At 39.6% G+C, this 144,179-nt stretch overlaps 3 protein-coding genes and 2 long non-coding RNA genes across 5 annotated transcripts in view; 2 read left to right on the forward strand and 3 right to left on the reverse strand.

The window, feature by feature from the left end:
• Positions 1-10,984: 10,984 nt before the first annotated feature.
• Positions 10,985-72,475, reverse strand: TRIM65 (tripartite motif containing 65). The gene is made up of 6 exons (XM_053709157.1): positions 71,526-72,475; positions 66,928-67,023; positions 60,356-60,589; positions 37,171-37,342; positions 36,675-36,761; positions 10,985-13,283 (listed from the first exon to the last, which is right to left on the reverse strand). Exons 1-6 carry the CDS (start codon positions 71,991-71,993, stop codon positions 12,754-12,756), a joined length of 1,587 nt encoding a protein of 528 aa, XP_053565132.1. The 5' UTR covers positions 71,994-72,475; the 3' UTR covers positions 10,985-12,753.
• Positions 72,476-90,439: 17,964 nt separating this feature from the next.
• LOC128655571 (uncharacterized) lies at positions 90,440-96,881 on the forward strand. The gene is made up of 2 exons (XR_008401853.1): positions 90,440-90,766; positions 96,312-96,881. It is a non-coding gene; the product is annotated as an uncharacterized LOC128655571 (long non-coding RNA).
• LOC128655563 (uncharacterized) lies at positions 95,253-95,874 on the forward strand. Its single transcript, XR_008401850.1, has 2 exons — positions 95,253-95,308; positions 95,359-95,874. It is a non-coding gene; the product is annotated as an uncharacterized LOC128655563 (long non-coding RNA).
• A 3,845-nt stretch (positions 96,882-100,726) lies between the features above and the next one.
• Positions 100,727-116,254, reverse strand: MRPL38 (mitochondrial ribosomal protein L38). The gene is made up of 9 exons (XM_053709175.1): positions 116,176-116,254; positions 108,954-109,133; positions 108,564-108,701; positions 105,618-105,826; positions 105,466-105,538; positions 103,826-103,871; positions 103,378-103,536; positions 103,137-103,273; positions 100,727-101,161 (listed from the first exon to the last, which is right to left on the reverse strand). Exons 1-9 carry the CDS (start codon positions 116,240-116,242, stop codon positions 101,025-101,027), a joined length of 1,146 nt encoding a protein of 381 aa, XP_053565150.1. The 5' UTR covers positions 116,243-116,254; the 3' UTR covers positions 100,727-101,024.
• A 23,833-nt stretch (positions 116,255-140,087) lies between these two features.
• Positions 140,088-144,179, reverse strand: part of FBF1 (Fas binding factor 1) — a 208,204-nt gene continuing 204,112 nt past the window's right edge. Inside the window, exons 29-30 of the mRNA XM_053709181.1 lie at positions 142,063-142,142; positions 140,088-140,405 (exon numbers count right to left, since the gene is read on the reverse strand). Of these exons, the coding sequence (XP_053565156.1) occupies positions 140,313-140,405; positions 142,063-142,142 (173 nt within the window). The 3' untranslated portion in view covers positions 140,088-140,312. The remainder of the gene's footprint in view (positions 140,406-142,062; positions 142,143-144,179) is intronic.

Raw genomic sequence — 144,179 nt, forward strand, 5'->3', positions numbered from 1 at the left:
CTCTCCATTCTTCCTCCATACTCTGGGTCCTTGGTTTCCAAATGAGCAACAGACCAGGTCTGTTTTTCTTTAGCCCAGGTAAGACGCTACTGACGTTGTTTGTTGTTCAGGAGTGGCTTGACAAGAGGAATACGACATTTGAAGCCCATGTCCAGGATCCGTCTGTGTGTGGTGGCTCTCGATGCACTGACTCCAGCCTCAGTCCACTCCTTGTGAAAGTCCCCAACACTATGAATGGCCTTTTCCTGACAATCCTCTCCAGGCTGCGGTCATCCCTTCTGCTTGTACACCTTTTTCTTCCACACCTTTCCCTTCCACATAACTTTGTATTAATGTGCTTTGATACAGCACTTTGGGAACATCCAACTTCGTTTGCAATTACCTTTTGAGGCTTTCTCTCCTTATGGAGGGTGTCAATGATGGTTTTCTGCACAGCTGTCAGGTCAGCAGTCTTTCCCATGATTTTGATTCCTACTGAACCAGACATAGAGACCATTTAAAGGCTCAGGAACCCTTTGCAGGTGTTATGGCTTAATTAGCTGATTAGAGTGGGACACTTTGAGCCTAGAACATTGCACCTTTTCACAATATTCTAATTTTCTGAGATTGTGGATTTGGGGTTTTCATGAGCTGTAAGCCATAATCATCACAATTATGACAAATCACGGCTTGAACTATCTTGCTTTGCATGTATTGAGTCTATCTCATATATTAGTTTCACCTTTTAAGTTCCATTAGTGAAATAAATGAACTTTTGCACAATATTCAAATTTTTCGAGTTTCACCTGTAATCCTTTTATTACCCATTCCCCCGTTTTGCATAACCAACTCTGTTATATTAATACACTTTTTACCTCTGTGATTACTGGGGAATGGGTTATCTCACTTATTGGGAGAAGTAAATTGTCCTGCGGCTAAAGAGACCTCCTACCCACAATTATTTAGTTGCTACCTATGTGCAGGTGTCTGGGCACAATGTCTTCTAATGGATAAGTAGGTACCGCACCTAATGGATAAGTAGGCACTGCGCCTAATGGATAAGTAGACACTGTGCCTAATGGATAAGTAGACACTGCTCCTAATGGATAAGTAGGCACTGCGCCTAATGGATACGTAGGCACTGTACCTGATGGATAAGTAGGCACTGTAACTAATGGATAAGTAGGCGCTGTATCTCATGGATAAGTAGGCACTGCGCCTAATGGATAAGTAGACACTGCGCCTAATGGATAAGTAGACACTGCTCCTAATGGATAAGTAGGCACTGCGCCTAATGGATAAGTAGGCACTGTACCTGATGGATAAGTAGGCACTGTAACTAATGGATAAGTAGGCGCTCTATCTCATGGATAAGTAGGCACTGCGCCTAATGGATAAGTAGACACTGCGCCTAATGGATAAGTAGACACTGCTCCTAATGGATAAGTAGGTACCGCACCTAATGGATAAGTAGGCACTGCGCCTAATGGATAAGTAGGCACTGCTCCTAATGGATAAGTAGACACTGCTCCAAATGGATAAGTAGACACTGCGCCTAATGGATAAGTAGACACTGCTCCTAATGGATAAGTAGGCACTGCGCCTAATGGATAAGTAGGCACTGTACCTGATGGATAAGTAGGCACTGTAACTAATGGATAAGTAGGCGCTGTATCTCATGGATAAGTAGGCACTGCGCCTAATGGATAAGTAGGCGCTGTATCTCATGGATAAGTAGGCACTGCACCTAATGGATAAGTAAACACTGCAGCTAATGGGTAAGTATGTACTGTACCTGACGGATAAGTAGGCGCTCTTCCTGATGGATAAGTAGGCACTGTACCTAATGGATAAGTAGGCACTGTACCTGATGGATAAGTAGGCACTGTACCTGATGGATAAGTAGGCACTGTACCTAATGGATAAGTATGTACTGTACCTGATGGATAAGTAGGCACTGTACCTGATGGATAAGTAGGCACTGTACCTGATGGATAAGTAGGCACTGTACCTAATGGATAAGTAGGCGCTGTATCTCATGGATAAGTAGGCACTGTATCTCATGGATAAGTAGGCGCTGTATCTCATGGATAAGTAGGCACTGTACCTAATGGATAAGTAAACACTGCAGCTAATGGGTAAGTATGTACTGTACCTGATGGATAAGTAGGCGCTGTACCTGATGGATAAGTAGGCACTGTACCTAATGGATAAGCAAGCGCTGTACCTAATGGATAAGTAGGCACTGTACCTCATGGATAAGTAGGCACTGTACCTAATGGATAAGTATGTACTGTACCTGATGGATAAGTAGGCGCTGTACCTGATGGATAAGTAGGCACTGTACCTAATGGATAAGTAGGCACTGTACCTAATGGATAAGTAGGCACTGTACCTAATGGATAAGTATGTACTGTTCCTGATGGATAAGTAGGCGCTGTACCTGATGGATAAGTAGGCACTGTACCTCATGGATAAGTAGGCACTGTATCTAATGGATAAGTAGGCGCTGTATCTAATGGATAAGTAGGCGCTGTATCTCATGGATAAGTAGGCACTGTATCTCATGGATAAGTAGGCACTGCACCTAATGGATAAGTAGGCACTGTACCTGATGGATAAGTAGGCACTGTACCTAATGGATAAGTAGGCGCTGTATCTCATGGATAAGTAGGCACTGTATCTCATGGATAAGTAGGCACTGTATCTCATGGATAAGTAGGCACTGCACCTAATGGATAAGTAAACACTGCAGCTAATGGGTAAGTATGTACTGTACCTGATGGATAAGTAGGCACTTTACCTGATGGATAAGTAGGCACTGTACCTAATGGATAAGTAGGCACTGTACCTGATGGATAAGTAGGCACTGTACCTAATGGATAAGTAGGCACTGTACCTAATGGATAAGTAGGCGCTGTATCTCATGGATAAGTAGGCACTGTACCTAATGGATAAGTAGGCACTGTACCTGATGGATAAGTAGGCACTGTACCTGATGGATAAGTAGGCACTGTACCTGATGGATAAGTACGCACTGTACCTAATGGATAAGTATGTACTGTACCTGATGGATAAGTAGGCGCTGTACTTGATGGATAAGTAGGCACTGTACCTAATGGATAAGTAGGCACTGTACCTAATGGATAAGTAGGCACTGTACCTAATGGATAAGTAGGCACTGTACCTCATGGATAAGTAGGCACTGTACCTCATGGATAAGTAGGCACTGTACCTAATGGATAAGTAGGCACTGTACCTAATGGATAAGTAGGCACTGTACCTAATGGATAAGCAAGCGCTGTACCTAATGGATAAGCAGGCGCTGTACCTAATGGATAAGTAGGCGCTGTATCTCATGGATAAGTAGGCACTGCACTTAATGGATAAGTAGGCGCTGTATCTCATGGATAAGTAAACACTGCAGCTAATGGGTAAGTATGTACTGTACCTGATGGATAAGTAGGCGCTGTACCATGAAGCCCATGTCCAGGATCCGTCTGTGTGTGGTGGCTCTCGATGCACTGACTCCAGCCTCAGTCCACTCCTTGTGAAAGTCCCCAACACTATGAATGGCCTTTTCCTGACAATCCTCTCCAGGCTGCGGTCATCCCTTCTGCTTGTACACCTTTTTCTTCCACACCTTTCCCTTCCACATAACTTTGTATTAATGTGCTTTGATACAGCACTTTGGGAACATCCAACTTCGTTTGCAATTACCTTTTGAGGCTTTCTCTCCTTATGGAGGGTGTCAATGATGGTTTTCTGCACAGCTGTCAGGTCAGCAGTCTTTCCCATGATTTTGATTCCTACTGAACCAGACATAGAGACCATTTAAAGGCTCAGGAACCCTTTGCAGGTGTTATGGCTTAATTAGCTGATTAGAGTGGGACACTTTGAGCCTAGAACATTGCACCTTTTCACAATATTCTAATTTTCTGAGATTGTGGATTTGGGGTTTTCATGAGCTGTAAGCCATAATCATCACAATTATGACAAATCACTGCTTGAACTATCTTGCTTTGCATGTAATGAGTCTATCTCATATATTAGTTTCACCTTTTAAGTTCCATTAGTGAAATAAATGAACTTTTGCACAATATTCAAATTTTTCGAGTTTCACCTGTAATCCCTTTATTACCCATTCCCCCGTTTTGCATAACCAACTCTGTTATATTAATACACTTTTTACCTCTGTGATTACTGGGGAATGGGTTATCTCACTTATTGGGAGAAGTAAATTGTCCTGCGGCTAAAGAGACCTCCTACCCACAATTATTTAGTTGCTACCTATGTGCAGGTGTCTGGGCACAATGTCTTCTAATGGATAAGTAGGTACCGCACCTAATGGATAAGTAGGCACTGCGCCTAATGGATAAGTAGACACTGTACCTAATGGATAAGTAGGGACTGTACCTAATGGATAAGTAGGCACTGTATCTGATGGATAAGTAGGAACTGCACCTAATGGATAAGTAGGCACTGTATCTAATGGATAAGTAGGCACTGTACCTAATGGATAAGTAGGCACTGTAACTAATGGATAAGTAGGCGCTGTATCTCATGGATAAGTAGGCACTGTACCTAATGGATAAGTAAACACTGCAGCTAATGGGTAAGTATGTACTGTACCTGATGGATAAGTAGGCGCTGTACCTAATGGATAAGCAAGCGCTGTACCTAATGGATAAGTAGGCACTGTACCTAATGGATAAGTAGGGACTGTATCTAATGGATAAGTAGGCACTGTATCTAATGGATAAGTAGGCGCTGTATCTCATGGATAAGTAGGCGCTGCACCTAATGGATAAGTAGGCGCTGTATCTCATGGATAAGTAGGCACTGTACCTAATGGATAAGTAAACACTGCAGCTAATGGGTAAGTATGTACTGTACCTGATGGATAAGTAGGCGCTGTACCTGATGGATAAGTAGGCGCTGTACCTGATGGATAAGTAGGCACTGTACCTGATGGATAAGTAGGCACTGTACCTAATGGATAAGTAGGCACTGTACCTAATGGATAAGTAGGCACTGTACCTAATGGATAAGTAGGGACTTGATCTGATGGATAAGTAGGCACTGTACCTAATGGATAAGTAGGCACTGTACCTAATGGATAAGTAGGGACTGTAGCTAATGGATAAGTAGGCACTGTACCTGATGGATAAGTAGGCACTGCACCTAATGGATAAGTAGGCACTGCACCTAATGAATAAATAGGCACTGCACCTAATGGTAGGCACTGCACCTAATGGATAAGTAGGCGCTGCACCTAATGGATAAGTAGGCTCTGTGCCTAATGGATAAGTAGGCACTGCACCTGATGGATATGTAAGCACTGCACCTAATGGTAGGCACTGCACCTAATGGATAAGTAGGCGCAGCATCTAATGGATAAGTAGGCTCTGTACCTAATGGATAAGTAGGTACTGCACCTAATGGATAAGTAGGCACTGCACCTAATGGATAAGTAGGCTCTGCACCTAATGGATAAGTAGGCGCTGCACCTAATGGATAAGTAGGCACTGTACCTAATGGATAAGTAGGCACTGCACATAATGGATAAGTAGGCACTGCACATAATGGATAAGTAGGCTCTGCACCTAATGGATAAGTAGGCTCTGCACCTAATGGATAAGTAGGTGCTGCACCTAATGGATAAGTAGGCTCTGCACCTAATTTATAAGTAGGTGCTGCACCTAATGGATAAGTAGGCGTTGTACCTAATGGATAAGTAGGCGTTGCACCTAATGGATAAGTAGGCACTGCACCTATTAGATAAGTAGGCACTGCAGCTAATGGATAAGTAGGCGCTGCACCTAATGAATAAGTAGGTGCTGCACCTCATAGATAAGTAGGCACTGCACCTAATGGATAAGTAGGCACTGCACATAATGGATAAGTAGGCTCTGCACCTAATGGATAAGTAGGTGCTGCACCTAATGGATAAGTAGGCACTGCACCTAATGGATAAGTAGGCTCTGCACCTAATTTATAAGTAGGTGCTGCACCTAATGGATAAGTAGGCACTGTACCTAATGGATAAGTAGGCACTGTACCTAATGGATAAGTAGGCACTGTACCTAATGGATAAGTAGGCACTGCACCTAATGGATAAGTAGGTACTGCACCTAATGGATAAGTAGGCACTGTACCTGATGGATAAGTAGGCACTGTACCTAATGGATAAGTAGGCATTGTACCTAATGGATAAGTAGGTGCTGCACCTAATGGAAAAGTATGCACTGCAGCTAATAGATAAGTAGGTGCTGCACCTAATGGAAAAGTAGGCTCTGCACCTAATGGATAAGTAGGCTCTGCACCTAATGGAAAAGTAGGTGCTGCACCTAATGGATAAGTAGGCTCTGCACCTAATGGATAAGTAGGTGCTGCACCTAATGGATAAGTAGGCTCTGCACCTAATGGATAAGTAGGTGCTGCACCTAATGGATAAGTAGGCTCTGCACCTAATGGATAAGTAGGCTCTGCACCTTATGGATAAGTAGGCTCTGCACCTAATGGATAAGTAGGCTCTGCACCTAATGGATAAGTAGATGCTGCACCTAATGGAAAAGTAGGCACTGCACCTAATGGAAAAGTAGGCTCTGCACCTAATGGAAAAGTATGTTTGAGCTGTGATATTGATATTGATTGTAATAAATGTATTTTTGATTTTACAACTTGCTTAACATTTATCGTTAACCTCCCTCGACGTGAGGGTCTGCCAGAAGACCCACTGATTGTGCTGCTGGTGCACTGCGGGAGACCAGTCTGCTGGTTGACCTTGAGAATCCAGTCTGCTTGATTTGCACTTTACACTTTTGGTGCAACATCACATGTGAGTGCATTCACTGTTACCAGTTCTTATTGTTTTTGTCAAACTGTACAAGGCCATGTGGCGCCCCTGTTTATGTTTGTCACCTTAAGGTAGCAAATAGTTTGCTTAAAATATCCATCTAAAAAATTTGCAGCAATATATCTATCCCCCAAAATGGATTAAATAATTCTAGAAATCTGCACAAATTAGATCACTGACGGCATGCACCAATGAAGCTGACAACAGCAAACATAAATCGTAAGTAAACATTGTGGCTTAATGTGGGGAAATAATACGCTTCACACTCCAGCAGGCTGAAAAAGGATCCATGCTGTATCGGACAGATGTCAGAAATAATTAGAGCGTGTGTGTGCTGTCTCCCTTAAATGACGCCACTTTTGGCTGACACCATAAGCTTTCCAGTACCTGAAATGTTTGACAGAACTAGGAATAGGAGGAGGAGGGACAGAAAGGCAGTCACCTTTATACAGGTAAATGTGGGAGTGGTCTTTTCTGTTCACACACCTACCAGGTAGGCCCAAGATGTTGTTTTGTTGATAATTTTGTTTTGTAATTTTTCCTATGGGCTTGTCACCCAGGCTGGTTGGAGGTTAACTGCCCGAGTTGCTGGAAGCTTTACAGCTGTCTTTAAGTATTCAGGGCTGTGAGTTTTACAGTGACTTATGATGTGTATCCAGTCCAGTCTGAGAGTGCAGTCCATTTCTGTGTTTTGTCTGTATGTATATATATATATATATATATATATATCTCCAAGGGGAGATAGACACAGCACTCACCATTTTTTTGCAGTATAAAAAGTCACCTTTAATATCGTCCAAACATTTCGGTGTCCATATTAATACCTTTGTCAATGGATAAAGAGGGTTAAAAAATAGCGCTGTGTTTTAACCCTCTTTATCTATTGACAAAGGTGTCAGCATGGACACCAAAACGTTTGGACGATATGGATTTTGATTTGACTTTGATTAAAGGTGAAGTTTTATACTGCAAAGAAACGGTGAGTGCTGTGTTTATCTCCCCTTGGATACCTGTATTGTCTCACATATTTAGCACCCCGGTGGATGTGACATTGTTTGTTGTTTTAGAGTGCACTCTAAAGAAGATTTTATATATATATCTATATATATTTATCTATATCTATATATATATATATATATATATATATATATATATATATATATATGAAAGTTCATAGGGAATTGCACTCTCACCTCTTAAAGGGACATGAAACCCATTTTTTTTCGTTCATGATATAGAAAGAGCATGCAATTTTAAACAACTTTCTAATTTACTCCTATTATCTAATTTGTTTAATTCTCTTGATATTCTTTGCTGAAAAGCATATCTAGATAGGCTCAGTAGCTGCTGATTGGTTGCTGTACTTAGAAGCCTCATGTGATTGGCTCACTCATGTGCATTACTTTTTCTTCAACTAAGGATATCTATAAAATGAAGCAAAATAAATAATAGAAGTAAATTGGATTGTTGTTTAAATTTGCATTCTCTTTCTGAATCATGAAAGAAAATTTTTGGGTTTAGTGTCCCTTTAAGATACGAGCCAGGGTGTCAGGAACAGCATTATCCAATTCCAAGTAATAGATCCACACAGGGTCAAACAGGGTCTGATGAAGGGGACAGTTGACTCCCCGAAACATCACTGTACACAATAAACTATTGTTTTTTTGAAAGTCCAGCAAGTGCGGATCTATTACTTGGAATTATATATATATATATATATATATATATATATATATATACATACACATACATACACACACACACACACACACACATATATATATATTTATATATACACACACACTTCTGTACCCAGGTGTGAAAAAAATATTTAAAGTAACAATGCTTTCAAAAATAGAACAGGTAATTCTATTTTTATCAATTAACAAAATGTAAAGTGAGTGAACAAAAGAAAAAAGAAAAAAAAAATCAATATTTGGTGTGACCACCTATCAAAACAGCATCATTCTTCTAGGCAAACTTGCACACAGTTTTTAAGGGAGTTAGGTTGCTCCAAACATCGTGGAGAACTAACCACAGTTCTTCTGTGGATTTAGGCAGCATCAGTTGCTTCTGTCCAATAGCAACAGTAGGTTGATCAGTCTCAGCAGCTGCAAGGTCTCTTCCTATCAGTGTCTGCTGCTCGGCTCCAGTAGTACTGTGCAGTAACTAAGTCACAAGTTCCTGCTCTCGGCCCTCTGTAGGGGCACCATAAGGCGGCTGCCTGTTCTGCCTTGCACAAGCACCGGCCCTGTGTCTCTTCATGTAATCCGAGACCGACTCGACTATGATGTTGAGATCACTTCCAGGACTCTTTGTTATTCTTTACACTGAAGATAGTTGTTTGGGATCATTATCATGGTGCAGAATAAATCTGGGACCAATCAGATGCCTCCCTGATAGAACTGCATGATGTATCTGACTTTACTTCTCAGCATTGAGAAGACCATTAATTATGACCAAATCCCCAACTTCATTTACAGAAATGCAGCCCCAAACTTGCAAGGAACCTTTACTGTGCTTCACTGTTTTCTGTAAGCACTAATTCTTGTACTGCTCTCCAGCCCTTAGGCAAACAAACTTCCTTCTGCTACTGCCAAAAATTGACTCATCAGTCCAGAGTATCTGTTGCCATTTTTCTGCACCCCATTACCTGTGTTTTCGTCCATAGTTAAGGCCATTTCCACATCGGAGGTATGACTTTTTTGGCCGCAAGTCTTCCAGGAAGACCACTCTTTAATACATGTTTTTCCTTTGCTCTTGATCTAACATGACTGAATTATAGGGTAAAAATGTAGTATTAAAAAACATAATTTATTCTTACCTGATACATTATTTTCTTTCTTGGCAGGGAGAATCCACAAAGTCATTCATTGACCTGTGGGAAAATGCCTCGCCTGGCCACCAGGAGAAGGCAAACTTCCCTCCCACTTCCCCTACCCTCTCAGTAGTCAAGCTGAGGATAATGAAAAGTAGAGAGATAAAAGGGGTATTGTGTTGCCAAAGACTGCAGCCACTATAGTAATTCAGGGCGGTTTCGTGGACTCTCACTGCCATGAAAGAAAATAAGTTATCAGGTAAGCATTAATTAAGTTGCAAAGTTGTTTCATTACACATAAGAAAACATTTTATATAAAAATCTCACTGTCCCTTTAATGACCTCTTCACTTCACTGCGTGCTGCTGCTGAGGCTTCACCTGGTGACTTCCCAGACAATCGCTGTGGCTACACTGGTCCCTCTCTTGCTCTTCATCTACCAGGATATTGGAGTAATGGCCTAGGACACAGGCAATGGGGATATTTAGCTGGAACCTCAATGGGTGGCAACCTTGGCACTGCACAGGAACTGCTACTTGCACTTGTGCCATGCATTCTCCATAGCTGCCATACTGGATAAAGAAAATGTATGAAACATACCGTCAAGCAGTAGATTCCCTGCAGTGAATAGGGTATTTTTACAGTTTTATTCTTAAAGGAACAGTAAAGTCCAAATTAAACTTTCATGATTTAGACAGGGCATGTCATTTTAAACAACTTTCTAATTTACTTTTATCATCAAATTAATTTGTTCTCTTGGTATTCTTAGTTGAAAGCTAAACCTAGGTAGGCTCATATGCTAATTTCTAAGCCCTTGAAGGCCGCTTCTTATCTGAATGCATTTGACAGTTTTTCACAGCTTGAGGGCATTAGCTCATCTGATTTATATAGATAGCATTGTGCTCACGCACGTGGAGTTATTTAAGAGTCAGCACCAAATGCCTGATATGCAAGTCTGTCAAAAGATCTGAGATAAGGGGGCAGTCTGCAGAGGCTTAGATACAAGGTAATTACAGAGGTAAAAACTGTATTAATATAACAGTGTTGGTTATGCAAAACTGGGGAATGGGTAATAAAAGGATTATCTATCTTTTAAACAATAACATTTTTGGTGTTTACTATCCCTTTAACACCTTACCCTATACCTTCCTAGCCACACTCCCATCTGCTTATCGGTTTGGCACTTTACCTTGGGAGTAAGTTCCATTAGAGCGTAAGAGTTCTATAATGGGTTCTGATTGGTAGCATCGTCTTCTGCCTAAAGATGCTGAAGCAGGATTGGGCGATCTTTACAATACACGTAAACATAAATAAAAGTATGCAAATGTGTGACATTCATCATTTTAATAATATACAATAAAATATTTTTTATATCCCGGACATAAAGTTGCTTTAAGTATTAAATTAATAACAGTAAAAAAAAAAAAGCAATGTTGCATGTTAAAAAAACATAAATATCTTCTGCTTTGTTTTTACAAAACCTCTGTGTTGCTGTTGTGTTACAAGAACATAAATCTAAAATCTTTACATTTACCGCTATGTCTTGCCGTACCTTACCCCCCAGTGACTGAGCATAACATAAATGAAACTACATAAAACTTCTGTACTAATTATATACGTATATGTCCCTTATAAATAAAGAAAATACAAAGTACTTTTTTTGTATTTTGTTTTTACAAACCAAGTTGTCAACGTAACAGTCATGCTACTTTTTTTGTCTAATGCAGCTTATCAGTGTAACTGTATCAGCCTCATGTCCGTTTGTTGCTGACAAGGAGACTGAGGTCCTGATGATCAAAATGTTACAGGGTCAGATATATTTTAGATCATGCCCTCAGGGAATGATCTAAAAAACCACCTGTCCCTGCGAGTTGTGAGATGTTTCTAAAGGGACACTAAATCCAAATTTTTTCCTTCATGATTCAGATAAAGCAGCAATTTTAAGCAACTTTCTAATTTACTCTTATTATCAATTTTTCTTCGTTCTTTTGCTATCTTTATTTAAAGAGCAGGAAGAGCTTAGGAGCCGGCCCATTTTTGGTTCAGAACCTGGGTTATGCTTGCTTATTGGTTGGCTGAAAGTAGTCACCAATAAGCAAGCACTATCCAGAGTGCTGAACCAAAAAGAGGCAGGCTCCTAAGCTTTACATTCCTGCTTTTTAAATAAAGATATCAAGAGAACGAAGAAAAACTGATAGTAGGAGTAACTTAGAAAATTGCTTAACATTTCTGCTCTATCTGAATCATGAAAGAAAAAATTTGAGTTTAGTGTCCCTCAGAAAGTAAAGTAAAAATAAACTTTGCTAAGGGAGAGCAAATTTGTCAGGGAGCACAATTAAAAAATGAAATCCCGCTACCAATACAAATCAGATTACTCTGCTTTCAGCGCATTGTGTTTTACAATCCCCTCTGTTTTCATATTCATGTATTTTCTATCAGGGTATTAAAGGGATATAAAACCCAATATGTTTCTTTCATGATTCAGATAGAGGGGCCGATTTATCAATGTCTGGCGGACATGATCCGCTGTAGCGTATCATGTCCGCCAGACATCGCTGAATGCCGCCAGCATACGCTGTAGGTATTTAACATTGCACAAGCAGTTCTGGTGAACTGCTTGTGCAATGCCGCCCCCTGTAGATTTGCGGCCAATCGGCTGCTAGCAGGTGGTGCCAATCAACCCGATCATACACGATTGGGCAGATTGATGTCCGCAGCCTCAGAGGAGGCTTACGAATTAAGGAGCAGCGTTCTTAAGACCACTGCTTCTTAACTCCTGTTTCCGGCGGATTAGCCACCATTCGGGCAGTAGTAAAATCGGCCCAGAGATTACAATTTTAAACAATTTCCCAATTAATTTCTATTATTTAATTTTCTTAGTTTAAAATGACATAAGTAAGAATTTGAGCTGTTTTGCTGGTACCATCTTAAAAATATTTGTTTAGGGACAGAGATAACTTAGTTTACTGGAGAATAAGTCTCTGCATTAGTGCAAAGTATGAGCTCACGCATCAATCAGCATCTTTACGGTGAAGCACAGGTGCATCGCAAGAACAGCTCTACCGAGCATCATCAGGAGCAGTGGCTAAACATGGGGGCTAAGAAACTTGGCACAGTACAACAGAGGCACCCTCTCCAATCCAAAAGATGGGATATATCACCTCTGAGAAGGTGCAACTGAAGGAGTGGAGGAGATTGAGTTTACCATCTTTAATGCCATAATAAATTAGGCTGCCGGCATTATAATCCAGACTGACTCCAATTTTCTTATATTTGGGCATCTGCAACTTCTCCTCTTTGTTGTCGTGCCAGACTGAGTGGCGGGTGCTGAGTATTTGCAGGCTCCAGGAAAACCGGTTGTGTCCTATTTTATTTTCGTCGCCTCCGTTACGAGACAGGGATCCATATGCCACCCCAACATGCACAAAAAAATCAGAGATTTCCACTTCCCAGTAATGGCGACCTTGGTGGAATCCATCTGTACACATGACCTGCCAATTGTTGAATTGTTCCTGAAGCTCAGGGACATTATGTACTGATATCCGGGTGTGGTTTGCTTCACAACCATTACGTGACACTTGGATATATTTGTTGGCGCTTTGTATGTCAAAGGTCAAGTTATGGTACTCTAGATAAAAAAAAATACAGTAAATGATGAGAAACAAAACGTTAATTAAAGATACATAATCAGAGTTTTCTTTTTTCCTCGAGAAAGGAAAAGTGGTTTCAATTTAAAGGCACATTAAAGAAAATTTTGTATTTATCTGTTAGAAATGTTTAACTTTATTGTGACAGATCTGCATACAAAATAAATGTTCTAAAAGCATGTTAACCCTGTCTTTTTTTCTTTTTTATAGAAACAATGCTTTGAAAAGCCTCTTTTCTGCGGCCAATTAGAAACAGATATAAACAAGTGCCTGCACATGTCAACCAATCACTGTGTAGCATGTATTAAATTGCAGCAAAACCAAGCAAAAACAAATAATAAAAGTGCATTGGCAAGTTGTGTTATGTTATGAAAAATTTAACATTTTCACCTAGATTAAAAGTGGAGTGCAACATCACTCTAGCACAATCAATAGTGCTTCAATTTTTTTGTGCTCATATTACAAGTCCAAAGTTTTTTTTTTTACCGCTCCAAAAGTGTGCGTTTGCTAAATCCTTCACAAAATAGACTTCTATGGGGAGAAAATTCATGTTGGATATCGCTCCAGTCAAGTGCTAATCTGAGGGTGAGCTAAGGAGATGGTACACAAGACATGGAGGCCTACTTATCAAGCCGTCAGCTATGCTGCATTCGCCGGCACCAATACGCTCGTCTAACATTGCGGCCGCGGACCTGAATACGCTTATTTATTAAAAAGCTGTCAAAAAGCTGCGCACCAAGTATGGGGCGATGAGCAGCGGACTGTTGTTAACTAAACAGTCATTGATCTCGCTGCTATTCGGCTTTTTCCCAACTTTATTAATACCCTGTCACTAAACACCGCTACTATACTATAATGTTTAACCCCTATCCCGCCACTCCCGGACCCCACCGCAACTAAATAAAAGTATTAACCCCTATCCCGCCGCTCCCGGAGCCCACCGCAACTAACTAAATATATTAACCCCTAATCTGCCACTTCCGGAACCCACCACAACTCTAATAAAGTTATTAACCCCTATTCCTCCGCTCCCCGACACCGCCGCAACTAACTAAATGTATTAACCCGTATCCCGCCGCTCCCGGAGCCCACCGCAACTAACTAAATGTATTAGCCCCTAAACCCCTGGCCTCCCATATCACTACCACTTACTAAACCTATTAACCCCTAAACCACCAGCCCCCCACTTCGCCATAAACTAAATTACTCTATTAACCCCTAAACCTAACAACCCGCAAACTTTAAATTAAATATTAACTCATCCCTATCTTATAATAAATTTAAACTTACCTGTAGAATTAAAATAAACTATATTAAACTATTAATTAAACTACCCTAACTATTATACTAAAATTACATTAAACTATATTAAACTATTAACTTACCCTAACTATTATACTCAAATTACATTAAACTAACAATTGAAATAACTATATTACATAGTTAAAAACCTAATCCTACTCAAATTATTTAAATCTACAATAAAGAATTACTAAGTTACACAAAATAAAAAACACCAACGGCTAGATTACGAGTTTTGCGTTATGAGCGGCACGGTGCTAACTTGCAAGTTATTGTCACCGCTCACTTACCTACAGCGCTGGTATTACAGGTTTTCATAAACCCGGCGTTAGCAGGCAATATTGCTGCGTAAAGCAAAATTGAGCTCCATACCGCACTCCAATACCAGCGCTGCGGTGAGCTGGTTTTACGTGCTCATGCACGATTTCCCCATAGACATCAATGGGGAGAGTTGGCTGAAAAAAAGCCTAACACCTGCAATAAAGGAGAGTAAAGCTCCATAAAGCAGCCCCATTGATTCCTATGGGGAAACAAAAGTTAACACCCTAACATAAACCCCGAGTCTAAACACCCCTAATCTGCCGCACCCCAACATCGCCGACACCTACCTTACAGTTATTGACCCCTAATCTGCCGCACCAATGTAGCCGCCACCTACCTACACTTATTGACCCCTAATCTGCCGCCGCCACCTACATTACACTTATTAACCCCTAATCTGCCGCCCCAATTGTCGCCGCCACCCACCTATACTTATTAACCCCTAATCTGCCGCCCCTAACATCGCCGCCACATACCTACATTTATTAAACCCTAATCTTCCGCCCCCAACGTCGTCGCCACTATACTTAAGTTATTAACCCCTAACTCCCCTAATTTTAATATAATTAAAATAAATCTAAATAAAACCTATTATTAATACCTAAATAATTCCTATTTAAAACTAAATACTTACTTAAAATAAACCCTAAGCTAGCTACAATATAACTAATAGTTACATTGTATCTATCTTAGGTTTTTTATCTTAGCTAAGTTTGTATTTATTTTAACTAGGTAGAATAGTTAGTAAATAGTTATTAACTATTTAATAACTACCTAGCTAAAATAAATACAAATTTACCTGTAAAATAAAACCTAACCTGTCTTACACTAACACCTAACCTTACACTACAATCAAATACATTACATTAAGTAAATACAATTAACTAAATTACAAAAAACAAAAACACTAAATTACACAAAATAAAAAATAAATTATCAGATATTTAAACTAATTACACCTAATCTAATAACCCTATCAAAATAAAAAAGCCCCCCCAAAATAAAAAAAAAACCCTAGCCTAAACTAAACTACCAATAGCCTTTAAAAGGGCCTTTTGCGGGGCATTGTCCCAAAGAAATCAGCTCTTTTACCTGTAAAAAAAAAATACAAACAACCCCCCAACAGTAAAACCTACCACCCACACAACCAACCCCACAAATAAAATACTATCTAAAAAAACCTAAGCTCCCCATTGCCCTGAAAAGGGCATTTGGATGGGCATTGCCCTTAAAAGGGCATTTAGCTCTTTTATTTTCAGATTAGGGTTTGGGCATAAAAACCCACCCAATAAACCCTTAAAAAAACTAACACTAACCCCCGAAGATCCACTTACAGTTTTTGAAGACCGGACATCCATCCTCAACGAAGCCGGGAGAAGTCTTTATCCAAGCGGCAAGAAGTCCTCAACGAAGACGGGAGAAGTCCTCAATGAAGCGGCAGAAGTCTTCATCCAAGCCAGCAGAGGTCTTCATCCAGACGGCATCTTCTATCTTCATCCATCCGGCGCGGAGCAGCTCCATCTTCAAGACATCCAGCACGGAGCATCCTCTTCTTTCGATGGTTGCTGAAGAATGAAGGTTCCTTTAAGGGACGTCATCCAAGATGGCGTCCCTTGAATTCCGATTGGCTGATAGAATTCTATCAGCCAATCGGAATTAAAGGTGAAAAAATCCTATTGTTAGATGCAATCAGTCAATAGGATTGAGCTTCAATCCTATTGGCTGATCCAATCAGCCAATAGGATTGAGCTTGCATTCTATTGGCTGATTGGAACACCAATAGAATGCAAGCTCAATCCTATTGGCTGATTGCATCAGCCAATAGGATTTTTTCACCTTTAATTCCGATTGGCTGATAGAATTCTATCAGCCAATCGGAATTCAAGGGATGCCATCTTGGATGACGTCCCTTAAAGGAACCTTCATTCTTCGTTAGCCGTCGTCAGAAGAGGATACTCCGCACCGGATGTCTTGAAGATGGAGCCGCTCTGCACCGGATGGACGAAGATAGAAGATGCCGCCTGGAAGAAGACTTCTGCCGGCTTGGATGAAGACTTCTGCCGCTTTGTTGAGGACTTCTTGCTGCTTGGATGAAGACTTCTCCCGGCTTTGTTGAGGATGGATGTCCGGTCTTCAAAAACTGTAAGTGGATCTTCGGGGGTTAGTGTTAGGTTTTTTTAAGGGTTTATTGGGTGGGTTTTATTTTTAGATTAGGGTTTGAGCAGAAAAATAGCTAAATGCCCTTTTAAGGGCAATGCCCATACAAATGCCCTTTTCAGGGCTACTAGATTAGGTGTAATTAGTTTAAATATCTGATAATTTATTTTTTATTTTGTGTAATTTAGTGTTTGTTTTTTTGTAATTTAGTTAATTGTATTTAATTAATGTAATTTATTTAATTGTAGTGTAAGGTTAGGTGTTAGTGTAAGACAGGTTAGGTTTTATTTTACAGGTAAATTTGTATTTATTTTAGCTACGTAGTTAGTAAATAGTTAATAACTATTTACTAACTAGTCTACCTAGTTAAAATAAATACAAACTTGCCTGTGAAATAAAAATAAACCCTAAGCTAGCTACAATGTAACTATTAGTTATATTGTAGCTAGCTTAGGGTTTATTTTATAGGTAAGTATTTAGTTTTAAATAGGAATTATTTAGTTAATGATAGGAATTTTTAATTAGATTTATTTTAATTATATTAATGTAGGGGATGTTAGGGTTAGACTTAGGGTTAGGGGTTAATAACTTTAGTATAGTGGCAACGACGTTGGGGGCGGCAGATTAGGGGTTAATAACAGTAATGTAGGGTGCGGCGATGTTAGGGACAGCAGATTAGGGGTTAATAATATTTAACTAGTGTTTGCGATGTGGGAGTGCGGCGGTTTAGGGGTTAATATGTTTATTATAGTGGCGGTGTACTTTTTAGCACTTTAGTTATGAGTTCTATGTTACAGCTTTGTAGCGTAAAACCTATAACTACTGACTTTCAGTTTACGTTATGGATCTTGACGGTACTGGCTGTACCGTTCACTTTTTGGCCTCCCAGGCAAACTCGTAATACCGGCGCCATTAAAAAAGGACTTTTTGAAAGTTGCGGTAGTTACGCTGCGTTACGGCCAAAAAAGTGTGCGGTACAGATATACCTGCAAGACTCGTAATACCAGCGGTAGTGAAAAAGCAGCGTTATGAGGCTTTTTCAGCCATAACGCAAAACTCGTAATCTAGCCGTAAGTTACACAAAATAAAAACTAAATTATCAAATATTTAAACTAATTATACCTAATCTAATAGCCCTATGAAAATAAAAAAAAAAACCAAAATAAAAAAACATAATTTATGCTTACCTGATAAATTCCTTTCTTCTGTAGTGTGATTAGTCCACGGGTCATCATTACTTCTGGGATATTACTCCTCCCCAACAGGAAGTGCAAGAGGATTCACCCAGCAGAGCTGCATATAGCTCCTCTCCTCTACGTCACTCCCAGTCATTCGACCAAGGACCAACGAGAAAGGAGAAACCAAGGGTGTAGTGGTGACTGGAGTATAATTTAAAAAATATTTACCTGCCTTAAAAAACAGGGCGGGCCGTGGACTGATCACACTACAGAAGAAAGGAATTTATCAGGTAAGCATAAATTATGTTTTCTTCTGTTAAGTGTGATCAGTCCACGGGTCATCATTACTTCTGGGATACCAATACCAAAGCAAAAGTACACGGATGATGGGAGGGATAGGCAGGCTCTTTATACAGAAGGAACCACTGCCTGAAGAACCTTTCTCCCAAAAATAGCCTCCGAGGAAGCAAAAGTGTCAAATTTGTAAAATTTGGAAAAAGTATGAAGCGAAGACCAAGTTGCAGCCTTGCAAATCTGTTCAACAGAGGCCTCATTCTTAAAGGCCCAAGTGGAAGCCACAGCTCTAGTAGAATGAGCTGTAATTCTTTCAGGAGGCTGCTGTCCAGCAGTCTCATAGGCTAAACGAATTATGCTACGAAGCCAGAAAGAAAGAGAGGTAGCAGAAGCCTTTTGACCTCTCCTCTGACCAGAGTAAACGACAAACAGGGAAGACGTTTGTCGAAATTCCTTAGTTGCCTGTAAGTAAAACTTCAGGGCACGAACTACATCCAGATTGTGCAGAAGACGTTCCTTCTTCGAAGAAGGATTTGGACACAAAGAAGGAACAACAATCTCTTGATTGATATTCCTGTTAGTGACTACCTTAGGTAAGAACCCAGGTTTAGTGCGCAGAACTACCTTATCCGAATGAAAAATCAAATAAGGAGAATCACAATGTAAAGCTGATAACTCAGAGACTCTTCGAGCCGAGGAAATAGCCATTAAAAATAGAACTTTCCAAGATAACAACTTTATATCAATGGAATGGAGGGGTTCAAACGGAACACCCTGTAAAACGTTAAGAACAAGGTTTAAACTCCATGGCGGAGCAACAGTTTTAAACACAGGCTTAATCCTGGCCAAAGCCTGACAAAAAGCCTGAACGTCTGGCACTTCTGACAGACGTTTGTGTAACAGAATGGACAGAGCTGAGATCTGTCCCTTTAATGAACTAGCAGATAAACCCTTTTCTAAACCTTCTTGTAGAAAAGACAATATCCTAGGAATCCTAACCTTACTCCAAGAGTAACCTTTGGATTCACACCAATATAGGTATTTACGCCATATCTTATGGTAAATCTTTCTGGTAACAGGCTTCCTAGCCTGTATTAAGGTGTCAATAACTGACTCCAAAAACCCACGTCTTGATAAAATCAAACGTTCAATTTCCAAGCAGTCAGCTTCAGAGAAGTTAGATTTTGATGTTTGAAAGGGCCCTGTATCAGGAGGTCCTGTTTCAGAGGTAGAGACCAAGGTGGACAGGATGACATGTCCACCAGGTCTGCATACCAAGTCCTGCGTGGCCACGCAGGCGCTATTAGAATCACTGATGCTCTCTCCTGTTTGATTCTGGCAATCAATCGAGGAAGCATCGGGAAGGGTGGAAACACATAAGCCATCCTGAAGTCCCAAGGTGCAGTCAGGGCATCTATTAGGACTGCTCCTGGATCCCTGGATCTGGACCCGTAACGAGGAAGCTTGGCGTTCTGTCGAGACGCCATGAGATCTATCTCTGGTTTGCCCCAACGTCGAAGTATTTGGGCAAAGACCTCCGGATGAAGTTCCCACTCCCCCGGATAAAAAGTCTGACGACTTAAGAAATCCGCCTCCCAGTTCTCCACTCCCGGGATGTGGATTGCTGACAGGTGGCAGGAGTGAGACTCTGCCCAGCGAATTATCTTTGATACTTCCATCATTGCTAGGGAGCTTCTTGTCCCTCCCTGATGGTTGATGTAAGCTACAGTCATGATGTTGTCTGACTGAAACCTGATGAACCTCCGAGTTGTCAACTGGGGCCAAGCCAGGAGGGCATTGAGAACTGCTCTCAATTCCAGAATGTTTATTGGCAGGAGACTCTCCTCCTGACTCCATTGTCCCTGAGCCTTCAGAGAATTCCAGACGGCGCCCCAACCTAGAAGGCTGGCGTCTGTTGTTACAATTGTCCAGTCTGGTCTGCTGAATGGCATCCCCCTGGACAGATGTGGCCGAGAAAGCCACCATAGAAGAGAATTTCTGGTCTCTTGATCCAGATTCAGAGAAGGGGACAAGTCTGAGTAATCCCCATTCCACTGACTTAGCATGCACAGTTGCAGTGGTCTGAGGTGTAAGCGTGCAAAGGGTACTATGTCCATTGCCGCTACCATCAAGCCGATTACCTCCATGCATTGAGCCACTGACGGGTGTTGAATGGAATGAAGGGTGCGGCAAGCACTTTGAAGTCTTGTTAACCTGTCTTCTGTCAGGTAAATCTTCATTTCTACAGAATCTATAAGAGTCCCCAGGAAGGGAACTCTTGTGAGTGGGACGAGTGAACCTTTCTTTTCGTTCACCTTCCATCCATGTGACCTTAGAAATGCCAGTACTAACTCTGTATGAGACTTGGCAGTTTGAAAGCTTGAAGCTTGTATCAGAATGTCGTCTAGGTACGGAGCTACCGAAATTCTCCGCCAGAAGAGCACCTAGAACCTTTGTGAAGATTCTTGGAGCTGTAGCCAATCCGAATGGAAGAGCTACAAACTGGTAATGCCTGTCTAGAAAGGCAAACCTTAGATACCGGTAATGATCTTTGTGGATCGGTATGTGAAGGTAAGCATCCTTTAAATCCACTGTGGTCATGTACTGACCTTCTTGGATCATGGGTAAAATAGTCTCCATTTTGAACGAAGGAACTCTTAGGAATTTGTTTAAGATCTTTAAATCCAGGATTGGTCTGAAAGTTCCCTCTTTTTTGGGAACCACAAACAGATTTGAGTAAAACCCTTGTCCCTGTTCCGATCATGGAACTGGATGGATTACTCCCATTAACAACAGTTCTTGTACGCAGCGTAGAAACGCTTCTTTCTTTGTTTGGTTTGTTGACAACCTTGACAGATGAAATCTCTCTCTTGGAGGAGAGTATTTGAAGTCCAGAAGGTATCCCTGAGATATTATCTCTAGCGCCCAGGGATCCTGGACATCTCTTGCCCAAGCCTGGGCGAAGAGAGAAAGTCTGCCCCCCACTAGATCCGATCCCGGATCGGGGGCCCTCAATTCATGCTGTTTTAGTGGCAGCAGCAGGTTTCCTGGCCTGCTTGCCCTTGTTCCAGGACAGGTTAGGTCTCCAGCCTTGTCTGAAGCGAGCACCAGATCCTTCTTGTTTTGGAGCAGTGGAAGTTGATGCTGCTCCTGCTTTGAAATTCCGAAAGGAACGAAAATTAGACTGTCTAGCCTTAGGTCTGGCTTTGTCTTGAGGCAGGGCGTGGCCCTTACCTCCTGTAATGTCAGCGATAATTTCTTTCAAACCGGGCCCAAATAAGGTCTGCCCTTTGAAAGGTATATTAAGTAATTTGGACTTAGAAGTTACATCAGCTGACCAGGATTTTAGCCACAGTGCCCTGCGCGCCTGAATGGCGAATCCGGAATTCTTAGCCGTAAGTTTAGTTAAATGTACTACGGCTTCCGAAATGAAAGAATTAGCTAGCTTAAGTATTCTAAGCCTGTCCGAAATGTCGTCCAGCGTAGCTGAACTAAGGTTCTCTTCCAGAGACTCAATCCAGAATGCCGCTGCAGCCGAGACCGGCGCAATGCATGCAAGGGGTTGCAATATAAAACCTTGTTGAACAAACATTTTCTTAAGGTAACCCTCTAACTTTTTATCCATTGGATCTGAAAAGGCACAGCTATCCTCTACCGGGATAGTGGTACGCTTAGCTAAAGTAGAAACTGCTCCCTCCACCTTAGGTACCGTTTGCCATAAGTCCCGTGTGGCGGTGTCTATTGGAAACATCTTTCTAAATATCGGAGGGGGTGAGAACGGCACACCGGGTCTATCCCACTCCTTAGTAATAATTTCAGTTAGTCTCTTAGGTATAGGAAAAACGTCAGTACTTGTTGGTACAGCAAAATATTTATCCAACCTACACATTTTCTCTGGTATTGCAACTGTGTTACAATCATTCAGAGCCGCTAACACCTCCCCTAGTAATACACGGAGGTTTTCCAGCTTAAATTTGAAATTTGAAATATCTGAATCCAATCTGATTGGATCAGAACCGTCAGCCGCAGAATGAAGCTCTCCGTCCTCATGCTCTGCAAGTTGTGACGCAGTATCTGACATGGCCCTAGCATTATCAGCGCACTCTGTTCTCACCCCAGAGTGATCACGCTTGCCTCTTAGTTCTGGTAATTTAGCCAAAACTTCCGTCATAACAGTAGCCATATCTTGTAATGTTATTTGTAATGGCCGCCCAGATGTACTGGGTGCCACCATATCGCGCACCTCCCGAGCGGGAGATGCAGGTACTGTCACGTGAGGCGAGTTAGTCGGCATAACTCTCCCCTCGTTGTTTGGTGAAATTTGTTCAATTTGTACAGATTGACTTTTATTTAAAGTAGCATCAATACAGTTAGTACATAAATTTCTATTGGGCTCCACTTTGGCGTTATTACAAATAGTACAGGTCTCATCCTCTGAATCAGACATGTTTAACACACTAGCAACTAAACTTGCAACTTGGAAATATTATACAATGAAAAGCGTACTGTGTCTAAGAAGCACAGAAGATATATAACAGTTGAAATCAATAAACTTTGCAAAACAAAACACAATTTTAGCAAAGGCTTGTTCCCATTAGCAAAGAATAACTAACCCTGATGGAATAAACGTTTCTTAATCACAGTCAACTACAATCTCACAGCTCTGTTAGATTACTTCCCTCAAACAAGCTTTGAAGACCCCTGAGTTCTGTAGAGATAAACCGGAACATGCAGGAAAAAACAATGAGCTTCTGACTGAAATTTTTGATGCGTAGCAAAAGCGCCAAAAAAAGGTCCCTCCCCCTCACACACAACAGTGAGAGAGATCAGTAAACTGTCATAATTAGATAAAGCAACTGCCAAGTGGAAAAATAGTGCCCAAACACTTTATTCACCCAGTACCTCAGAAAATGAAAACGATTTTACATTCCAGCAAAAAACGTTTAACATAAGTTAGTAAAAAACCAAATAGGCTAGAGATTATATACACAGTGTAATTCTAGTGAAGTACCATTCCCCAGAATACTCAAATGTAAAAAATACATACATGATATTATGTCGGTATGGCAGGATTTTCTCATCAATTCCATTGTCAGAAAATAAAAACTGCTACATACCTCTTTGCAGATTAAACTGCCCGCTGTCCCCTGATCTGAAGTTTACCTCTCCTCAGATGGCCGAGAAACAGCAATATGATCTTAACTACTCCGGCTAAAATCATAGTAAAAAACTCTGGTAGATTCTTCTTCAAATTCTACCAGAGAAGGAATAACACACTCCGGTGCTATTAAAAAATAACAAACTTTTGATTGAAGAAATAAAACTAAGTAAAATCACCATAGTCCTCTCACACATCCTATCTAGTCGTTGGGTGCAAGAGAATGACTGGGAGTGACGTAGAGGGGAGGAGCTATATGCAGCTCTGCTGGGTGAATCCTCTTGCACTTCCTGTTGGGGAGGAGTAATATCCCAGAAGTAATGATGACCCGTGGACTGATCACACTTAACAGAAGAAAAACCCTAACCTACAATAAATTGCCAATGAAAAGGGCATTTGTATGGGCATTGCCCTTAAGAGGGCATTTAGCTCTTTTTACGGCTTAAGTCCCTAACCTAAAATTAAAACCCACCCAATAAACCCTTAAAAAAACTAACACTAACCCCCGAGGATCCACTTACAGTTTTTGAAGACCCTACATCCATCCTCAACGAAGCGGCAGAAGTCCTCAGCGAAGCCGGCAGAAGTCTTCATCCAAGCGGGCCGAAGTCTTCATCCAACCGGGCAGAAGTCTTCATCCAGATGGCATCTTCTATCTTCATCCATCTGATGCGGAGTGGCTCCATCTTCAAGACATCCGACGCGGAGCATCCTCTTCTTCTTACGACGGCGACTGAAGAATGAAATTTCCTTTAAATGACGTCATCCAAGATGGCGTCTCTTAGATTCCAATTGGCTGATAGAATTCTATCAGCCAATAGGAATTAAGATGGAAAACATCCTATTGGCTGTTGCAATCAGCCAATAGGATTGAGCTTTCATCCTATTAGCTGATTTAATCAGCCAATAGGATTGAGCTCGCATTCTATTGGCTATTCCAATCAGCCAATCGAATGCAAGATCAATCCTATTGGCTGATTGGATCAGCCAATAGGATGAAAGCTCAATCCTTTTGGCTGATTGCAACAGCCAATACGATTTTTTCCACTTTAATTCCTATTGGCTGATAGAATACTATCAGCCAATCGGAATCTTAGAGACATCATCTTGGAGGACGTAATTTAAAGGAAACTTCATTTTACAGCGGCGATTGTAAGAAGAGGATGCTCCGTGCCGGATGTCTTGAAGATGGACCCGCTCCATGGCGGATGGATGAAGATAGAAGATGCCGTCTGGAAGAAGACTTCTGCCCAGTTGGATGAATACTTCGGCCCGCTTGGATGAAGACTTCTGCCGGCTTCGCTGAGGACTTTTGCCGCTTCGTTGAGGATGGATGTCGGGTCTTCAAAAACTGTAAGTGGATCTTCGGGGGTTAGTGGTAGTTTTTTTTAAGGGTTTATTGGGTGGGTTTTAATTTTAGGTTAGGGACTTTGGGCGGAAAAAGAGCTAAATGCTCTTTTAAGGGCAATGCCCATACAAATGCCTTTTTCAGGGCAATGGGGAGCTTAGGTTTTTTTAGGTAGGTTTTTATTTGGGGGGTTTGGTTGTGTGGGTGGTGGGTTTTACTGTTGGGGGGTTGTTTGTATTTTTTTTACAGGTAAAAGACCTTTTAAGGGTCATTGGTAGTTTATTGTAGGCTAGGGTTTTTTTTTTATTTTGGGGGGGCTTTTTTATTTTCATAGGGCTATTAGATTAGGTGTAAAATTAGTTTAAATATTTGATCATTTATTTTTTATTTTGCGTAACTTAGTGTTTTTTATTTTTTGTAACTTAGTGTTTTTTATTTTTTGTAACTTAGTTATTTATTTTGTGTAACTTAATGTTTTTTATTTTTTGTAACTTAGTAATTCTTTATTGTAGATTTAAATAACTTGAGTAGGGTTAGGTTTTTAAATATATAATATAGTTAATTTAATTTGTAGTTTAATGTAATTTTAGTATAATAGTTAGGGTAGGTTAATTAGTAGTTTAATATAGTTTATTTTAATTTTTAAGGTAAGTTTAAATTTATTCTAAGATAGGGATGAGGTAATTATAATGTAAAGTTAGCGGCTTGTTGGGTTTAGGGGTTAATAGGTTTAGTTAGTGGTAGTGATGTGGGAGGCCAGGGGTTTAAGGGTTAATACATTTATTTAGTTGCAGAGGGGTCTGGGAGCGGCGGTATAGGGGTTAATAACTTTATTTAGTTGCAGTGGGCTCGGGGAGCGGTGGTATAGGGGTTAATATATTTATTTAGTTGCGGTGGGATCCGGGAGCGGTGGAATAGGGGTTAATACTTTTATTTAGTCTCGGTGGGCTCCAGGAACGGCGGGATAGGGGTTAATATATTTATTTAATTGCGGTGGGCTCCGGGAAAGGCGGGATAGGGGTTAATATATTTATTTATTTGCAGCGGTGTCGGGGAGCGGCGGGATAGGGGTCAATAACATTATGTAGGTGGCGGCGATGTCGGGACGGCAGATTAGGGGTGTATAGACTCGGGGCTTATTTTAGGGTGTTAGGTGTAAACGTAACTTTTATTCTAGCATAGAAATTAATGGGATATCTGGCAGCATCGAACATAAGCTTTCGCTGCTTTCAGACTCCCATCGATTCCTAAGTCATCCGCGGCCTCCAGTGAAGCGGATTGAAAACCAGGTACGCTGGGCCGGAATAGTGGCGAGCGTACCTGTTAGAAGTTTGATAACTAGCAAAAGTTGTCAGATAGTGCCGTAAGCATCGATCTGTGTCAGACTGAGACCGGCGGATCGTATGTTACATCACAGATTTTAACTTGCCGGTCTGTAGGCTTTGATAAATAGGGCGAATCAGGCTCGCCACAATTACGCTACGGAATTCCAGTGTATTTGCGGTTGACGGCTTGATAAATAGGCCTTATGGAGTTCTCCATATAGTTCAGTGCTATAAAGTCACTTAAGCACAACACTTAACTCATCACTTGTAATATGAGTACAATGAGCACACTATGGGCTAATTTGCATATCATGTGACATCACTACAGAAGTTTCATTTGATTGAGGTTTTTATAAACAAAAAAGATGAGAATGATTCACTTATTGCCATGAAAACGACATTCATCATTGTGTTAGAATCTTTACCTTCACATTGATCCTGATAATCACTTATATATCCAAATACAATAAAATTCAAAAATACAGATAAAGAGTTTATCTTATATTATTTATAAACTTCCATCATACAAAAACTTATTTGGGATACTAGTGTATGTTTAAACTTGTGCCACAAAAGTATAATTCCCTGAAACTGTTAAAGGGACATAATACTCATATGCTAACTGTTAAAAACTGATATATATATCACCTGAACATCTCTATGTGAAAAACATAATTTATGTAAGAACTTACCTGATAAATTCATTTCTTTCATATTGGCAAGAGTCCATGAGCTAGTGACGTATGGGATATACAATCCTACCAGGAGGGGCAAAGTTTCCGAAACCTCAAAATGCCTATAAATACACCCCTCACCACACCCACAATTCAGTTTAACGAATAGCCAAGTAGTGGGGTGATAAAGAAAGGAGTAAAAAGCATCAACAAAGGAATTTGGAAATAATTGTGCTTTATACAAAAAATCATAACCACCATAAAAAGGGTGGGTCTCATGGACTCTTGCCAATATGAAAGAAATGAATTTATCAGATAAGTTCTTACATAAATTATGTTTTCTTTCATGTAATTGGCAAGAGTCCATGAGCTAGTGAGGTATGGGATAGTAATACCCAAGATGTGGAACTCCACAGAAGAGTCACTAGAGAAGGAGGGATAAAATAATAACAGTCATTTTCTGCTGAAAAAAATTAATCCACAACCCAAATTATAAGTTTATTTTCATAATGAAAAGAAAAAACTTAAACATAAGCAGAGGAATCAAACTGAAACGGCTGCCTGAAAAACGTTTCTACCAAAAACTGCTTCCGAAGAAGCAAATACATCAAAATGGTAGAATTTAGTAAATGTATGCAAAGAAGACCAGGTTGCTGCTTTGCAAATCTGATCAACTGAAGCTTCATTCTTAAAAGCCCACGAAGTGGAGACTGATCTAGTAGAATGAGCTGTAATTCTCTGAGGCGTAATTTCTCTATTAATGTTGTTAGAATGTAGAAATTTAAATTTAAATGAAGTCTGCAAAACTGCCTTATCCTAGCAGAAGAGATGGCCAAAAGTAACAACACTTTCCAAGAAAGTAGTTTAATGTCCAAAGAATGCATAGGCTCAAACGGAGGAGCCTGTAAAGCCTTCAAAACCAAATTAAGACTCCAAGGAGGAGAGATTGATTTAATGACAAGCTTGATACGGACCAAAGCCTGTACAAAACAGTGAATATCAGGAAGCTTAGCAATCTTTCTGTGAAATAAAACAGAAAGAGCAGATATTTGTGCCTTCAAGGAACTTGCAGACAAACTCTTATCTAAACCATCCTGAAGAAACTGTAAAATTCTAGGAATTCTAAAAGAATGCCAGGGGAATTTATGAGAAAAACACCATGAAATATAAGTCTTCCAAACTCGATAATAAATCTTCCTAGAAACAGATTTACAAGCCTGTAACATAGTATTAATCACTGAGTTAGAGAAACCTCTATGACTAAGCACTAGGCGTTCAATTTCCATACCTTCAAATTTAATGATTTGAGATCCTGATGGAAAAACGGACAGAAGGTCTGGCCTTAATGGAAGTGGCCAAGGTTGGCAACTGGACATCCAAACAAGATCTGCATACCAAAACCTGTGAGGCCATGCTGGAGCTACCAGCAACACAAACGATTGTTCCATGATGATCTTGGAAATCACTCTTGGAAGAAGAACCAGAGGCGGGAAGATATAAGCAGGTTGGTAACACCAAGGAACTGCTAACTCATCCACCGCTTTCGCCAGAGGATCCCTGGACCTGGACAGGTACCTGGGTAGTTTCTTGTTTAGATTAGAAGCTATCAGAATCTATTTCTGGAAGACCCCACATCTGAACAATCTGAGAAAACACATCTGGATGGAGTGACCACTCCCCAATTGTCTATACCTGGGATATGAACCGCAGAAATTAAACAGGAGCTGGATTACGCCCAAACCAGTATCCAAGATACGTCTTTCATAGTTTGGGGACTGTGAGTCCCACCCTGTTGATTGACATATGCCACAGTTGTGATATTGTCTGTCTGAAAAACAATGAACGGTTCTCTCTTCAACAGAGGCCAAACCTGAAGAGCCCTGAAAATAGCACGGAGTTCTAAAATATTGATTGGTAACCTCGCCTCTTGTGCTGTCAGAGATCCCCAGACAGCTCCCCAACCTGAAAGTCTTGCATCTGTTGTGATCACAGTCCAGGTTGGATGAACAAAAGAGGCCCCTTGAACTATACGATGGTGATCTAACCACCAATTCAGAGAGAGTCAAACATTGGGATTTAAGGATATTAATTGTGATATATTTGTATAATACCTGCACCATTGGTTCAGCATACAAAGCTGGAGAGGTCTCATATGAAAATGAGCAAAGGGGATCGCGTCCAATGCTGCAATCATGAGACCTAAAACTTCCATGCACATAGCTACTGAAGGGAATGATTGAGACTGAAGGTTCCGACAAGCTGAAACCAATTTTATTCGTCTCTTGTCTGTTAGATTCAGTGTCCATGACTCTGTCTCTATCTGGAAACCTAAAAAGGTGACCCTTGTCTGAGGAATCAAAGAACTTTTTGGTAAATTAATCCTCTAACCATGTCTTTGAAGAAACAACACTAGTTGATTCGTGTGAGATTCTGCAAAATGTAAAGACTGAGCTAGTACCAAAATATCGTCCAAATAAGGAAACACCACAATACCCCGTTCTCTTATTACAGAGAGTAGGGCACCGAGAACCTTTGAAAAGATTATTGGAGCTGTCGCTAGGCCAAATGGAAGAGTGACAAATTGGTAATGCTTGTCTAGAAAAGAGAATCTCAGAAACAGATAATGATCTGGATGAATCACAATATGAAGATATGTATGCTGTAAGTCTATTGTCGACATATAATGCTCTTGCTGAACAAAAGGCAGAATAGTCCTTATAGTCACCATTTTGAAAGTTGGCACTCTTACATAATGATTCAAAATTTTCAGATCCAGAACTGGCCTGAATGAATTTTCTTTCTTTGGGACAATGAATAGATTTGAATAAAACCTCAGACCCTGTTCCTGAAACGGAACTGGTATGATTACCCCTGGAAACTCCAGGTCTGAAACACACTTCAGAAAAGCCTGAGCCTTACTGGATTTTCTGGGATGCGTGAGAGAAAAAATCTTCTCACAGGAGGTCTTACTCTGAATCCTATTTGGTACCCTTGAGAGACAATACTCTGAATCCATTGATTTTGGACAGAATCTGCCCAAATGTTTTGGAAGAATCTTAATCTGCCCCCTACCAGTTGAGCTGGACAGAGGGCCGCACCATCATGCAGACTTGGTCGCTGGCTTTGGTTTCTTAAACGGTCTGGATTTATTCCAACTTGAAGAAGGTTTCCAATTGGAACCAGATTCTTTGGGGGAAGGATTAGGTTTCTGTTCCTTATTTTGTCGAAAGGAACGAAAATGGTTAGAAGCTTTAGATTTACCTTTAGGTCTTTTATCCTGAGGCAAAAAAACTCCCTTCCCCCCATTGACAGTTGAAATAATCGAATCCAACTGAGAACCAAATAACTTATTACTTTGGAAAGAAAGAGATAGTAATCTAGACTTAGATACCATGTCAGCATTTCAATATTTGATCCACAAAGCTCTTCTAGCTAAAATAGCTAAAGACATAGATTTAACATCAATTTTGATATCAAAAATGGCATCACAGATAAAATGATTAGCATGTTGAAGCAAGCGAACAATGCTAGACAAGACAGGATCCATTTCCTGTTGCACTAGGCTTTCCAACCAAAAGATTGATGCAGCTGCAACATCAGCCATAAAATGGCAGGCCTGAGAAGATAGCCAGAATATAAATAAGCTTTCCTTAGATAAGATTCAAGTTTCCTATCTAAAGGATCTTTAAAAGAAGTACTATCTTCCATAGGAATAGTAGTACGTTTAGCAAGAGTAGAAATAGCCCTATCAACTTTGGGGATCTTTTCCCAAAACTCCAATCTAACTGCTGGCAAAGGATACGATTTTTTAAACCTTGAAGAAGGAATAAAAGAAGTACCAGGCCTATTCCATTCCTTAGAAATCATATCAGAAATAGCATCAGGAACTGGAAAAACCTCTGGAGTAACCACAGGTGGTTTATAAACAGACTTTAAACATCTACTAGTTTTAATATCAAGAGAACTAGTTTCCTCAATATCCAATGTAATCAACACCTCTTTTAACAAGGAACGAATATACTCCATGTTAAATAAATAACTAGATTTGTCAGTGTCAATATCTGAGGAAGGATCTTCTGAATCAGATAGATCCTCATCAGAGGAGGATAATTCAGTATGTTATCGGTCATTTGAAATTTCATCAACTTTATGAAAAGTTTTAAAAGACCTTTAACGTTTATTAGAAGGCAGGATGGTAGACAAAGCCTTCTGAATCGCATCAGCAATAAAATCTTTTATATTCACAGGTATATCATGTGCATTAGATGTTGAAGGAACAACAGGCATTGTACTATTACTGATGGACACATTCTCTGCATGTAAAAGCTTATGACAACTATTACATACCACAGATGGAGATATAATCTACACAAATTTACAACAAATGCACTTAGCTTTGGTAGAACTGTTATCAGGCAGCAGGGTTCCAACAGTGATTTCTGAGACAGGATCAGATTGAGACATCTTGCAAATGTAAGAGAAAAAAACAACATATGAAGCACAATGATCAATTTCCTTATATGGCAGTTTCAGGAATGGGAATAAAATGCAAACAGTATAGCCCTCTGACATAGAAAAAGGCAAGAGGCATATAGGAATTGGGTTTTTAAATAATGAAAATATTTGGCACCAAGTATGACGCACAACGCAATTGAAAATCTTTTGGGACTAACAACATCCGGAAATAACACACTTGCGTCATTGAAGACGCAACCTTGTGTAAAAAATGACGCAATAAACTTTGGCATTTTGCGCCCTCGCGAGCCTAATTTTGCCTGCGAAATTTAATGAAAAAAGCAGTCAATTTGAAAAAAAGACTAAACCCCAGGTAAGAAAAATATTTCCTAAATATGTTTTTTCCCAAATATGAAACTAATAGTCTGCAAAAGGAAATATACATAAACCTGACTCATGGCAATATAAGTACAATACATATATTTAGAACTTTATATTAATGCATAAAGTGCCAAACCATAGCTGAGAGTGTCTTAAGTAATGAAAACATACTTACCGAAAGACACCCATCCACATATAGCAGATAGCCAAAGCAGTACTGAAACGGTTATCAGTAGAGGTAATGGAATATGAGAGTATATCATCGATCTGAATAAGGGAGGTAGGAGATGAATCTCTATGACCGATAACAGAGAACCTATGAAATAGATCTCCCAAGAGGAAAACCATTGTATATCAACGTAGAAATCTTAGCACAAACTTACTTCACCACCTCCATAGGAGGCAAAATTTGTAAAACTGATTTGTGGGTGTGGTGAGGGGTGTATTTATAGGCATTTTGAGGTTTGGGAAACTTTGCCTCTCCTGGTAGGATTATATATCCCATACGTCACTAGCTCATGGACTCTTGCCAATTACATGAAAGAAAGGGAATATATTTTAACTCAACATTTCTTCAGCACAACAGAGTAAGTGCTCTGTGAATAGCTATAGTTCAGCTGCTGTCCAGCTGCATGTTGGGAAAAAAAGAACAATAGCCAATCAGCAGTGCTGAGGTCATGCATTGCTTTAATGTGATCTCATGAGATTTCACTGAAATCTCATGAGATTTCACAGTAAACTTCCTTAAACTGAATAGGAAAATAACATGAGTGTGCCTGCACATGCATGATGCACACACCCTTGCAAGTACTGATACTAGTATCCTCATTGGCTGCTTAAAGTCTTACAATGGAGTGTGAATACTTAGGAAATTGTGAGGTAAATATCTTCCTTTTTTACATAGAGATGTTCAGGTGATATTTTCTAGTCAGCTTTTTACAGCTATGCTGCTTCACTTTCAAGTGCTTCAATATTTGAGTATCATGACCCTTTAAGGAACATACCTTGCTGCCAAATATTTTCTTTATTTCTGAGATATTAGTGAGCAAATGCTTTCTGAAACCTAGGAAACTGCAGGTGTGTGCAAAGTATTTTCTCTAGGACCTAGAAGAGTCAGCAGATACGGAACAGTGGGGAAGGCAGGAAATGAAAGCTGTGGGAGGAGAAATCAAACCAACAGCTGCACTTAGTATGTGCGTTTATATGTAAGTTAAGCACATTGTAGCGCTACTGATCACAGCGAGCTCTATTGATAAAGTATCTCTGATGTACAGCAGTGCTATAATGTGCTAATGTAGCAGGAGCGCCCAGACCATGTGATTGAGTCACTCGGCTGTGTGTCCAGGAGAGATCGCGTGTCTCACGGCGGGTGGCATCGTGTGAGTTGTCACATATGCAGTGACACTGTGTGTGTCACCGTCTGTAATGATCATCTGCTGGTGCTGGCAGGAAAAGTGGGAGGTGGGTGGGCAACAAGATGGTGGGAGTGGGAGGGGCCCTACACTCCAGGAAAAAAAAATATGGAAGGGAGAGCGAGGGACGGGATGTTGCACTTTTTCTGTTTAAATGATTGATAGCAAAAATGCTAATAAATGATCCGATATTTTGGACAAGTTCTTCTCTGAAATTCCCAGTAGCAAAGGGGTTAAAGAAATAAGTTCAAAGTTTAACTTTCTGTAAAGTTTTGAACAATTATAAATGAGAGTAACAGTATCATTATATGCACTTTTATGACCCTTCAAAAGAATCATGAATACGAAACAGCATAATTTAAAGGGAAATGTTACCCAAATGTTGAAGCACATGAAAGTGATGTAGCATAGCTTTAAGAAGACGACTAGAAAAATTACCTGAACATCTCTGTGTAATTAAAGGGACACTGAACCCAATTTTTTTCTTTCCTGATTCAGATAGAGCATGCAATTTTAAGCAACTTTCTGATTTACTCCTATTATCGAATTTTCTTCATTCTCTTGGTATCTTCATTTGAAAAGCAAAAATGTAAGTTTAGATGCCGGCCCATTTTTGGTGAACAACCTGGGTTGTTCTTGCTGATTGGTGGATTCATTTAACCGACCAATAAACAAGTGGTGTCCAGCGTGCTGAACCATAAAATAGCTTAGGTGCCTTCTTTTTCAAATAAAGATAGCAAGAGAATGAAGAAAAATTGATAATAGGAGTAAAATAGAAAGTTGCTTAAAATTGCATGCTCTATCTGAATCATGAAAGAAAATTTTGGGGTTCAGTGTCCCTTTAACCCCTTAATGACCACAGCACTTTTCCATTTTCTGTCCGTTTGGGACCAAGGCTATTTTTACATTTCTGCGGTGTTTGTGTTTAGCTGTAATTTTCCCCTTACTCATTTACTGTACCCACACATATTATATACCGTTTTTCTCGCCATTAAAATATACCATTATTTTCATCATATCTTATAATTTACTATAAAAAAATTATAAAATATGAGGAAAAAATGGAAAAAAACACACTTTTTCTAACTTTGACCCCCAAAATCTGTTATACATCTACAACCACCAAAAAAAAATATGCTAAATAGTTTCTAAATTTTGTCCTGAGTTTAGAAATACCCAATGTTTACATGTTCTTTGCTTTTTTTGCAAGTTATAGGGCCATAAATACAAGTAGCACTTTTCTATTTCAAAACCATTTTTTTTCAAAATTAGCGATAGTTATATTGGGACACTGATATCTTTCAGGAATCCCTGAATATCCATTGACACGTATATATTTTTTTTTAGAAGACATCCCAAAGTATTGATCTAGGCCCATTTTGGTATATTTCATGCCACCATTTCACCACCAAATGCGATCAAATAAAAAAAATTGTTCACTTTTTCACAATGTTTTTCACAAACGTTAGGTTTCTCACTGAAATTATTTACAAAAAACTTATGCAATTATGGCATACATGGTTGTAAATGCTTCTCTGGGATCCCCTTTGTTCATAAATAGCAGACATATATGGCTTTGGTTTTGCTTTTTACTAATTAGAAGGCTGCTAAATGCGACTGCGCACCACACGTGTATTATGCCCAGCAGTGAAGGGGTTAATTAGGGAGCATGTAGGGAGCTTCTAGGGTTAATTTTAGCTTCAGTGTAGTGTAGTAGACAACCCCAAGTATTGATCTAGGCCCATTTTGGTATATTTCATGCCACCATTTCACCGCCAAATGCAATCAAATTAAAAAAACCGCAAAATTTTTCACAATTTTAGGTTTCTCACTGAAATTATTTACAAACAGCATGTGCAATTATGGCACAAATGGTTGTAAATGCTTCTCTGGGATCCCCTTTGTTCAGAAATAGCAGACACATATGACTTTGGCGTTGCTTTTTGGTAATTAGAAGGCCGCTAAGTGCTGCTGCGCATCACACGTGTATTATTGCTAGCAGTGAAGGGGTTAATTAGGTAGTTTGTAGGGAGCTTGCAGGGTTAATTTTAGCTTTAGTGTAGAGATCAGCCTCCCACCTGAAACATCAGACCCCCTGATCCCTCCCAAACAGCTCCCTTCCCTCCCCCACCCCACAATTGTCCTCGCCATCTTAAGTACTGGCAGAAAGTCTGCCAGTACTAAAATAAAAGTTTTGTTTTTTTTTTAAAAATAATACATTTTTAGCATATTTACATATGCCACTTTGTAGGATCCCCCCTTAGCCCCCAACCTCCCTGATTCCCCCCCAAAACAGCTCTCTAACCCCCCCCCCCTCTGCCTTATTGGGGGCCATCTTGGGTACTGGCAGCTGTCTGCCAGTACCCAGTTTGCAAGAGAAATGGAGAAATGTTTTTTTTTTTAATTGTTATTTTCTTTTTCTGTAGTGTAGCTTCCCCCCCCCCCGCCCACAGACCGATCCCCCACCCCCTGATTAATGTATTTTTATATACATAAATACTATTTTTTTAAACTTTTAATGCATCATTTTTCTGTAGTGTAGCGGTTCCCACCCGCTCCCTCCCCGTGCACGTGCCCGCCCCCGCCCTCCCGTGCACATGCGCGCCCGTGCGTGCCTCCGATCACCCCCGCCCACGATCCCGCCCCCATACAAATCATCAGGGCCATCGATGGCCGCCACCCGCCTCCCGAACCGGCTCCCACCCACCAACGAATTTAGCCGGTGATGTCCGTGATGTCCGGTGCAGAGAGGGCCACAGAGTGGCTCTCTCTGCACCGGATTGCTAAAAAAGGTTATTGCAGGATGCCTCAATATCGAGGCATCACTGCAATAACCGGAAAGCAACTGGAAGCGAGCAGGATCGCTTCCAGTTGATTTCCAGACCAAGGACGTACGCCACACGTCCTCGGTCATTAAATGTATTTTTTTTGAGGACGTGTGGCGTACGTCCTTGGTCATTAAGGGGTTAAGGAAGATATTTCACTTCAAAATTCCCTCAGTAACCACATCCCATTCTTTAGGCAGCCAATCAGGAGTGTGGGAGTGTGCATCTGGCAGGTGCATACACAGTCATGATATTTCTCTTCTCAGTTTAAGGAAATTTACTATGAATTCTCATGAGATTATAGGAAATTTATGGAATCACAGTAAAACAAAATGTGAATCCTGTATCTTAGCTGTTGTTTTAAGCCTGTGGGGTTTATATAGCTTGCAACAAAACCTGCTATATTACATGGATAAAAACCCATTAATTACCCGCAGCATAGAGCGTAGTTCATGTTGTTAATGGGTTAAATAAAACAAAGAAAAAAAATCAACTCTACCTTTAATCACATAAAAGAACAGTTGAATTTCTAGAGTTCTCACCTTTAAAAAGTTGGGATCTCATTTCACTCATGACGTAAGGATCACTTCTCTGCTTTGGCCTTGTGCTAGTTCCTGCTCCTCTGGTGTCTACAACACAAAAAAGCATCATGTAATACCCACGTGACGGTTTATTATATGCTGCCATCGTTAAACGGACATGAAACTCATTTTTTCTTTCTTTCATGATTTAGATTTACAATTTCACATCAATTTCCATTTCACATCTATTATCAAATTGACTTTGTTCTCATGGTATTCTTTCTTTTGAAGAGCATACCTAGGTAGGTAGTATGTATGTGTCTAAAGCACTATATGGCAGCAACGCTTTTGCAAATGGTTAACACTGGAGACACATGCATACTCCTAAGCTTACCTACCCAACTTTAGATCATTGAAACAAATTGGAAGTGTTTTAAAATGTTACACTCTATCTGAAACATGAAAGAACAATGTTGGGTTTCATGTCCGTTTAATGACCCTTGCGCTGCATACTGACCTTTGGCCTCAGTCTCTGGCATACATGGGTGCAATGCGTTAGGTAGTTCCACCTGGAGAAGGCGTTTGACCTCCGGCAGGATCCTGGTCACTGCTTCCACTTGCGCAGAGCAACAAAACGGGATGTCTGGTAATGTCGGAGCCGACTCAGGTGAGGCAAGAAGAGCCAGTTGCTGAAAGAATTAGTGAGGTATGGATGAAAGCAGATGTCATACTTTGAAATCAATTTTAAAAAATGTTATTATGAGAAGCAGCATTAGATGAACCTCTTTTTATATTATATTTTACAAAATGGCTCATAAATTGCTCCAATTTCTTTGTAGACTCAAAAAAATGACAGTAAAACATCTACAAGGGGGAGTATTTCAGTCAAAGGTGTAGCTAGTCCCTTTCATTTTTTTTTCGTTATTCTGTCTCTCTCCTTAACGTTTGTTTAAATAAAGCTTTTGATTTTTAACTACATCTGCTCACTCTTCATGTTCGTGGAATATTGTGTTTCTCGTAAAGGCCTACATTACAAGTGGAGCTCAAAAAATGTTAGCATCACCCAAGCACAATCAATACAGCTTCCATTTTGGCACTCATATTACAATTCAGACTCTTATTGCACGAGCGATAGTCTAGTGTGCAGTAACACCTGCATGTCCGATAGTGTGGGTGTCTTTAAATCCCACACATAATAAATGTCTATGGGGCACGCAGTAAAATTCATGAAGGATAAGAGTGTTAAGATGATGGAGCTTAAAGAAATCTGCTCAAGTAGTGTAGTTCTGAGCCATACAATTTTAATTAAATACTTCACACATTCATACTCATAGCCCCTTTCCATGAGAGCATACTCAGGTAGACTCAAGAGTGTGCATATGTTTTGAGTACTATATGTATAACATTGTTGCAAACTGCTAGTATAGAGTTATATAGACACATATAGACACATGCACACTCCTAATCCTACCTCAGTATGCTCTTGTGGATAGGGGCTAAATTTCAACAAGGGATACCAAGAAAAAGAGGTACATTCGCTAAAAGAAGTAAACTGGAAAGGTTAATTTAATAGTATCCTCTGAGTTAAAAATAAAAAAATTAAAGGGGTGCGGAGCTTACAGCTGTAGCAGGAGGACGTGTTTATGTGGAGCTCCTGATCCTAGTGATGTTTTTAGGGGATATTTCCCAAATTTTCATTTAATATATCTGTTACACACGCTGAAGTACCCTGCGGGAATCTAAGAGTTCATACCGTAACAGCGGGACCTGACAATCAGCCAGATTATGAGTTTTGCGTTATGAGGGGTGTGGTAATAACTTGCACGTTATTGTCACCGCTCACTAACCTACAGCGCTGGTATTACAGGTTTTTATAAACCCGGCGTTAAAAGGCAAGAAGTGAGCGTAGAGCAAAATTGAGCTCCATACCGCACTCCAATACCAGCGCTGCTTAAGTCAGCGGTGAGCTGGTTGTACGTGCTCGTGCACGATTTCCTCATAGACATCAATGGGGAGAGCCGGCTGAAAAAAAGCCCAACACCTGCAATAAAGCAGTGTAAAGATCCATAACGCAGCCCCATTGATTCCTATGGGGAAACGAAATTTATGTTTACACCTAACACCCTAACATAAACCCCGAGTCTAAACACCCCTAATCTTACACTTATTAACCCCTAATCTGCCGCACCGACATCTCTGCCGCCTACATTATATTTATTAACCCCTAATCTGCCGCTCCGGACATCGCTGCCACTATAATAAAAATATTAACCCCTAAACCGCCTAGCAAACACTAGTTAAATATTATTAACCCCTAATCTGCTGTCCCTAACATCGCCCCCACCTACCTACATTTATTAACCCCTAATCTGCCGCCCCCAACGTCGCCGCCACTATACTATATTTATTAACCCCTAAACATAAGTCTAACCCTAACACCCCCTAACTTAAATATAATTAAAATAAATCTAAATAAAAATTACTATTAATAACTAAATAATTCCTATTTAAAACTAAATACTTACCTGTAAAATAAACCCTAAGCTAGCCACAGTATAACTAATAGTTACATTGTATCTATCTTAGGGTTTATTTTTATTTTACAGGCAAGTTTGTATTTATTTTAACTAGGTAGAATAGTTATTAAATAGTTATTAACTATATAATAACTACCTAGCTAAAATAAATGCAAATTTACCTATAAAATAAAACCTAACCTGTCTTACACTAACACCTAACCTTACACTACAATTAAATAAATTACCTAAATTAAATACAATTAACTAAATTAAATACAATTACCTAAATTACAAAAAAACAACACTAAATTACACAAAATAAAAAACAAATTACAAGATATTTAAACTAATTACACCTAATCTAATAGCCCTATCAAAATAAAAAAGCCCCCCCAAAATAAAAATAAAAACCCTAGCCTAAACTAAACTACCAATAGCCCTTAAAAGGGCCTTTTGCGGGGCATTGCCCCAAAGAAATCAGCTCTTTTACCTGTAAAAAAAAATAAAAACAACCCCCCAACAGTAAAACCCACCACCCACACAAATAAAACCCTAACTAAAAAAAAACCTAAGCTCCCCATTGCCCTGAAAAGGGCATTTGGATGGGCATTGACCTTAAAAGGGCATTTAGCTCTATTGCAGCCCAAAGCCCTAACCTAAAAATAAAACCCACCCAATAAACCCTTAAAAAACCTAACACTAACCCCTAAAGAACCACTTACAGTTTTGAAGAGCCAACATCCATCCTCAACGAAGCCGGGAGAAGTCCTCAGCAAAGCGACAAGAAGTCCTCAACGAAGCCGGAAGAAGTCTTCATCCAAGCCGGGAGAAGTGGTCCTCCAGACAGGCAGAAGTCTTCATCCAAGTGGGCAGAAGTCTTCATCCAGACGGCATCTTCTATCTTCATCCGGCGCGGAGCGGCTCCATCTTCAAGACATCCGGCGCGGAGCATCCTCTTCTTCCAACGACTACCCGATGAATGAAGGTTCCTTTAAGTAACGTCATCCAAGATGGCGTCCCTTAGATTCAGCCAATAGGATTGAGCTTGCATTCTATTGGCTGATTGGAACAGCCAATAGAATGCAAGCTCAATCCTATTGGCTGATTGGATCAGCCAATAGGATTGAAGTTCAATCCTATTGGCTGATTGCATCAACCAATAGGATTTTTTCAACCTTAATTCCGATTGGCTGATAGAATTCTATTAGCCAATCGGAATTAAGGTTGAAAAAATCCTATTGGTTGATGCAATCAGCCAATAGCATTGAACTTTGAATCTAAGGGACGCCATCTTGGATGACATCACTTAAAGGAACCTTCATTCGTCGGGTAGTCATCGGAAGAAGAGGATGCTCCACGCAGATGTCTTGAAGATGCAACCGCTCCGCGCCAGATGGAAGAAGATAGAAGATGCCATCTGGATGAAGACTTCTGCCTGTCTGGAGGACCACTTCTCCTGGCTTGGATGAAGACTTCTCCCGGCTTCGTTGAGGATTTCTTTCCGCTTCGCTGAGGACTTCTCCCGGCTTCGTTGAGGATGGATGTCGGCTCTTCAAAACTGTAAGTGGATCTTCAGGGGTTAGTGTTAGTTTTTTTTAAGGGTTTATTGGGTGGGTTTTATTTTTAGGTTAGGGCTCTAGGCTGCAATAGAGCTAAATGCCCTTTTAAGGGCAATATCCATCCAAATGCCCTTTTCAGGGCAATGGGGAGCTTAGTTTTTTTTAGTTAGGGTTTTATTTGGGGGGTTGGTTGTGTGGGTGGTGGGTTTTACTGTTGGGGGGTTGTTTGTATTTTTTTTTTACAGGTTAAAGAGCTGATTTCTTTGGGGCAATGCCCCGCAAAATGCCCTTTTAAGGGCTATTGGTAGTTTAGTTTAGACTAGGTTTTTTTTATTTTGGGGGGGGGGGGCTCTTTTTATTTTGATAGGGCTATTAGATTAGGTGTAATTAGTTTAAATATCTTGTAGTTTGTTTTTTATTTTGTGTAATTAAGTGTTTGTTTGTTTTTGTAATTTAGCCAATAGGATTTTTGTAATCAGCCAATAGGATTGAGCTCGCATTCTATTGGCTGTTCCAATCGGGCGGTTTAGGGGTTAATATGTTTATTATAGTGGCGACGATGTCCGGAGCGGCAGATTAGGGGTTAATAAATATAATGTAGGTGGCGGCGATGTCGGGGCGGCAGATTAGGGGTTAATAAGTGTAAGATTAGGGGTGTTTAGACTCGGGGGTTCATGTTAGGTGTAAACATAAATTTTGTTTCCCCATAGGAATCAATGGGACTGCGTTTCGGAGCTTTATTGCAGGTGTTAGGCTTTTTTTTCAGCCGGCTCTCCCCATTGATGTCTATGGGGAAATCGTGCACGAGCACGTACAACCAGCTCACCACTGACTTAAGCAGCTCTGGTATTGGAGTGCGGTATGGAGCTCAATTTTGCTCTACGCTCACTTCTTGCCTTTTAACGCCGGTTTATAAAAACCTGTAATACCAGCGCTGTAGGTAAGTGAGCGGTGACAATAACGTGCAAGTTAGCAACGCACCCCTCTTACCGCAAAACTCGTAATCTGGCCATATGTTACTATGTTACACTTGACCTTGTGCAATACCGCCTGAAGTACAATATGGAGTCCCTTGATGAATGGGAATCTCAAATCTTGAAACTAGAAGACCCCTTTTTACATTTTGCAAAAACACATTTGAAGTTTCCCAAAAGCATGTTGCAAAAGGTGTTCTGGTCTGATGAAACCAAAGTTGGACTTTTTGGCCATAATTCCAAAAGATATGTTTGGCGCAAAAACAACACTGCATATCACCAAAAGAACACCATACCCACAGTGAAGCATGGTGGTGTCAGCATCATGCTTTGGGGCTGTTTTTCTTCAGCTGGAACTGGGGCCTTAGTCAAGGTAGAGGGAATAATGAACAGTTCCAAATGCCAGACAATATTGGCACAAAACCTTCAGGCTTCTGCTAGAAAGCTGAACATGAAGAGGAAATTCATCTTTCAGCATGACAACGACCCAAAGCATACATCCAAATCAACAAAGGAATGGCTTCACCAGAAGGAGATTAAAGTTGTGGCATGGCCCAGCCAGAGCCCAGACCTGAATCCAATTCAAAATCTGTGGTGTGATCTGAAGAGGGTTGTGCACAGGAGATGCCCTCACAATCTGACAGATTTAGAGTGTTTTTGCAAAGAAGAGTGGGCAAATCTACAACCACCAAAAAACACCTATGCTAAATAGTTTCTAAATTTTGTTCTGAGTTTAGAAATACCCAATGTTTACATGTTCTTTGCTTTTTTTGCAAGTTATAGAGCAATAAATACAAGTAGCACTTTGCTATTTCCAAACCATTTTCTTTTTTAGATTAGCCATAGTTACATTGTATGTGTGTTTGGGATAGTGGTTGGACTGAAAGTAAGGAGGGGGAATTGATGCACACCTTATAAAACTTTATCCCAATGTTTTATAGAAATTAGCTGAGGTGATGGTAGGTGGCGCAAATCAATGCTGATTCCCTTTAGTGAAGTGTTGCTGTCTCAATGTTATTGTTATTAGTTATGTGAGTTCCGTGGTGAATTTCTATTTGCTTTGTTTAAATTGCTAATAATATCGATTTCTATTATTATTATAGATTTTAATTGATAATATACTCCTTATATAAATAACTCCTTATATAAATAAAAAGCCTTTAGGTAGGTAAATATAAAAACAATTTATTCTCACAATATGTAAAAATGTATACACTTTATGTACTATTGACACCGGTGTCTTAGTTGCTAAAAAATACTATAAAATAGACAAACATAAAATACACAAACATAAAATACAATTTCAAGTTAAAATGATATAATTTCAAGTTTAAAATGATACTAATACGTTGAGTGTTAGTGTTACACTTTACTTATTTCCACAGTAAGGCCTAATTTCAAGGTTATGTTGCAATATTATTGACATTCATATATTTTAGCAATGAACTGCTATTAGTCTTTTAAAACGTTATGACCTTACAGTTTGGCCGGGTATACGTGATAATACACTATATTCTAATAGTGCTGGTTGTGCTGTTTTAACAGTGCTCTAAAGTACCTTGAAGTGTATCCGTCTGTTGACACTGTATCCGTTGGGGAATATTGCGGTTAAATATATGCCGCTGCTTGATTCCCTTTAGTGTATCCGTCTAATGACACGTTTTCCGTTTGAGAATACTGCGGTTAAATAAATGCCGCTGTTTGATTTTCTTAGGTGACTGGGTTTGCTGGATGAGTTGTGATGTTAGATCTCTCTGGCGGTTAAATATATGCCGCTGCGGTGACTTTGTTGCAGTTAGGTTCACCCTGCAATAAAAAATGTGGATGATGTTATTCTTTGTGGTGATTCACACTGACGTGAATGTTTCCTGCGGTTTCCCGTGACCGCTTGAAGTGTTGTCGGTCAGTGACCGATCTAGCTTTTCAAGGATGGTGGTTCCTGATATTTTGTCCGTCGGGTGTGAGGTCTTTATCGCTTCAGATGTTTATTCGTCTGCTTCCGTTTACTGTCGGTCAGTGACCGATCTGGCTGTGTTCTTAGATGTTTAGATGGAAGCGCTTTTCTTGTGTCCTGTAGTCCTGCAAATCCGTGTGAGGGTGCTCGGGTATCAACGCGTTTCGGCTTCAAAGCCTTTCTCAAGATACCTGATGAGTGGATTGGCCTGCTATTTATACCTGTTTCGGTTAACTGTTAAACTGCCAGTATGATGTTCTTCCAATTTTCAATTTTGGTTAGTTTGTGAATTTGAGGATGTTAACATTCAACAAGACTTGATTCTGGTTAAATTATCTTTTCGTTATTATCTAAACGTGTCATTAGACGGATACACTAAAGGGAATCAAGCAGCGGCATATATTTAACCGCAATATTCCCCAACGGATACAGTGTCAACAGACGGATACACTTCAAGGTACTTTAGAGCACTGTTAAAACAGCACAACCAGCACTATTAGAATATAGTGTATTATCACGTATACCCGGCCAAACTGTAAGGTCATAACGTTTTAAAAGACTAATAGCAGTTCATTGCTAAAATATATGAATGTCAATAATATTGCAACATAACCTTGAAATTAGGCCTTACTGTGGAAATAAGTAAAGTGTAACACTAACACTCAACGTATTAGTATCATTTTAAACTTGAAATTATATCATTTTAACTTGAAATTGTATTTTATGTTTGTGTATTTTATGTTTGTCTATTTTATAGTATTTTTTAGCAACTAAGACACCGGTGTCAATAGTACATAAAGTGTATACATTTTTACATATTGTGAGAATAAATTGTTTTTATATTTACCTACCTAAAGGCTTTTTATTTATATAAGGAGTTATTTATATAAGGAGTATATTATCAATTAAAATCTATAATAATAATAGAAATCGATATTATTAGCAATTTAAACAAAGCAAATAGAAATTCACCACGGAACTCACATAACTAATAACAATAACATTGAGACAGCAACACTTCACTAAAGGGAATCAGCATAGTTACATTGTAACACTGATATCTGTCAGGAATCCCTGAATAACCCTTCACATGTACAGGATATATTTTTTTTAGTAGATAACCCAAAGTATTGATCTAGGCCCATTTTGGTATATTTCATGCCAACATTTGACCGCCAAATGCGATAAAAAAAAAAATCCTTCACTTTTTCACAATTTTAGGTTTCTCACTGAAATTATTTACAAACAGCTTGTGCAATAATGGCACAAATGGTTGTAAATGCTTCTCTGGGATCCCCTTTGTTTAGAAATAGCAGACATATATGTTCCTTGAAAGTCCCCATTATTTATAGTTTTTGACTTCATGGGTCCATGAGAGACCTTTATTGTTTAGAAGGGGATATTTAGTTTTCAGAATGTGAGTTAGATATTAGAGATGTTTACATAGAACATGTATAGTATAAAATGTGAGGTGCTGGTTCAGGTTCTAGTCTTTCTGCCATTAAACCAACAGCTTGACCCAGTATAGCAAGTGCTCCTATCGTATGCACCATGCTGTTATCATTGGTAAACTTGTTCATGTTAAGGTGTTATGCACAACATGTTACTGTATATAATATGTGCTATTTCTTTTATAAGTATTTGCACTGAGTTGAGAACATTAGTGTGATTGTAATTATTGTGCTCGGTTTGTCAGTGTATGCTTTACCTGAATATTTACATTTAAACACCTCCTCAATCATAATTAAAAAAAAGTTTAAAGGGACATTAAACACCATTTTCTGTAAAAAAAAATTGTGCCTGTCCCATGATGCCTCTGAGGCCAAAGAAACAAATATTGAAACATGCAGATGCTGCAAATCATACAGCTGGTTTAAGCAATTTGCAGCAGTATGAAAGTCTAGGTTACCGATTATGCTTTCTGGCCTCTATAAGGACTGTGGAACAAGCACGATTTTTACACAAAAGCAAAAGATATTTAATGCTTTGTTAAACAGATCGGTATATAAAGTGCTTTAAAATCGTTTAAAACTCATATTAGGGTCGATCACAATCTATTGGCCGATTTGTTTTCAGCGGCTTTTTGACACAAAAGGGACACTTTCCATTTTGACACAATCACAATAACGAGTTTTTGGCTGTAACTTACTGTAAATGTTTCTTTCTAACTCACCCTCACATTGTCATGATTATCACTTTCAGCACAGGCGTCTTCATAAACGGGTTTTGATCACGCCTTTGTGACCCAGATTTCAAACGGAATCACGCCTTCATGACCACAAAGGCAAAACACATTCACGACAGACGCAATCTTACTTGAAAATCCAGTTACGAAGGCGTGATTTCTTTTGAAAGCAGTTTACAAAAGGTGCTATTCCGTTTGCACAACATTTTGTGCAGCTACAATATTGTGATACAATTGTTCACAGTTTACAGTGTGAGAACAGTTAAAATCCTGTTTTAGGGGAGAACTTCCGGGCAGCAGCCATGACAGGTGGCAATATTGTGTGCTGCTGAGGTTTAAATATTTATCTGCATAAATCTGACAGTTTAAGATGAAATACGATTCTGAAATTAGTAGATCTCAAAACCACTAAGGATTCTGTATCAAACAAGCATAACATAACATGATTTCCTATAAGCACTGATATTCCGCAGCTACTTTAAGGCTGCAGCCTTCCACCAACCCCCGGCAGAGCTCGTTCGGGTCTCTGCCGTATAGCAATGCCAAGAGTGCTCTGCATTTTTCATACTTATTTGAACTATAAGTAATGAAGAAAGTTTATGTAGTTCTGCAAGACCTTCTGAAAGAACATGAGCTCAAAATTATTACTAGACTGGGCCATCTCCAATCTCTTGTGGAGACCACAAATATGGAGAGATTCGTTCCTAAGATTTCGTTGGACAGATACTACTGAGCTGCTGTGGCTCAAGGCACTAAAACTTGGGCAGGCCCATATAATGGAAGATCCTGTTCGCTGCCAGATCCGTTTATAAATATTACCAGTGAGCTCTCTGTCCCTGCCCGGGAGGATGCAGTCAACCTTCTGGAACAGGTTGACAGACTAGGCTCCTATACAGAAGACACTTTCTTGGCGTATCAGAGCCTGTCTGAGGAGCTACCTGATCAGATCGACTTTTCAGATCAGATTGGGACACTGGCAATACCACAAGCTATGAGACTCAGGATAGAGGCATTACCGGACGGGCTCACTGATCCTGTTCTATACTTTGTATTTGTAATAATTTTTTATTGAGGTTAATGCACAGAATTACAAACAACATAAACAAAACGGTACAAGCAGTTGGTTCAATGAAACAGTGCTTGTCTCCAATTACCATAGAAATTGCAGTTACAAATTAAACATTTATTCCCTGATGTTGTACCCGAACAGTGACGGGTATTTAAGAGTGCAGAAATAAAACGCTAGTAGTACATTGTTCAAGGAACCTCAATTTTTCTAATTAAGAAATTGCAGAACGTAGAAATTATAAATAGCCCCCACTATCAAGTATTCTTCCTTATGTTTGTTGTTTGTTTGCAATATTGTTGTATTTTGGTTAGAATGTTCTATTTACTTGTTTTTCCCCTGTTTACTCACAAATATAAACCATCCTTTTCTGCCACCACTCAACTACTTCTCTCTGTATCTACCTCTTTTGGCCTGTGGGTTGAAACGTGCTAGTAAGCCTATAACACTAAATGCAATACACAAACGGCGAGATTACGAGTCTTGCCTTAGCCTTAAAAAGCAGCGTTGAGTGGTCCCAACGCTGCTTTTTAACGCCTGCTGGTATTACGAGTCAGGCAGGAAAGGGTCTACCGCTCAATTTTTTTCCGCGATATTAGCTTACCGAAAATCCCCTTACGTCAATTGCGTATCCTATCTTTTTAATGGGATTTTCCTAACGCCGGTATTACGATCGCCTGAAAAAGTGACCGGTAGACCCTCTCCTGTCCAGACTCCTACCGCATTTAAAAGTCAGTAGTTAAGAGTTTTATGGGCTAACGCCGGAACATAAAACTCTTAACTAAAGTTCTAAAAGTACACTAACACCCATAAACTACCTATTAACCCCTAAACTGAGGCCCCCCCCCCCCACATCGGAAACACTTAACTAAAATGTTTAACCCCTAATCTGCCGACAGGACATCGCCGCCACTTTAATATATATATTAACCCCTAAACCGCCGCACTCCCACCTCGCAAACACTAGTTAACTTTTATTAACCACTAATCTGCCGTCCCTAACATCGCCGACACCTACCTACATTTATTAACCCATAATCTTCCGACCCCAACGTCGCCGCTACTATATTAAATTTATTAACCCCTAAACCTAAGTCTAACCCTAAGTCTAACCCCCCCTAACTTAAATATAATTTAAATTAAACAAAATAAATTTAACATAATTAAATAAATGAATCCTATTTAAAACTAAAAACTTACCGATAAAATAAACCCTAAGCTAGCTACAATATAACTAATAGTTACATTGTAGCTAGTTTAGGATTTATATTTATTTTACAGGCAACTTTGTATTTATTTTAACTAGGTACAATAGTTTTTAAATACTTAACTATAAAATAAACCCTAAGCTAGCTACAATATAACTAATAGTTACATTGTAGCTAGCTTAGGGTTTATTTTTATTTTACAAGCAAGTTTGTATTTATTTTAACTAGGTAGAATAGTTATTAACTATTTAATAACTACCTAGCTAAAATAAGTACAAAATTACCTGTAAAATAAACCCTAACATAAGTTACAATTACACCTAACACTACACTATAATTAAACTAATTACCTAAACTACCTACAATTAATTACAATTAAATGAAAAAAAACTAAATTACGGAAAAAAACAAACACTAAATTACAGAAAAAAAAGTACAAGAATTTTAAACTAATTACACCTAATCTAATCCCCCTAATAAAATAAAAAAGCCCCCCAAAATAATAAAATTCCCTACCCTATACTAAATTACAAATAGCCCTTAAAAGGGCCTTTTGCTAATCGGATTGAACTTCAATCCTATTGGCTGATTGCATCAGCCAATAGGATTTTTCTTACCTTAATTCCGATTGGCTGATAGGATTCTATCAGCCAATCGGAACTCAAGGGACGCCATCTTGGATGACGTCATTTAAAGGACCAGTCATTCAGTCGTCGGCCGTCGGATGAAGAGGATGCTCTGCGTTGGATGTCTTGAAGATGGACCCGCTCCGCTCCGGAAGGATGAAGATAGAAGAAGCCGCCTGGGTGAAGCCTTCTGCTGGTCTGGATGTCCTCTTCTGGCCGGATAGGATGAAGACCCTCTGGAGGACCACTTGTGCCCGGCTGGGTGAAGACAGCTCAAGGTAGGGTGATCTTCAAGGAGGTAGTGTTAGTTTTTTTTAAGGGGGGATTAGGTGGGTTTTAGAGTAGGGTTGGGTGTGTGGGTGGTGGGTTTTAATGTTGGGGGGTATTGTATTTTTTTTACAGGTGAAAGAGCTGATTACTTTGGGGCAATGCCCCGCAAAAGGCCCTTTTAAGGGCTATTTGTAATTTGGTATAGGGTAGGGAATTGTATTATTTTGGGGGTCTTTTTTATTTTATTAGGGGGGATTAGATTAGGTGTAATTAGTTTAAAATTCTTGTACTTTTTTTTTCTTTCTGTAATTTAGTGGGGTTTTGTTTCGTAATATAGTTTATTTAATTTAATTGTAATTAATTGTAGGTAGTTTAGGTAATTAGTTTAATTATAGTGTAGTGTTAGGTGTAATTGTAACTTAGCTTAGGGTTTATTTTACAGGTAATTTTGTACTTATTTTAGCTAGGTAGTTATTAAATAGTTATTGTACCTAATGTAACTATTAGTTATATTGTAGCTAGCTAAGGGTTTATTTTATCGGTAAGTATTTAGTTTTAAATAAGATTAATTTATTTAATTATGTTAAATTTATTTTGTTTAATTTAAATTACATTTAAGTTAGGGGGGGTAAGACTTAGGGTTAGACTTAGGTTTAGGGGTTAATAAATTTAATATAGTAGCGGCGACGTTGGGGTCGGAAGATTAGGAGTTAATAAATTTAATATAGTTGCGGCGACGTTAGGGGGGCAGATTAGGGGTTAATAAATATAATGTAGGTGTCGGCGATGTTGGGGGCAGTAGATTAGGGGTTCATAATTATAGTGTAGGTGGCGGTGGTGTCCGGAGCAGCAGATTAGGGGTTAATAATATAATGTAGGTGTCAGCGATAGCGGGGGTGGCAGATTAGCGGTTAATAAGTGTAAGATTAGGGGTGTTTAGACTCGGGGTTCATGTTAGGGTGTTAGGTGCAGACATAACTTTTATTTCCCCATAGGAAACAATGGGGCTGCGTTAGGAGCTGAACGCTGCTTTTTTGCAGGTGTTAGGTTTATTTTCAGCCAGCTTAGCCCCATTGTTTCCTATGGGGAAATCGTGCACAAGCACGTTTTGCCAGCTTACTGCTACCGTAAGCAACATTTTTCTGAGGCTAACGCCGGCTTGCAGAAAACTCATAATACCAGCGTTGGCTTAAGTGAGCGGTAAGAAAAAAAGGCTTGTTAGCCCCGCACAGCCTTACCGACAAAAACTCGTAATCTAGGCGATAGAATCTAGCTCTCTGTGCAAACCTCCTACATACAACCCTTCAGATCTACTAGCTCACTACCCCGTTACCCACCATGACCACTCCTGATATAACAATCATAACCCAAAATGTCAAAGGACTGAACTCCCCGACAAAGAGATCCATAGCTTTAAATTGGTTTTATAAGAATAAAGGGTATAGTATTTTTTTGCACGGAGACCCATTTCCTCAAAACCTCAGAACCTAAATTCACTTCCAAACACTGTCCAATAGGTTATTTCCACTCAAAAAACGCCAAACGCAACGGAGTGGGTATCCTCCTTCACCGCAATACGCCATTCCAAGTCACACACAAACTCTCTGACAACGAGGGGAGATACATAATCCTGATAGGGATCCTCTACAATCGCCCATTAACCCTTGTAAACGTCTATGCACCTAATACAGGCCAAGCCTGCTTTATCAAAAGAGCTATTAGAGAAATGCTGGGAATAGCCAAGGGAAATGTAATCTTTGCAGAAGACCACCCCTAGATTGCTCTAATAAAAGAGGAACCCAACCTAGAAGCTCCTTAGGGACTGTCCTGAACCCCCTACGTGAAGCAACACTTATTGATGTCTGGAGACTACACCACACCTCACAGAAAGCTTTTACATTCTACTCAAACCCCAGTAAATATTATTCTAGGCTAGACTACATTTACATCGACCAAAATAGCCTCCCACTGACTCATTCGTCAGAAATCCTCCCAACCCCCTGGTCAAACCATTCTATGGTCTCTTTATCTTTAACCTGGATGGATAAGCCTCTCACAGACCCTTGTTGGCGAATGGACGAAAATCTATTGCATCAGCCTCCTATAGTAGAGAAACTCTCACGCACACTCAACGATTATTTCCAACATAACACAACAACATCTTTAACTAATAGCTTAATTTGGGAAGCACATAAAGCTGTAATAAGGGAATAATTCATAAAACAAAAGTCCATTCTCATTAAAAATTACAACAACCATTATAACAACCTACTCCAACAACTACACAAGTCAGAAACCACACATATGCAATCCCCCACAGACCAACATTGCTACACCCACCTATTCAAAATTAGAAAGGAACTAAAAGATCTACTAAATAAAGAGGCGCACAGGAAAGCATTACGCCTTAGGAAATTATACTTTGCAGAAGGTAACAAATCGGGTTCTCTCCTTGCCAGCGCTCTTAAGACCCGAACAAACAATAATTATATTCGCAAATTAACCTCTCCATCTGACCCCACAAGTCATATATATGAAAGTAGGACCATTGCCAACACGTTTAGAAGCTTTTACAATAACCTATACAACATACCCCTCACTGACGCAAACCCTGCATGTATAGACCAATATATACTAGATTTGGGTATTCAAACACTACCAGATGAAATAGCCAAACAACTAGATGAACCTATTACTACACAAGAAGTCGCTGCGGCAATAAAAAATACCCTCCTAAATAAAAGCCCGGGACCCAATAGACTGACAGCACTATATTACAAACGTTTTCAACACATTCTAGTCCCACACCTCACAAAATTATTTAATTCCCTAGATGACAGTGACAGTTTCTCACCAAACCTATTAGAAGCACATATATCAGTTATCCCCAAACCCGGGAAATCCCCCACAGACCCAGGTAGCTATCGCCCAATCTCTCTGTTGAAGGAAGATATTAAAATCTATGCCAAGATTCTCGCACAGCGTATAAATAAAATATTACCCACCCTTATCCATGTAGACCAAGCAGGCTTTGTCCCACTCAGAGAGGCTAGGGACAATACAGTCCGTGTGTTGCATCTCATGGAATACGCGAAAACGCAAAAAAAAATTCCTGCTATCCTGGTCTCCACTGACACGGAGAAAGCCTTCGACAGGCTAAATTGGAAATTTCTTCATAGCACCCTTAAACATTTCGGCTTTGGTGACACCACGATACAATGAATATCCCATTTATATTCTAGCCCCACAGTCAAAATATGCACTAATTGTGTTCTCTCACAGGGCTTCCCTATTAACAACAGTACCCGACAAGGTTGCCCTCTTTCCCCTCTCCTTTTTATACTCACTATGGAAGTCCTAGCAAACTACATAAGAAATAATCCTAATATAATTGGGCTTAAAGTAGGCACACAATCACATAAACTTGCTATGTTCTCGGATGATGTCCTGCTCACCCTTTCCTCTCCTACCCTCTCCCTCCCAGCTTTAATATCGGAATTTGATAGATTTAATAATTTTTCCCACTTCCTCATTAACTACAGTAAATCAGAAATACTGAATGTATCCATGAATCCAACAGACTTCGCAAATTAACAGCACATATGTCCACTTAAACTCCAAACTTCACACCTAAAATACTTGGGGGTGGTGTCTCCAGATAACCAGCGACTATTTCCCCTAAATTACACCCCCCTACACAAATCAATACAACACTCCTTTACCATGTGGAGAGATAAGCCCTTATCCTGGTGGGGAAGGATACTGTCAGTTAAAATGACAATACTCCCTAAAATCCTATACACTTTGCAAGCCATGCCCATAGGAATACCTAAATCTTTTCTCTAACTGATTCAAAAATCGATAAACACTTTTCTATGGGGTAAGACCTGACCCCGCATCAACAAAAACATAATGTATAGAACGCTGCGCAATGGAGGCCTGAGTGTACCGAACATCCACTTATACTACCATGCAACAATAATACAGAAAATACTAGACTGGCACTGAAGAGAAAGCTCCAAAGCATGGACAGCGCTCGATTCCCACCTACTCAGATCCCCCTCACCAGGATCTCTCTGCTTGCTTCCCAAACACAAGCGCACGCCTCTATGTACTTCTTCCCCACTGTACAGACACATTTTTAACACATGGGACTATCTGCTCAAAACAAACCCAGCGCTCTCACTTTTGTTCTCCCCACTCACACCGGTCTTCCCTAACATATAATTTATGGGAGGGTATGAGACACATAAAAAAGAACACAAACTCCTAGACTCAGAACCCATTGCTAAGCTACTGGACCAAGGCAAACTGAAAACACATCTTATTTGGCTCTATTTCAACCTGGCTTAAATACTCACAACTCCATAATTTCATCCATACATCCCCACATAAGAAAGACTTACTCAGACCCCCAACCCCCCTTGAACAAATATGCCTTTCAGGCATGATAACTAGGGACTTCCTCTCAATAGCGAAATCTCTGTTACACAACGCCCAATCCATACCCCTCCCTTCCTACGCTAACCAATGGCACAGAGAGCTAGATACTGATTTGGACACTAAACAATGGCAAAAAAAAATTACGATAAATCCTCCACCTCCCCTAAAATCCTTGAGCTTAATTTCAAGGTTCTTCTACCTTGGTACCTGACTCTGATCAGGCTCAGGAAAATATACCCAACCTCCTCAGCATTTTGTTGTTGAGGTTGCAATGCACTAGGAAATATGACCCATATGTGGTGGCAATGCAGCAAACTAACCACTTTCTGGCAAAGTGTTGAAAGCTCTCTTCAAACACTTTCTGGGCAAAACTTCAAATTAACCCCCTCAATTGTGCTACTAAATGAAAACCCACCAATAAAATGAAAATTAGAGCAAAATTGCTGAGAATGTGTATTAACAGTGCAAAATTATTAATAGCCCTACATTGGAAGTCACAACAAATACCAACGCTAAATATGTGGCTCAAGAAAACAGATGAACCAATATCTCTTGAAGAATGTGGTTACTATAAAAGAAATAAATTCACATTTTTTAACGATATTAAGTTCCATTGGGAATCTTTCTATCTCACATCCAGAACCCCAAACACAAACCATCATCCGCAGGCTACCTCACTCACTACCTCAGCCACATAGGACATGGTTGTTTACAGGAGATCTTTTTGACCGAAACCAACACACTTGACCTTGCCAGCTTGTTTCAATACTTGCCTTAAGTATCCTTATCTGCGATAACTTCCCCTTTACTACCTTTCCTCTCCAAGTTACTTCCCCACCTCCCTATACCCTCCCTCTTCCTTTACCAACTTTAAAGAGCATTTTGAAACTATCTATTAATAATGTTACAATTGTATAGAACATCTAGAGAGGTAAAGGGCTTAGACGAGTTGATGGAGACCAATACAATGCCCAGCCACTGACTACTTTCCACATACTACGACCTGAAGAACTGATTGTTGTCATCACAAATGTATAGACATACTGATACCATTGCATCATGCGTAACAAGCACCCTCCGTGCCCACTCTTATCTTTCCTTGCCTCGCCCAGATACACTTCTGTGTTTATTCTCCACATGTCATACCAGTTGTACATTGATCTATGTTTTCTGTAAACTATGCTCTGGAAAATAATAAAAAATATTATTAATAAATAAATAAATAATATATACTAGTAAGGGGAATCATTAGGGGCCAATATCAAATAATAAACATATAGGGCCACTCTTGGGCCCTTGACAAGTGGCAATAAGTGAGAAATAAATGTAGGACTATTATAATATTGGATATAGTAACAAATAACCAATTGGAGGATGTTATATATATATATATATATATATATATATATGAATCTATATCAAATGGGGTTGAGGAGCGGGTGTTCAATGAATAGATTTGCTCTAAGGGAATTTGCCTTAAGAATTTAATTGAGGTCTGGCTATTTTAGAGGTCTATGCATATATTCTAAACAAGTTAATCTGTTTATCTAACAGGTCTATAAAATCTGTCTCCAGAAATTTCCATAGCTTTTTCAAGAACTCTCTAAAAACCTTTAATGATCAATAAGCTCCTATATGACATCCCAAATAGTAAATAACTGTTTATCACATACAATGTGTGTTCCTATGTCATGGTGCCATTACTCCTATACTGTTCTATTCTTTGAACTGTCCAATACCATCGAAGCAGCAGCCTTCATACTTTTGGATTCCCTGGGGGCAGCAATGTTGTCCAGCTCTCTCTGAGGAGCGAGAGGATGTGGACACAGTAGGACCAATGTAGGATAGATTGTGGTGAGAGCACCAATACCCATATTTTCTCCTAGACTAACTCTAATTTATGGGGATATATAGATCTGAGACCTACCTAGAGTTCATGAGGAATTCCTTTATGGGAACTACGGTAGACTCTTCCATACTATGTTACCTCACACTACCATATAGAGAGAGCTGGTATAGATAAAGTATTGTCTTAAATAATATTCCTCTGTATAGCAGAATTGCTACTTCTGTAGATCTTAAGATTTTACTCGTTAGTGGCCTTTATAGAGCTTTATTAGAAATAATGTTGCTATGTACTAACATTTTTGTTGTGTGTTATTACTATTAGTCAGCAATATTGTGAATACCTCCCTGTACTAGTTCACTAGACAGCTCTCTTCCTTACTGTAGATTTCATTGTTTTTGTTTAATCACTTATTCAATATGGGCTATTTGTGCACATAAAGGCTGATGTTTGGTCAGTAAGGTAAGTCTATTGTAATGAATTTTTCTCTTTAGCCTAGTTATATAAAGATTAGCCCTGTATCTGATAGTTGGCGTGTTCTTATTTTTATTTGGATTAGTGTCAGTATTTCTGGCTGGTTATCTTATAATCTATTGCAGGGTTCATCAAACTACAGGTCAGGACTCATTACTGGGTCGAAAATACCATGTTTACTGGGTCGCGACTTGTGTGTATATGTTGTAGGAGAGTGTGTGTGTGGTGTGTGTTTTCTATGATAGAGTGTGTGTTGTATGAGACTGTGTGGTGTTTGTGTGTTATATGATAGTGTGTGTAGTGTGTGTGTTGTATGAGAGTGTGTGTGTTGTATGAGTGTGTGTGTAGTGTGTGTTTTGTATGAGAGTGTGTGTGTGTGTGGTATGAGTGTGTGTGTGTGTGTGTTACAACACTGTAAAAGTTTGACTACAATCAGGAATAAAGTACACATATTTAATCACTTTACCAAAAATTGCAGCTATCTTGTATATTACTTAAGAAATTTTTAAGCACAAAAATAGGGTCGCAAAGGTATGTGGTATCATGGCACTGGGTCTTGGAGGAAAAAGTTTGAAGAACCCTGATCTACTGTACTATATAAATTATAAGCACAGTTTATACTGTTGACATGACAGCTATATAGTCAAAAATGCACCATGCTCACATCCCTATTATGTTGCTTATCTTCTTTAACTGTGGGATATCCACATCAGGTTGGAATGTAGTTGTATGCATTTAGTAATGGCTATTCATATTAGTTTAAGTCCCACCTATGCTTGATGACAACCTTTATAGATTCTAAATGCCTGGAAGTCTTCACATGATGATATATTGAACACAGAGTAATTGCATGGTAGGTATAAGCTCCATTCATCATATTCTAATCCTTAAAGTCAATAGAGATGGATGTTTGATATATACGTGTGTTATAGCATACTATGATATTTTACAACTGCATTGCTGAGACATAATATGTGACAAATATGTGTCATCTTTATCACATATAAGACCCTTTATATAATCTTGCAACTTCATCCTGCTAATTGTTTTATAGGATAAAGATAATATTTTCATCCACATAGTCGTAAAAACCTCCTATTTATAGTTAATCAGATGGTTTAGGGCCAAGAGTGGCCTTAATCAATAATATATGAAAAATCTGTGCAGCTAATAGACAAGAAAAAAAATTGTTTTGTTATAAAAAATGTTTCATATTCCCTCATATTATTTCTTTGTGAATAACAAGGCCTAAAAGTGGCCTCTATAGTCATTAAGGTAAGTTACTTTTACTTTAAAGGGACAGTCTACACCAGAATTTTTATTGTTTTAAAAGATAGATAATCCCTTTATTACCCATTTCCTAGTTTTGCATAACTAACACAGTTATAATAATATACTTTTAACCTCTGTGATTATCTTGTATCTAAGCCTCTGCAAACTGCCCCTTTGTTTCAGTTCTTTTGACAGACTTGCAGTTTAGCCAATCAGTGCCTGCTCCCAGATAACTTCACGTGCACGAGCACAGTGTTATCTATATGAAATACGTGAACTAACACCCTCTAGTGGTGAAAAACTGTTAAAATGCATTCTGAAAAGAGGTGGCCTTCAAGGTCTAAGAAATTAGCATATGAACCTCCTAGGTTAAGCTTTCAACTAAAAATACCAAGAGAACAAAGCAAAATTGGTGATAAAAGTAAATTGGAAATTTGTTTAAAATTACATGCTCTATCTGAATCATAAAAGTTTATTTTGGCCTAGACTGTCCCTTTAACGCTATAGTCTATGTAATAATCCATAGCTGATATATATATTCAAATAATTTATGGAAAATCTGAGGTGTGTATTGTGTGCTAAAGTTCTTTTGTATATACAACTTTACACTCTAAATTACCAATATTTTTTTTTTCTGTTTTACTATGTCTTTAAATATTGTACTTTGAACCATTTGTACCCTTTGACATATAATCTTGTCGTTTAGCAAGTCTGTAAAAACCGATGTACTGAATATTGCTGCCTGTCTATATAACTGTAATGTTTGTTTGAACACCTCAATAAAAACTATAAAAATAAACAAATCCTGTTTTAGAAGACAAGAAAATATGCAGCCACTTCCTTCTAATAGAAACTTGTAGTGTTCTTAAATTTCAGAAGTGTATCTCACCAAACTGGAAAATAATTATTTTTAAATCAATAATTGCAAATATTGAAAAAAAGTGTTAATATAATCATTGATCAAAAATGCCCAGTATACCCATAATGCCTACATACAAAAGGTATTCAAATTGTTTAACGGATATCAGGATGAATTCAGATTATAATAGGTTAATATCACAAAGCACAATATAAATAAATATTTCCCTTACACACTGAACAAGGGAGTTAATTAAATAGAACAGAACTGTAACCTTAAGAGGTGTCAAAGGGCTTTTGTATATGTCTGTTTCAGCTGGATTCCCAGTTTTGATTCTGAGTACCTAAAGGAATAGTCTAGTCAAAATTAAACTTTCATAATTCAGATAGAGCATGCAATTTTAAGCAACTTTCTAATTTACTCCTATTATCAATTTTCTTCATTCTCTTGCTATCTTTATTTGAAAAAGCAATAATGTAAGCATATGAGGCGGTGTTCTGGGAAAACTGCGAACTTGTGAAAACATAAAACCACGTCACTTTCTGTGATGCTGCATCAGCCGTTTCACAAATTTTGGCCATAATGCGCATGCGTGGTAGCGTCATTACATACCTGGCCGCATACGTCACTGCTACAATTTTGAGAGCCGTGAAATTCCTGGACCCTTTGAAAAGCGCATGCGTGAGATTTTGAACTCTGCCAATACCGCTGCACACGTCACTGCTACAATTTCGAGATCTGTGTAATTCCTGGACCCTTTGTACAGCGAATACACGGGAATTTGAACTCTGTCTCAATACCACACCGCACCCTGCTTTGCTTGCCATATAATTATACACATACCCTTTACAGTGTAATTAAACAGAAACACTTCTGTTTAAAAAACTAACTGTTTTTATTGTTCAAATTTTTTTTCATTGGTCATACACGATTGTTTTACTGTAACAAGTGGTCAGGAGCTCCCTTTTAATTTTTATTCTCAGAAAACATTTTTGTGTAATTGGGTATAACGGTCCCGACACCTTTAGAGGCTTTGATCAAACAACAGCTTGAGACAGAGTTCAAATTCCTGCGCATACACTTTACAAAGGGTCCAGGAATTACACAGGTCTCGAAATTGTAGCAGTGACGTTTACGGCGGTATTGACAGAGTTCAAAATCCCATGCATGCACTTTTCAAAGAGTCCAGGAATTTTCCAGCTCTCAAAATTGTAGCAGTGACTGACGTATGTGGCCAGGTATCTAATGACGCTAGCATGCATGCGCATTACGGTCAAAATTTATGAAACAGCTGATGCCACGTCACAGAACAGTGACGTGATTCGCTGTTTTCACAAGTTCGCCGTTTTCCTAGAACACCAGCCCATTTCTGGTTTAGCAGCTGGGTAGCACTTTCTGATAAGTGTCTAAATGAAGCCACCAATCAGCAAGCGCTACCCAGGTGCTGAACCAAAAATGGGCCGGCTCCTAAGCTTACAATCAAATAAAGATATCAAGAGAACGAATAAAAATTGATAATAGGAGTAAATTAGAAAGTTGCTTAAAATTGCATGCTCTATCTGAATCATGACAGTTTAATTTTGACTAGACTGTCCCTTTAACAACTGAAAACACGTTTTGCATTCTTTGCAGTCAATGGACATACTTCTTAATACACTTCTTGATTAGGGTTATCATATCTCCTCTGCTGTGGCTAATTAGGGTCAGAAGTAAATAAATACTCAATATATTTTCTTGGGGCTTTCAATGAAAGGGACATGATGTAGGTGTTAGCTGAGTAGTGTTTGTAGGCGGGATCATGTCAGGAGGTGTGGGGCTACAGCCGTGTCATGGGTGTGGTTTGAGCAGTTCCTGGAAGCCAGAACATTTGTTCTAATAGAGGAAGCTGTAAGAGTGACAGCTAAAGTTGCCACCTGTCTTGTACAAGCATAATATCAGATATGCTAATTAGCATGCATTTGCATACATTATTATGCAACATAACTGAACCACTAAAGTTGCTAAGGAACATTTGTTTATAATTAGATTCCTATACACCTAAAAAATACCTTTATTTCTATATTTATTATCTACTTATTTCTATATTCTATATGTATTCTTTATTATCTACTTGGACCTGAACCATATCAGTAAAATGCTGTAAAGGTGGCAAGCCTGGAAACAGCAGGAAGACCTCCCAACCCGTGACAATCCCTCAATAATATGGAAGGTATGTAAAGGAGCTTTTGCATTGATTACGCAATTACTATGTAGCATGTTGTAGGGTCAGGGCTCTGGACCCAACATGAAGATTTCAAGCCTCTCTTGGGCAGTGGAAAATGACAGGATAAATGATGAAAGTGCATTGTATAGTTTTGTTTTACGATGTATAATTAAACATACTGTGAGAATTTGTTGTAATGTCATTCATGTAACTCTCCGAGTCCCCTGCTCCTCCGGTCTCCTACCTGCAAGAAAATGGCATGATCCGGATTCTGGAGTAGCTGTTTCACCTCTTGACTGAATTGCTGTAACGTTGTCAGATAACTCCTCAGCTGTCCTAGGCTTTCCTCCACCCGCCCTAAAGATGTCACCTCCTCCTGCTTTATCGCCTGTTTAGTTAGCAAGCGACATTCCTCCAGGATTCTGCTCAGCTGGTCAAACTCGGCCTCAGTTCCTGACACCAGTTTATCACACGTTGCCTAATGTATTGGGAAAACAAATGCTATTAGAATTAGATGTGACTCGCTACCATATAAAACTTCTATCTATCGTTTGCTTATTATTGGCATGTAAAAGAGACATTTTCTACTTCCTGCTTCACATAAAGTTTTAAACAACTTTCCAATTTACAGCTATTATAAAAAATGCTTCATTCTGTCTGTATCCTTAAGTGAAAGAGCAACAATGCACTACTGAGAGCTAGCTGAGCACATCAGGTTGTGCCAATGACAAGAGGCATGTATGTGCAGCCACCAATCAGCAACTAGCTCCCAGCAGTGCTTTGCTGCTCCTGAGGCTTCTTAGGTATGCTTTCCAACAAAGGACACCAAGAGAACAAAACAATTTGATAATAGTAGTAATTTAGAAAGTTCTGTCTAAACCATGAGAGAATGTTTTTGGGCTTCATGTCCCTTTATTGTCTGCAGACAAAACCTTTTCTATGTCAACACGATCATAATCAGCCACTTTTCTTGTTTATCGTCAGCAGTTTTTTTTATTATCGGTTTGGTGAAAAATTGCCTTATTCTTAATACGTCAGTCCAGCTTGGCTGATCACAAAATAAATTATCAATACCAGTCTGTACCTTAGTCGTCTTAAAGTCTAACTTCAGATTAAGCTGCAAATAATCTCCTGCACCACTTTTTTATATCATGCAGCAGTAACAGTAACAAAGTTATTTTAAAATGAATAGTGTTTTTGGCCAGTTTGAAATGGCTGCCAAGCTCCACCCACTGATGACATCACGATCTGGGCTGCATATGGCATCCAATCACAAAAGACTCACTAGTTGGATTCAACAGACTGTCAGTGCTATTCAGCAGAGTGCCTAGATGCAGCCCAGATTGTGATGTCATCAGTGGGCGGAGCTTGGCAGCCATTTCAGTGACCAGAAACACTATTCATTTTAAAATAACTTTTTTACTGTTGCTGCTGCATAATATAGAAAGGGTGCAGGAGGTTATTTGTAGCTTAATCTAAGGTAAGACTTTAAGATGACTAAGGTGTAGACCGTCCCTTTAACAACACATTTATGGGCCATTTTTCACTCAGCGGATCCACAGCTTACAGGACCAAGGACAACACTGATCAAATTATTAAAGAGGAATCCTATATTGGATGATGTTATAAAGCAACATCACTAAACAGATACAAATCCTATCTGCTCAATCAATTAAAGGGACAGTAAAATCAACATTTTTCTTTCATGATTAAGAAAGAACCTGCAATTTTAAACAACTTTCCAATTTACTTCTATTATCTGATTTGCTTTATTTTCTTGGCATCCTTTTTTTTAGAAGAATACCTAGGTAGCCTCAGGAGCAGTAATGTACTACTGTGAGCTAGCTGCTGATTGTTGGCTGCACATATATGCTTCTTGTGCTTGGCTGACTAGATGTGCTCAGCTAGCTCCCAGTAATGCATTGCTGCTTCTTCAGCAAAGGATACCAAGAGAATGAAGCAAATTTGATAACAAAAGTAAATTGAAAAGTTAATTCAAATTAACAATGAAGATAACAATTTTGTATAATTTTCTGGAGGTAAAAATCTGAGGTATTAACCCCTTAATGACCGAGGACGTGCAGGGTACGTCCTCAAAAAAAAGGCAGTTAATGCCTGAGGACGTACCCTGCACGTCCTCGGTGTGGAAAGCAGCTGGAAGCGATCCTGCTCGCTTCCAGCTGCTTTCCGGTTATTGCAGTGATGCCTCGATATGGAGGCATCCTGCAATAACCTTTTGAAGCCATCCGATGCAGAGAGAGCCACTCTGTGGCCCTCTCTGCACCGGAGATCGGTGGCTTCCTTCGTTGGTGGGTGGGAGCAGTACCGGGAGGCGGGTGGCGGCCATCGATGGCCCTGGAGATGTGGAGGGGGGCGGGATCGTGGGCGGGGATGCCCAGGGGCGCGCACGGACGCGCGCGCGTGCACGGGAGGGCGGGGGCGGGCGCGTGCACGGGGAGGGAGCGGGTGGGAACCGCTACACTACAGAAAAAGGCAATCAGTTCAAAAAATGTATATAAAAAAAAATACGATCAATGAGATGGTGGGGGTTTGTGGTGGTGGGGGGGTGTTTGGGGAAGCTACACTACAGAAAAAAAATACATAAGAAAGAAAAATAACACTAAGAAAGAAAAAAAAAAGCCCTTTTTTGTGCAAGCTGGGTACTGGCAGACAGCTGCCAGTACCCAAGATGGCCCCCAATAAGGCAGATATGGAAGGGTTACAGAGCTGTTTTGGGGGGGATCAGGGAGGTTGGAGGCTAAGGGGGGTCCTACACAGCAGAAGAATTATTTTTTTATTTTTTAAAAAAACCTAAACCCCCAAAAAGCTTTTATTTTAGTACTGGCAGACTTTCTGCCAGTACTTAAGATGGCGGGGACAATTGTGGGGTGGGGGAGGGAAGGGAGCTGTTTGGGAGGGATCAGGGGGTCTGATGTGTCAGGTGGGAGGCTGATCTCTACACTAAAGCTAAAATTAACCCTGCAAGCTCCCTACAAACTTCCTAATTAACCCCTTCACTGCTAGCCATAATACACGTGTGATGCGCAGCAGCATTTTGCGGCCTTCTAATTACCAGAAAGCAACGCCAAAGTCATATATATCTGTTATTTCTGAACAAAGGGGATCCCAGAGAAGCATTTACAACCATTTGTGCCATAATTGCACAAGCTGTTTGTAAATGATTTCAGTGAGAAACCTAAAATTGTGAAAAATTTAACGTTTTTTTTTTATTTGATCGCATTTGGCGGTGAAATGGTGGCATGAAATATACCAAAATGGGCCTAGATCAATACTTTGGGTTGTCTACTACACTACACTAAAGCTAACATTAACCATACAAGCTCCCTACAAGCTCCCTAATTAACCCCTGCACTGCTGGGCATAATACACGTGTGGTGCGCAGCGGCATTTAGCGGCCTACTAATTACCAAAAAGCAATGCCAAAGCCATATATGTCTGCTATTTCTGAACAAAGGGGATCCCAGAGAAGCATTTACAACCATTTGTGCCATAATTGCACAAGCTGTTTGTAAATAATTTCAGTGAGAAACCGAAAGTTTGTGAAAAAATTTGTGAAAAAGTGAACGATTTTTTGTATTTGATCGCATTTGGCGGTGAAATGGTGGCATGAAATATACCAAAATTGGCCTAGATCAATACTTTGGGATGTCTTCTAAAAAAAAATATATACATGTCCATTGATATTCAGGGATTCCTGAAAGATATTAGTGTTCCAATGTAACTAGCGCTAATTTTGAAAAAAAGTAGTTTGGAAATAGCAAAATGCTACTTGTATTTATGGCCCTATAGCTTTCAAAAAAAGCAAAGAACATGTAAATATTAGGTATTTCTAAACTCAGGACAAAATTTAGAAACTATTTAGCATGTTTTCTTTTTGGTGGTTGTAGATGTGTAACAGATTTTGGGGGTCAAAGTTAAAAAAAGTGTGTTTTTTTCCATTTTTTCCTCATATTTTATAAAATTTTTTATAGTAAATTATAAGATATGATGAAAATAATGATATTTTTAGAAAGTTAATTTAATGGCGAGAAAAACGGTATATAATATGTGTGGGTACAGTAAATGAGTAAGAGGGAAATTACAGCTAAACACAAACACCGCAAAAATGTAAAAATAGCCTTGGTCCCAAACGGACAGAAAATGGAAAAGTGCTGTGGTCATTAAGGGGTTAAAGGGACATAAAACACCACATTTTTCTTTCATGATTCAGAGGATACAATTTTAATCAACGTTCCAATTACTTCTATTTTCTAATTTGCTTCATTCTTTAGGTATCCTTTGTTGAAGAAATCACAGAGCACATAGGTGAGCCAATCAGACGAGGCATCTATGTGCAGCCACCAATTAGCAGCTACTTAGGTCAATTTAGATATGCTTTTCAACAAATGCTATCAAGAGAATGAAGCAAACATTTTGGGGTTCATATCCCTTTAATGACAGAAGGATTGTGAACAGCTGACTTTTAGAAATCATTATCTGCTGAAAACAAGGGCAAGAACCCTCTTGTCTTTAACTGTCTTTACTGCAAAGGGGTCAAACATAAATAGTTAAAAGATCAGTAAATACAGTAGATTTGCGTAATCAACAAATACATAACAAAAAAATTAACTTTAAATTGGTAGATTTTTTTTCTGACAAAGCTATGTCTATTTCCCCTCCCCTGTATCATGTGACAGCCATCAGCCAATCACAAATGCATTATTTGATGTAGCCTTAGAGTCGGAAACATCATTCAAACTTTAGTGAAGTAGCTTCATAGTTTTTCCAGGTAACAAGTTATTTTTATCTAAATTATTAAACATGATAATTAGTTTTCGGACAAATGTACATTAGTACTGAAAATCGGATATTCGTTTTAATATCCGAATGAATGCACCAACGAAATTGAAAGAAAATTAAAAATACTGAGGAAATTCGTCCGTTTCAGAATAACAACCTTTTTTCCAGTCATGTGACTGCTATTGAAAAGCATTGAGAAGCAGTGCATTTATTAAAATAGCCAGTAGGTGGAGCTGTCAGCTTGTGTTGCAGCAAAGCCAAGCAAGCTGAAATGAATCAGTTTTAACCAGACCTGAGGTATCAAGCAGATTTCAAAGGAACAGAATCTTCCTGTCTATAAATCAGTCAAGATTGGAATGCATAGAAAGAACTGTTTGCAGAAAAATGCAAGTAAAGTCTGTGTTGTGTGATTATTTTATTAGGTTTATAATGCCGTTTAGCAAATGTTTTTGTTCATTTAACTTAGTTTAATTATATATTCTGTGTTTTATGATTATTTTATTTGGTTTATGATGCTGTTTAGCATTTAAAGTCTTCATTTGAAAGCTTTAAAAATAATGTATTGGGTGTTACTTATGACAATTTTGAGAGGGGCCTGGATCCTTATCTCCCTCACTTCCCATTGACTTACATTATAAACTGGGTTTCAATTTACAACGGTTTCAATTTACAACTATTCCTTCTGGAACCTAACCCCGGCATAAACTGAGGGCTACCTGTATATATTTGTTTCCTTTAGAAAGTTTTATACTGGAGAGCGCACTAACCTGATCCCTCTTCTTGCCAGAGCCCTTGTCACGCTAACAGAAGGCTTAGTGCGCTCAACACCCAAGACCTGCACTAACTGCTAATCCTCCTGCTAGCGCAGCCGGGCCAGGTAAGAAGAGGATTGGGTTAGAGCGCTCTCCAAATCGCATTAGGGTCTGTAGCTTTTCACCTGTAATTTCAAAACATTTACATTCATATTAACGAAAACTAATTTGATTTTCATTTCGTTTTAAAAAAAACGTATAGCGCAGGGAATGAATATTCGGGGAAATTAATTACCTCAAATATTCGTTACTAAAATTTCATCAGAAACAAAAAAAATTCCCCTGCACATCCCTATAAATTATCTGTATCCTTTTCAGTTACTAATTTATTTTATTTTGTCTTAAAAGCAGTGCCGTTAACCAGGGTAGGCAACATAATGACAGGCTGCTCAGATGTCCCCAAACTGTATATCACTCAGTTTCCCAACGCCTCTTTGTACAGGATTTACCAGCTTCTCTTGGCCACGCCCAGACTTCTGACCACACCCACTGAGAATCAGGTCCCGTCTCACCTGTCACGACCCCGCCCACAAAATACTGGTCAGCCCCCGGGAAGTGCCCCCAATAATTAACTTCTGCAGTTACCACTTTTAAATTAACAAACAATACAAATTATATATATTGCTTAACTATATACACTGAATCTACTTTATAAAAAAATAAATCTGTCTTTTTTATTTATTTATTTTTAAAAATCATGTTTATAAATAAATCTGTGTTGTCTTTTCATACTTGAGGCGTGTCTTTATAAGCCAATGAGAATCAGTTTTACAAAACTAACACTGTAGCTAACTAACACTTTACTTTTAAACAGCCTTTACTTATTTTTGTTCAGGCAAAAAATATTTTCAGCATGAGTAAATGCTGCTCTTTTATATGCATGATAAAAAAATTAGCACAATATCCCTTTTAGAAGAAAAGTAAACATTAAGTAAACATATTTATTTTGCCCCCATTTCATGTCATTTAAAATTGTGGAACGTTGTGAAAATTCTCTAATTCTCAAACTTGCTGACTTTACAAGGCTACCCCTGTTACATAGCTGCACCTAACTAGCTGCAGCAAATAACAAATGTAAGACAATACATTTTATACATTATGACTGTGGCAAGTTGCAAACCTAAACCTGGACCTGGATTGGCTCCTCCAAAATTTTAACTCTTTAAGTGGGAGCTTATGACATTTCCGTTTTTAACTCTGGCACCTTTATCTTTTGCCCAAGCTGCTCGTGTTTTGTGATTTTCTCTTCTGTTTGTTTTATCGAGTTGGTGTTTACGTCCTGTGCTTGGCAGAGCTGCTCCTGTGTGGAAAGAGATACAGAGAATGTTAGACGCCCAGCCTTGCTGTTCTGTATTTTCTACACTTTTGGGAAATCCCTTATTCTTAGGGTGACCATATTTCCGCTTTAAAAGGGACACATATGAAAAATACATATGTCAGGGCTGTTTTCAGGGCTGTTTAAAGAAGTTTTGTATAAGAACCCTGACATATGTATTTTTCATATGTGTCCCTTTTTAAAGCGGCAATATGTTCACCCTACTTATTCTGTGGCGTGTCATTAAAGGGATATAAAAAAGTCTGTTTCATTGTTGAAATAATAAAATAGAAATCATTGTCATATGTATTATTTATCATTTATATACTGTATGTGTGAGTTTGTGCTTTTGAGTGTTTATATACTGTAGGTTTGTGTGTGTATATGTGTATGAGTGTGCATATATGTGTGTGTGAGAGTGTATATATATGTGGGTTTTTGAATTTGAGTGTTTTTTTTATACTGTAGGTGTGTGTATAAGTATGTGTGAGTGTGTGTATATATATATATATATATATATATATATATATATATATATATATGTGTGTGTGTGTGTGAGTGTGTATATATGTGCGGGTTTGTGTATTTGAGTGTTTATATACTGTAGGTAGGGTTGCCAGCAGAGATTAGCATGCGCAAATTGAGTGTTTATCTAAAGCACACTTCAGAAGATACGTATAGAGCGGGCATGTCCGCTCTAATCGTCACACACTGGAAAAGCAGTAAGTATCGTTGGGGAAGAGTTGGCAAATAAAAGGTCTAAAATTTAAAACCGATTTATACAATAAACTATATTTTTAATAAAAGAAAAAAAACTTAGCGACAACGTTTATGTATATCTAATATATGCCTAGCAGTGTTCCATTCCAGTTAACTTTACACTCACTTTAAAGCCCAAAAACTGCCTAGTGCAGTTTTTTTTAATAAAATAAAAAAAGCTCTATTTTTTTTAATAAAAAAACTATTATGCCCTCTATTTTGGGGGCATTTGGGGCACTTTTAGAAGACTGACCAGAGATCTAATCTGGTTAATTTTCCAAGTGCTAATTGCTACCACAAGCTTGGGCTAGCAATAACCAGCCACTTGTAATGGCTGGTTAATTATCGCGCACCTGCAAACGGGCAAATTTGCCCGTTTGCGGACACGTGATAATTTAGCACTCCACTTGTAATCTGGCCCTTAATGTAGAAATTGCGCTTAAAGTTGCTAAACGTGCAAAAATGTCCCTAAACCACAAAAAAAGCAAAATGTATCACTGCCCAAACCTGTTCTAGAACTTTAATGAGTTTTGCATTCCCGCACTGCAAACTAATCAGGTTAAGTGCATTTTTTAACTTGTTTAATGTTGCTTAAAGTACAAAATGACCTTTAATTTCACTAAATTGCCACCATATTTTCCACATTACAATATTCCAACATCACACATATGCAAAGAAAATTGCAGACCATTAGGTTAAACACACTCAAAATTATACAAATTTTACTCTTTTTTGCCAATTCTAAAATGTAGATATATTAAGCAGCAACTTCTAGAACAGGCTTGGGTAGTGATACATTTTGCTTGTGTGGTAATTGATTGCACATTTTTGCATTAAGCAATTTCTACATAAAGGGCCAGATTATAAGTGGAGTGCAATATATCGCTTTTGCTGAAGCAATATTTGCGGTCCACTTTGTAATACCAGCGCACACTAATGTGCGCTGGTATTACAAGTTTGGTGCAATGCAAATGCGACCTCGCACATTTTGTGAGCGCACAATAATTTAGCACTCCACTTGTAATATAGCCCTAAAAGTTTTAGGAAATCCCAGTAAATAGCCTCACACAGCATACTGTATAAATCATGCAATGTATCCTGGTAACATAAATCCTTGACAACAGTTTAGTAAAATATAAATATAATAAATGTTTATCCTGAATCTGCTGGGGCTGCTGAAAACATAATATTATTTGTGTGAGTCACTCTCTGGAGTTTCATTTAAGCAGCAAAAATAAATAAATGAACACCAGTGTGAAAAAAAACTTAGATGTTAAGAGGTTAAAAGGACATGAAACCCAATTTTTTTCTTTCATGATTTAGAAAGAACGTTCAATTTTAAACAACTTTCTAATTTACTTCTATTATCTATTTTGCTTCATTTTGATAGCCTCTGCTGAAAAGCATATCTAGATAGGCTTAGTAGCTGCTGATTAGTAGCTGCACATAGATACCTCGTGTGCTTGGCTCACTCATGTGCATTGCTGTTTCTTCAGCAAATAATATCTAAAGAATGAAGCAAATTAGATAGTAGAACTAAATTGGAAAGTTGTTTAAAATACAGGTGGCCCTCGTTTTACAACGGTTCAATTTACACCGTTTCAGAATAACAACCTTTTTTTCCAGTCATGTGACTGCTATTGAAAAGCATTGAGAAGCAGTGCATTTATTAAAATAGCCAGTAGGTGGAGCTGTCCGCTTGTGTTGCAGCAAAGCCAAGCAAACTGAAATTAATCAGTTTAACCAGACCTGAGCTATCGAGCAGATTTCAAAGGAACAAGATCTTCCTGTCTATAAATCAGTTCAGATTGGAATGCATAGGAAGAACTGTTTGCAGAAAAATGCAAGTGAAATCTGCGTTGTGTGATTATTTTATTAGGTTTATAATGCTGTTTAGCAAATGTTTTTGTTCATTTAACTTAGTTTAATTATATATTCTGTGTTGTGTGATTATTTTATTAGGTTTATAATGCTGTTTAGCATTTAAAGTCTTCATTTCAAAGCTTTAAAAATAATGTTCTATTACCAGCAACATACTAGTTTATGAATGGTTAACAGCAACTGGGTAACAAGTCCCAAACCTGTTCTATGTTGTGTTTAATAGTTATTGTTGTTTATTTATATTATTTGTTACTAATTATCATTTTCTGTGGCTGTATGAATGTCCTCCCTAATTTATTTATGCGCTTGCTCATATTTTTAGCACATAATAGTTGTTTTCGTTGAGCCTCTCTCCTCCCTTTCCCGCTGGTACTTAATGCCTGCGGGTCATATCCCTTCTCCTTTTTCCTGCATCGCCCATAGGTGGCACTCCCCTAGGAGAGGGGCTCACCCAGAGGTTCCCTAGGTCCCCCAGGTCCCCCAGACCCTGGCTATTCAGGATATAGCCTCTTAGACACCTCCCAATTCTATCTGACCCCTCTCCTCCCTCTCCCGCAGGCGATTAGTACCTGCGGGTCATATCCCTTCTCCTTTTACCTGCACCGCCTATAGATAGCATCTTCCCTGGAGAGGGGTTCATGTAGTGGCCCTTAACTAACTTTTTGTGTCTATAGAAATGCCCCCCCTGTTAGTATCCTCTTTGGCAATTTCCCTTACATCCACGTGCCCTAGTTTTCATATTTTAGAGATGTTTTCCAGGAGTATACTCAAAAGCCCTGAGATCCTACTCCATTCCATTTCACATCGCCCTGTAGTTTATATTTTTAAGGCAAATTATCTAGCTCCGCCCCCCCTTCCCTTCCCCTCTCCCCTCTCCCCCCCATTATGAGCGGCTCTTGCCCGCTGCATCCCTCATCCCCCTATATACGCAGGCCTACGGGAGGCCTGATAAATGCCAGCTCCCTTCCTCTCACTATTTTCAGCATATAGAATACCCCTTATTTGAGAGTAGGGACCACTAGTTACCTGTATTATAAAACTGAGACTTCATTTCTATATGCCCCAGTCACACATATTTTGATCTCACTGTGCGCATTCTGTATTTAAGGTCATAAAGTCGGTGCTATAATTTACGTCAAATGTTATCTCTCTGTTCTCAACCTAGATATCTTCCATATCATTGACTCCTATTATTATATAAATATTGAAACTCTATTGTCTAGATAATATCTTAACAAATCCTATATTAGCACACCAATGTCTTAATTCTTATGTACCTTTCATATGTGATCTGTAACAGTTATTTTTCTTTTCTTTTTGTATTTGTCTTGTGCTGGGACACACTCCCTTTTCTGTTACTTCTATCCATTGTCTCAATAAAAAATTATTTAAAAAAAAAAAAAAAAAAAATAATAATGTATTAGGTGTTACTTATGACAATTTTGAGAGGGGCCTGGAACCTCTCTCCCTCACTTCCTATAGACTTACATTATAAACTGGGTTTCAATTTACAACGGATTCGATTTACAACCATTCCTTCTGGAACCTAACCCCGGCGTTAACTGAGGGCTACCTGTAGTATTCTCTATCTGAATCGTGAAAGAAAAATGTAGGGTTTAGAGTCCCTTTAAAGGGTCATAATAGTAAAAAAATGACATGGTCTAATTTGTTAAAGCATGTAATTTTAAGTCTATTGAAACTGTGCTTCTGTATATTTAACCCTGCAAAGAGGTTAAACACATAGTAGAAATGCCGCTCAGCTCTTTTTTTAACCATGAAAGTTTAATTTTGTCTTTACTATCTCTGCATGTGCTCCTGTTCTGTAAGTGATAATTCTGGAGTCTCACCTGTTCCTGTTGCCTTTTGGCTTCAATGAGCATCAGCATGTTACTGTGAGTATGACATTCCTTCACAATGCACTCCCGACATATACATCTCTTCTCAGAGCAGCAGAACATGTCCAGTGGGTGGTTGTGCCGAGAACACAGTGTTCCAGGAACAGTAGTCTGGCTCTTCAGTAGGACTGGACTCTTAGGATGTCTCTGCTTTCCTGACTTCTTCAACTTTTCCACAATAGCACAGAGGATCACATTCCTGGAAGGCTCAGGACGCTGCGGGAATTCCTTACGACATTCAGGGCAGGTGCAAATTGTCCGGTTACCTTCCTCTTGATCAAAGTGCTCATGAATACACTTTTGGCAACAGCTGTGCCCACATGAGAGTGTTAGAGGGTTTGTGAACAGTTCCAGACAGATGCAACAAATCAGATCACCCTCATCCAGAAGGGTATCTGGAGACACACCTGTATCTGACATTGTCAGGGAGCTCCTGGGAGACAAAAGCAAAAGGATTGTTAGATGTGACCAGAGGAAAGCAGGGAGAGAACTGCAGACAGAAAAAAAAAACTGCAGTGTGTTTTGTTCTGGAAGAAATAGGTACTAGGAACTGAAAATGAAACTTGTAAGTGAGAACAGCTGATAGGGAGGAGGATCTGTAGATATGGGAGTGTTTGGAGGAGGAGATATTGTGACAGTGGTGAAAAGAGGAGGAGGGTATGACGACGAGAGATGAAGTCTGTTGGAAGGAGGAGGGAGAATATTGTGAACTGGAGGAATATAGAATAAGCATGTAGGGAAGGAGAAAGGTGTGGAGGAGGATAAAAAGGTAAAAGATGAGACAAAGAATGTAAAGAGTGTGAAAACAGGAGTAATGGAAAAGAGAGAAAGGGGATTAGGACACAGGAAGTGATGGAAAAGAGAGAAAGGGGATTAGGACACAGGAAGTGATGGAAAAGAGAGAAAGGGGATTAGGACACAGGAAGTAATGGAAAAGAGAGAAAGGGGATTAGGACACAGGAAGTAATGGAAAAGAGAGAAAGGGGATTAGGACACAGGGAGGGATAGAAGAGCAGGGAAAGGGTAACCCCCTTTAGGACACAGGAAGAGGAGATAAAGGGATTAGGGCTAGGGCACAGGAAGAGATGGAAGACGAGATAAAGGGATTAGGACACAGGAAGGGATGGAAGAGGAGAGAATGGGTTCAGGACACAGGAAGAGATGGAAAAACATAATTTATGTAAGAACTTACCTGATAAATTAATTTCTTTCATATTGGCAAGAGTCCATGAGCTAGTGACGTATGGGATATACAATCCTACCAGGAGGGGCAAAGTTTCGCAAACCTCAAATGCCTATAAATACACCCCTCACCACACCCACAATTCAGTTTAACGAATAGCCAAGCAGTGGGGTGATAAAGAAAGGAGTAAAAAGCATCAACAAAGGAATTTGGAAATAATTGTGCTTTATACAAAAAAATCGTAACCACCATAAAAAAGGGGTGGGCCTCATGGACTCTTGCCAATATGAAAGAAATGAATTTATCAGGTAAATTCTTACATAAATTGTGCTTTCTTTCATGTAATTTTCAAGAGTCCATGATCTAGTGACGTATGGGATAGCAATACCCAAGATGTGGAACTCCACGCAAGAGTCACTAGAGAGGGATGGACAAAATAAAAACAGCCATTTTGCTAAAAAAAATAAATCCACAACCCAAATATAAGATTATTCTCAAAAAATAAAAATGTTAAATCATAAGTAGAAGAATCAAACTGAAACAGCTGCCTGAAGATCTTTCCTACCAAAAACTGCTTCCGAAGAAGCAAACACATCGAAATGGTAGAATTTAGTAAATAGTTTAAAGAAAAGATAGTGAGGGAGAGTATTCTGGGTCTGTGAATCAGAATTTGAGGGTTTTAATTATTGTTGCTCTCTATTAGCTTACCCTTAAATTCCAGAGCTAAGGCAGTTGTATACACATTTATGTACTGGAGATGCAATAGGTTTTGCAAAACAAAAGAAAATGACTGCCTGTCTCTGGGACAGTTTATAACAAAGAACCCATTTAAGTTCAATATACGAAACAAGCAAAAGAATCTGTGAATATATTCAAATTGTCTCAGACACACACACTTACACTAAATAACTTTATTTGAGACAAAAAATGATTAGTCCGGCTGGACTAGTACTCACGCATACACACACACTGTTTAAAACTTGCTTGAACTCAGAAAGATGATGTAATTATTTATCGAAAGTGCACATAATTTGCGGATTATTGACATTGCAACCATCCATGGCAATATTATATATCCCTTTAATAAGGTATGGCCAATGGTAGCAATGAGATTATGCTTCAGAGAGTTAACGTTATGATATTTGTTTCTTATTTAAACTCAAACATATAATAAGTACCCAGTGTGAGCAAAGTAAAAAATGGTTACCCTATTGTGTAGGTCGAATCATCTGAATAGTATTGCAAATAAATTGCACCCACAAAATATTGCTCAAACCTAGCTCAAAAATTATTAAAATGGGTATTGTATGTTCGTTTAAATGTTGCCACCCCTCTGAAGAAGTATTATGTGAAACGCGCCTCAGGGGCACTCTCACGAGATTATGAAACCTCTGCTTTTAGTCGCTTAATCAGCAATATTATAATGTGACACATTTATCAATCCAATTGGATTCAGACAGTATAACGTTAACCAAGTCTCCACTATAGAAGAGACTTTTTTTTAGCTTAGCTTTCTGTTGTCTCACTACTTAGCAAAATTAATATTAATGGCAGCCTCCGATATAGTAGAGGCTTTTGTTTAGGGGGTTAGCACTTTGTTCTCACCCATTGGTGCTAGATATTGTTGGTTCATGCAGTGACTTATATCTCTGTGTTACAGTTTTACAGTAATATAGACACGCTATCCTGGCAGTTATTTGATACATGTGCAGGTGGGAAATGACCTTTAATTTTTAATCCTTTATAAACTCCAAGATACGTTGTACATAGATTCTATTTACTTAAAGTGAATGTAAACTCACGGTCACCTCTCATCCTCATGTTGTGAATCTTCAAAAATAAACGTTAGTTTAAGTCATGATTTTTTTTTTAATTGAATAAGAAATGCGAATATAAACGTTTTTATTGCTATATTTCTTACTTTATTCCTCCGCCCGCCATCTTGTCCCTCAGTTCCAAGTTGATAGACAGTTCCTTTAACGAATAATCAATTACACCCCGTGGCATCCAGCCCCTTTTTTTGTCGTCATGCGATATAACTGCCCATGCGTTCCCTTCCTATTCGTGATTGACAAGCAATGCTCGTCCACGTCTAGCGCATGCGCTAAGCATTTACTACGATTCGCAATGGATCAGGGCACGCATGCGCATATTAGCCATAGTTTTAAAACGCATGGGCTAATTGATGTCTCTTCGTGAGCGTGCTTCAGGACTACATAATAGAGCAGGCGGGACTGCTCTATACGCAATGTAGTCAGAATACAGGAAGTCCAGGATGGGAGTTGTTATCCATCAGAACGGAGATAAGTTATAATATAAATTATAATAGGATAACATGAATTTTGAAGAAAAAAAACATTGCGGTTTCAATTATAGGTTTATTGAGAATTGTTAGTGTACATTAACAACCGTATAATTTACATTCACTTTAATAACACTAAACTGCAATTCCAGTTAGTGAAAATATTCACAATGTGTGTTTCCCTCAAGGTGACTCCTATGTATATCTAAGTGTGGCAAAATTTAAACGAACATACAATACCCATTGTAATCATTTTTGAGCTAGGTTTGAGCAATATTTTGTGGGTGCAATTTATTTGCAATACTATTCAGATGATTCGACCTACACAATAGGGTAACCATTTTTTACTTTGCTCACATTGGGTACTTATTATATGTTTGAGTTTAAATAAGATACAAATATCATAAAGTTAACTCTCTGAAGCATAATCGCATTGCTACCATCGGCCATACCTTATTAAAGGGATATTGTAACAGTTCAAATTACAAATATACTTTATAATGTTCCAATAATATCCACAATGTAAATATACTTAGGAGATTCATTTAAGCATAAGGTGTGTATTCCCAGTTGTTAGTTGAGTAGGAATTAGCCTGTCCTTATAACTGTTATACTGGGAAATTTATATAAAATTTATATGAAGTGATAAGCATGTCATATAGCAGTATATAACAATAAATAGGAGGGTTCATTAACGAAATATGTAATCAAATAAAGTGCAGTTTGAGATAGATAAAGTTCTCTTACCGAGCGTGGTAAAGGATATGTTAAATATCAGCTCAGGATGGGAGCGGAGGTAGTTTACAAGTTTGTAGCTGCTGTAGAATTACAGCTTGTCCTCAGTAGCGTGGCGAACACGGAAATGTGTGTGTAGCGGCCGTCGGTGACGTCACCCGCCAGTCAGCTGTTGGAAGAGGAGCGGTCCGATGTTACGCTCAGAGTGCTGAGCCTCAGGTAAGTGTTCAGAGAGTAATAATCTCCAGCGATCCAGATGGGAGAGTTAGTAGCCATGTAGTGAAAACTACAGCAGTCAGAGCTCAGGGATGAAGCTTGATTAGCAACAGCAGGTTGCTGGGAAATCACAGCTAATACCAAGCAATGATAGAGGATTGGTAAAACCCCTTTATAGGAGGGAAATGAAACAGAGGCAGAAAAGTTTAACCCATGATGGTACATAAGATATGACAGATATATAATATTGCCATGGATGGTTGCAATGTGAATAATCGGCAAACTATGTGCACTTTCGATAAATAATTATATCTTCTTTCTGAGTTCAAGCTAGTTTTAAACAGTGTGTGTGTGTAAGTGTGTGTGTCTGAGACAATTTGAATATATTCACAGATTATTTTGCTTGTTTCATATATTGAACTTAAATGGGTTCTTTGTTATAAACTGTCCCAGAGACAGGCAGTCCTTTTCTTTTGTTTTGCAAAACCTATTGCATCTCCAGTACATAAAGAATTTAGTAAATGTATGCAAAGAAGACCAAGTTGCTGCTTTGCAAATCTAATCCACTGAAGCTTCATTCTTAAAAGTCCAAGAAGTGGAAACTGATCTAGTAGAATTAGCTGTAATTCTCTGAGGCAGGGCTTTACCCGACTCCAAATAAGCTTGATGAATCAAAAGCTTTAACCACGATGCCAAAGAAACAGCAGAAGCCTTCTGACCTTTCCTGGAACCAGAAAAGATAACAAATAGACTAGAAGTCTTCCTGAAAACTTTAGTGGCTTCAACATAATATTTCAGAGCTCTCACAACATCCAAAGAATGTAAAGATCCCTACAAAGAATTCTTAGGATTAGGACACAAAGAAGGGACAACAATTTCTACCTAACTTTAGGTAAGAATTTAAATGAAGTCCGCAAAACTGCCTTATCCTGATGAAAAATCAGAAAAGGAAATTCACAAGAGAGAGCGGATAATTCAGAAACTCTTCTAGCAGAAGAGATGGCCAAAAGGAACAACACTTTTCAGGAAAGTAGTTTAATGTCCAAAGCATGCATAGGCTCAAATGGAGGAGCCTGTAAAGCCTTCAAAACCAAATTAAGACTCAGAGGAGAGATTGATTTAATGACAAGCTTGATACGAACCAAAGCCTGTACAAAACAATGAATATCAGGAAGTTTAGCAATTTTCCTGTGGAATAAAACAGAAAGAGCAGTGATTTGTAATTTCAAGGAACTTGCAGACAAACTTTTATCCAAACCATCCTGAAGAAACTGTAAAATTCTCGGAATTCTAAATGAATGCCAAGAGAATTTATGAGAAGAACACCATGAAATGTAAGTCTTCCAAACTCGATAATAAATCTTTCTAGAAACAGATTTACGAGCCTGCAACATAGTATTAATAACGGAGTCAGAGAAACCTCTATGACTAAGCACTAAGCGTTCAATTTCCATACCTTCAAATTTAATGATTTGAGATCCTGATGGAAAAACGGACCTTGAGATAGAAGGTCTGGGCCTTAATGGAAGTGGCCAAGGTTGGCAACTGGACATCCGAACAAGATCCGCATACCAAAACCTGTGAGGCCATGTTGGAGCCACCAGCAGCACAAACGATTGCTCCATGATGATCTTGGAGATCATTTTTGGAAGAAGAACTAGAGGCGGGCAAATATAAGCCGGTTGATAACACCAAGGAAGTGTCAACGCATCCACTGCTTCCGCCTGAGGATCCCTGGACCTGGACAGGTACCTGGGAAGTTTTTTGTTTAGCTGAGAAGCCATCAGATCTATTTCTGGAAGCCCCCACATCTGAACAATTTGAGAAAACACATCTGAGTGGAGAAACCATTCTCCCGGATGTAAAGTCTGACGACTGAGATAATCCGCTTCCCAATTGTCTATACCTGGGATATGAACCGTAGAAATTAGACAGGAGCAGGATTCCGCCCAAACAAGTATCCGAGATACTTCTTTTATAGCTTGAGAACTGTGACTCCCACCCTGATGATTGACATATGCCACAGTTGTGATATTCTCTGTCTGAAAACAAATAAATGGTTCTCTCTTCAACAGAGGCCAAAACTGAAGAGCCCTGAAAATAGCACTGAGTTCCAAAATATTGATTGGTAATCTCGCCTCTTGAGATTTCCAAACCACTTGTGCTGTCAAAGATCCCCAAACAGCTCCCCAACCTGAAAGACTTGCATCTGTTGTGATCACAGTCCAGGTTGGACGAACGAAAGAGGCCCCTAAAATTATACGATGGTGATCTGACCACCAAGTCAGAGAAAGTCGAACGTTGGGATTTAAGGATGTTAATTGTGATATCCTTGTATAATCCCTGCACCATTGGTTCAGCATGCAAAGCTAGAGAGGTCTCATATGAAAACGAGCAAAGGGGATCGTGTCCAATGCTGCAGTCATGAGACCTAAAACTTCCATGCACATAGCTACTGAAGGGAATGACTGAGAACTGAAGGTTCCAACAGGCTGCAACCAATTTCAAACGTCTCTTGTCTGTTAGAGACAAAGTCATGGACACTGAATTTATCTGGAGACCTAAAAAGGTTACCTTTGTCTGAGGAACTTTTGGGTAAATTGATCCTCCAACCATGACTTTGAAGAAACAACACTAGTTGATTCACGTGAGATTCTGCAGAACGTAAAGACTGAGTGAGTACCAAGATATCGTCCAAATAAGGAAACACTGCAATACCCTGTTCTCTGATTACATAGAGTAGGGCACCTTTAAAAAGATTCTTGGAGCTGTTGCTAGGCCAAAAGGAAGAGCAACAAATTGTTAATGCTTGTCTAGAAAAGAGAATTTCAGGAACTGATAATGTTCTGGATGAATCGGAATATGAAGATATGCATCCTGTAAGTCTTTTGTGGACATATAATGCCCTTGCTGAACAAAAGGCAGAATAGCCCTTATAGTCAACATCTTGAAAGTTGGTACTCTTACATATTGATTCAAAATCTTTAGATCCAAAACTGGTCTGAATAAATTTTCTTTCTTTGGGACAATGAATAGATTTGAATAAAACCCCAGGCCCTGTTCCTGAAACGGAACTGGCATGATTACCCCTGATAACTCCAGGTCTGAAACACACTTCAGGAAAGCCTGAGCCTTTACTGGGTTCACTGGAATGTGTGAGAGAAAAAATCTTCTCACAGGTGGTCTTACTCTGAATCCTATTTTGTACCCTGAGAGACAATCCAATCCAATGATTTTCGACCGAATTGATCCAAACATCTGCCCCTTACCATCTGAGCTGGAATGAGGGCCGCACCTTCATGCGGACTTGGGGGCTGGCTTTTATCTCTTAAATGGCTTGGATTTATTCCAATTTGAGGAAGGCTTCCAATTGGAAACAGATTCCTTTGGGGAAGGATTAGATTTCGGTTCCTTATTATGTCGAAAGGAACGAAAACAGTTAGAAGCTTTAGATTTACCTTTAGCTTTTTTATCCTGAGGCAAAGAAACTCCCTTGGAAAGAAAGAGAAAGCAATCTGGACTTAGAAGTCATATCAGCATTCCAAGATTTGAGCCACAAAGCTCTTCTAGCTAAAATAGCTATAGACATATATCTAACATCAATTTTGATGATATCAAAAATGGCATCACAAATGAAATTATTAGCATGTTGAATCAACTTAACAATCCTAGACAAATCATGATCCGATACTTGTTGCGCTAAAGTTTCCAACCAAAAAGTTGAAGCAGCTGCCACATCAGCCAAAGAAATTGCAGGCCTAAGAAGATGACCTGAATATAAATAAGCCTTCCTTAGATAAGATTCAAGTTTCCTATCTAAAGGTTCTTTAAAAGAAGTACTATCTTCCGTAGGAATAGTAGTACGTTTAGCAAGAGTAAAGATAGCCCCATAAACTTTGGGGATCTTTTCCCAAAACTCCAATCTAACTGCTGGCAAAGGATACAATTTTTTAAACCTTGAAGAAGGAATAAAAGAAGTACCAGGCCTATTCCATTCTTTAGAAATCATACCAGAAATAGCATCAGGAACTGGAAAAACCTCTGGAATAACCACAGGAGTTTTATAAACAGAATTTAAACGTTTACTAGTTTTAATATCAAGAGGACTAGTTTCCTCCATATCTAATGTAATCAACACTTCTTTTAATAAAGAACAAATATACTCCATTTTAAATAAATAAGAGGATTCGTCAGTGTCAATATCTGAGGCAGGATCTTCTGAATCAGATAGATCCTCATCAGAGAAGGATAAATCAGTATGTTGGCTGTCATTTGAAATTTCATCAACTCTATGAGAAGTTTTAAAAGACCTTTTACGTTTATTAGAAGGCAGAATGGCAGACAAAGCCTTCTGAATAGAATCAGAAATATATTCTTTTAAATTTACAGGTATATCTTATGCATTAGATGTTGAGGGAACAGCAACAGGTAATGAGCTACTACTGATGGATACATTTTCTGCATGTAAAAGTTTATCATGACAAATATTACAAACCACAGCTGGAGGTATAATCTCCACAAGTTTACAACAAATGCACTTAGCTTTGGTAGAACTGTTATCAGGCATCTGGGATCCAACAGTGAATTCTGAGACAGGATCAGATTGAGACATCTTGCAAATGTAAGAGAAAAAAACAACATATAAAGCAAAATTATCAATTACAGTGCATCGTATATGTTTGATGTAGTGACTCGATGAAGTGCGTGTGCACAGAGGGAATTTGCAGTGAGACAGCTGATTCTACGTCACCAGTAGTGACGGAATTGGCTAATCTGATGAGTTGCCTGAGCTGCCAGTACACCGGTGCTAGGATTTTTGGTTACACAGGCAAAGACACATTTTGCTGCCCCCCCTCTGACATAATTATATACCCTGCAATTACTGCTTCCTAAGAAAATGTTTTAGTGATATGCTAAGCATCTATAGATAACTTTTTTATATAAAATAATAAAGAGCATACATTTCCATTATCTCATGAAATTGACTGTTAATATGATTTATTATAACTATAAGGGAGAGAGATGAAGCTACAGCAGGACCTGCAAGTGACCGTGGTACTGGGAGTGAAATATACATATTGCTGTGCAAGAATATTTTGTGTTCCACATTGTACTGTGGTGCTGGGTTGTACTCATGAGGGTGACAACAAATACATGTGTTTTATGAACAGGATGACACGAATATATCCGTGGAAAAATCTTATTAGCCACTGTGATGTTTAGGTCCTATAAGTTTCAGTGATGTGGGAATGTATCCCTCTCTGGCATCTAGAAATATACATACCATTTTAGGTTTGGCGACATCACTCATTGAGATGTTGTGGATACAAATATTCATGTGGTTTAATGGGTGGCACATTTATGTCATTTGTGGACTGGGTGGCATATGTCACTGTTTTGTGTTGGGTATACAAATATTCATGTGGTTTAATCGGTGACACATTTATGTCATTTGTGGACTGAGTGGCATATGTCACTGTTTTGTGTTGGGTATACAAATATTCATGTGGTTTAATGGGTGACACATTTATGTAATTTGTGGACTGGGTGGCATATGTCACGGTTTTGGGTATACATATATTCATGTTTTATAGGTGGCACGTTTATGTCACTTGTAGACTGGGTGGCATATGTCACCATTTTGTATAGGTTATATATATATTCATATGGTTTTATGTGTGGAACATATATGTCACTTGTGGACTGGGTGGCATATGTCACTGTTTTGAGTATACGTATATTCATGTTTTTTATGGGTGGCACATTTATGTCACTTGTGGACTGGGTGGCATATGTCACTGTATGATGAGGGGGGTGACACTCACATCTAGCTTTCGTTGCCTTTGCATCGCCAGCTCAGGGAACATACATGGATGAACAGAAACGGGGAAATAAAACCAATTGGGTGCATACAACGGAGAAGAGAAAACAAGGGCACAAAAAAAAAAGCAGACATCAAATAAACATTCAATTAACAGACAGTAACAATAGACAAGGATTTGCAGCAACGCTAGAGTCATAGAACAAACTGAAAGCTACAAAGTGATGATCAGCTGGAAGCAAACAGGAAAGAAGTAATGAAATAGGATAGATGATGAAGTGAAGGTGAGCTGGAGAGCAGGGCAGAGGAGATTCTCCACCCTGAATGTGCTGTTATAGAATGAAGGTGTACTTACCTATATCTTCTGTGTCTTTAAATTTACTGTTGCAAGTCAGCTGCAGCTCAGCTCTTCTTGCTTTCTTCCTCCTGCACTGCTGGCTCCTGCTCCTCCCTCTTGCTCTCCGGTCACGTCCCCCTGGTGCTGATTATAAGGAACGGGACCAGGTGGGAATTGGAGCGGGGGGGGTCACCGTCAGTTTGCATCCACCTCCTGCTAGCCGGCCTTAAGCAAGCGCCGGCCCCATCTCCACTTCAGAGGTGGCAGATTTAAAGGGACAGGGAACCATTTTTTTTCAGGATTCAGACAGAGTACTGGTTTTAAAGCTGTCCTTGGTCTTCCTTTGCCCCTTTCACTATCGGAGAAAAACTTGCCCAAAATACCAAATAATGTTTAGCATTTTTGTATTTTGACTTGTTTTTTTATTTACCTGTCAAAACTATATATATATATATATATATATATATATATATATATATATATATATATATATATATATATATATAAAATTATATATATATAAGTAGACAACCCAAGGTATTGATCTAGGCCCATTTTGGTATATTTCATGCCACCATTTCGCCGCCAAATGAGATCAAATGAAAAAAAAAATTAACTTTTTACAAACTTTGGGTTTCTCACTGAAATTATTTACATACCGCTTGTGCAATCATAGCACAAATGGTTGTAAAAGTTAATCTGGGATCCCCTTTGTTCAGAAATAGCAGACATACTGTATATGTCTTTGCCATTGCTTTTTGGTAATTAGAAGGCCCCTAATTGCAGCTGTGCACCACACTTCTATTATTTCCGGCAGTGAAGGGGTTAATCAGGTAGCTTGTAAGGTTAATTTTAGCTTTAGTGTATTGATTACCCTTCCACTTTACACTTCCCACACTCTGATCCCTGCCTGATCCCTCCCAAACAGCTCTCTTCCCTCTCTCTGAATCATAAAAGAAAAATATTGGGTTTCATGTCCCTTTAAACTCACCTACAGTTCTACTTGTAAATTTGTAAGAATTAAATTTAGAAGAATTAAAAATTTCATTTTTTTTTTTTTTTAACAGATGGCAGTAAGAGAGGGTGTAATATCTATTCAAACAGCAGATGCATTGATGGCGAATTCTCCCAAGATACCAATTTTTAAATATCTACCAAAGATACATGTCTTTAGTATCACCACTGGGGCGACCTATCATTTCGGAGATAAGCAACCTTGGAGAGAAACTAGAATCTCTTATAGCTTTACAATCTATTTTGGAAGCGTCTCCATGTTATTTAAAAGACACTAAACATCTTTTGGAACTTATAAAAAGTGTGAGGTTTGATGATAACTGTATACTCCTAACCATTATTTTTGCTTCTTTGTATTTGTGCATTCCACATAATAAAGGTATTAAGGCACTGGAATACATGATGAGAATTCAAATAGATTATGATGAATCCTATATCCAGTTCATATCTAATATTGAGTTTTTGTTTACTCGTAATTTTTCTGTTTTGAATGTCAATTCTTCTTGCAAAACTGTGGTACAGTAATGGTTGCAAAATCTGCCCCTTTGTATGATCATTTATAACTTTTTGAAGGTATTTACCAAAGTTAAACCTTATGATAAATTTTTGTAGCTTTATAGATGACCTGCTCTTAGTTTGGCAAGGTAGCCCTCAAATAATTCCAGAATTTATAGCCTACTTGAATGATAATGAGAAAATATAACATTTACCTATTAAAGGGACAGTATACTGTAAAATAGTTTTTCCCTTAATGTGTTTACAATTGCTTTTTTTACCAAATGCAGAGTAAAAAATGTATGAAAATTAGCTTTTTAAGGTTTATTTCTGTATATTAAAGCTCTGATTTTGTGCTTTGAAGCCACAGCCTAATAAAATAGGTTGAGCTTGTAGGTATAATCAGATCTCATTACTGCATCACATTGTGCACATATACCTGCTTCTTTATCTTATATCTGCCTTAAAACAATCACCAATGCTTTGAGAGAACAATGGTAAATCAACATTTTATTACCTTATATCTGCTTTATCACACTGGGAGTGTAATTTCTTCTGCTGGCTGTGTTTACAAAGCTTATCTATAGCTGGTACGCGCGGCCACAAACTTTCAGAATAGGTGGGGATACCACATGCTAAATTAACAATTTCAAATGCCAATATAAGGGTAAAGGAGCTACTTGTAAACAATTTAATACACTCCAACAGGTAAAGTGGATCATTGGGAACAAATTAAAGGGGAGAATTTTTTTGAGTAAACTGTCCCTTTAAGTATCTAGGCTCTAGCACACATATTTGACCACATTTGACCACCAATCAGCAAGTGCTACCTAGGGGTTGAACCAAAAATGGGCCAGCTCCTAAGCTTACATCCCTGCTTTTCAAATAAAGATTTAGGTTTAGGGGTTAATAAATTTAGAATAGTGGCAGCGACGTTGGGGGTGGAATATTAGGGGTTAATAAATGTAGGTAGGTGGCGGCGATGTTGGGGCAGCAGATTAGGGGTTAATAAATATAATGTAGGTTGCGGCGATGTCCGGAGCGGAAGATTAGGGGTTAATAAGTATAATGTAGGTGGCGGTAATGTTAGGGGCGGCAGATTAGGGGTTAATATTATGTAATTAGTGTTTGCGAGGCGGGAGTGCGGCGGTTTAGGGGTTAATATGTTTATTATAGTGGCAGCGATGTCCGGAGCAGCAGATTAGGGGTTAATAATTTAATTTTAGTGTTTACGATGCGGGAGGGCCTCGGTTTAGGGGTTAATAGGTAGTTTATGGGTGTTAGTGTACTTTTTAGCCCTTTAGTTATGAGTTTTATGCTACGGCGTTGTAGTGTAAAACTCATAACTACTGACTTTAAAATGCGTTAGGAATCCTGACGGGATAGGCTGTACCGCTCACTTTTTGGCCTCCCAGGACAGACTCGTAATATCGCCGCTTTGGAAGTCTCATAGAAAAAAGACTTTACGAAGTTTATGTAAGTCGGTTTGCGGTAAGGCCAAAAAAGTGTGCGGTGCCCCTAAACCTGCAAGACTCGTAATACCAGCGGTAGTGAAAAAGCAGCGTTAGGACCTGTTAACGCTGCTTTTTCAGCTTACCACAAAACTCGTAATCTAGCCGCATATTATTACATATTGTCTCTATCCCAACTTGTTTTATGTCCCTTTAAAAATCTCTGTGATTAACTTTTATCTAGGCCTCTGCAGAATGCCCCCTTATCTAAATTATTTTGACAGACATGCATTTTAGCCAGTGCTATTAAAATGCACTAAGATAAGAGGGGGATCCAAGGGCTTAAAAATTAGCAGAGCCTACCTAGGTTTAGCTTTCAACAAACAATACCAAGTCAACAAAGCAAATTTGTTGATAAAAGTCAATTAGAAAGTTGTTAAAAATGACATGTCCTATCTGAATCATGCAAGTTTAATTTTGACTTGACTGTCCATTTAAAGGGACACTGAACCCAAAAATTTTCTTTTGTGATCCAAATAGAGCATGCAATTTTAAGAAACTTTCCTATTTACTCCTATTATGAAATTTTCTTCATTCTCTTGGCATCTTTATTTGAAAAGCAAGAATGTAAGTTTAGATGCCGGCCCATTTTTTGTGAACAACCTGGGTTGTTCTTGCTGATTGGTGGATAAATTCAACAACGAATAAAAAAGTGCTGTCCAGTGTACTGAACCAAAAGATTGCTTAGGTGTCTTTTTCAAATGAAGATAGCAAGAGAACGAAGAAAAATTGATAATAAGAGTAAATTAGAAAGTTGCTTAAAATTGCATGCTCTATCTGAATCACAAAAGAAATAAATTGGGTTCAGTGTCCCTTTATGTCAACTGTCACAGAACAGTCATTTGAGAGTTTGAAACATCTTACGTAATATGAAATGTGTGGTATATCTAATCACGTGACATGCCAGAAGCAATATGTCGGTCATACCACTAGGGGTCTGAAGGGAAGGACCGCATCAGAGAACATTTGCTTTCTATAAGAACGATTCTGCCTAAAACAATTGCCCAACATTTTGCTTCTCACTGGCAAACAATAAGTGTAAATTAACTTAAAAAAGATGTTCAGTAGCCAAACAATTAGATGGTGTCCATACAACCTATATAAGTGGGGACAAACTATCCTTGTTAAATAAAAAGGAGACGTTTTGTATTTTTTTGCTGAAAACAGGAGCTCCCAAAGGGATACATGAAATATCAGATTTAAAATACTTTACAGTACCGGATTATGGGTGCGCTGGTATTATTAGTGAAGCGCAAATATCAAAATACACTTGTAAACTGACCCATAGTGTTTACTTATTTTATAATACATTAATGGTTTTTGCAATAACGATCATATCACTATAACATGTCATTTTTTTATTTTACAAATTCAACACTTATCCACTTTTAATAGAATTATCAATTTCACATAATGGACCTCAATTAAGAATGATATTTTAGCATGCGCAAAGTTTTTTTTATTAAGATATATATATATATATGTATATATATATATATATATATATATATATATACACACACACACACAAACATAAGTATTTTCTATGAGGGCAATCTATTATAAAGTTTTACAAGGATATATGCCCCCTCTTTTTTTCTTCTTCACACATACTCACCTCCTCACATTCCCGTCTACTGGATTTCTCCAGCCTGGCTCCTATCTCATGGAACTCTCTGCCTCGCTCCATAAGACTCTCCCCTAGTTTTGAAATATTTCAAGCACTCCCTAAAGGCTCTACTGTTCAGGGATGCATACAACATACACTAACTTTCCTAACCCCTGTTCCTCTCCTCCTTTGTTATCCCCTTGACCCCCCTTAGCATGTAAGCCTATGAGCTCAACTGTTTGCAGATCACCCTCATAAGAGCTGACTAGAAACAGTGTAACTTTCGGCAGGGCCCTCTACCCATTTGATCCCTATAAATGTTACCTTGGATACCGCCTATGTTTATAGAGCTGCGGAATCTGTTGGTGCTCTACAAATCACTGATAATATTTCATGTTTATACTAATATGATATTACAAATAGGTTATCACTATCCTTATTATAGAAAACATGGCATGAATAAGGGATAACATCCCGAAACGTTGCCCGTTATTTGTCTTATCTAATAAATATTAGATTTATGCTGTCACCTTCCTGACTGTTTTCTGTTATTGTACTGGATCTGTGAGCAGAGGTCCTGTTGGTGACGTGCATCTATCCCTGAGTGCTGACATTCTTATGTGTTGGAACTATCCTCATTATAAACATAAGATCACCAAAAACTGTATATGACTTCATATTAAAACCTATTAGTATACAAATAGTTATCTCTATGCCTTAAAAAGAAGGGTAGGAGCATTATACTAGATCCCTAACAAAGTGCTTTTGAGTATGAAACGCTCAGGCTATTTATGCAAATTAATGCTTGAGTTTTATTAACCCCGTGGGCTTGTTTTAAAGAATGTATTAAATAAACATACTTTTAACACCCTTCTACGAGGGTGCCGCATTCAATAGAGCGTTCTTACCAGAGGGAGGGCCTAATAGTGCTATTATAGCCTCAAAATCCCTGAATGACTGCCTACATACAGGGTACGTCGCGGTCATTAAGGGGTTAATTATTTTTTTCCTCCAAATGTTCTGGATTTTTTGCTGCAATTCATATTTCTCAAGCTGTGACAATAGATAGGTATTGATAGAAGTAGTGGTGTATTTAATTTTTGTGCTGCCCCCTGAACACCCCTCAAACACCAACAATTTTAATTCTTAACATTAATGATCCAATCAGCAGCGCTAGTTCTAAAGGGGCTCCTGGAGGATTGAACAAATGTGCAGTGATATTAAAAAATAAATGGGATCTAAAATGTAATATTACCAAGGGCAAAATTATGCACATATGATCCAAAAAACCTAAGGCCAATTATAGCCTCAAAGGTAAATTACTGACTGTAAATAATGAGGAACCGGAATTGGGAATTATTATTTCAGATTACTTAAATTTGGTAGACAATGCAACAGTGAAACCAGTAAGGCCAGACTTGGTTGCATTGGGAGAGGTATTAGTAGCAGATTCTTTTTTTTTTTTTTTATTCTTTATTTATTCAGTGAAAGGACATGAACTGCACATAAATTCCCCACAACTTGGGGTTCAACATCATCAAAAGGCAACGTACGTTTGAGTATCTTAAAGTATAAAAAAAACAAACCATAAAGATAAAATATTCAGTAAATCATATACCAGCAATGCATGTCCCTCACATTTTATTTATACTTGGCCAACCGGCCATCTCTTCCCCCCAGGGTGTCAGTTTCAAATCCCCTATCTACTCTTACCTATGTCTACTGTACTGAACAACGTCTATTCCCCAAAGTTTACTTGCCAGTCCCCTCTTAATTGACCTTCTAATATATACTCTGAGTTACGCATGGGGTATAGTATTCTCGTTTGTTGGAATGAGTCTAGAGTGTGTAAGTATGCCTCCCACTTTTTCATGAAGTGGGCTGTGCGACTAGATATGTCTCCCATGGTGTCAGCTTGTACATATAGCAGTTGGTTATGTATCTCATTTTCTAACTAGTGTTGGGGTGTGTTTATCTAACCAATGTCTAAGGATAATTTTCCTAGCCTGAAGAATAACGTTATGTGTAAATACTGTAGTGCTCTTATTGAGGTCAGGACAGTCCATAAGTATGATCGTCTGCGGTGTAAATGGGGCAACAGGGATATTGAGAGTTCGTAGCCAGTGATGGATCATCCCCCAGAATTTCGTCAATTTGGGACAGTCCCATATCATATGGATCAGGTCTGCCTGAGCGTGTGAGCACCTTGGACAGTTCCCCACGGAGTCTTTCTCCCAGTTTCTATAAAGCTTAGGTGTGACATAGGCTAGCTCTAGTATTTTAGTGTGTGATTCTCTAATATCCATCGACAGCATGGCCTTCCGGACTCTTTGAATGCTGTTTTGAATCTGTGTCTTGGAAATAGGGACGTCCAATAGCCCAGACCATTTCGTACTAACATGTTCCAGTGTATGTTCATTGTCTGAGACTAGCAGTGTCTTATAAATTGGGGAAATAGATGTGCATGCATGAGTGTAAAGATAACATAATTGATAAATCCCATTATTGTCTCTAGGAAAATCCCTCGAATTAACCAACTCAGTGACATAATGTTTTGCCTGGAGATAGCCATCAGCCATTCACAAATGCATACACACTTATTCTTGCACATGCTCAGTAGTTTAAATATAAAAAGACTGTGCATATTTTGTTAATAGAAGTAAATTGGAAAGTTGTTTAAAATGGCTGCTCTATCTGAATAATGAAAGTTTAATTTTGATTGAGTGTCCCTTTAATTGTGTAGAAAACACCTTGAAATCTGATGACAGGGCGTCTAGTCCCGTCAGTAGTTGCTCAATTTTGTGCAGGAATAATGCAGACAATTGAGTTACAATTGGATGAGTGTCCTGTGGTGGTGGATCTGGCAATTCAATTGCTGCGGGCGGCAGGGTATGAACCTCAACCTGATTTTTCTGCCTCCTGTCATGTTGACGTTGCTGCTTAGACATAGTGTCAGTCCTTTTATTGTATAGGGTGTAATACTTTTGCATACAGACACTGGTGTGATCTAGTGCTGTCTCCATTAACTCGTCTAGATGTTCCCGTCTTGTGGGTATGAAGCAAATAAAATATTAGTTGACTAAGGAGGCGAACCTAGGGGGGGGGAGCCCCAAAAGCTGACTCCACCATATTAGGAGTCTCAACAGTATAATTGTAAAGGAGAAAAGGGGCGCAATTAATAGCAGTGCTGATGTCAATGAGAAAGTCCAGATTCCTTCCCCCTCCCTAACTCCACCAGGTGAACCAGAATAAGTGCAGCTCTAATGGGATCCTGTATGCGGCAAGCCCCACCTGGATCACTAGAGATACAGTCACACAAAAAAACAGTGAATCTTGGTGATTGAGCCCCAGTTATATGGCTTATTGACTGGCCTTTTAAGTGTAATATGAGGCCGTTGCTGCTTTAGGAAGGGACCACGTGTGTCTAATGTGGCCTAGAATCTAGAGGGCTTCGCCTATGCCTCCGCGCTTATGTGCCCAATTATTTATATATTTATGGTCTATTATGTACCGCAAAGTCTCTGTGTAAGATATCGCTCAGGAGGAGCGAGACGCAAAGTGTATCGACTAAAATAGGAGAGGAACAGCTTAAGGGAGATTGACTTTACTGACTGGGAAGGTTATAGGGGGTTGGGGGCTAGGCGTAGCCCCTTCCTTTGGATAGCACAGCTATAGCAGGACAATAGAAGAAGGGATGGGCAGTGTAGATAAGCTGCAACTAGCTGATCCTAAATAGGCTAGCACAGGGATTGGCCAGGAGGGGGAGAGGGGGTATGAACAGGAGTTGAGGAAATTAACTGCCTATAAAGATGATTGCACAATGCTTGGAGCTCACAATAATTATTTTCTTTTTTCAGAGCAGAGCAGTTTTCTTTGTTGCAGAAATGGCTCCAAGGAACAGGATAATTGCTAAGAAATTGGGAAAGAACTTTGCATACTGAAGTCTCATTCATTGTTACATTTCTAGCTGGTAATGTATAAATAGGTTCTACAGCTTAAAGCTGTGATTTAATAGTGTATTTTATATCTATAATTTAATATCAAATAGATCATTGTATCCTATATAATATTCATGCTAGCATTGTTTCAATTTACCACTGTAGAAAGGGTTTTTGTTTTTTATACTCATAAGCTATTTTTAGTTAGTGGTAAATGTTTTGAAATTGATTGTGGCCAGATCAGACTCATTATGCTGTACTTGTTGATATATTGAATTGTTAATAGGTATAAAATGCTCTGGTTGATTATTTAGTCAGTGTTTTTACATGTTTGTTTAAAATTAGGAGCCAGTAATAATATTTAGGAGCCAGGCATATCTTCTGGAGCCAGACAGTTAGATTTGTATATAGATATATGGATAATAACCCTTTAGGAGCCGGGGGTAAAAATTCTAGGAGCCAGTGGCTCTCAGGCTCCTGGGATTGTTGAGCCCTAATTTAAGTCATATATAACTATTTTGGTTAGATAGCTAAATTATACCTCCTGGAAATTATAGTAGCTTTAATATTTACTAGCTATATGTTATATAAGCCATATTCCAAATTCGTTAAGGTTACTGGCTAATCATAAATTGTTCTATCTAGTAACATTAAATGGTGATATTTTATAGTTAAGTTATTTTGAGGTAAAGTCATTTCCTAATAATAACGTGACCATATCCAGGATACAGGCGATTTAATTGAATATTAATTAATCTAATTAACCTTACTTTATATTATAATTTTTATATGGTAATAATCAATTTATATATATGGTCATAACCAATAGTCTATTTACTGCATACATATAATCACTGTGTTTATAAAAACAACCTGTTCAGAAATAAGCAAATATTTTAATTTGGGATATTTATTTATTTAATTTGATATTTGATAGTAAGCTTGTTGTCATTAATTGCTAAATATCTCAATAGTGTGATTTTGGAGTGCGCTTCTGGAATTATATAACAATTTTCTGGGGTGCACTGCTAAGATTCTACTATATGAATTGGGGGTATTGCTGACAATAATTTTATTGTTGTTATTAATATTCATAATCCATAAATAATCTCATTGGGAGGGCACTCCTAAACTGTACTCATATTTATTGAATACACAGCTGAAATATTCTATTAAGCAAAATATCTAATGGAGGGGAGAGAACGAGGGTTTAAAGGATAAGGATACAGAACAATCTGATCAGGAATATGATGCAGATGATGAAGTCTCAGCAACAAGGTTGCTGCCGTTATCTAGGCATTTAAAGACAAAATTAGTGGAAAACGCTGAGAAGGCCCTGAATGGGTTATAGGTTTTGCTTTCTATGCACAGACAAAAGGGATGATGAGGTATTTGCATTTGATCGCTGATTGTTACATGGATGGCATATGGGGGGTTCTTACAAATTCCCAGAAGTTTTGAGAGAAAAACTAGGGAAGGAGGTAGCCTTAGGAAGGATGGCAGGCCCCCCCTTTAATGACAAACAGCTAAAGAATTTGATTAAATTATCTTTGGGAGTGGTTACCAAAAAAGAGGCTGGTAAATTCTGAATGATTCAGCGATTATCCTACCCTAAGGGTCAGTCAGTAAATTATGCATCAGTATCCTACCAGCATTTGACCAGGCAGTAAATTTGGTTAGGTTGGCAGGCTGGGTCCTGATTTAGCAAAAGTTGATATGGAATCTGCATTCAGATTACTACCTATAAAGCCAAAAAGTTTTGTTTTGATGGGATGCAAATTTGAGGGCAAGTTTTATATTGACAAATATCTGCCTATGGGGTGCGCTATATCTTGTGTGGATTTTGAAATGTCCAGCACTTTTGCATTGGCTGGTAGAGAGAAGGGCAGGTGAGAGTAGTATTGTGCATTACCTTGATTACTTCATGGTAGTAGGTAGAAAGGGTACAGGAGAATGTGATAGAGTTCTTAATGTACTGCTGAAAATGTTTGTAGAGATGGGGGTTCCAGTGGCAGATGACAAATCAGAGTGTCCCTGTTCTAAGTTATTCTTTCTAGGCATTTAGAGTTATTCAGTAATCCCCATTGCAGATTTCCCCAAGATAAGGTTGTGAAGATAAGGGAGGCCATACGGCAGATTTATAAAAGAAGGTATCACTTGGAATATGCAGAAATTACTGAGGCTGTTACATTTTGCATGCAGGGTGATTCCAGTGGGAAGAATCATTAAAAGAAGGTTGGAAGTGAGTACCAGAGGGGTTGTAAAGCCTAGTCACATGATTTGACTGAACAGTCAATAAAAAGGGGATTTAAAAGTATGAGATCATTTCCTAAGTAGTTTTAATGGCATCAGGATTTGGGAGAAGAAGGTGACAGCTAATGAAATCCGGTTATATACAGATGCTGCAGGAAGGGCAGGGTTTGGGGGCTTATTTGGATGGCAGAAGATGCGTGGGTAAGTGGCCGCAGGCTTGGCATGAAAAGGGTTGGTGTTACTTGAATCTTTCCCAATTGTGACAGCGATAGAACTATGGGGGAAAGAATTGGCTAACAAAAGCATTTTGTTCCAGTCTGACATAGAGGAGTTGTAATTGTATTAAATAACCTATCAGCATCTTCCCCTCAGGCCATAGCATTCACGCAGCCTCTAGTTTTAAAATGTTTAGAGCATAATATAAAGTTATAAACACATACCAGCAGTTAAGAATGTCGTAGCTGATGCTTTATCGAGGTTTAAATGGGAGGCCTTTAGGAAGCTTGCACCCAATGCGGCGCAGAAAGGCAAGGATTGCCCCATTTATCTTTGGCAGATTGGGAGCAATTAGAGGTAATCAATGGTTTGGTCAGACAATCATTGACAACACGGACATGGATATTTTTGGACAATTTGGTATAACCTAGGCACGCAGGTATCAAGAAAGGCAACTTAAGCACTGTAATGGCAGGAATCTCCTTTGCGCAGCTGTTGGAGGAAGTGGATGCGACAAAAAAGATTCCTGGTTAGGAAAAGGGTTAGAGGTTGGTCAGCGGAGAGATTGGAAATTTTAGAAAAAATTTTAAACAAGGTTTGTACTGCTGGTTTTGAGAATACAATTTTTGCGACGATATTTATGCTGGCTTTGGGAAAGCATTGAGGATGGAATGCCTGTAGAATCAGGACTAATATTCATATGAAGATCAGACAGATAGGGAAGGGAAAGGGGCTTGGATAACTTCTAAAGCAACAGGGGGTAAATATGTCCTGTTTCACATGTGAGAGGCTATTTAGGTGTGGCCCCTGCTAAGGGCGTCATGTTCTTTAGGCACAAGAATGGTAGTAGTTTAACCAGGTTCCAGTTCAAAAGGGTTTTTTCATTAGTAGTGGAGAAGCTAGGTTACGTTGTGGTGATAATGTGTTGTTTGGTGTGTCCATTTCAGGTAGAGCCACAAGATTATGGATAATCAGACACTCCTACGTGCACTGGGCAGCTTCACACACAGCTGCAACCAGACAGGGAGCAAACTTAGGTTTTAGTTCTAAAGAAGCAGGAAGTAGGTGGATTGGGAAGAGAGGGATGAAATGAAACCAGTTATTGGGGACAGCACAGATCTCTACGAGAAAGTGGGGTCTACCCGATATCTTAATTATACACCTGGATGGGAAAGACATAGGTTTGGTTCCTTCGATTGAGCTACAGGAGCAGGTAAAATAAATATTCAGCTGGTTCAAGCTAAAATGGGTGGGGACTGAACTAGTCTGGTCTCTGTCTTGGAGGGATAGTGTCATCACACAGGAAGGATGGACATTGAGTGGTGGTCTGCCGGTAAAAATAACATGCTCGCCTGCTCTTCAAACCTTGTGTTATTTGCTATGTCCTACAACTTCTTAGTCACGTGGGGCCGCCTATTTCTTTACAATGCTGGTGCCTTGATCTGTATGATCGGACAAGAGTAGGAAAAAGGCAAACCAGGCTGTTATGATCTGTTATGATCCAACAAGGGTAGTAAAAAGGTAAATCAGGCTGTTATGATCTGTTATGATCCGACAAGAGTAGGAAAAAGGTAAACCAGGCTGTTATGATCTGACAAGAGTAGGAAAAATGTAAACCAGGCTGTTATGATCTGTTATGATCCGACAAGAGTAGGAAAAGGTAAACCAGGCTGTTATGATCTGTTATGATCCGACAAGTGTAGGAAAAATGTAAACCAGGCTGTTATGATCTGTTATGATCCGACAAGAGTAGGAAAAGGTAAACCAGGCTGTTATGATCTGTTATGATCCAACAAGAGTAGGAAAAATGTAAACCAGTCTGTTATGATCTGTTATGATCCGACAAGAGTAGGAAAAGGTAAACCAGGCTGTTATGATCTGTTATGATCCGACAAGAGTAGGAAAAAGATAAATCAGGCTGTAATGATCTGTTATGATCCGACAAGAGTAGGAAAAGGTAAACCAGGCTGTTATGATCTGTTATGATCCGACAAGAGTAGGAAAAGGAAAACCAGGCTGTTATGATCTGTTATGATCCGACAAGAGTAGGAAAAATGTAAACCAGGCTGTTATGATCTGTTATGATCCGACAAGAGTAGGAAAAGGTAAATCAGGCTGTTATGATCTGTTATGATCCGACAAGAGTAGGAAAAAGGGTAAATCAGGCTGTTATGATCTGTTATGATCCGACAAGAGTAGGAAAAATGTAAACCAGGCTATTATGATCTGTTCTGAGGTCTGAGATCTGAGGGCCATCGTAAAGACCCTTACAAGGTAAGAAAAGGTCACTAGGTGTGCTTTGGTTGGCGGCAAGAGGGTCCTCTTTTGGTGGCGGGAAGTGGGCGTCCTGGCACGTGGGTAATGCAGTAATGGGGGGAGGTGTGTAGGGTACGGGGGCGGGGTATTGGTCTGTCGGTCAAACCCACAAGCCCTCCTAGTCTGCAGACCTTTCGGCCCGTTACTAGCAAATTGACGCCCCTGAGTTGCGCGCGGTCACGCTCCTTGGTTACGTGGGGACGCCCAGTTCTCTCGTCATGCTGTTGCATGAATTGTGTTATCAATTCAAATCCAAATTGGATTAAGGATATGTTATTATCCTAGTAGTTGAGGATCGCTCATTTTTCATAATTTAGATTTGAATTTAATAAATGTGACCTTTTCTAACGCCAAATCTGTGTCTGTCATTATTGGTATATGAAAATTGGGTAAAAGGGGTTACCAAACTAAAGGTAAAGTGGGAGCATTTGGGTAGCAGGTACCTGTGAAGATAGTTAAAGTGTAAATCCCTTAGCAAAGTGTATCGACTAAAATAGGAGAGGAACAGCTTAAGGGAGATTGACTTTACTGACTGGGAAGGTTATAGGGGGTTGGGGGCTAGGCGTAGCCCCTTCCTTTGGATAGCACAGCTATAGCAGGACAATAGAAGAAGGGATGGGCAGTGTAGATAAGCTGCAACTAGCTGATCCTAAATAGGCTAGCACAGGGATTGGCCAGGAGGGGGAGAGGGGGTATGAACAGGAGTTGAGGAAATTAACTGCCTATAAAGATGATTGCACAATGCTTGGAGCTCACAATAATTATTTTCTTTTTCCCTCCCTCCCTCCCTAGAAATGACGAAGCCTAGCCCAAGGAAGAGGTCACGCACAAGAGCGATCACAAGCGACACGGCTAAGGGCAGATGCTGTGGTGTTTCCGCCACTCAGATTAAGACCGCCCGTGTAGCGCCCCTTAAGGGTTTTTTCGCCACGAAGCAGGAAATCAGCTACTGGTCTGTCGGTCAGAGCTGGTGGATGGCATAGAGAAATCATGGCATTTTTAGTGGTATATTTCATGACGCGGCGGGAAGTGGGCGTCCTGGCACGTGGGTAATGCAGTAATGGGGGGAGGTGTGTAGGGTACGGGGGCGGGGTATTGGTCTGTCGGTCAAACCCACAAGCCCTCCTAGTCTGCAGACCTTTCGGCCCGTTACTAGCAAATTGACGCCCCTGAGTTGCGCGCGGTCACGCTCCTTGGTTACGTGGGGACGCCCAGTTCTCTCGTCATGCTGTTGCATGAATTGTGTTATCAATTCAAATCCAAATTGGATTAAGTATATGTTATTATCCTAGTAGTTGAGGATCGCTCATTTTTCATAATTTAGATTTGAATTTAATAAATGTGACCTTTTCTAACGCCAAATCTGTGTCTGTCATTATTGGTATATGAAAATTGGGTAAAAGGGGTTACCAAACTAAAGGTAAAGTGGGAGCATTTGGGTAGCAGGTACCTGTGAAGATAGTTAAAGTGTAAATCCCTTACAGTGTTTTCAGGCTCCGGGCTCAACTACGTATGGGGCAAGATGGCGGCTGTTGTTTGCACCGTAACTGACCTAACTGAATATGGAGCCTGGTTACAGCCGCAAGGATCTCAGCAGGTATGTCCAGCGTCCTGCTTCAGATGCCTCCGTGACAGCAGGTGTTCGGCCAGCTCACAAGTCGCAGCTGCGACAGCCTGCATGATCTCTCTGTCTCGCCTTCTCTTCTTCCCAATAGCTTACCGGTGGGGGAGTTGGTGGAGTAACTCCTTGCCTAAGAGTATCCGGACAGGGTTAGAAGTCTCCCTGTCAAGGATGGTGGCTTTGTGGGCAGTGTATGGCTTTATTTAGTGCCAGTATAAGGGTCAGTGAAGCGGAGCTCTTCAATCTGCGTCCTCTATCAGTGCCCACCCCTGGAAGTCCCTACTAGCAGGTTCTTATGCAGATCACTAGTTAGGCTTCATTTGGAATATTGTGTGAAGTTCTAGAGACCATATCTCCAGAAGGATAAAAATAATCCAGAAACTGTCCAAATGAGGGCCACTAAAATGGTACATGGTCTAAAATATAAAACATAAGAAGAAAGACTCTTTGATCTAAATATGTTTAGTTTAGAGGAGAGAATGTGACAAAAACCTTTAAATATACAAAGGAATATATTATTGCCTTCAATTAAAAACCCTTTCAAATTTACCTGTATAATAAAAAATACTTAATTCTCTTTGTTGCAGAGCTTAGCTAGCACACTGGAGCACAAAGCAACAGTTTTGCAAGCATGCTTCTATCAGTGTTATACATTGTGTAAACATTGCTGCCATCTGGTGCGCAAATGTCTATAACATTTGTTGAATCATTCTTGCAAAATTGTATAGTGCTCCATACCCATGCTAGCTGCCAAGCTAGGAATACTTTTCAACAAAGCATATCAAGAGAACAAATACGATAAAGAGATTTTTTTTTAAATTGTACGATCTGAATCACAATATAAAAATTGTGTTTCATTTCCTTTTCATGCTAAGCATAGAATGACCTTTAAAATGAGCTTATGTTGGTAAACAACTTATGTCCCTTTAAGCATATTAAAAATACAGTGAGAAAATAGGAATCAACTCATTATCAGTATGTCTGTCCCTTGAAAGGCAGTATGACTAGGCTTACCTCATATCTGTCCCTTGAAAGGCATTATGAGTAGGCTTACCTCATATCTGTCCCTTGAAAGGCATTATGAGTAGGTCTTACCTCATATCTGTCCCTTGAAAGGCATTATGAGTAGGCTTACCTCATATCTGTCCCTTGAAAGGCATTATGAGTAGGACTTACCTCATATCTGTCCCTTGAAACGCATTAGGAGTAGGACTTCATATCTGTTCCTTGAAACACATTATGAGTAGGCCTTACCTCATATCTGTCCCTTGAAACACATTAGGAGTAGGACTTCATATCTGTTCCTTGAAACACATTATGAGTAGGCCTTACCTCATATCTGTCCCTTGAAATGCATTAGGAGTAGGCTTACCTCATATCTGTCCCTTGAAAGGCATTATGAGTAGGCCTTACCTCATATCTGTCCCTTGAAAGGCATTATGAGTAGGACTTACCTCATATCTGTCCATTGAAACGCATTAGGAGTAGGACTTCATATCTGTTCCTTGAAACACATTATGAGTAGACCTTACCTCATATCTGTCCCTTAAAACGTTAGGAGTAGGACTTACCTCATCTGTCCCTTGAAAGGCATTATGAGTAGGCTTACCTAATATCTGTCCATTTAAAGGCATTATGAGTAGGCCTTACCTCATATCTGTCCCTTGAAACGCATTAGGAGTAGGCTTACCTCATATCTGTCCCTTTAAACGCATAATGAGTACTCCTTATCTCATATCTGTCCCTTGAAACGCATTATGAGTAGGCTTACCTCATATCTGTCCATTAAAAGGCATTATGAGTAAGCCTTACCTCATACCTGTCCCTTGAAACACATTATGAGTAGGCCTTACCTCATATCTGTCCCTTGAAACACATTATGAGTAGGCCTTTCCTCATATCTGTCCCTTGAAATGCATTAGGAGTAGGCTTACCTCATATCTGTCCATTAAAAGGCATTATGAGTAGGCCTTACCTCATATCTGTCCCTTGAAACGCATTATGAGTAGGCCTTTCCTCATATCTGTTCCTTGAAATGCATTACGAGTAGGCTTACCTCATATCTGTCCATTAAAAGGCATTATGAGTAGGCCTTACCTCATATCTGTCCCTTGAAGCGCATTATGAGTAGGCTTAACTCATATCTGTAGTAGGCTTTACCTCATATCTGTCCCTTGAAACGCATTATAAGTAGGCTTACCTCATATTTGTCCATTAAAAGGCATTATGAGTAGGCTTACCTCATATCTGTCCATTAAAAGGCATTATGAGTAGGCTTACCTCATATCTGTCCCTTGAAATGCATTACGAGTAGGCCTTACCTCATATCTGTCCCTTGAAATGCATTATGAGTAGGCTTACCTCATATCTGTCCACTGAAAGGCATTATGAGTAGGCCTTACCTCATATCTGTTCCTTGAAATGCATTATGAGTAGGCTTACCTCATATCTGTCCATTAAAAAGGCCTTATGAGTAGATCTTACCTCATATCAGTCCCTTGAAACGCATTATGAGTAGGCCTTACCTCATATCTGTCCCTTGAAATGCATTATGAGTAGGCGTACCTCATATCTGTCCACTGAAAGGCATTATCAGTAGGCCTTACCTCATATCTGTTCCTTGAAATGCATTATGAGTAGGCTTACCTCATATCTGTCCCTTGAAACACATAAGTAGGCCTTAGCTCTTGCTGTGGGCAATTAGGGACAGATATGAAAGATCACACACTAATCAAGCAAATTCTGTAGCATATTGCAGGGTTATTAAAACAATTAAACATGACAGTATGCAAATGTGTCCTTCATAAGGTATTAGCAGTGCTAAATGGGCTGTTTCCCAAAATATTAAAATACATTTTGGTAGACCCTCTTATTTATATTAGTATAATCATCATCATTTGTAAAGCACAACAATATTCCATAGCACTCAATACATGATCGTAAAGGTATATATTAATCATTAGAAGAACTTACAATCTAGGAGGCTAGACGCGAGTGACAAAAAGTGTGGGATTTGCTTAACGGTGTCTGACTATTTACAAATAATATGCGCTATAACTAATTACCTTACTCGAAATGTCCTTTTATAACTGGGAATTTATTACACAGCTTTTATGCCACAAGAAACAATAGAGCAAATGAATAAATCAGGAGAACTTTTGCATATTGGCTCAGAGGGGTCCATTTATTAAGAGGTGAATGGCAGGTGAACTGAAACATTTCAATTTCTGACATTAACTATGGATTATGTAAGGCCAAACCCAGTGAGTATCTCCTGCAAGAGCAGCTGAGTTAGCCCTGCATATTGCATAGTTAATGCTGTGTACAATTTACCTAAAATAGGACAATTGCTGGTAAACCGTATGCAGCATTAACTATGCATTGTGCAGGGCTAACTTAGCTCCTCTTGCAGGATATACTCAATGGGTTTGGCCCTTGATAATGCATCATTAATGAAAGATTTCAAATCACCTACAATTCATCTCTTTGTGAATACAGCCCAAAGAATAATAAAAAGGGCATAAAAGAAATTGCTGGAATAGAGAACCAACCCATTACATTCAATTGCTAAAATAACTAAAAGAGATGAGTTTTAGAATGTTTATTTTATTTCAAAATATAATGTACAAAAGTATGATGGCACCACATTCCGAGAGCATCATAATACTGGATAGAATATACATTCCCACAATGTACTGTCGCACACAAGTTAATGTGCCATACTCTAAGCAAATCTCTATAAATGGAAGGTGTAGAGTTATTGCTGAGCTAAATAAGTAGCGGGTGGATAAGCCACAACTGGGCCACCACGTCCGATATACGGCCTAAATACACAGTAAGACCCCACATCTCCATTCGATCTACATCTGATGAATTTTAACAGATCAGTAAATTCCATATCTTGGTTCCTCAGTATCCCGATACCGATCGAAATATCTCAGGGGCTGCTTGTGTGGATATTTCACTTGCTTAGGGTGATAGACTGGAGGGCGCTCATAGTCAAAGATGGGCTCCTTCATGTCTAAAGGAAGAAACAAACAAGTGAGACAAGCAAATCATTAACAGAGGCAAAAAGGAGTGATAAGTATAAACAGAGAAATATATATATATATATATATACACACACACATATACACACACAGAAAACGGAAGGGGACTGCACTCCAAGACCGGACCGGGTACACATTCCATGACCCAGCAATATGCTCAGCCCTGGGTGCTCAGTGGCCCTCACAAAAAGCTGTGCTGTCACAAGGTCACAGGCAGTTAACCCCAGACAGGAGTGGGTGCAAGAACCATAGGGAAATTACAAAACAAATTAATACAACACATAAAAAAACATGCACTCACCAGCAAGCTCACAGTAAAGATTTAAAAGCAAAAATGGAAAGGTTAGTTACGGCATCTGGCCAAATGGGACAAGCTCAGGTACCACGTCAAGGTCCTTTCCAATACCTAAGTCCCTAACACAGCCACACAATGCAAGCTCTCAAATCCAAACAAACTGGGAACAAGTGAGGGGTGCACAGGCATATGTAATCACCCAGAAATATACAAAACACGGAAGGGGACTGCACTCCAAGACCAGACCGGGTACACATCCCATGACCCAGCAACATGCTCAGCCCTGGGTGCTCAGTGGCACTAATATATATATATATATATATATATATATATATATATATATATATATATATACACATATACACACACACACATACATACACTGTGTGTGTGTATATATATATTATTATTATTATTATTATTATTATTATTATTATACTTTATTTATGAAGCGCCAACATATTCTGCAGCGCTGTCCATGGATACAATTCATATAAATAAAACAGTAAAAGACTTGAAAGAGACAGGACAACATTTACAAACACATACAGGAGGGATTGAGGGCCCTATTCCCGTGGGAACTTACAATCTAGAAGGGTAGGAGGTTGAGAAACAGGAGGTGAGGACTGCAAGATTGAGAAAGATGTTAATACAGAGTTAGATGAGGAAAATGTTAGGTAAGTGAAATTAATTTATTATTGAGTTAGGTGGTAGGCTTCTCTGAACAGAAAAGTATTCAGGGATCATTTAAAAGAAGAAAGATTAGGGCAAAGCCTGACAGCACGAGGGAGAGTGTTCCAGAGGGTAGGTGCTGCACGACAGAAGTCCTGCAGTCTAGCATGAGAGGAGGTGATAGTTGTGGATGCAAGGAGCAGGTCATTGTTGTATCTTAGTGGGAGGGCTAGAGTATACTTGTGTATTAGAGAGGATAGGTAGAGGGGGAGCGGTGTTGGTGAGAGCTTTGTATGTAAGGGTGAGAATTTTGAATTTAATTCTGCTGTGAATGGGGAGCCAATGAAGGGACTCGCAGAGAAGTGCAGCAGATACAGAGCGACGGGAAAGGTGGTTCAGCCTGGCCGAGGCATTTAGGATGGATTGAAGGGGAGAGAGGCGGGAAAGAGGAAGGCCAGCGAGTAAGTTATTCGTTATGCAGTAGTCAAGTCGGGAAATAACAAGGGAGTGGATTATTTGCTTTGTGGTGTCAGCGCTTAGAAAAAGGCGAATATTGGAAATATTGCATAGATGGTTGCGGCAGGATGTAGAAAGCGATTGGATATGGGGGACGAAGGATAGATTTGAGTCAAGTTTAACTCCAAAGCAGGGGACTTGGGGCAATGGGGAAATGGTGAAGCCGTCAGAAGTCAGCGTAGAGCTTGAGGGGGGGGGGGATAAGAAGGAGCTCAGTCTTGGACATGTTAATCCTTAGGTGGTGAGAGGCCATCCAGGAAGAAATACCAGATAAGCAGTCGCTGACATGAGAAAGGACAGATGGAGAGCAGGGGTGGAGAGGTAGATCTGGGTGTCATCAGCATAGAGGTGATTCTCTCTCTCTCGCTCTCTCTCTCTCTCTCTCTCGAGAGAGAGAGATATAGTGCAGAAATGGAAATAATGAAAACAATTTATATATATATTGATAGATAATTTTCACTCACTCAACAAATTATGGTACACAGATGTAACACTGTCCTCCCACTTGCACTGGAAGAAAGACAGGCTGGCTGGAGTAAGATAATCTTCATATTTCTTGTAGAAATCCAACGTTCTAAATGTTCTCATCTTCAGGCTGTGGCTGTGGCGTTAGGAGAGATGGGAAGGAATAGCATAATACAGATTAGTGAAAAATTGAGAGAAACAAATAAATAAGAAGGTATGAAGAGATCTATTAGGTCTCACCAGGGGTTTGGTCGGAGCTCATCCTGGTAATCAATGTGCTTTTCCTGCTTAAACAGAAGGAAGATGTGTCTGTGGTACCCAGTGCCCTGAGCTGGGAATGGGGGAAAGTAATGGCAGATCTCCTCACCAGAATAAACTTGGTTTCCAGGGATATTCCCTCTAGATAGAGAAAGTAATGTGAAAATGGCATGCAAGAGAGAACACAATTCTTGAGAGAGACATGGGGGATAAAGGTTGAAAGACAAGAGAGAGTAGAAGATTGTTGATGGACACAGAATGAGTAGCTGGTAATCTGAAGAGACATGAGAACAACTGGAGAGTAATAGAGATGGTTCAGATACAATACAGAGATAGTGCTTGTTAACAGATATGAGACTGAAGGTTATGGCAGAAATAAAAAAAGACTGGGACACCGATAGGACCAGCAGGTCACATGGCATCTACTCACACTAGCCAATGCACATATTCCGATTCTGTATCCCTCAAGTGGCCATCTGTGGAAGGAAGTAAATGTGAGATGACTGAGCATGAACAGAAGACAATGATTTGGCACCCTGAAACACCAAGTAATTTGGAAATCACTCAGATAAAAAGGTCTCCCATAATGTTGTATATCCTAAACTTGTTTTGCAACAACCTTTTTTAAAACAATGCTGTACATTGTTAAAGGGACAGTTAAGTCAAAAATAAACTTTCATGACTCATATAGGGCATGTAATTGTAAACATCTTTCCAATTTACTTTTATCATCAAATTTGCTTTGTTGTCTGAAAGCTAAACCTAGATAGGCTCATACGCAAATTTCTAAGCCCTTGAAGGCCGCCTCTTATCACAGTACATTTTGACAGTTTTTAACAGCTAGACAGCTCTAGTTCATATAGAAAATGCTGTGCTCACTCCCATGGCGTTATTTATGAGTCAGCACTGATTGGATAAAATGCATTTCTGTCAAAAGAACTGAGATAAGGGGACAGTCTGCAGAGGCTTAGATACAAGGCAATAACAGAGGTAAAATGTGTATTAATATAACAGTGTTGGTTATGCAAAACTGGGGAATTGGTAATAAAGAGATTATCTATCTTTTTAAAAGATAAAAAAAATAATATGGAGTAGACTGTCCCTTTAAGTACTATATTGCAGAAATATTTTGAAACAATGCTTTAAAAAAAAAAAAAAAAAAAAAAAAAAAAAAGTTAAATTGTGCAAACTGATGCCATATAGTTTTCCAGACGTGCACACTTCTAAACCTACATTGGTATTATTCTTCATAAAACATACCAAGAGGACAATAATACGCTCTTGAAAACTGGAAAAATATACAGAGGGCGACTCCTAGTGCAAATCAGTTGATACAGTTGTAAGCCCCAAATGATCCCTTTAGAGAGATACTCACATATTATGGAGCACACTATAGTGCTAATGAGGCAAGCTGGGTATATTATGGTGGCCCAGCGCACATAACACTCTGGCAAGCAGTGGATCAATGTAGCAAATAAAAGATAGGAGACTCCAGAAGTATATCAAAAATGAGTTTTATAAAAATAAATAAATGAACATAAAAACAATCAGTTTTACTTATTGTTCATTTATTTATTTTTATAAAACTCATTTTTGATATACTTCTGGAGTCTCCTATCTTTTATTTGCTACATTGATCCACTGCTTGCCAGAGTGTTATGTGCGCTGGGCCACCATAATATACCCAGCTTGCCTCATTAGCACTATAGTGTGCTCCATAATATGTGAGTATCTCTCTAAAGGGATCATTTGGGGCTTACAACTGTATCAACTGATTTGCACTAGGAGTCGCCCTCTGTATATTTTTCCAGTTTTCCAGATCTTTTCCATTCAAGAGGAGCAGCCCTTCTCATGGTGCACAGTCAACTGGGACACTGATAAGTTTCCAGACCATCTACCTAGGCATTATCGTTGCCTTCACTACATGTGAGTACAAAATCTGCTAATATATATTATCTACTTACAAAAATTGGCTACACTAGGAGGCGCCCTTTCTTTTTTTGTTTCAATAATACGCTCTTATCTGAATCAGGAAAGAAATAATTTCAATTTCACGTCCCTGTAACAGACCTGGATTGGTGAGCAACAGAGTCCACAGGGAACCTTCTTCAGCTTCAAATGTCACTTCAGGAGGTACAGCTGCCTAAGAGACAAACATCAAGATGAGTGGCTTGTGCCATGCAGGCTATAGTTATCTATGTGCTCAGTGAATGGACAGTAACCTCAGATGCAGTCACCACGTTCCCATAATAAACTGGCATTGCAAAATCCTCTCCTTTGCTGTAGTAAACTCTCAGGAAAACAGAAGGTACAAACGTTGCCTCTCCAAACAGATCTTTATACACGCCATAATGCTCAGCCACACGCTGCACATGGTATGGGCCACTAGTCTTCTCCCACTCTGTTCGAACCTCATCCAGGGGGATGCTCACTGTGAAGGCATAAAGAGTAATATCAGTAACACCCAGCACCGGTGAGAGTTAAAGGGTCCAAACCTGCTGGGCCTTGCACTTAAGCACAAGTCCATAAAACAGAGTCACCAATGCAGCAGCACTTCAAATAAAGCATAAATGTGTATTCAGTAACCAAATGACAGATATAAAAGACACTTCAGACCCTCATTAGCAATCGAAACTAAATAAACAGCTTACATTTAAAAAGGTATAAGGACAACCCCTTTGTTTGTTGTGTTATCTCTTTATACACACACTCCACTGGCTGAATTGCAATGTTACATACATTCATCTCCTTATAATTACATTTTAATAAAATATTCCCCTAGTGGTATCCAACTATAAATAATTGTTAACTAAATAATTCAAAAGACAGTAAATGTTACAGCTCATTTAAATACTATCTGTAAGGTTCACAGTACATAGCTAAAAACACAATCTCTCATCCCAAAAATAATTACATGCGCCCAGTATCAAACCTTGTTCCCTACTACAATTGAAATAAAAGGAATAAAACACACACATGTACCGTGTTATGTCCGGGCGCACAAGCTACAGATAAATAACCGAACCACAGTGCACACAATATGGTATTAAAAGTTTATGTGCGTGGAGAAGGTGGGCACTCACAGGATTTAAATTCTTGAAATGTTTAATACATCAAAAGTACATAGATAATTGTTGTTGACGTTTCGGCTCTATCCTGGAGCCTTCTTCAAGACAAATCATATCTTACTACGGCATCCTGCTGTGTTCCCAACGGAGAAAAACAACTTCTCAGATATTGGAGGACTGCACCCAGGTCATTGTATGTGGACAAAGGTTTGAGTGCTGGGTCACCGGCTATTTGACACATATACACATACATGATTATAACATTTATTTTTTAGAAATTACTTTATATATATATTTTGAAGTTCATTTAAAATCATTTTGGCGAACGTATACAAAAAAACTAAGTAAAATCCTCTTTGTATGTTGTGTAAGAGAGATTCTCATCAAATAGAGTAAATGCTAATATTCGTGTAACAAACTGACGTACTTAATATTAAAAATGTTAAAAAAAAAACATCCGTCTCCAGCCTCTGGTGTCTTCTGAATGCCGTCTAAGCTGTGTAGAGGTCGGTCCGGTACTTCACACAGTATATAGCTATAAAAGCAAAGCTGCTACAGCAAATTAATATTTTACCTTCAGAACCTGATACAGTAAAATTTCCCAAGTCAGCACAAAGTTTTTAATGTCTTGAAAAGGAACAGCAAACACTTTGTAATTACAAAATTGTTTTAAATGGTCAAGCTCCACCCCCCACATGCAATATTTAGAGGAGCCAATCCAGACTTAGTCTGTAGATAATTGGCCTTGCCACTTTCATTCTTTAAACAAAGACTCCATTGTTTGGCTTCAGTAGAAATGACAGATAAGCTGAAAAGAGTTTACTGTCCCTTTAAGCAGAGAATGGAAAAGCCAACTGGAAGGCTAACAATTGTGGCATTGCTTTCTATTGTGCATGTTGCTTCTCTTGGCTTTCTGAATGAGAAGGCACAGGAATGAGCATATGCAGCCTATCTGTATTGGGAATCTTGGCAGAATCATGAGCAAGCATAGTAGTAAAAGGAAGGGGTTGGCGGCAGCCTACTGACTGTACCCACCACTGTGCTGATTGGGAGCATGGGTGCCTTGCTGGAGAAGATTTTTAATATGAATAATTTATTTGTTGCTGCAGCAATGAATTTGCTTTATAGCTACACACTGTGTGCCTTTCTGATCGCCTTTAACCCACTTTGCGATATGGACGTAGGTACTAGGTTACACAGTACTTTGCCCAGCATTCTATGTTGACATAGTACCTACGTCCAACACTGTGGGGAAGGTTGTGGTTGCGTTGTCAGGTTGACAGCAGAAACCACAAAAGAGGGGCAGAATGCATCTGCCTTCATATGGTAAGGGAGCACAGATCACTGATACAGTGACACAGACAGTGTCTGTATTGGTGGGTGGTATGGGAGGGAAAGAAGGTGGATGGGCGGCCCAACGGGAGAGGTGGGTCCCTACACTAAATTACTGATCGCTTTGAGGGGGGATCCCTATTATACAGGATTTTTTTCTTTTTTTTAATAAAAATTTTAAAAAAATACCTTATACAGGAGACTGGCAGACTAGCTGCCAGTACCTAAGATGGCGGTGATCAGTGGGAGAGTTAGAGAGCTGTTTGGGAGTAATAACGGAGGGTGAAGAGGGACCCCTACACTACAGAAATAAGATCACCCTACACTGGGTACTGGGAGCTTGCGTTTATATAGTCCAAAGTTAAATACACAAGCTACAAACGGTTAATTGGGTATATAGATGATTAAGAGGAGGTTCTTATACCTTCAAATGTTGGCTGTGTATTTAGTTTGTACTAGACCTAATCAAGAACATATTCTTTATATCTGTATTTTTGTAATAGAATAAACATTTTACTTTATTTGAAGTACTGCTGCACTGGTGACTATATTAATATTTAGGACATAAGGACAGGTCAAGTTAAGGGCCAAAGGGTGCACTCCGCTATCCGAGCTTTAACCTGAACTGTAAACCAAAAATTTGACCAATAGTAAAAAGCTTCCAGCAATAATGGAAATGAGCAAATAATTATTATGATATAAGCTAACAATACTGTCAGTATCAACAGCCTCGTGGAATGTGATGTGCATGATTATTATATTACATACATGTGCGGGTCCGTGAGGCTCTCTCCAGGTCTGCATTCTTATGGTTTTCTTTCAGAATCTTCTTTCGTGCCTGCGCAGTTGTTGGGTGGTGAGGAGTGTGATAAGGGAACCCAATGTTTACTAGCTCTTGCCTGTTATCTGGGGGCATGAAAAGGCAATATAATCATCTGTAGCACACCCTCTATTACGCAAATACAGTATGACCCCAATAACCACAGGGTTATTCATGATACTACGGTTGATTTACTTAGGCTCTAGTAAGGAAAAACCCTTAAATATATAAACAGGCCTATAGTAGAATCATTATGATAAATGGCATGGTAGAGAGTAATTATGTTATAATATAATAAATTGGAGTTGTGTCAAAGATGATTCTTCTTCATTCAATACCTTCCTTAGCATCCAGGTACTGTTGATAAGTCTTCCACCAGCGGGGTTTCCTGATTTCTGCATCAGCAACTCTATAATACCGGGAGAAGCTGCGATATTTCTCAAGCGACTCCAAGTCCTTACCCTCAAATTGCTCATTGGGGAGAGGGCCCAAGGGGTCAACTCGTTTACAGAGGGCAGCTGAAAAAGGCAAACATTAGAAATGTGAATACTTCAGGCATCTGTCTCACTAAAGGCTCAGTCTTCACCCACAACCTTTTTGTTTACAAACAAAACAAAAAACCTTCTGTTTTTTTCCTCCATCACTTATTCCCTTGTTCCCCGTTTCTGTTTATGCATGCTCCCTCTTGCCCTTGTTCTGCTTTTGTATCACCCAGTTGCACTGCCAAGGAGCAGGGCTAGGGGCTAAAAGGGCTTTAACCCTAAGTATGAATAAAAAATACATTAGAAGCCGCAATTAAAATATAGGGCCTTCTCTCCTGCAGCTTCCTTGTGGCCCCTTTGCATTGTGTACCTGCTCCCTGCTTTTATTAAGGTTGGCTGCAGTATGGCAACCAGGACCTGCAGTCTTCTCACACTCTCCAGTACCCATCAGTGACGTGTACATTATAGGCACCACATGCAGGTAAACAAGTAGTAGCCAGACATAATGAAGATTAGAAAAATCATGGAGGGTTAAAGGCCCTCTTAAGAATACACTTGTAGCACTCAAGAGTCTCTCAACAGGAACATTCCTGTTTATTCAATAAAAATGTTCCTCAACCGGAGAAGATGGGTACCAAACAATAATATTAAAACTTAAAGGGACAGTAAAGTAAAAAAAAATCTTTCATGATTTAAATAGGGCATGTCATTTTCAACAACTTTCCAATTTACTTTTACCAATTACCAATTTTGCTTTGTTCTCTTGGTATTCTTAGTTGAAAGCTAAATCATGAGCTAATTTCTTAGACCTTGTAGACTGCCTTTAATCAGAAAGCATTTTGACAGTTTTTCACCACTAGAGGGCGTTAGTTCATGTGTTTCATATAGATAACATTGAGCTCCGGCACGTGATAAAGACCCACACGGGTTGAAACGCGTAGAAAAATTACCCTGTCACTACACAAACAAACTGTCTTTTTCTGCTACAAGTCTATTTGATAGAGAAAGACTGGAGGATCTTTCAACCGCGTACTGTGTAAGTACTAAAGAGCGGTCACAGAATCAGGACTAGAGGTCTTCCTACACCTCGTAATAGACTTGCGCAAGTGTGATTCACCTGGAGGTTCCGGATACCAGGTGACGTAGGAGTCTTGGAAGCCGCCGGTGTGCGGTCAATTGTTTGCAGCAGAACGGCTGAAATACAGTGGAGTAACGGTAAGAAGGCGGATAGCCTCTAAATATACAGGACCGTAACGGAGATCTTCGTAAAGTACTGAAGTCTTACGGACTACCCCCCCTTTTTTGCAAACTGAATACAGCGCCGGTGAAAAAAGACCGACGGCTGTTCTCATTTGGGGTTAATCAATTTTAAAGATACTAAGACCTGGCACCTCACCTTGCTGTAGCGGACTTGTGTAAAATACTGTGCACAACTTTGTTATCAGGAATAGACAATATTACCTGTTGATCCCTTTTGGGAATATATTGCTACTTCTGGTTTTTGACACTTATTCAAGCTTGCATTTAGACTGTTGTATTATATTGTTTTTATAACCATCTTTACTATATTGTTTTAGGGAGTGTTTGAGGGAGTGTGTGTACGGCTGAAAGAGCAACTATAGTTGGAAGTGAATGGATATTGTTTTAGATTTTGAATATGAATTATTGTTTTAATCTTGAATATTAATTAGTGTTTTTGAATTTTTGAATTGTTCTTGAAACATTTAAATATATTAAATAAAATATTTAAATATATCAGATTTGTTTATTAAGATTTCTGAACGGCAGTAGTTTGGACATCATCCCCCATAGTCTGATCTATTCCCTACAGAGGAAATTGTAACTTGTGCATATCTACTGAATCTCCTGCTTTAAGCGCCCACTTTTTAAAATCTATTATTCTAATTGTTACTATCCAGGAAGGGGATAGTTTTATAGTGAGGCTTTGGAGATTAAGATTCAGCGCTTCACCCACACCATTGTTTTAAATGAGAGGGCCCAAGGGGTCAACTCGTTTACAGAGGGCAGCTGAAAAAGGCAAACATTAGAAATGTGAATACTTCAGGCATCTGTCTCACTAAAGGCTCAGTCTTCACCCACAACCTTTTTGTTTACAAACAAAACAAAAAACCTTCTGTTTTTTTCCTCCATCACTTATTCCCTTGTTCCCCGTTTCTGTTTATGCATGCTCCCTCTTGCCCTTGTTCTGCTTTTGTATCACCCAGTTGCACTGCCAAGGAGCAGGGCTAGGGGCTAAAAGGGCTTTAACCCTAAGTATGAATAAAAAATACATTAGAAGCCGCAATTAAAATATAGGGCCTTCTCTCCTGCAGCTTCCTTGTGGCCCCTTTGCATTGTGTACCTGCTCCCTGCTTTTATTAAGGTTGGCTGCAGTATGGCAACCAGGACCTGCAGTCTTCTCACACTCTCCAGTACCCATCAGTGACGTGTACATTATAGGCACCACATGCAGGTAAACAAGTAGTAGCCAGACATAATGAAGATTAGAAAAATCATGGAGGGTTAAAGGCCCTCTTAAGAATACACTTGTAGCACTCAAGAGTCTCTCAACAGGAACATTCCTGTTTATTCAATAAAAATGTTCCTCAACCGGAGAAGATGGGTACCAAACAATAATATTAAAACTTAAAGGGACAGTAAAGTAAAAAAAAATCTTTCATGATTTAAATAGGGCATGTCATTTTCAACAACTTTCCAATTTACTTTTACCAATTACCAATTTTGCTTTGTTCTCTTGGTATTCTTAGTTGAAAGCTAAATCATGAGCTAATTTCTTAGACCTTGTAGACTGCCTTTAATCAGAAAGCATTTTGACAGTTTTTCACCACTAGAGGGCGTTAGTTCATGTGTTTCATATAGATAACATTGAGCTCCGGCACGTGAAGCTCCTAAGAGCAAGCACTAATTGGCTAAAAATACAAGTCTGTCAAAAGAACTGAAATAAGGGGGCAGTTTGCAGAGGCATAGATACAAGGTAATCACAGAGGTAAAAAGTATATTAATATAACCGAGATAAGGAACAGTCTGCAGAGGCTTAGATATAAGGTAATCACAGAGGTAAAAAGTATATTAATATAACCGAGATAAGGAGCAGTCTGCAGAGGCTTAGATACAAGGTAATCACAGAGGTAAAAAGTATATTATTATAACTGTGTTGGTTATGCAAAATTGGGGAATGGGTAATAAAGGGATTATCTACCTTTTTAAACAACAAAAATTCTGGTGTTTACTGTCCCTTTAACCTTTATTAAATTGGATAAATTTGTTATACAAATTGGAAAAATATAAAAAACACTCACTGGAGAACTTGTTAATATGTGGAGACATCTGATATAGTGCGCAAATCATGAGAAATAAGCAATATAGAAGGGATATGTGTGGGAGTCCTAGTATTTTAAATAGGTATATAATAAATCATATCAGCTGTGGTGCTGTTTGCTTAGTCATAAGAATCAATGCTAGGCAAAGGGGTTGATGAACCTCTCAGATTATTGTATAGATTTTGTTAGAACTACGTTAGAAACTTAATATTAATTGTCATATGCTAAACCAAATATATCAGGTAAACAATATTGTAATAATGTTGTTTCAATGTAATAAAGAGCAATGTTTGTTGGTCGGCTTAAAGTTCTTTAATATTTGTAGATATATAGATTATACATAAAACGATTCTGTGTTTCCAGTTGACCAATATTGGGTTCTTTAGTGTTCATAACAGTTGTTAGTGTAATAAAGTAGCAAAATTTAGTGTTGAAACATTTGTTGCCAGAATCTAATGACACTGAATATCTGCACTTAGCTGTTAACAAGTATCTAGTGTCTATGTAATTGTTATACTGAAACACTGGCTTAAAATATTTGAACCAAACATGAGTAAATATTTGTTAAGTGGTATTAACCTATAATTCATTGAATTGGGTTTACGGTTATCAGATAACTAAATATCTGGTAGTTAACAGACAGCAAACATGGTTGCGCCCTGTTTGTAGTGGCGATACTCGAATGATCCTTAGTACTAAAAATTTGACTTGATTAAACTATCAATTGCATTTGGTATTCATATTCTTGTTGCGCTTTAAATAGTAAGTATTAGATCATCCTATATCGGCAAGTAACCAGTCGCTAGTTAAAAAACACACAGGAGTTTCGAAATGACTCCTCACCAAGTCCCTGTTATCCATATAGGTTTACAAGGAGTAGGGATTTAGTAAACCTGTAAGATAACAGTTAATTGCCCAGTTATGCATAAACTATATGGAAGAGACTGTGGCATGACTTGTTGAATTCCCTAGTGTCTATAGAACCTAAGAACATTACCACTGCTCTCTTCTTGTCAATCATCTACTTAATATCTGCTTTTAAACATGAGCTGCCCTGTACCATTCCATTACCTACAAGCCCTTGGTATATTTCCCTTGCTCTTCAACCTCTAGCAGCTATCTCTGCCCATTGTTCCTCAGCCCTCTTTCTCTGCTCTTCATTCCCTTGCAGCAACTCTGATCTCCCCATACCTTAGTGCCTCTGTTCTCTTGCTTTCTTCAATCCTCAGCCACCAGTGCCTTTCTAATTCAGTGGTTTCTCAGTCACCACTATCCATTACTTCTTAGCTTCCTGTGCCTCAAATCTGTTCACTGACTCTCAGAACTGATATAGTATATTCCCTAATATTATGCCTCCACCTAGAATGTTTTACTCACTACACAGTGCCTCTCTAGTCTCTGTACCTTGCTCCACATCTTACAATGCTCCCTACAGTGTTGTTCCTCACTCCATGGAGCCCCCCTTTGGGCTTTGCTATATGCCACCTACCCCCTGTGCCTCCTTAGTCTCTCAGTTTATCACTCTAACTCATTTTACCTATATAGTACCTGACCTTGGTCCTCATCCCACGTTGCTTGTTCCAAATACTCCACAGCCACACTGCATTGTCTCAGTTTCTGACTCCTCAGCTCCCATCTAGTATCTGATCTCCTCAATAATAAGTGCTTCTCTCTGTTCCCGGATCTTCAGCTCCCAGTGCTTCCCTAGTTTCTGACTCCTCAGCTCCCATCTAGTATCTGATCTCCTCAATAATAAGTGCTTCTCTCTGTTCCCGGATCTTCAGCTCCCAGTGCTTCCCTACTTTCTGACTCCTCAGCTCCCATCTAGTATCTGATCTCCTCAATAATAAGTGCTTCTCTCTGTTCCCGGATCTTCAGCCCCCAGTGCTTCCCTAGTTTCTCACTCCTCAGCTCCCATCTAGTATCTGATCTCCTCAATAATAAGTGCTTCTCTCTGTTCCCGGATCTTCAGCTCCCAGTGCTTCCCTACTTTCTGACTCCTCAGCTCCCATCTAGTATCTGATCTCCTCAATAATAAGTGTTTCTCTCTGTTCCTGGCTCTTCAGCCCCCAGTGCTTCCCTAGTTTCTCACTCCTCAGCTCCCATCTAGTATCTGATCTCCTCAATAATAAGTGTTTCACTCTGTTCCTGGCTCTTCAGCCCCCAGTGCTTCCCTAGTTTCTCACTCCTCAGCTCCCATCTAGTATCTGATCTCCTCAATAATAAGTGCTTCTCTCTGTTCCCGGATCTTCAGCTCCCAGTGCTTCCCTACTTTCTGACTCCTCAGCTCCCATCTAGTATCTGATCTCCTCAATAATAAGTGCTTCTCTCTGTTCCCGGATCTTCAGCCCCCAGTGCTTCCCTAGTTTCTCACTCCTCAGCTCCCATCTAGTATCTGATCTCCTCAATAATAAGTGCTTCTCTCTGTTCCCGGATCTTCAGCTCCCAGTGCTTCCCTACTTTCTGACTCCTCAGCTCCCATCTAGTATCTGATCTCCTCAATAATAAGTGTTTCTCTCTGTTCCTGGCTCTTCAGCCCCCAGTGCTTCCCTAGTTTCTCACTCCTCAGCTCCCATCTAGTATCTGATCTCCTCAATAATAAGTGCTTCTCTCTGTTCCTGGCTCTTCAGCCCCCAGTGCTTCCCTAGTTTCTCACTCCTCAGCTCCCATCTAGTATCTGATCTCCTCAATAATAGGTGCTTCTCTCTGTTCCTGGCTCTTCAGCCCCCAGTGCTTCCCTAGTTTCTGACTCCTCAGCTCCCATCTAGTATCTTATCTCCTCAATAATAGGTGTTTCTCTCTGTTCCTGGCTCTTCAGCCCCCAGTGCTTCCCTAGTTTCTGACTCCTCAGCTCCCATCTAGTATCTGATCTCCTCAATAATAAGTGCTTCTCTCTGTTCCCGGATCTTCAGCTCCCAGTGCTTCCCTACTTTCTGACTCCTCAGCTCCCATCTAGTATCTGATCTCCTCAATAATAAGTGCTTCTCTCTGTTCCCGGATCTTCAGCTCCCAGTGCTTCCCTAGTTTCTCACTCCTCAGCTCCCATCTAGTATCTGATCTCCTCAATAATAAGTGTTTCACTCTGTTCCCGGATCTTCAGCTCCCAGTGCTTCCCTACTTTCTGACTCCTCAGCTCCCATCTAGTATCTGATCTCCTCAATAATAAGTGCTTCTCTCTGTTCCCGGATCTTCAGCTCCCAGTGCTTCCCTAGTTTCTCACTCCTCAGCTCCCATCTAGTATCTGATCTCCTCAATAATAAGTGTTTCACTCTGTTCCTGGCTCTTCAGCCCCCAGTGCTTCCCTAGTTTCTCACTCCTCAGCTCCCATCTAGTATCTGATCTCCTCAATAATAAGTGCTTCTCTCTGTTCCTGGCTCTTCAGCCCCCAGTGCTTCCCTAGTTTCTCACTCCTCCTCAGCTCCCAGTACTGCTTAGTATCTGACCTTGCGCCTCATCATCAGGTGCTGCTATAAACCCTCCCGGACGGTGCCTTTCTAATCCATATCCCCCTCGCCTAGCTCCAACCACCGTGGTACTACATAACCACCGTACTCTTATCCTGTGTCTACCACTACCCTTCGTTACAACTGCCGCTGATGAATATTCCTCTGTTGTCGCCTTCAGTCAAGCATGTTTCCCAACCTGCCGCCCACTGTTAGTGCCCCTGTAATGTCCTCCCCCGGTAATCCACATCTTTCCCCCGTGCCCCGCTCAGTCTCGTCTCTCAGTCAGGTTACCCGCTGTACTTAGTGCTCTCCCAGCTGCCGCCTGTCTCCTCAGCGCTCTCACCAAGGGCGCCGCCATCTTTGCTGTCACTGCGAGTGACGTCAGGAAAGTCACGTGACTGAGGGGGACTGAATAATAATGCTATATGATATTACAGAATGAGAGAATGATTTAAAGGGACAGTCTACTCCAGAATGTTTATTGTTTAAAAGAAAAAAGATAATCACTTTATTACCCATTACCCAGTTTTGCATAACCAACACAGTTATATTAATACACATTTACCTCTGTGATTATCTTGTATCTAAGCTTCTGCAGACTGCCCCTCATTTCATTTCTTTTGACAGATATACATTTTTTTACCAATTAGTGCTGACTCGTAAATAACTCCACATGAGTGAGCACGTTATTTATATGGCACCCATAAACTAGCGCTGTCTATATGTGCAAAACTGTCAAAATTCACTAAAATAAGAGGCAGTTCAAAAATTAGCATATGGGCCTACCTAGGTTTAGCTTTCCACAAAGAATACCAAGAGAGGAAAGCAAATTTGATGATAAAAGTAAATTGGAAATTTGTTTAAAATTGCATCTCCTATCTGAATCGTGAAAGTTTTATTTTGACTAGACTGTCCCTTTAATCAGGGTCCGCCCTTATTTGACAGCCGTACAAAGCGGTGTGACATTTTGAAAGGTCCCAGTTAGGGTATTTTCTTATTTTAGTATATTTTATCCCCTATGGCAGACTTTAAACTACTTTACAATTTACTTCTGTTATCTAATTTACTTATTTCTCTTAATATCTGTAGTTGAAAAGCATACCTAGGTAAGCTCAGTAGCAGCAATGCATTGCTGGGAGCTAGCAGCTGATTGGTGGCTGCACATAAATTACTCCTTTTATTGGTTCACCAGATGTGTTTAGTTAGCTCGCAGTAGTGCATAAATGCTCCTTCAACAAAGGATATTAGTAAGTGAAGTAAATTTGATACTAAAAGTAAACTGGAACGTTGTTCAAAATCACATGCTCTGTTTTATTAAAAAAGAAAAAGTTTGGGTTACATGTCCCTTTAACAGTTGCAGCACTGGAAATAAAACAAGCTAAAATAAGAAATTTTCCCACTTAGTGTCAATAACTTAAAGGGACAGTAAAGTCATAATTAGACATTCATGATTTAGACAGAGCATATTATTTTATACAACTTTTCAATTTACTTCTATAATTTAATTTGCTTCCTTCCCTTGTTATCCTTTGCTGAAAGGTTTATCTAGGAAAGCTCAGGATCAGCAAAGAACCTAGGTTCTAGCTGCTGATTGGTGGCTGCAACTATATGCCAATTGTCATTGCCTCACCCATGTGTTCAGTTAGAAACCAGTAGTGCATTGCTGCTCCTTCAACAAATGATACCAAGAGAATGAAGGAATTTTGATAATAGAAGTAAACTGGAAAGTTGTTTTAAATTGTATGTTCTACCTAAATCATGAAAGAAAAATGTTGGGTTTCACGTCCCTTTAATGAGGGCCCCTGTGTGTGACAATGAAATTAGGAAGGTCCCTGTATGTAACAGTGATGTAATGAGGGTTGCATTTGGGCCTTTTGGCTAAGATCAAGGGGGATATTTATCAAAGCCTCAACTATGCTGCATTCACCGGCACCAATACGCTCGCCTTACATCACGGCCGCGGACCTAAATACGATCTCCATATTTAAAAAGCTGACAAAAAGACGCGCACCAAGTATGGGTCGATGAGCATCACACTGTTGTTAACTAACAATCATCGATCTCGCGTCTATTTGCCTTTTTTACCAACTTTATTTATACCCTGTCAATAAACGCCGCCACTATTCTAAAATGTTTAACCCCTATGCCACCGCTCCCGGACCCTGCCGCAACCTAAATAAAGTTATTAACCCCTATCCTGCCGCTCCCGGACCCCGCTGCCAGTGCCACTAAATAAAGTTATTAACCCCTATTCCGCCGTTCCCGGACCCGGCCGCAACCTAAATAAAGTTATTAACCCCTATCCCGCTGCTCCCGGACCCCGCCGCAACCTATATAAAGTTATTAACCCTTATCCCGCCGCTCCCGGACACCGCCGCCATTAAATAAATGTATTAACCCCTAAACCTCTGGCCTCCCACATCACTACCACTAACTAAACCTATTAACCCCTAAACCGCCAGCCCCCCACATCGCCATAAACTAAATTAAGCTATTAACCCCTAAACCTAACAAGCCGCTAACTTTAAATTAAAATTACAACATCCCTATCTTATAATAAATTAAAACTTACCTGTAAAATTGAAAGAAACTATTTTTAAACTATTAATTAACCTACCCTAACTATCGCCTAGATTATGAGTTCTGCGTTAGCCTTAAAAAGCAGTGTTAAGGGGTCCTAACGCTGCTTTTTAACGCCCACTGGTATTACGAGTTTGGCAGGTAAAGGTGTACCACTCACTTTTCTTCCGCGACTTTTGGCTACCGCAAATCCCCTTACGTCAATTGCGTATCCTATCTTTTTAATGGGATTTGCCTAACGCCGGTATTACAAGTCTTGAAAGAAGTGAGCGGTACAGCCTCTACCTCCAAGACTCCTACCGCATTTAAAAGTCAGTAGTTAAGAGTTTTATGGGCTAACGCCGGAACATGAAGCTCTTAACTAAAGTGCTAAAAAGTACACTAACACCATAAACTACCTATTAACCCCTAAACCGAGGCCCCCCCACATCGCAAACACTATAATAACATTTTTTAACCCCTAATCTGCCGACCGGACATCGCCGCCACTATAATAAATGTAATAACCCCTAAACCGCTGCACTCCCACCTCGCAAACACTATAATTTTTTGTATTAACCCCTAATCTGCCGTCCCTAACATCGCCGCCACCTACCTGCAATTATTAACCCCCTAATCTGCCGCCCCCAACGTCGCCGCTACTATATTAAATGTATTAACCCCTAAACCTAAGTCTAACCCTAACACCCCCTAACTTAAATCTATTTTTAATAAATATAAATAAAATTACTATAATTAAATAAATTATTCCTATTTAAAACTAAATACTTACCTATAAAATAAACCCTAATATAGCTACAATATAACTAATATTACATTATAGCTATTTTAGGGTTTGTTTTCATTTTACAGGCAACTTTGTATTTATTTTAACTAGGTAGAATAGTTATTAAATAGTTATTAACTATTTAATAACTACCTAGATAAAATAAATACAAATATACCTGTAAAATAAACCCTAACCTAAGTTACAATTACTCCTAACACTACTCTATAATTAAATTAATTACCTAAACTACCTACAATTAAATACAATTAAATTAAATAAACTAAATTACGAAAAAAAACAACACTAAATTACAGAAAATAAAAAAGAGATTACAATATTTTAAACTAATTACACCTAATCTAATCCCCCTAATAAAATAAAAAAGCCCCCCAAAATAATAAAATTCCCTACTCTATACTAAATTACAAAAGTAATCAGCTCTTTTACCAGCCCTTAAAAGGGCTTTTTGCGGTGCATTGCCCCAAAGTAATCTGCTCTTTTACCTGTAAAAAAAAATACAATACCCCCCCAACATTAAAACCCACCACCCACATACCCCTACTCTAAAACCCACCCAATCCCCCCTTATAAAAAACCTAACACTAACCCCCTAAAGATCACCCTACCTTGAGCCGTCTTCACCCAGCCGGGCCGAATTCTTCATCCAATCCGGGCGATGTGGTCCTCCATCCGGCAGAAGTCTTCATCCAAGCGGGGCAGAAGAGGTCCTCCATCCGGCAGAAGTCTTCATCCAAGCGGGGCAGAAGAGGTCCTCCTTCTGGCCGAAGTCTTCATCCAAGCGGCATCTTCTATCTTCATCCATCCGCGGCTCCATCTTCAAGACCTCTGACACGGAACATCCCCCTCGGCCAACGGACTAACGACGAATGAAAGTTCCTTTAAATGACGTCATCCAAGATGGCGTCCCTCGAATTCCGATTGGCTGATAGGATTCTATCAGCCAATCGGAATTAAGATAGGAAAAATCTGATTGGCTGATCCAATCAGCCAATCGGATTGACCTTGCATTCTATTGGCTGAACGGAACAGCCAATAGAATGCGAGGTTAATCCGATTGGCTGATTGAATCAGCCAATCAGATTTTTCCTATCTTAATTCCGATTGGCTAATAGAATCCTATCAGCCAATCGGAATTCGAGGGACACCATCTTGGATGACGTCATTTAAAGGAACCTTCATTCGTCGTTAGTCCGTCGGCCGAGGAGGATGTTTCGCGTCGGAGGTCTTGAAGATAGAGCCGCGGATGGATGAAGATAGAAGATGCCGCTTGGATGAAGACTTCAGCCGGATGGAGGACCTCTTCTGCCCCGCTTGGATGAAGACTTCTGCTGGATGGAGGACCTCTTCTGCCCCGCTTGGATGAAGACTTCTGCCGGATGGAGGACCCCATCGCCCGGATTGGATGAAGAATTCGGCCCGGCTGGGTAAAGACGGCTCAAGGTAGGGTGATCTTCAGGGGGTTAGTGTTAGGTTTTTTTAAGGGGGGATTGGGTGGGTTTTAGAGTAGGGGTATGTGGGAGGTGGGTTTTAATGTTGGGGGGGGGGTATTGTATTTTTTTTACAGGTAAAAGAGCTGATTACTCTGGGGCAATGCCCCGCAAAAAGCCCTTTTAAGGGCTGGTAAAAGATCTGATTATTTTTTTAATTTAGTATAGGGTAGGGAATTTTATTATTTTGGGGGGCTTTTTTATTTTATTAGGGGGATTAGATTAGGTGTAATTAGTTTAAAATATTGTAATCTCTTTTTTATTTTCTGTAATTTAGTGGGGGGGGGGGGGTTTCCGTAATTTAGTTTATTTAATTGAATTGTATTTAATTGTAGGTAGTTTAGGTAATTAATTTAATTATAGAGTAGTGTTAGGTGTAATTGTAACTTAGGTTAGGGTTTATTTTACAGGTATATTTGTATTTATTTTATCTAGGTAGTTATTAAATAGTTAATAACTATTTAATAACTATTGTACCTAGTTAAAATAAATACAAAGTTGCCTGTAAAATAAAAATAAACCCTAAATAGCTATAATGTAACTATTAGTTATATTGTAGCTAGCTTAGGGTTTATTTTATAGGTAAGTATTTAGTTTTAAATAGGAATAATTTATTTAATTATAGTAATTTTATTTAGATTTATTTAAATAATATTTAACTTAGGGGGGTGTTAGGGTTAGCCTTAGGTTTAGGGGTTAATACATTTAGTATAGTAGCGGCGACGTTGGGGGCGGCAGATTAGGGGTTAATAATTGTAGGTAGGTGGCGGCGACATTGGGGGCGGCAGATTAGGGGTTAATAAATATAATGTAGGTGGCGGCAGTGTCCAGAGCGGCAGATTAGGGGTTAATAAATATAATGTAGATGGCGGGCGGTGTCCGGAGCGGCAGATTAGGGATTAATAAGTGTTAGATTAGGGGTGTTTAGACTCGGGGTTCATGTTAGGGTGTTAGGTGTAGACTTAGAAAGTATTTTCCCATAGGAAACAATGGGGCTGCGTTAGGAGGACGCTGCTTTTTTGCAGGTGTTAGGTTTTTTTTCAGCCGTCTCAGCCCCATTGTTTCCTATGGGTAAATCGTGCACGAGCACAATTTAGCCAGCTTACCGCTACCGTAAGCAGCGCTGGTATTACAGTGAGAAGTGGCGCTAAATTTGCTCAACGCTCACTTTTCTGAGGCTAACGCAGCCATTCAGAAAACTTGTAATACCAGCGTTGTTTAAAGTCAGTGCTAGAAAAAAGAGGCTCGTTAGCAACGCAAGTCTTTACCGACAAAACTCGTAATCTAGCAGTATTATTCTACAATTAAATTAAACTAGCAATTAAATTAACTAAATTACATATTAAAAAACCCTAACCCTACTCAAATTATTTAAATATACAATTAAACCTTATGAAAAATGACTAAATTACCAAAAAAAATAAACACTGTTACAAAAAATAAAAAACAATAAATTACGAGGAAAAAAACCCCACGTTATCAAAAATAAAAAAGAATTACACCTAATCTAATAGCCCTATTAAAATAAAAAAGCCCCCCCAAAATATCCCCCCCCAGCCTACAATAAACTACCAATAGCCCTTAAAAGGGCCTTTTGTGGGGCATTGACCCAAAGAAATAAGCTCTTTTACCTGTAAAAAAAATGCAAACACCCCTCAACAGTTGAACCCCCTCCCAAATAAAAGCCCTATCTAAAATAACCTAAGCTCCCCATTGCCCTGAAAAAGGCATTTGGATGGGCATATCAGTCGTTTTGACATGCCCTAAAAAGGGCAATCAGCTCTTTTACAAGCCCAAACCCTAAGCTAAAATAAAATCCTACCCAAAAAAACCTTAAAAAAAACCTAACACTAACTCCAAGACGATCCACTTACAATTCTTGAAGTACCGCTTGAAGGATCCATCCAGCCCGCAAAGTCCTCATCCAGGCGGCAAGAACTCTTCATCCGGGCGCCCTCTTCCATCTTCATCCAGCCGGCGAAGTCTTCATCCAGACGGCATCTTCTATCTTCATCCATCCAGCGCAGAACGGGTTCATTCTGAAGACATCCGGCGCGGAGCTCCTCTTCAATACGGTCTCCGCTGTAAACTGGAACTTGAATGCAAGTGACGTCATCCAAGATGGCGTCCCTTGCATTCCTATTGACTGAAAGGTTCCAATCAGTCAATAGGATTAGAGCTGCTCAAATCCTATTGGCTGATCCAATCAGCCAATAGGATGAGAGTGTCAGGATTCTAGGTGTATTTAATTATCTGTACTCTAGTTATATCTGCTTCCCCTTTAAAACTCCTGATCACATGACAATCACACACTATGTATCGTCATTTCCCCTCTCAATCATTGCTTGGTAATTTGGATTCATGGATACATGTTGTACAACTATTAAGCCCTGTTATAACTTTGTATTTATCCTTTACAGCGGCTTCCTACCAGTTCTTGATAATTTCTTATTGTCTCTTTGTTATACAATGTTTACCTGCCTTTAACGTATTGTCTCCTTTTCTACAAGCAGCTGTGGTAACTGAATCGGAATCCTCTCACAGACACGCCGGAGCGTGTGACGTCATCAGTAGTACACTAACAAGCTACGCATCTCGGAAACCGCACTAACTCTGCATGAACTGGTATCGTTAAGTTTCTTCTATATTCAATACTGGCATAAGGTTGTAGAGTATATACTTACCTGAACTTTGCTCGCACTTTACTGTGTTAAATGTCATTACAACTTGCACGAACCAAGGGCTCTGTGTGCTAGTTTTGCTTACGACGATATGCTAACAATTCCTCAGTTAATAAGTGTCTTGATTCTTGTACACGCTTCTGCTGCAATTCTCAGCTCTGCCTATACAATTTGATAATTGATACTATATATATATATATATATGAACTCTTTTAAAGGTTCTTGGGGAACGCATTAAGGCAAACTAAGTGGACAGAACCGCATACATATGTATATGATTACTGATCTATTGAATACATAGACACATTCTATAATATTTCTGTTACTACCTTATATATCTGTCACATTTACTCCTTTTCTTGAATTTTCTTCCTTGACCATCTCTGGGTCACCCTCAGTTCTATGATCACAAATAGGATATTAAATCTGATTGTATCTAAGGTTTGGTGTGAGACTGAGTGGAGAAGGTTATTCATATATATATACTTGGGTAAACCTTTCAGTATCCTAACATATTACCAAGCCCTTAAAAAAATAAAAATAAACTCATATACATATAGTTTATTAATATGGATGTAACAGAACTGTCAAATTGTGTAGGCACTCTAGCTCAAAATATGGACTTGATGATACAGGGACTTAGGGATATGCAAACAGAAAATGAAGAAATACGCAAATATATACGTGAGCATGTTTCTGTAAAAAACCCTGCTACCGAAGTAGTTCACCCCGAACCACAAGTCTGTCCTCCAGAGAAATTTTAGGGATTTCAAGAATTCTTTTAGATTATTTTTTCTTTGAAACCCAAAAGTTATCTGACTGAAAGTCTTAACGGTGATCTCTTATCTCCATGGTGATGCTAAGAATTGGGCAAACAATTTCCAGAATAATGACCCTATACTTAAATCACTTGACACCTTTTTTACTGCCATGTCACTACTCTATGAATATCAAGACAAACAAAATACTGCAGAAAGTGCTATCAGGATATTGAAACAGCGTAAACGCCCAGTCGAGGAATAAATTATGGAATTTAAGAGACTGGCACCTGATACACAATGGAACAACCCTGCCTTGAGAAATCAATTTCGCATTGGGTTGTCTGATTCTCTAAAAGATGAACTTAAAGTACTGTCATTCCAGAAAACTTAGATTCTTTGATGTCACTAACAGTTTCTATTGATAGACGCCTCAGAGAGAGAAAGTATGAAAAAGCTGTATATGAACACTCTTTTAAAAGACCTTACTACAGTCATCCTATGCACTTAACAAAATCCCAGGAAGAACCTATGGACTTAGCATTCGTAAAATTCCCCTAAAACTGCTAAAATTCCCCTAAAACCTGAGGAAAAAACCCGTCGCAGGTTAAACAACCTCTTTATTGTGCTGCAAAAGACCACAGGCTTAAAGACTGTCCTAGGCTATTAAAATCAAAAAAGGTTAAGAAATCATATCATCATTACATACAGAATATTGCTTCACAGAACGCCGCACATTTTACCCTTTGTGTCTCCCTACAGTGGGATCGCCAGGAAGCCCAAACACAGGTTGTGATTGATTCTGGAGCCACCAGTAACTTTATAGATTCAAATTATGTTTCCACTAATAACATACCTTTGATTAAAAAAGATAGTGCACTTACAGTACATGTTGTAGATGGTTCTTTAATAAAGTCCGGACCCATTACACATCACACAGTACCCATTCAAATTACTTTTCCATCAGGTCATACAGAATTATGTTATTTCGAGGTCATACATTCACCCTCATTCTCTGTTATACTGGGATTATCTTTGTTAAAGATACATCAACCTACCATTTTTTTGGAATAAAGGTACTATCACTTTTGATTCGCAGTATTGTAATAATTCTTGTTTCACAAATCAAAGTATCCTAAAGACTGACATCCAACATATTCCACATACTTATTATGACTTAATGGATAGGCCTTTTGACTGTCCTATAGACCTCATTCCAGGTTCAAAAATACCATATGGCCATGTCTACCCCCTCTCTCAGCCTGAACTAAAGCATTTAAAAGAATATCTTGATAAAACCTAGAGAAAGGTTTCATCCGCCCCTCTACTTCCCCAGCTGGAGCGGGCATTTTTTTTGTAAAAAATAAGGACAATAGCCTTAGGCCTATTATTGACTATAGGGAGCTAAATAAATGTACAATAAAGAACCGGTATCCTTTTCCCCTGATACCAGAATTAATAAAATGACTCCAAGGCGCCAAGTTGTTTACTAAACTCGACTTAAGAGGGGCCTATAACCTTATTAGAATTAGAAAATTAGACAAATGGCTGACGGCATTTCGTACCCATTACGGCCTCTACGAATACACAGTAATGCCGTTCGGCCTATGCAATGCGCCAATATTTTATAAATAACATATTCAAAGACCTCCTTGACTCATGCATTGTAATATACTTGGACGATATACTTATATATTCTGACAACCTAGAAAACCACATTACACATGTTAGAACTGTTTTATTAAGACTTAGAGAAAACCGCTTATATGCAAAGGCTGAAAAATGCATATTCCATACGGACTCAATCTCTTTCTTAGGATATCATATATCCCCATTTGGGATTTGTATGGAGAGTAACAAGGTGCAGGCCATTAACAACTGGCCAATTCCCACCTGCAAAAAAGATATACAGAGATTTCTAGGTTTCTCTAATTTTTATAGATTTATAGATGGATTCTCAACTATTGTAAAACCTCTTACCTCCTTAACTAAGAAATTATGTAAGTTTCATTGGTCACCCCAAGCTAATGAATCTTTCAATTTATTGAAGAGTAAATGCATCATATCTCCAGTTTTACAATTTCCCGATCCAACAAGACAGTTTATATTAGAAGTTGATGCTTCCAATCACGCTCTTGGAGCAGTCCTATCACAAAAGTGCTTATCAGATGATACTTTGCATCCTGTCTCTTTCTTTTCTTGTACCATGAATACTGCAGAATTAAATTATGCTATAGGGGAGAAGGAACTCCTGGCCATTAAGGCAGCTCTTCAATTTTGGAGACACCTTCTAGAAGGTGCTACATTTCCAATTATCATATACTGACCATAGGAATTTGCAATACCTAAAAACAAACAAGTCTTTATTAGCACGTCACGTACGCTGGAGCCTATTCTTCACAAGATTCGATTTGGTTATCACATACCGCGCAGGTAATAAAAACACCAAAGCTGATGCTCTCTCCAGGTATCCTCCCACACCTGAAAACAGCTCCATATCCGAGACAATCATACCAACACATAAGATTGTTGGTCTCACAATCGACAAAACTTCTCTTTTTAAAAAACATCAATCTGCAGAACCTGATATAACCGACTCAAGACTTAATACAAGTGCAGATGACCTACTCTATTTAGGACACAAACTTTATGTTCCTAAAACTCTCAGAGACCAAATACTTCAGGACACTCATGATTCCCCATTATCCGGCCATCCTGGGTTCAGGAAGACATTACAGTTACTACAGAGATATGTTTGGTGGCCCACAGTAACAACTGATGTCAAAGACTATATACAATCTTGTGCTATATGTACCAAATGTAAACCATCACGGTTGTGACCTTATGGTTATCTTCTATCACTGCCAATTTCCGACAGACCATGGAGTCAGATTGCAATGGACTTCATTGTAGAATTACCCCTTCCTCTAATTACAACACCATACTTGTTGTGGTAGATACATTTACAAAAATGGCCCATTTTATTCCAACTCATGGCCTTCCAACTGCCTTTGAAATAGCTGATCTTTTCCTTGCTCATATTGTGCGTTTACATGGTCTTCCGGATGAAGACTTCTTGCCACCTGGATGAGGACTTCACCGGCTGAATGGATCCTTCAAGCGTGACTTCAAGAAATTTAAGTGGATCGTCTTGGGGTTAGTGTTAGTTTTTTTGGGTGAGTTTTTATTTTAGCTTAGGGTTTGGGCTTGTAAAAGAGCTGATTGCCCTTTTCAGGGTATGGCAAAAGAGTGATATGCCCATCCAAATGCCCTTTTCAGGGCAATGGGGAGCTTAGGTTATTTTAGATAGGGCTTTTATTTGGGGGGGTTGGTTGGTGGGTTTAACTGTTGGGGGGTGTTTGTATTTTTTTACAGGTAAAAGAGCTGATTTCTTTGGGGCAATGCCCCACAAAAGGCCCTTTTAAGGGCCATTGGTAGTTTATTGTAGGTTAGGGTTTTGTTTTGGGGGGGGGGGTTATTTTGATAGGGCTATTAGATTAGGTGTAATTCTTTTTTTATTTTTGATAATGTGTTTTTCCCCCTTAATTTAGTGTGGTTTTCTTTTGTAACTTAGCGTTTATTTTTTTTGGTAATTTAGTAATTTTTAATAATGTTTAATTGTATATTTGAATAATTTGAGTAGGGTTAGGGTTTTTTAATATGCAATTTAGTTAATTTAATTGCTAGTTTAATTTAATTGTAGGATAATAGTTAGGGTAGGTTAATTAATAGTTTAATATAGTTTCTTTTAATTCTACAGGTAAGTTTTAATTTAGCATAAGATAGGGATGTTGTAATTTTAATTTAAAGTTAGCGGCTTGTAACTTGTTTTCAACCATAGAAATAAATGGGATATCTGGCAGCATCGAACATAAACTTTTGCTGCTTTCAGACTTCTATTGATTCCTATGGCATCCGCGACCTCCAGGGTGGCGGATTGAAAACCAGGTATGCTGGGCCGGAATAGCCGCGAGCGTACCTATTAGAAATTTGATAACTTGCAAAAGGTGTCAGATAGAGCCAAATTTGTATTTGGAACATCTGTAATGATGTAAGCATCGATCTGCGTCGGATTGAGACCGGTGGATCGTATGTTACGTCACAAATTTAAACCTTTGCCGGTCTGTAGGGTTTGATAACTAGGACGGATCAAGCTCGCAACAATTACGCTGCAGAATTCCAGCGTATTTGCGGTTGACGGCTTGATAAATATCCCCCCAAGTGTAGTATCTGTTCTTATCAGGAAGGAGAAACATTGGTTTGGTGCCTTTAGGTTGGAAACCTGGGATCAGAAGACGGCTCTTTTTCCAGGTCCGAGCTCTCCCCTACATGCACTTGGTTTTACCCCACTCACTTATATGAAGCACTTGGATGCAGGCTTTCCCTTAAAGGGATATTAAACCCAGACGTTTTATTTTATGATTCAGACAGAGCATAACATTTTAGAAAAAACTTTCCAATTTACGTCCATTATCAAATTTACTTTGTTCCAATACTATTCTGTGTTGAAGGGATACCTAGGTAGCATCTCGAGCACTACATGGCAGGAAATAGTGCTGCCATATAGTGTTCTTGCAAATGGTTAACGTTCTTGCAAAATTGTTGCCATATAGTGCTCCAGAAATGGGCTGGCTCATAAGCTTATGTCCCTGTTTTTCATCAAAAGATACCAAAAGAATGAAGAAAACTGGTAATAGAAGTCAATGATAAAGTTGTTTAAAATTGCATGTTTGATCTGAATCATGAAAGAACATTTTTGGGTTTCATGTCCCTAAAAATGGTATAATTGCCCAGGCTCCATGTTGACTGGGGCACTTTATTGTGCAGTAGCACCAGGGCCAGCTTAAAGTAATGGTAAACTTTACATGTTTTAAAATCAGGTCCGGAATCTAAGCAATATTTTAGATGGACTTTAATTGATCACTGTAACTTAATTTTCAATCTAGCTGTGCCATTCTAATACCGCACGTTCCAGCCGACCACTTCAAAAGAATAGTTTTTTGTGAACTATCGGTTTGAACTGTTCTCCATTCAGCACTCCAGCCATATGGCACTTTTTTTGCAGCTCCAGTGCCGATTGGAGAACAGTTCAAACCGTTAGCTCAAAAAAAATGAGTTTTGAAGTGGGTGGCCGGTATTAAAATGGCACGGCATCTTCATTAGTTAATAAGTTACATTGCATCTTCATTAGAAGTGATCAATTAAAGTCCCTGTCAAATATCTCTTAGATTCCAGACCTGATTTTAAAATATGCAAAGTTTGCCATCTCTTTAAGACATAGTGCTGCCTGGGTCCCAGAATAAAAAGACACCTCTCAACTCTTTGCACCCTACAGTGCCTCTAAGGAACATCAGTAAACAAGCAAGGTACTGGATTCCCTCTCAGGAGAAAGCACTACACCCTAAGCAATGTAAAAGCACAAGCCTGCTAGTGAACTATTGCACATCAAGATCAGCAATATACCCTACTGAGGGTAACGTAATGTGAGCACGCAAAAAGAATACAATCATGTCAAATAGAGAGACTTCAGACTTATTAAAATTTAAATACAATTTCTTTAATATACAGAGCAGCATATTGATAAGGTCCCTATAACTCCCGGAGTCTAGGACATTCACCCCTTCCACACCGGGAAGCCTAATCAGTAGCTAACAACATGGCTGCAGCCATCTGAGAATGCGGGAGATATAGGCGCAACACAGCACACATGCCATTACAGGAGCAAACTCACTATAAGTACCCATACGCTCTGACTGGTGCTTAAATAAGCTGAGCTCTGGGGGAGTCTGTCACGCTATCGGACCCCTTCAAATTCCACTACGCTGCTGCTCCATAAGGAGAAATACTAAGTGAGCCTGCCTTACCTGTGCCATGCTAAAACACTATCCAGTAAAAACGGCGCAATGTGAGTGCTGGGATTAGAGAATGCTATAGGCCCCATGAGGGAATTTAGCAGGTGCGAGCCAAGACAGCCTGCGGCAGGAGTCATAACTCTTACAAAAACAAAATTTATGCTTACCTGATAAATTTCTTTCTCTCCGGACATGGAGAGTCTACAACGTCATTCCAATAATGAGTGGGATATTCAACTTCTGGCCAGCAGGAGGAGGCAAAGAGCACCTAGTAAAGCTGTTAAGTATAACTGCCTTACCCATAACCCCCAATCATTCAGCCAAAGGAAATGGAAAAAGGAAGAAACACAAGGGTGAAAAGGTGTCTGAAGTTTACACAAAAAACTGACAAATTATAATTAAAAAAGAGGGCGGGGTCGTGAACTCTCCATGTCCGGAAAGAAATTTATCAGGTAAGCATACATTTTCTTTTCTTTCCTATGACATGGAAAGTCCACAACGTCATTCCAATTACTAGTGGGAACCAATACCAAAGCTAGAGGACACAGAATAAACAGGGAGGGAGAAAAAGGCAGGAGGACCTAAACAGAAGGCACCACCGCTTGAAGAACCTTTTTCCCGAAAGAAACCTCAGCTGAGGCAAAAGTATCAAATTTGTAGAATTTGCAAAAAGTATGCAAAGAGAACCATGTAGCCGCCTTGCAAATTTGTTCCACAGAAGCTTAATTTTTAAAAGCCCAAGAAGAGGCGACAGCCCTATTGGAATGAGCCGTAATTCTCTCAGGAGGCTGCTATCCAGCAGTCTCATAAGCCAAACGAATCAAACTTCTCAACCAGAGAGACAGAGAAGTAGAAGTGGCCTTCTGACCCTTACGCTTTCCAGAGAAAACAACAAACATGGCAGAAAATTGCCGAAAATCTTAGTAGCTTGTAAGTAAAATTTTAGAGCCCACACAACATCCAAGTTATGCAAAAGACGTTCATTTTGAGATGAAGGATTAGGACAAAAAGAAGGAACAACAATTTCCTCATTAATGGTTTGATCCGATACCACCTTAGGGAGAAACCCCAATTTAGTACGAAGGTAGGGGAATCACACTGCAGAGCTGAAAGCTCAGACACTATACTAGCGGAGGAAATAGCAACAAGAAACAAAACTTTCCAAGATAACAGTTTTATATCAACAACATGCATTGGCTCAAATTGAGCCTGCTGCAAAACTGTAAGAACTAAATTAAGGCTCCACGGGGGAGCAACATGTTTAAGCACAGGCCTGATTCTAACCAGGGCCTGTACAAAGGCTTGAACATCTGGTAGGTCTGACAGACGTTTGTGCAAAATAATAGATAACCTAGAAATCTGACCCTTTAGAGTACTGAACGATAAACCCTTATCCAGTCCATCCTAAAGAAAAGACAAAATCCGGGAAATCCTCAACCAAGAGAACTGCTTATATTCGCACCAATAAAGATATTTACGCCATATCTTATCGTAAATCTTGCGAGTAACTGTTTTTTGAGCCTGAATCATAGTTTCAGTGACCGTTTAAGAAAAAACACGTTTAGACAGAACTAGGCTTTCAATATCCAAGCAGTTAGCTTCAGAGAATCTAGGTTTGGATGGAGGAAAGGACCCTGAAGTAGAAGGTCTTTCCTCCAAGGTAACCTCCAAGAAGGTAAAGATGACATCCTCACTAGATCCGCAAATCAGATCCTGCAAAGCCATGCAGGAGCTATTAGTATCACTGATGCTCTCTCCTGTTTGATAGGAGCAATGACTTGTGGAAGGAGAGCAAACGGTGGAAACAGATAAGCCAGAGAAAACCTTCAAGGAACCGCTAGAGCATCTATCAGAACGGCCTGAGGATCTCTTTTTTTTTTTTTTTTAAATAATTTTTTATTGAGACAATGGATAAAAGTAACAGAAAAGGGAGTGAGTCCCAGCACAAGACAAATACAAAAAGAAAAAAAACTGTTACAAATCACATATGAAAGGTACATAAGAATTAAGACAATGATGTGCTAATATAGGCCTGAGGATCTCTTGACCTTGAACCGTACTTTGGAACATTGGTGTCTTCGTGGGGCGCCATCAGATCCAACTCTGGAACCCCCCACTTGAGGGATATATGAGAGAACACTTCCGGATAGAGAGCCCACTCCCCGGGATGAAAGTTCTGTCTGCTCAGAAAATCTGCTTCCCAGTTGTCCACTCCTGGAATGTGGATGGCAGAAAGAAGACAATTGTGGGTTTCCACCTACTATAGAATTTGAGTCACCTCCTTCATGGCTATGGAAACTCTGAGTTCCTTGCAGGCAATTTGGCTAATATCATTCTCTTTTAGGCAACAAACAATTAGAGGGTGTAAGGTAATACAAATCAGGACTTGCCCAGCTTCTGTTCTCCTGAGTAGACCTGTAACACAAGGAGAATCAGTGTAACTAACACTCGGCTAGATTACGAGTTTTGAGTTAGTCTTAAAAAGCAGCGTTAGCCGGTCCTAACGCTGCTTTTTAACGCCCGCTGGTATTATGAGTCTTGCAGGTACAGGTGTACCTCTCACTTTTTTGGCCAGACTTGGAAATACCGCAAATCCACTTACGTAAATTGCGTATCCTCTTTTTTCAATGGGACTTGCATAGCGCCGGTATTACAAGTCTGCCAAAAAGAGTTTTACATTACAACGCCGTAGCATAAAACTCTTAACTAAAGTGCTAAAAAGTACACTAACACCCATAAACTACCTATTAACCCCTAAACCGAGGCCCTTCCACATCGCAAACACTAAAAGAAAATTTTTATTCCCTAATCTGCCGAACCGGACATCGCCGCCACTATAATAAATATATTAACCCCTAAACCGCCGCACTCCCGCCTCGCCAACACTAGTTAAATATTATTAACCCCTAATCTGCCGTCCCTAACATCACCGCCACCTACCTACATTTATTAACCCCTAATCTGCCGACCCCAACGGGGGCTGATTGGAACAGCCAATAGAATGCAAGCTCAATCCTATTGGCTGATTGGATCAGCCAATAGGATTGAACTTCAATCCTATTGGCTGATTGCATCAGCCAATATGATTTTTTCTACCTTAATTCTAATTGGCTGATAGAATTCTATCAGCCAATCGGAATCTAAGGGACGCCATCTTGGATGACGTCACTTAAAGGTACCTTCATTCTGTGTTAGTCTTCGGATGAAGAGGATGCTCCGCGTCGGATGTCTTGAAGATGGACCTGCTCCGCGCCGGATGGATGAAGATAGAAGATGCCGTCTGGATGAAGACTTCTGCCCGTCTGGAGGACCACTTCTGCCCGGCTTGGATAAAGACTTCTGCCCGTCTGGAGGACCACTTCGCCTGGCTTGGATGAAGACGTCTCCCGGTAAGTCGATATTCAGGGGGTTAGTTTTAGGTTTTTTTAAGGGTGTATTGGGTGGGTTTTATTTTTAGGTTAGGTACTTTGGGCGGCAAAAGAGCTAACTGCCCTTTAAAGGGCAATGCCCATCCAAATGCCCTTTTCAGGGCAATGGGGAGCTTAGGTTTTTTTAAGATAGGTTTTTATTTGGGGGGTTAGTTGTGTGGGTGGTGGGTTTTACTGTTGGGGGGGTTGTTTGTATTTTTTTTTTACAGGTAAAAGAGTTGATTACTTTGGGGCAATGCCCCACAAAAGGTCCTTTTAAGGGCTATTGGTAGTTTAGTTTAGGCTAGGTTTTTTTTTATTTTGGGGGGGCTTTTTTTATTTTAATAGGGCTATTAGATTAGGTGTAATTAGTTTAAATTTCTGTAATTTGAATATTATTTTCTGTAATTTTGTGGTTTTATTTTTAACTTTAGCTAATTTAATTTAATTTAGGTAATTGTATGTAATTTATTTAATTGTATATAATTTAGTTTATTTAATTATAGTGTAGTGTTAGGTGTAATTGTAATTTAGGTTAGGTTTTATTTTACAGGTACTTTTATATTTATTTTAGCTAGGTAGTTATTAAATAGTTAATAACTATTTAGTAACTATTCTACCTAGTTAAAATAAATACAAACTTGCCTGTAAAATAAAAATAAATCCTAAGATAGCTACAATGTAACTATTAGTTATATTGTAGCTATCTTATGGTTTATTTTACAGGTAAGTATTTAGTTTTAAATAGGAATAATTTAGTTAATGATAGGAATTTTATTTAGATTTATTTAAATTATATTTAAGTTAAGGGGTGTTAGGGATAGACTTAGGTTTAAGGGTTAATAACTTTAGTATAGTAGCAGCGACGTTGGGGGCGGCAGATTAGGGGTTAATAAGTGTAGGTAGGTGGTGGTGACATTGGGGCGGCAGATCTGCCTTCCTCAATGTCGCCGCCACCTACCTACATTTATTAACCCCTAATCTGCTGCTCCGGACACCGCTGCCACCTACATTATACTTATGAACCCCTAATCTGCTGCCCCAACATCGCCAACACCTACATTATATTTATTAACCCCTAATCTGCCGCCCCAATGTCACAACCACCTACCTACACTTATTAACCCCTAATCTGCCGCCCCCAACGTCGCCGCTACTATAAGGGTTAATAACTTTAGTATAGTAGCGGCGAAGTTTGGGGGCGGCAGATTAGGGGTTAATAAGTGTAGGTAGGTGGTGGTGACATTGGGGCGGCAGATTAGGGGTTAATAAATATAATGTAGGTGTTGGCGATGTTGGGGCAGCAGATTAGGGGTTCATAACAATTGTAAGATTAGGGGTATTTAGACTCAGGGTTCATGTTAGGGTGTTAGGTGTAGACATAAATTTTATTTCCCCATAGGAATCAATGGGGCTACGTTAAGGAGTTTTACGCTGCTTTTTGGCAGGTGTTAGACTTTTTTTCAGTCGTCTCTCCTCGTTGATTCCTATGGGGAAATCGTGCACAAGCACGTTACACCAGCTCACCGCTGATTTAAGCAGCGCTGGTATTGGAGTGCGGTAATGAGCAAAATTTTGCTCAACGCTCACTTCTTGTCTTTTAACGAAGGGTTTGTAAAAACTCATAATACCAGCGCTGCAGGTAAGTGAGCGGTGAGGGAAAACTGCTCGTTAGCAACGCACAGCCTCTAACGCAAAACTCGTAATCTAGGTGACTGTTTGCCAGAAAGGGAGGATAGTATAAGTGTACTGTAAGGAGGCATGGGAACTTCCCTGAGAGATCCTGAAGCGAACATACACCAAAACGCTACTAAGATAATTACATGGCTTCCAATAACTTCCAGGCCCTTTCTTGCAGGAAACAATCGATTGAGGAGAATAAAATCAGAATGCTCATGATGTGTGCAGTGTTAGATAACTTACAAAATCAGGTTCCATGCCACCATACTTTATCATTAGATCTTGATCTCTGCGTGCTGAGAGGGCCATTCTATTATCAAAGTACTGTAAGATCTCTATTGATTTGAGTACTACAGTGTTTTGTGTACAGGACATGATAAAACTCATGGATACCAGCTCCATAAAAAAAACCCACTGTTAATAGGAAGTTTATGCACAACTTCAGAGATAGTCTTCATCTCACTGCCTCTCATGAACCCCTCACGCTCCAGCATCTTTAGGAACAAAAAGATCTCCAGGAAAGCTTTCCTTTAGTCTGCAGCCTCTCCAGGACCAATCTCTTTATCTCATATGTTTTTTTAAACACTCTGACAAAATGGAATATCTATAACAATGAAAAAATGTTAGCAAAGTGCAAGGAACATGTAGGGATTGAAGACCAGACCAATTATAGGTTCAATGACAGAGAGACCATATATTCACCCAGTTTGTAATTACAGAAATAACAATTAAAGGGACAGTCAACACCAGAATTGTAGTTGTTTAAAAAGATAGATAATCCCTTTATTACCTATTCCCCAGTTTTGCATAACCAACAGTTATAATTATACACGTTTTACCTCTGTAATTACCTTGTATCTAAGCCTCTGCAAACTGCCCCCTTATTTCAGTTCTTTTGACAGATTTAGCCAATCAGTGCTGACTCCTAGGTAACTTCACATGTGTGAGCTCAATGTTATCTATTTGACACACATGAATTCCCTCTAGTGGTGAGAAACTGTCAAAATACAGGCGGGCCTTCAAGGTCTAAGAAATTAGCATATGAGCCTCCTAGGTTTAGCTTTCAATTAAGAATATTAAAAGAACAAGGCAAAATTGGTGTTGTTTAAAATTACATGCCCTATTTGAATTATGAAAGCTTATTTTGGACTTGACTGTCCCTTTAAGTTCCTTTCCATCAATTAATTCACTTATACATTCTCTCTCATACATACTACATTCCATAAGGTGTACTACACATAGGAATATTTGTGTTGCCACTGATAGTTCTGCTTAGCCCTGAAATAAATTATATTGCAAAGATTAGATATTAATGTTTTGGTCCTAAATGGAGCTATATATATATATGTGCTACACAAACACTACACACACAGGATACATGTGAGCATACGCAGGTATCAAGGTAAGTATGCTTGGTCTCAGGAGCAAGGTAAGCATACACAGGTATCAAGGTAAGTATGCTTGGTCTCAGGAGCAAGGTGAGCATACGCAGGTATCAAGGTAAAAATGCTTGGTCTCAGAAGCAAGGTGAGCATACATAGGTATCAAGGTAAGTATGCTTGGTCTCAGGAGCAAGGTGAGCATATGCAGGTATCAAGGTAACTATGCTTGGTCTCAGGAGCAAGGTGAGCATACGCAGGTATCAAGGTAAAAATGCTTGGTCTCAGAAGCAAGGTGAGCATATGCAGGTATCAAGGTAACTATGCTTGGTCTCAGGAGCAAGGTGAGCATACACACATAACAGTAGCCAGGTAAGTATGCTTGTATAGAGCAATAACTCAGCCCAGAGTGAAAGGCTGGTTGAGCTTTTATAGGAACTCCAACAACTGATTCCTCCAAGTGGAAGTTCCTATGATCAATAGGATAGCCCTATAAATTTAGGCAGTGCGTGGCCACGCGCGCCTAGGTAGTTGCATCGGCAAAAGCCTTACAGACGTATCTCGACGTCCCTCCACACTCATGCACACCACCCACACATACATTACAGAAAAAATGCACACACACATGCATTTCACACACACTACAACCACACTATACACAAAGCATGCACACTACAGAAATATTAATTACATGCACCATACACACATAGCATACAACACAAACACTTCAGACTTTTTCCGCAAAAGAGCCAGTGCAATTATACCACATACCTTCGCAACCCAATTTTATGCTTGGTCTGAACATTTCTGAAGTAATATACCACTATCAACTACCACAGTAGCTCAAATAAATAATTAAACTCTCACTGCAGAAATATCCACACCATATTACCTATTAACTTGCAACTCATTATATTTGAGACTGCCTCACTGCAATTACACCCCTGATTTGGGTCCTCCCTTCTGTCCCTAAAGGGCAGAGGTGGACAAATCTAACCCATGTGACTGGGTTGGGAGAATACTTAAATACTATCCAACATGTCATAGATGCTAGGTGAGCTCCCTGGTCTCATGACTAGTGGGCTTTTATGAGAAACCTAAAAAGTTAACCACAGATGTTCCCATTAAACCACTGATTAATTATCACTGTCTCTTACAGAAAAATATAGACATACAGGCCGGTCTTGTATCAACACTAGCCAAGGAGGAATGAAGACCAGGTGTGTATGTACTCAATGACTTGAGTCACATGGTACGCCTCCCAATGCACAAAGCAGAACCCGGCCAACAGGGGCCCTAGAGAATGCAGAATCCCATGCCTTGTGATTCAGAGGCTCTGCGCTGCATCGTTAACACTTAAAGCACAAGACAATCCATCACCATTAAAAAACATTGCAGTTAAAGTTCAAACAACGGCTTAGACAGCTGTGCGCACAATCTAAACAGTTGCCGACCCAGTAAACAGTGTTGCAACCCAGTGACCTGTGGTTTGAAGAACCCTGTGCTACACCACACACACACTACACATGCACATCATGCATACCCACACACACACTACATGCACATCATGCATACCCACACACACTACACATGCACATCATGCATACCCACACACACACTACATGCACATCATGCATACCCACACACACTACACATGCACATCATGCATACACACACACACACTACACATGCACATCATGCATACCCACACACACTACACATGCACATCATGCATACCCACACACACACACTACACATGCACATCATGCATACCCACACACACACTACACATGCACATCATGCATACCCACACACACACACTACACATCATGCATACCCACACACACTACACATGCACATCATGCATACCCACACACACACTACACATGCACATCATGCATACCCACACACACACTACACATGCACATCATGCATACCCACACACACTACACATGCACATCATGCATACACACTACACATGCACATCATGCATACCCACACACACACTACATGCACATGATGCATACCCACACACACACTACACATGCACATCATGCATACCCACACACACACTACATGCACATGATGCATACCCACACACACTACACATGCACATCATGCATACCCACACACACACTACACATGCACATCATGCATACCCACACACACACACTACATGCACATGATGCATACCCACACACACACTACATGCACATGATGCATACCCACACACACTACACATGCACATCATGCATACCCACACACACACTACACATGCACATCATGCATACCCACACACACACACTACATGCACATGATGCATACCCACACACACACTACACATGCACATCATGCATACCCACACTACATGCACATGATGCATACCCACACACACACTACACATGCACATCATGCATACCCACACACACACACTACACATGCACATCATGCATACCCACACACACACTACACATGCACATCATGCATACCCACACACACTACACATGCACATCATGCATACCCACACACACACTACACATGCACATCATGCATACCCACACACACACTACACATGCACATCATGCATACCCACACACACTACACATGCACATCATGCATACCCACACACACTACACATGCACATCATGCATACCCACACAGACTACACATGCACATCATGCATACCCACACAGACTACACATGCACATCATGCATACCCACACACACTACACATGCACATCATGCATACCCACACACACTACACATGCACATCATGCATACCCACACACACTACACATGCACATCATGCATACCCACACACACACTACACATGCACATCATGCATACCCACACACACTACACATGCACATCATGCATACCCACACACACACTACACATGCACATCATGCATACCCACACACACACTACATGCACATCATGCATACCCACACACACTACACATGCACATCATGCATACCCACACACACACACTACATGCACATCATGCATACCCACACACACTACACATGCACATCATGCATACACACACACACACTACACATGCACATCATGCATACCCACACACACTACACATGCACACCCACACACACACTACACATGCACATCATGCATACCCACACACACACTACACATGCACATCATGCATACCCACACACACACACTACATGCACATGATGCATACCCACACACACACTACACATGCACATCATGCATACCCACACACACACTACATGCACATCATGCATACCCACACACACTACACATGCACATCATGCATACACACACACACACTACACATGCACATCATGCATACCCACACACACTACACATGCACACCCACACTACACATGCACACCCACACTACACATGCACATCATGCATACCCACACACACACTACACATGCACATCATGCATACCCACACACACACTACACATGCACATCATGCATACCCACACACACACTACACATGCACATCATGCATACCCACACACACACTACACATGCACATCATGCATACCCACACACACAAGAACGATTGAGAAAACATTTATGAGGCATTACACATAGAAGGTTTGGTGGATTTATTTTCCTAGTATAAAATAACATACAAAAACATTTAAATAAGTCATGGGATTTCCATTGAGATATATACACATTGGATGGCTGTGGTTTCTGCTGCATTTGTGCCACTTTGTAGCTATGTACTGTTTAGACACTGATGCCTTTGATGTTTATGTTTGCATTGTATCCTGCATTATGTTCTGATACTGGCTGTGACCTTCCTTGCTGTTTCACCCTTCTATCCTTGTTGTCACTGTTTGGGACCAAGAAGATTTCTTCAGGGTCTCCAGAAAATTCTCTTCATCCTCCAGAAAATTCCTGTCCTGTAAGAAAGTCAATTATTTTTGTTAATTCGCGGTCATATTTTTAAATTACATGTGATGCACATTTACTGAGCCGATCGGATCAATCGCTCAGCCTCACTAGAATACTTCCCCTTCTGTGTGTGACAACAACCACTAGATTAGGTCAGCATGCCTATTTGTGCTCCAGGTCAGCCTTACGCTCTGTACAGATAACATAAGTTTGTCTTTCTCACCACAGATGAGAACCACCTATCCTCCCCATTTATCCCCCTCGATCCAGACGAGACCTGTCTGTACCCTGCACAAATCAAACATGCCTGTCTAATCAAACCCTTACAGTTTATATCCCTATAGTTCAGACCTGCTCATTACACATCCTCCAGATCATTGTCCTCCGTACACATCAAACCATCACCAGATCACACCCTCTTGTCCTCCCTACACATCAAACCATCACCAGATCACACCCTCTTGTCCTCCGTACACATCAAACCATCACCAGATCACACCCTCTTGTCCTCCCTACACATCAAACCATCACCAGATCACACCCTCTTGTCCTCCGTACACATCAAACCATCACCAGATCACACCCTCTTGTCCTCCCTTCACATCAAACCATCACCAGATCACACCCTCTTGTCCTCCCTTCACATCAAACCATCACCAGATCACACCCTCTTGTCCTCCCTACACATCAAACCATCACCAGATCACAACCTCTTGTCCTCCCTTCACATCAAACCATCACCAGATCACACCCTCTTGTCCTCCCTTCACATCAAACCATCACCAGATTACACCCTCTTGTCCTCCCTTCACATCAAACCATCACCAGATCACACCCTCTTGTCCTCCCTACACATCAAACCATCACCAGATCACACCCTCTTGTCCTCCGTACACATCAAACCATCACCAGATCACAACCTCTTGTCCTCCCTTCACATCAAACCATCACCAGATCACAACCTCTTGTCCTCCCTTCACATCAAACCATCACCAGATCACACCCTCTTGTCCTCCCTTCACATCAAACCATCACCAGATCACATCCTCTTGTCCTCCCTTCACATCAAACCATCACCAGATCACATCCTCTTGTCCTCCCTTCACATCAAACCATCACCAGATCACACCCTCTTGTCCTCCCTTCACATCAAACCATCACCAGATCACACCCTCTTGTCCTCCCTTCACATCAAACCATCACCAGATTACACCCTCTTGTCCTCCCTTCACATCAAACCATCACCAGATCACACCCTCTTGTCCTCCCTACACATCAAACCATCACCAGATTACACCCTCTTGTCCTCCCTTCACATCAAACCATCACCAGATCACACCCTCTTGTCCTCCCTTCACATCAAACCATCACCAGATCACACCCTCTTGTCCTCCCTTCACATCAAACCATCACCAGATCACACCCTCTTGTTCTCCCTTCACATCAAACCATCACCAGATCACACCCTCTTGTCCTCCCTACACATCAAACCATCACCAGATTACACCCTCTTGTCCTCCCTTCAGTTTACACCATCCCCAGATCACACCCTCTCGATTCGCCTTGTGTCATTAACTAATTTGTTTATGTACTGCAGCATTTTATACTTAGGGTAAAATATGAATAAGGAATAAGCCAAGGAGCAAACAAGAACCACAGTCTTACCTGCTGAGCATGTAACATCATCTGAGCCAGTGTGGCTTGGAGATCTGATGACTGCAGAGCCTGATTTTCCTTTCTTGACCCTGGGGTGGAGATGGAAGAAACATTAAGATGAGTGAGAGGTGTGAGGAATAGACAATTGCGCTGTAAATAGTCAAAGAAGGCAAAACAAGTAAAAAAGGGGGAGATTCCCAAACTCCCCAACTAAACAAATCAATACAGATACTCTCTGAGAACAGAGAGAGAGAGAGATACTTTTTGCGCTACCAAAAGTAGCTTAATCAGTGACCGCTAGACAGATCAAAAAGTATGTAAGTTAGAAAAGTAACATTTAATAAAACATGAATAAAAACAATCTTATACAGTGATCACATGTATCTAATACAATTTGTAACTAAAAATAGTGACAATAGTAACACAAAATTAAAAATAGTTTGTCACACAGAGTGAACAAACATAAAGCACTGAAAAGTGTAGTATCCCAAAGCGTGAACCGAAACCACAAATGATCCGGAGATGTTGTTGAAGAGAAGGGATAATTTCGTTATCCGACTCCGACATGTAACAGACGCCAGGGATCGCTGGAACACAAAGAGAGTCCAAATGCTGGCTAGAACTAGAACAAGCCTCTATCCCGGCCAACCTAACACTGATAGATCTGTTATGGATCCCACCCCACTGTTCTTCGGATTTTCCGATTCACAACAAAATTGTCCAGCACGGCAGAAATTCCTGGACACAGCTTAGTCACCATAAATTGGTTTTCCCGCATCCCTCTCCTTCCCATTCTATGTCAGGGCTTCTGCTGGGTCTCCCGCTGGCGGGATTGGCGGTTCGCCGGGCCCTTTTCATCCTTCAAATATCCGACTTCTTCACAGAAGGTGGACTCATCTCTCCAGATGCCATGGCACAAAGACACAATATTCCACCCAAATTCAGATTCGACCTCCTTAGGCTCTTCTCCATTTTAAAATCATGGGGTTTCTTGAATGCCCCCCCAGACCACTGACTCCATGGGAAACCAGGCTCTCCACAGACTCACAACACATTTCTCCACTGTCCTCCCACTATCTAATCCTCCTCAATGCTTCCAAGATCACTAAGACCAGACAAATGGAGGATTGGGAGAGGGACTGGGGTGTAGATCTGTCTACAGATATATGGTCGGAAGCAATCCAACACACTAAGTCTTCCATTCACTGTGTAACTCTCTTTGAATTGTTCTACAAGCTACTGACTAGATGGCACTATGTTCCCTCAAAGATCCATAAAATTTTCCCGAACAGCTCCCCCCTTTGCTGGAGAGGCTGCCAACAAATAGGGGACCCCCAGCATATCTGGTGGGCCTGCCCCATCGTCGCCCCCTTGTGGTGCAAATTGGAGTCTCTGTGTCGGCTTCTGGGCCTCATTACGTCCCTCCCTCTGGAGATGGCCATAATACATGCCGGTCTCCGGCCCCTTCCGGTACCGAGCCGTATCCTACTGATTACTATCATGATGGCCGCAAAACTACTTATTGCTAGGAATTGGAAGAAACCCGATTGTCCGAACTGGCAGGCTTTAATTCAGCTCATCTCTTACTTCAAGTCAATGGAAAACTATGTGTACAACGCCCGCCAACAGATTGATCTGTTTGCCTTAACTTGGAACCCCTGGGACTCACTGGGGGAGGACAGGATTCTTTCCATCTAAGAGAAGATGGTAGATACCAACTTCAGTGTGTAATTTGTAGGAGGGGAATGTAATACTCCTCCCCCCTCCTTCTCACTGGAATCAAAGAGAGTCCAAATGACAAAAAAGAAAAAGCCCATACAACAAGGTGTTACGTCTTACTTACACCAGAGCTGTTCTGGCTGGGTTCCCGCAATTTCTCCTGATGCTACTTTGAGTACACTGTCCGGATTCACATCACAGGCTCAATCAGCTGGTGTCATTGATTTCCTATTTCACGCTTGCGCGCCTGGACACCGGACCTTGGAGTACGGATAGAGTGCAGAACAAAAGAGCAATGCGTTTCAGCCGTACAGGCCTTCTTCAAGTTTTTTAGAACAGTGTGCTTACACATCTATATATACCCATTCTCATGACCTTATTGGTACATTCATAAGTGGGAAGTCGTA

The sequence above is a fragment of the Bombina bombina genome, chromosome 1, assembly GCF_027579735.1.
Source record: "Bombina bombina isolate aBomBom1 chromosome 1, aBomBom1.pri, whole genome shotgun sequence".
Taxonomy (NCBI): Eukaryota; Metazoa; Chordata; class Amphibia; order Anura; family Bombinatoridae; genus Bombina; species Bombina bombina.

Coding starts and splice junctions, on each gene's coding strand:
- MRPL38 (XM_053709175.1), bottom strand. CDS start 116,242: ATGGCGGCGCCCTTGGTGAGAGCGCTGAGGAGACAGGCGGCAGCTGGG. Junction 108,702..108,953: donor GTACCTGGATGCTAAGGAAG/GTATTGAATGAA, acceptor TCATGCCCCCAG/ATAACAGGCAAGAGCTAGTA. Junction 105,539..105,617: donor ACGTGGTGACTGCATCTGAG/GTTACTGTCCAT, acceptor TTTGTCTCTTAG/GCAGCTGTACCTCCTGAAGT.
- TRIM65 (XM_053709157.1), bottom strand. CDS start 71,993: ATGTCAGATACAGGTGTGTCTCCAGATACCCTTCTGGATGAGGGTGAT. Junction 60,590..66,927: donor AGCTTGGGCAAAAGATAAAG/GTGCCAGAGTTA, acceptor CCAATACATTAG/GCAACGTGTGATAAACTGGT. Junction 13,284..36,674: donor GAGATCCCAACTTTTTAAAG/GTGAGAACTCTA, acceptor TTTTTTATCTAG/AGTACCATAACTTGACCTTT.